General features: G+C 44.9%; 2 protein-coding genes across 9 annotated transcripts; one reads left to right on the top strand and one right to left on the bottom strand.

Annotated features, from left to right (window-relative positions):
• The first annotated feature begins 23882 nt into the window (after positions 1-23882).
• Positions 23883-118442, top strand: ENPEP (glutamyl aminopeptidase). Its single transcript, XM_080400888.1, has 20 exons — positions 23883-49216; positions 54206-54347; positions 56836-56967; positions 61126-61246; positions 63364-63518; positions 64135-64248; positions 65929-66063; positions 70221-70286; positions 71697-71762; positions 73468-73619; positions 80309-80388; positions 82293-82420; positions 82534-82589; positions 83394-83544; positions 84283-84356; positions 84449-84550; positions 84660-84830; positions 87394-87534; positions 88364-88442; positions 88699-118442. The coding sequence occupies exons 1-20, from the start codon at positions 48603-48605 to the stop codon at positions 88846-88848; spliced, it is 2829 nt and encodes a 942-aa protein (XP_080257014.1). The 5' UTR covers positions 23883-48602; the 3' UTR covers positions 88849-118442.
• Positions 118443-121428: 2986 nt separating this feature from the next.
• Positions 121429-136085, bottom strand: PITX2 (paired like homeodomain 2). Of its 8 annotated transcripts, XM_080400905.1 has the most exons (6): positions 135943-136085; positions 133517-133572; positions 133196-133333; positions 125789-126049; positions 124791-124996; positions 121429-123111 (listed from the first exon to the last, which is right to left on the bottom strand). In XM_080400905.1, exons 2-6 carry the CDS (start codon positions 133560-133562, stop codon positions 122548-122550), a joined length of 1215 nt encoding a protein of 404 aa, XP_080257031.1. In that variant the 5' UTR covers positions 133563-133572; positions 135943-136085; the 3' UTR covers positions 121429-122547. The 8 variants fall into 8 exon arrangements, with proteins under 8 accessions (XP_080257031.1, XP_080257028.1, XP_080257027.1 ...); XM_080400902.1 differs by lacking the exon at positions 125789-126049; XM_080400901.1 differs by lacking the exon at positions 133196-133333.
• Positions 136086-144179: the final 8094 nt, after the last annotated feature.

Raw genomic sequence — 144179 nt, 5'->3', positions numbered from 1 at the left:
TAGGAAGGCCACTTGCCTTCAGTCATCCCTTCTCAGACACGGGCAGGATTTGGTCCAGCAATGAGGCTGAAGGAGTCCTTCTCATTGGAAGAAACCCAAATCCCTTGCAGGAAGGAGTCAAAGCATGTCCCATAAGGTCCCAGGTTCACACTCCAGGACACTGCAGAATCTGCCTACCCCATGGTACTATGTCAACCGTATCCCAAAGAAAGCAGTGCAGACAGGATCTTCAGGATGGGCAGCTGTAGCCCTGAATAATAACGTCTTTGTTTTGGCTGACTTGTATTCCATTTAGAGAGGTTTTGAAGGATTCCTGAGGTCTTAGCTGGTCTTAGCCATAGGGACAACTGAGAAAGGGAAGAGGTCAGCACTCTTGTACACAAGGACATGGCAGGGGTAGCCCCTGCTAATTTGGTGGGAAGATCTGTCCCTGTTTCTGACCTGTCTCATGTAGGAAAGCTTCACTCAAAGCATCTTTGCTTCCTCAACAGACCTAGGAAGATAAGCTAATGACATGTTTTGTTTCTGGGGTCTTGTTTTGGCCTCCCAATACATTGTACTGGGTGCCCCAAAGGAAATAAGTGGGTAAGGAGAGCCAAACTTCCCCGCAAAGTCAATGTCTACAGAGGGAAGACAACACAGGATCAGTACTCCCTGGAACTCCAGATGTGCTTGGAGTTTGTTGCTTTTGTGGCAGCGCAACTGGCCTCTGTTAAGAGACATTGGGAGAATTTAGCCCACTGCACCAAGCACTTAGACTACACTTGCCGATAGGGAGCTGGATGTAAAAGAGCAGAAAGCTCAACACTGTGCAGGCTCACCTCCAGTTTCAGGCAAATACAAAGACAAGAATTCCTATGTGATTGTTTTTAAAGGAAAATGGTTTGAAATGGCCTCCCACGTGGTACGGTTTGCTCTCAGATTATTTTTCCTTGGAATTCCTTTTTTTTGGCCTGCTCCAGACAGATGACTAGAGCCAGAGGAGTGATCACACTATGCAGATACTACAGAAAACACAGAATAAGTAATACTTAACACCTAAGCACCGTTTTTATCTGTGATGTACTTTGCAAAGCCTGACCTTTTGCTTTGCAGTGAGCCACCCATAGGCAGACCCCACAAAACTGAAGAGGTTAATGTAAAAAAGCAATGATTAACAAAATACAGCCATATTGTGTATTAGCCATTCCCAGAAACACAGCTATTCACAAGGGAAACACATGGCTAAATGAAGTAGTTTGAAATCCTGCCCCAATGCTGCACATACAAAATGACTATGAGGTTGTAATAATGGTGACAGCACCATTTATCTGGCTGGATTTTTAGCAAACAAGTAATATTGCTGGAAGAAAGAGATCTGTGCCCCAAGATATTATAGTAGAAGTGGCAATTAAGAGTAGATAGCACATTGCCCTCTTTACGATAAACATAATTATGTAATGTTATTATGCAGTGATATTCTTCACAGCCTGCTTTTGCATATATGTCATTTTAGAAACACAATAAATAACTGGAGGTGTTCCTTCCAATAGATTGGATGCCTGAAGGTTATTCACATACTAGAGATTCAATGCTCAGAAAGCTTTAAATAAACTGAGCCCAAATAATGGAAAAGAAATTGGTTGCACTGTTAGAAGAATAGAAGAGGGTTTATTTTCTCAGTACAGTACTCTATAGGAGTTGTGCATCAATTGCAAGTGTAAGTACAAAATGCAAACAGGGGCTTCCAGGCTAAAGGGTGCTGCTAAATGGGAACTGCTAACAGTAGGCTAGATGCACATTGCTTCTCACCTGCTTATCTTTCCTTCACCAAGCAAAAAGGGACAGCTTTTCTTCTCAGTTCCTCTCAGTCACATAATCCTTTCTCTTTTTTTGTACTAAGGACAAAATCAAGGATAGTGGAAAGGACATAATAATCACCTGCACAGAAGTTTTTACCCTCAGCTCTGTTGTGCGATGTGACAGCAGGAAAACAAAGGGTGGAGGGTAGACTGATAAAGGGTATTGGTTATTTTTGATGTGGGAATCAGAAGAAAAATGATGGCAACCGTTAATGAAAGTTTCCTGCTTGATTTGTAATCTAGGGAAAGGATGAAAAGTCATTAAAAGCTTGCAAGAGAATTCAGAGTGTGTTGGTATAGTCAACCACACTAAATCGAAACAAGTGTAGATCTTCACAGGAAAAGGGAAAATATACGAGTAGTGCCTTCAAAATAGACATTTACAAACAGGATATTCTGGATAGATTCTGAGGATTTATTTTTTAGCCTACTTCAATAAAATCACAGTTAACATCAGATTCTTCATCTGCATGAGTCTATTCTGAGACTTAAAGTTCAGACTGCAAACACTTCACCCGTTTTCAGGAAACTCTGTCATTTTCTACGTAAACTCTAAAGCAGCATTCCTTACACCTTTTGCAGATGCATCTCCTTTCATGGTGCCTTCCTTTCTGTGTTTACACAAGCCAGGAGAAAAGCTACTTTTAACTGCTGACAGGACATGAGTCACACCAGGATGGATATTAGACTCAATTGTAAAGATCCCAGACTCCTCCTCTTTGATCCCTAGTGCCCACAATACACTGATACACATTGACTTGAAGTACAAGAAATAAGAGGGTTATTAGTACAGCTGCTGTTTTTTTCTGACATTCATAGAACTATATTGTCCACATGAAGTCCATCATTTCAAGATAGCTATAAAGAAGATATAAATCATAACTATAACCCTCCAGAAAGTCAAACATTTCTGGGAACACTATGAACAAACCTGAACTCCCAGGCAGTTCTGCTGTTTGAGTAATTCCATGAGAATTTGTAGTGCCTCATTAGCACGCAACAATTATCTGCGGTACCAATACCAGCCCAGACACAGTTCTGTTCAACAGAAAAGCAGGAGAAAGGTTCTGTGACCTAGTGAAAAGTATTAGAGAAACAGCAGTCCCAGCCCCTGCAGAAGCTTGCACAAGAGAACCAGTCCAGAGCAGTAGTGCTTAGAGGGAAGACACTGCAGTGTTTGAAGGGTGTTATTGTACAGCTCACCCTAGACTGTAGATTAGATCTACAATTGGATACATGAAAAATGGGAATTGTTAAAGCAAGTAGCAAATGCTTACAAATGGAAAAAAAGTGTCACTGAACTACTTTGCAGTATGAAGATTGTTTAATGATCTGGGTGAAGGGACTTTCAGCTTTCTGCAATACATTTTTATAGTTGGGCTATGCCTGTTAAACTTGCACTGGTGTAATCCCAATGATGTTAGGCATGGGTACGCAACCATTGGTTGGTGCTATCCAGTTACTGCAACACCACTTAGACTAATTTCCCCACCCTGAGCCTAATCAAGGAAGCACAGATACCTGGGTCTCAAAGAGAGAAAGAATCAGACAAAGTTGAGTGAAGAGTGAAGTGTCATTTAGATGCCTACACCCAAAATGAAAGCCCTGAATTTGCAGTTAGGTACTAATGCTGGAGGCACATTTTGTCGCTGTTCCCCCAGTCTTGATAGAGCTGAGCAAAACCACTCTAGACAGTGCCCAGGCAAAATCAGGGTCCAGAAATAAACAGTTTTCTGGCTAAAATTCTCTGCAGACCTCAGTGTGGTAGATATATCTAGATTATAGAAATCCTGTAATCAGCCTCCCAACAGGATCTGACTGAAGAATACATATATATTCCATACTATTAAAACAGCAAGACAAAAGCAACTGTGGGTTAATCATATAGATGAATGATAGGGTTTGAACACCTATGAACAATCTTTAGGTTCTTTATCGAGGACAGGAAACTCTTCTGTGCAGAATCATTTTTGGGAGTCACACCAACACGTAAACATGTCTTATTTAGGGAATCAAAATAATAGATACCATATAAATACTTTATACAAAACAAGAATGAAATCCAAGGATCAATCTACTGCCCTCCATCCACATTTGTACACTTACCTTGATTTCACTTGTGTTCTATATTCATTGGATCTACCTTTTATATAAAGGGTTGTTACATTAAATATATCATGCCATTCATTTATACTGTATTGGAAAACAAGCTTTTCAATTAAAAATAAATGCTTTCTGACAAAAACACTGACTATATGAAGGTCACCTGAGGTTATTAATGGGTACTCAGCTGGGAGAAAAGAGAAACATGAGGGGTTTTTCCAGCTTAGGTAATGGAAAAAATCCATTCCCAAGCCAAATCTTAATATTTATACTTGCATGTATGAAAAAAAAACATTTTTGTAAACTAGGTGTAATGACGTTTAGGGATCTGTTCTTATTTCTTTTCCATATTATAGAAAAGAAATCCACAACCTGACAGTTAGGATTCCAAGTTTAATGTGAAATCCCCATTCTGGCATCAAATTCTGATTTCATCACTTTAATAGAGCTTCAGTAACTTAAATGTCTTCAACAGAACCTTAAATTGCCTTCACAAGTCTCTCTTAGTTTCTTTAATCTCACTTCAGTCATTTATATTATGAGAACTGCTGAAGTGTGTTCCATGTAAATTCAGATTTGGCCTTTTGTACAGATTTATAATTGGAGATGAACATTCAGGAGTGATATAAATAGCCATCACAACCTAAATGAGGGCAGCTTCAATATAAAGAGCTGAGAGAAAAGAATGTGACTGCACAAAGATCTTTAAATTTCTGACTTAAAAACTAATTAATACAATTTATTTTGAAAGAAAAAAGAGAGTGATAAGAAAGAAAAAGCTCTTCTGAAACAATTTCAAGGATTGCAGCTGAAAGAACTCTCTCACCCAGACAAAACAAATGGAGTTTTACAGTCAGGAGAGGAATTCAGTAAACATGAGAAGGGTGTCACTTGACCATTAGATTAGCCAAAACTGTAAAATCTCAAAGGTCATGCCAATTATAATGATAGTGCTAGGAGAATTAATTAAAAATTTGAGAATTGATTTCCTCAAAGAAGCAAAAAGTGACAAAAATACAAGAAAGAAATTACCATCAACAAAGATGTGCAAAGTTTTAGAGAAGGAAAAAAAAGAGCACACATTAAATGTAGAATGCACACATTAATTGACAGAAATTAAGGGAAAGCCAGAGAGTTCTGGAAATGCACACTGACTTTGCAAGAGAGATTCATGACTTACTACTTTGACATCAAAGCCTTATCTGTCATGAAGATGATATACTTGAGAAGTTAATCTTAGGCTAAATGAAAACTTAAGTTATTTTAAAAGACAGAACACTTAGTGGATGAAAATTTCATTCCAGCTCCTTGCAAGTAAAGTTCAGACTCAGAAAGGGAGAAATTCCACATAACCATTAAGGATTATACACTTGGTGGCTGCTATTGATGTGGAAAGTGGTAAGATACTAAGGTGAATTTTAGCAATTCAGAAGCATGAGACTGATGGATTTGCTCCAACAGATTTGCAAAGGAAGAACATTATTTTAAAATAAAAAGCTAGGTTGGTTAATTCTCTGTATTTTTAGCGACTTTTAAAATATGGGGTTTTACAGTTCTAAGCTTTTTGTACTGCTGAGGAAGAGGAAAAGATGCAGTGTCATTTTTTTAATGTGCTGGCACTACAAATGGTCACTAGTTCTATCTACAAACATCAATTAGGTACAAGTAATCAGGATATTTGGGTGTTGAACTCTGGCAGTAACCAGTGGATGAACTCTGAGGATTTGTGTCACTGCTTGCCTTTTATGAGTCTGGCAAGTAGGCTTTTAGATATTTGAATGAGTTTTTTATGACAATCAAAGTGGCTTTAGAAAGAAGTCACATACCTCAGGGAGCACTCTGAGGTTATGGGCCAAATCCATCCCTGGGAAGCCTAGCAGGAGCTAGCACTTTTATTGCCAGCAGAGGACTAAGCCTTAGGAGGTGACAATGAGAAGGTTAAGCACAACAATGGGGAGACATAAACCCACAGCAGTCCAAAGACAACTGTACCACATTCTTTGTGTGTCAGTGAAAACTCTCACCAGCTTCAGTAGAATGTGATCAAAATTTACTGGAAGAGACGCTGCAGGACAAGATTTGCAAGGAATAAGAGGAGACCTTGACTGTGGATATAAAAGGAAGTACTACTATTATTTACTACAACTAGTCTTAGATTTCATAGAATCTCCTAGAATTTCCCCTTCAAAATAAATCATATACAGTTCTGGTTGAAGCAATTGCTATTGAAAGTGTCATACGTTCATAAGACACGTATCTCCAACATGAGACTATTTGTGAGATAAAGCAAAGAACTGAGCAGTATCACAGCTCAGAAGTAATTTCAGATTCTTAATCACATAAACTCAATTAAGTCAATACAACTGTAGTGGATATAGAGGGGAAACAGTGACCTGGCAAATGTGGTAACATTTTCCTCAGTCTCATGATTTTCAGTGTTTCTACCAGAACAAACAAAAGAAAAAGCATCCCTAGGCAGATACAAACACAAGAAAGTATCTCATCGTATTTGTCTATACCTGACCTACACAGCGCACTACATCTTTCTAAAGTTAAGCAGTAAACATGGATACTTCAGAGCTTTTCTTTCAGAGAGAACATTCCCAACAATCAGCAAATGCACCATACTGGTATCATTGGGAGGTGGACTTTTCTAGTATGGTCTCCCATTAAAACTTACCAGTGAGGTATGCATCTGAGCTTCACTGAATGCTTGTATGTCAATAAGGATTTAAAAATCCTATTTCTTGTAGAAAATCAGCTACCCTTAGAGGCCTCTAACAATGGCAACAAGTTGTGACATTCCATAAATGTACCAGTCTGACATGTGGGGATAAACCTATTGACTGAAGGTGCAGAAATACAAGAATTTGCATCTGCTTTTACTGAAAAATTAACAGTGGATTCTTTTTTTCAAAAACAGTAGGTGCTTCTGGACTGTTTTCTTCTTCTCCAATAAACCTTATGGAAGAAGAAGAAAACATTAGGAACACTGGTGTAGAAGAGAGCACTACAGAAATCCGAAAAAAGAGCACTCAAAAATGGGCATGATAGTAGCCTCTGCATATGTAAATGCTTTTCATCTGCTCCCAGTTCCACAGCAGCTGCACTAAATGCACTAGGCTTACGCTGATTTAGGAGGATGGACTAGATAACCTCTCAAACCTCAGCTCTATTATTTTCTATGAATCAGCAGAAAAAGAAACTCCCTTCTTGTACAAATCTTAGTTCTTGAGGCTCCAAACTCCCATTTTTCTTTTCAGGTGTCTAAATTATATAAACACAGGAGTCTTATCATTAGACATAAACCAGACCCAACACAATTAAAACACAGATCAGTTATCAGTAGATTCTTGGTCCTGCCCCTATTGACTTTCTTAGAAGAGGAGTACAAATATATACACGATGCAAACCTTTTCATACACAAAAAAAAATCAGAAATAGTTGCTGTGGTGATTCTGGTTGTTGGATTTGTCTGAGTAATTTTGTCAGTTTTTGTCATCCAAGGAAGTCCATTTTGTTCATACATTATCAATGTGAGCTAGGAAGCTTTCAAGGTATCTAAGAGTTTCTGCAATCCCAAAGTGTCTAAAACCCCATTTATTTCATGCCCAACTTCATTTTTATTCATCACACAGTACCCTATAATTACACATACTCAGAGATTTTATTAATCAGATTTTTACTGCCACAGCCATCTTCATTATATAAAAGATGTCTAGTCAGGCTGGCAAGCTTCCCTTTCCTTAGAACTGTTTTTACTGCATATTGAAAATGAGATTGTAGGTCAGCAAAACCAAGTGAAATGGGCTCTTGCTGAACACACACTGAACATAAAGTTTGCTCCATCTTTCCTGATGTTACCAGCTTTCCTCAGGCTGCATGATGCGAATATTTACGGAAGTCACTTTGTGATCATTTCTGATAGTCCCAAATTAGACTCTGCTGTTTTGTGCTGGAAGACAACCTGCCAGTTCTTGAATAAGCAAACCAGAAGTGCTATAAATTATAAGCTCTCCAAAGTCAGACATATACATGTTTCTTGTTTCAGCCTTGTCAGACAAGCTAGAGAGATCTTTAACTTCAATTATTTGTAACTGCCTGGAAATCAGCATAAACTGTCCATATGGGAAACTTGACAAAGCTGTCAATAATGCCTGTTTCACTGTAGATCTACGCCAAAGAACCTTCTGCTCATACAAAATTAGACAATGATTTTAATTTTTCAGTTCAGTTCCCTTCTAAGTATTTTAGGAAGAAAGAAACGAGCCTACAGTTAGGTAAAAATATAAGTCAAGGATGTATGCGTGAGGGAAGTATAGACAGCAATAAGCTAGCAAGCATAACATTGTATCCATTACTGATCCTCTAGGCACCTATTTGACTGAAGCTACTTTTGGCAGCTTGCACATTTTGCACACAATTTATAATTGAATTGTGTGCCACTAGTTTCGGAGTTTGGGCAGATCAAGTTTGACACCTGATTTTCAATAATATATAGGAAACACTGGAATAATTTACACTCCCCTAGCACTACTATAAACTCAGAGTGATGCAATTTAAACCAGTAAAATGTATGAGCTTGCATCTGGGATGTTGAATTCATTTATTGCCCAGCTCTGCAGTTTATTTCTGAAATAAAACCTAGGCTCTGTTGAAGTCAATAGGCATTTTACCACTTGCTTCAGCACGGCCCAGATTTTAGCCTTATGATGTGTGCTTACACAGCAGAGGGAAAGAGACCAAAAAGATACCAACAGGATTTTTTCTCGTTTCATACTCCTGGCTGAAATGGTCAGAGCTTGGAGCTTTAAATTTGGTTAGGAGGTCTATTTTGGTACCCTGTGGCTGAGGAGGGAGATCCTCTGTGGCCCGGGGAGGTTCCAGCAGTGTGGAAGTGTCACCCTCCTGGGAGCAGCTGCTGCAAGGGCTCCCTCAAAGGGCTCCCTCAGGCTGGGAAGAGCTCGGCACACACTACCAAAAGAGAGAGAAAGGAGGCATTGCCAGCCCTGACCGCTCACCCCGGCATCTGCAGGCCGAGGTGGCAGGCTGTGGTGCTTTCCAAGTGGTCCGTTTCTCACAGCCCAGGTTTGGCACCAGCTGAGTGCTGTTCCTTGGCGGTGTCCATACTGATGAAGATCACTGAAGCAAGCAGGGAGAAGAAACTGTCCTCCCCTCCCTGAAAGCAATCTCTGCAGTGCTAGGGTTAAGCAATGCAGAGAAGCTGGATCCCATGTGCCTGCTTCTGCAAATCACCAACAAAGCTGCCTGGGTCCCACGCCCATTAGTGACTTCTCACCAACACACAGCTAGTAGTGTAAATGATATGGAAATACTCCTCCCCATGCAATTACAGCTCTTTTAATCACCATGATACAAGCACTTCTATGCAGAAAGCACTGGAAAAGCTGGTATTATCCAGAACATTCCCCATGAAAAGTCAGCCATGAAAGCTAAGCCATTTGCATGCTTTGTCCAGAACTGGATGGTTTTTTCCTCCTGGGATGTCGCACATCCACTGAGGACTGCAGAACATATGTAATTGTCCTAACCAGACTATTGCACATCGAGGAGCTTGTGATCCAGGCACCAGCTGCCCTGAGTAGGTGCAGGCATGCGCTGTGCTCTGCCGTACTGTGCTGCACATATTGCTTGGTCTTCAGGACCACGCTGTGCTGTACATAGCCCTTAAACTTAACTGGTTAATTGTAATGGAAAAGCCTGGAGGTTGCTCTCACCTGGCACCAGTGATGATGGCACCAGTGATGATACCACCAGCATGTCTTTGTCTTTATCTTGAAAGGAAGCAGCATATTTTACTTCTAAGAAATCCTATAAAAACTTTGAAGACCGCAATGCTGGTGAATTTCACCCCGATAGGAAGTTTGTGCAGTATGCCGTGCCCTGACCATAGTTCTGATGCTACATCAGCTTTGGGGTTCCCAGCGTCAGAAGGAACACAAGATTTTACAACTTGCTGTCACCTTTGGTGCTGACCCAGTGCTCCTGCTGCGAAACAAGGTAAAGTGATGATTTTGATGTCTTTATTTTCTCCTTCTACCCAAATACTCCTGGGGGCATGTGAGGGAAGATCAACAGTCCTATTCAGCAGAAGCAAGGACAGGAGGATTTGACCCTAAACACTGCAAAATAGCTGAGTTTCCAAACTGTTTTCCCCTTCACATCACATTTCCACCTGCTTCTTTGAAAACTCACAGGCTTATATCCAACCAGCCAACAACCCCACCTTGCACTTGGGCAGCCAGAGTTATTGGGTTAGGCACTCAGGTGGGTCATAATTCACTGAGATCAGGTTTGATACCAAAGCTTTTCATGGAGTCAGATTGCAGGTTGCAGCTGGGAGAGCTATTCTCTTCTGAAATACAGCCCACTGAACTTAGCAATAACGCAGAAATACAAATAGGCCTTTGCTTGCTGAGAAGCACAGACACGATCTGCTGTGTTCAAGTTGTCACTTGCAATGTGGGGGAGAAATGGCTGTGAGCTCCTAAGAAGAAAGGAAAAGTCAGAGAAAAATACGTCAGCACATGCGAAATCGACAGCAGATATGTGTACGCAGCAAACTCATACCTTCCTTGATTTCCTGGAAATCTGATGTCACCCCTAGCTGCAGATCACTTTAATCTGCTGTATTTAAAATGCTTCCCTTGTGTTTGAAAAGATTCTTCGAGTCCCCAGTTCAGAAAAGACCCTGAAATATCTTGAGATAAGAAATTCTTGATTCCTCAACCGGGCAGATGAAACATGGAAATTCAGGCTTTTGTAAATGAGTTTCTGTGTTGTGTCATCCCTCCAACCCCTGCAGGCTGTGATCTGGGGAGCTGGCAGGATACTGCAGCTGGCAGAGCTTCTGCTCCCTGAGCATGCAAGCAAGCAAGGCACACACTGTCAGCTTTAGCACCTGCTGACTGGGAGCAGAGCTCACCACAATGATGCAATATCCATCCCATCACTTGCAAAAATACTACCATCTATATCTATGTTAAAGCTGAAGTCTTTCATTTCTTTCAGTCGGTTTTCTGGTGACAGAATGCTGCTTATCATCCCTGTGCACCTCATGCCCTAAAAGTTCTCTGAACAGCAGTGAATGTGAACTGCAAATTCTCTGTTGCAAATGCACTGTGAATACCTGCTGAAGACCCTATTAAAGAATATTACTTATGGTGAGAGAGAGGTCAATTTGGAGAAATATGCTTTGCCATAACGGGTCCTCAGAGATGCTTTAAAGCAAAACCTAAGACCATTACTTTAAAACATATAGAGCTTATTTGTTACTCCCTGGGTTTTTATGCTTTTTGCATGGAAGTGCTATGGCACGCACTGTAAGTAGTACTATTTTTGTCCAAAAAGAGCCTAAGCAACAGCTAACACTTCTCAGCAAATAGGCCCCTGCACCACTCCTGGCTACAAGAACAGCCATGAACAGCAAGCGATTGGCCTTAGTCCACTGTTCTTCAATACAGTGTATCTTGAAACAAACAGCTTTTCAAAAAGCAGGAGTTTCAGGAAGCTTGAAAGTCTTTAAAGCAGGTTTTTCTATTTTCCATGTTAAACATAGCACTGCACTCCTGTCCAAAAAAACTTGCTAGCACAGCTGAGAAAAAATGCTTGATAGAAAGGCATAAGGCATCAACTCTAAAGATGGGATCAGCTCTAAGCCTGTAGAACTGAATTAAGAAAAAAAAGTTTCCAAAAATATTTGCAGGAGACTTTCTGTTCCTACTCTTATTTAAAGAATTATCACAAATCTTTTTTCTTATTTGTCTGCACATCTTTCTCTCAGTAACTACCTCTTTCTATCATTGAACTGTCTGCTGAGCTCTGTATTATCTGACATATTTTCCCCTTTTTATTCACCCAGTTTTTCTTTTATTTCCACTTTACTCTTGCATTTTTAAATGTCCTTTAAGATCCCTGAGGCTTTTTTTTTCCATGCTGCTCACACCCTGAAATGGTAGACCTGACAGTTCAATGTGCCTGCAATCACCCTTCTCTGGGAGAGGATGGCTTTTCTTTTCCTATCCTCCCAGCTTCTCCATGGATGCAGACTGTGCTGGATCTTTTCTTATTCCCATTCAGAGGAGAAAGATGGGGCAGGGGGGTTTTGAGAGACAGAGAGAGCTAACAGGTACTCCTGTTTCTTCAGATACCACTGCTCCTCCTTCAGTGATGAGCATCCCAGCAGCGTCAAGCCCTTCAGTCATTTCTCTTGTGGTCTCCACTGCCTGGAATATCTTCCCTTACTTCAGTGCTGACAAAAGAGGCACTTCTGTTCACAGATGGTTGGAGAAAAAACCCAAACCACAGTGGGATTAGAGCTACTGCTTCTTACTTCATTATTTTAAGATTTGAGCAGTTGTTGCCCCAAGAAATCAGCCACATGACCCCTTGTCTGTTCCTTTCCAAAACGGTGTCCACTTGAGTGCTGAGCACAGCAACCCCATCTTCAAGCAGAAGTCTCACTTGTCAGGTTTCAGTGGAAAAAAAAATACTTTAAAAACCTGCCTTGTGCCTCCTAGACTGTCATGTAACAGTGCTTTGCAGAGGCAGGTTCAGAAACAAGTGTGGCACTGTACTGGTCTATTGTAGAACAACAACAGACGGCTCTTTTACACTTTCTAATCTGTCAATCTCTCTTGCCACACACAGACACACAAGAAATACCTGTAGGCTAACATCACTCCTAGTAACATCAGGCAAATGCATTTATGCATCAACCGTTGAGCAGAGTGTGTTATGCAACGTGACACCACGCACATGCCTGGGAGAAGTGTTCAGAGCAAGAAACCTTTTGCAATTGAGAAGTTCCTTTGGATGTAGCTGCACAGCATTTGTTTGTGACCCCTGTGACTGGCCAGTCAGGCAAACTCCTACAGCGCTTCTCACTGAGGGACAGACATCCCATCTCATGCAACATGTAACAAGAAGCATTTTGTTATGGCGACAATGCAACTCTTTGGTTATGATATTCTCCCCTTCTGCTTCGATCACAGACATAATTGGCTACTTTACATAGATACACATATTCTCTCCTACCTCGCCTTTGTTTTTCCATTAATATCACACTAGAGACTTCCTATTCATAGGGTCGTATATTCAGGGTCCAGAAGAAGTCTTAAAGCTAAAACATTATTATGTCCAAGATTAGGACACTGAAGAGATGAGGCTGAGATAAAAAGATGAAAGTAACCAGTCCAGAAGCCCTACACAGCATCTCAAACCACACTTTCAGGTTAGTAGGAAACTGTGCAAAGGACCAAGATTTAACAACATTATTGTGGTGGGAAATGGACGGGAAAAATTGAAAATGCAAGAATAGCTCAGGACAGTGGCCAGCAAACATAGATTCTTATTTTAAAGCCATTCCTATTTTACACATACTGAGATACATGTTAATATAGTGTCACAAAGCTGGATACACATTTAACTTCTTCCAAGTTCTGTTAGCGTGCTGTTGCTAGCTGGTCACTTATCATCGAAGACAAACAAAATACATGAGGAGTATTTGCAATGCAATGGAGTCATGTTTTAAATGAGGTAGGGGTCTGGGCTGTCCTGCTGGCTTTGCAGTTGTCACAGTGTTAACCCTGACATATCACTGCACCTTTTGTAATGTCTTCCCTGTCCCCATGACTGTGTCTAATTGCACTTGGAGCGCACTGAGGAAAAGGATGATCCAGGACTTGTCCCACATCAGCCGCTTTCTATCTAGCACAATGTAGGCCTTCTCCTACTTGGGAATTCCTGGCATTCCTGGATAAAAGTGAACCAGAAATATTTATAATTCTAAAAATCTCCAGACTTTAGGGTTGTCCTTCCTGGGTTCAGAGCATTGGGGTTTAGGCAGGCCTAGCACAGGAATGAAACCATCAGCATACTGGCTGAAGAATACATTTTACATCATCTCTGAAATTGAGGATCATAAAACTGACAGGAGATGGAGACCCATGGTGTTAAAAATAGGATATTCATGGGTGTTTTTAAGAGTTCAAATATACATTTGAAAAGCCTAAAAATACCCCTAACTCACTATTCCCCTCTTCAATGGTAATTCCTATAGTTTATGGAGTATTTTAATTTATTTTTTAAAACCTTGCAATCTGTAGTGGATTTGCATGGCAAGGTTTGAGCAGCAGGGGGGCTACAGGGGTGGCTACTGTGAGAAGATGGTAGAAGCTTCCCCCATGTCCAGTGGAGCCAATGCCAGCCAGCTCCAAGTCAGACCTGCTGCTGGCCAAGGCCGAGCCCATCAGTGATGGTGGTAGCACCTCTGGGATAGCATATTAAGAAGGAAAAGAAAATCTGCACCAGCAGAAGAGAGAAGTGAGACTATATGAAAGCAACAACTCTGCAGACACCCAGGTCAGTGAAGGAGGAGGGGGACAGGGTGCCCCAGGTGCCACAGCAGAGGTTCCCCTGCAGCCCCTGGTGAAGACCATGGTGAGGCAGGCTGTCCCCTGCAGCCCATGGAGGTTAACGGTGGAGCAGACACCCACCTGCAGCCCATGGAAGACCCTACACTAGATAGAGCAGGTGGGTGCCCGAAGGTACATGACCCATGCAAAACCCAGGCTGGAGCAGGTTTGCTGGCAGGACTTGTGACCCCGCAGGGGACCCAGGCTGGAGCAGTCTGCTGCTGAAGGGCTGCACCCCGTGGAAGGTATCCACACTGGAGCAGCTGCTGCAGAACTGCATCCTGTGGGAAGGACTCACATTGGAGCAGTTTGTGGAGGACTGTCTCCCGTGGAAGGGACGCCACTATGGAGCAGGGAAAGACTGTGAGGAGGAAGGAGTGCAGAAATAACATGTGATGAACTGACTATAACCCCCAAAACCCATTCACCTGCGCTGCTTGGGGAAAGGAGGTAGAGAAACTGGGATTTAAGATAAGCCTGCGAAGAAAGGAAGGGTGGGGAGAAAGTTTGGGTTGTTTTTTTTTTCAATGGCAATAAACTAATTTCCCCAAGTCAAAACTGTTTTGCCCATTATATTAATTGCTGAGTGATGTCCCTGTCCTTATCTCAACCCACAAGCCTTTCATTATGATTTCTCTCCCCTGCCTGGTTGAGGACAAGAGTGATAGAGCAGTGTGGGTGGGCACCTAGCATTCAGTCAGGAACCTTATGAACATAGCTGAATCTAAAGTTAACCTTTGGAAACGTTTCTAAAGTTAACCATTGGAAACTTTGCTAACATGTAAATGCTTTCAAATCTGCCAGTTTTGTCAGGATCTGTGGGTGCATCTTGTCAGGTCCCATAGACTTGTGCACCTTCAGGTTCCTTAGAAGATCTTGATCCTGATCTTCTCCTGCAGTGGGCAGTTCTTCATTCTCCCAGTCCCTGCCTTTACCTTTTTCGACTTGGGTGATGTGGGTGGAGCACTTTCTGGTAGAGACTGAGGCAAAAAATTGTTGAGTTACCTCAGTCTTCTCCATGTCCCAGGTAACCCATGCCAGTTTCCTTTCGGAGTAGGCTCACATTTTCCCTAGTCTTCCTTTTGTCACCAACATACCTATAGAAGCTTTTCTTGTTGTCCTTGGTGTCCCTGGCCAGATTTCATTCTATCAAGGCTTTAGGTTTCCTAACCTGATCCCTGGCTGCTTGGACAGTTTCTCTGTATTCCTTCTGGGCTACCTGTCCTTCCTTCCACCCTCTGTAGGCTGCCTTTTTGTGTCTGAGTTTGTCCAGGAGCTCCTTGTTCATCCATGCAGGCCTCCTGGCATTTTTGCCTGACTTCCTCTGTGTTGGGACGCATCGCTCCTGAGCTTGGAGGAGGTGGCCCTCGAATATTAACCAGCTTTCTTGGGTCCTTCTTCTCTCCAGGGTTTTATCCCATGGTACTCTACCAAGCAGATCCCTGAAGAGGCCAAAGTCAGCTCTCCTGAAGCCCGAGGTAGCGATCTTGCTGTGCACCCTCCTTTTGCCCTAAGGATCTTGAACCCCACCATTTCATGGTCACTGCAGCCAAGGCTGCCTTGAGCTTCACTTTCCCCATGAGCCCCTCCTTGTTAGTGAGAACAAGGTCCAGCACAGCGCCTCTCCTCCTTGGCTCCTCTATCACTTGGAGAAGGAAGCTACCATCAATGCATTCCAGGAACCTCCTGCATTGCTTATACCCTGCTGTGTGGTCCCTCCAACAGGTATCGGGGTAGTTGAAGTCCCCCCCTGAGGACCAGGGCTTGAGAATATGAGGTGGCTCCCTCAAACAGAGGGCCACATCTACTTGTTCCTCCTGCTCAGGTGGCCTGCAGCAGACCCCAACTACACTGTCACCTGTCCTTGCCCTCCCTTTGATCCTGACCCATAAGTTCTCAGTTGGCTCCTCATCCATCCCCAGGTGGAGCTCCATGCACTCCAGCTGGTCATTGACATAGAAGGTGACACCCCCTCCTTGTCTCCCCTGCCTGTCCTTCCCCAAGAGCCTGCATCCTTCCATTCCAACACTCCAGTCACAGGAGCCATCTCATCGTGTCTCTGTGATGCCAATAAGATCATAGCTCTGCAAGCACATGCATGTCTGTAACTTCTCTTGTTTATTCCTACTTTTTTTTTCTTATTTTTTCCTTGTGTGATAGATACCAACAATTATCTTTGAGAGAAAGATTGTTTTGTGGTTAAGTGGGGCCCAGGACTCTGGAAATCAGCATTTCTGTTCTGCTCTGCTACAGGTGATCTTTATGATGTTTGGCAATTCATTTGATCTTTACTTGGCCCGTTTTATCTTCTCTAAACTGGAGAAAATAATATTTCCCTACGTCACAGAAGAGTTATGAGCATAAATTAATTCGTATTTATGAGGTACTAAAGGGATTCTGATGAGTACCATAAAAAGGCTGACTTACAAATAAAACCCTCTCTGTGTTCTGGTTTTCCACTGATATAGCTGTTTTTCCCTGCCTCTTTAAAGTAAGGACTTTTTTTCAGAGTAATATTTTTCACTTGTGACGTTTCTTGATTTTACCTCAGAACAATAAGTACTTGTACACTGCAGTCGCAGCAATTATTTTTACGCATAGTGTGCTATATATGAAACTTTGTGTCCTTTATAGCGAAACAGAACAGAATAGTTTCTTTTAAGATTTATTTTTAAAGCCTGTGAAAAAGCACCAGACTTGCAGCTGACAAGGCTGAAGCATAGCACCTTTGCACATAAAGCAGAGGGAGGATGGGAAGGAGAGGGAAGAGCATCACCTGTGATTGCCATTCAGTCCTAGGGAGGGCTGACTGATGGGTGAGACGGCAGAAAAACGTCTAGTAGGTATGAACTCTGCCTTCTTACTCCATCTGTAAAACAGAGGTTTGTTTTACAAAAACAAGCTATTTTCAAACTTTGGGTGACAACCAAGAAATAAATAAATGAGGCTGAAGTCTTTCAGAAGAAACAGGAGAAGAATCGACCTTTCACAGGTAAACTCGAACCAGTTGGTTGGCATAAACTGCAAGAAATCTCTAGCAGAATCTATCACATGTAAATTAATCCCTGCTGGTAATTTGGGCAACAGACTACTTCTGCTCTAGCTGAGGGTGGGGCCGCCCCTGTGGGGAATAAGCAGTCCTGATGTCCCTGCCTTCTCCAGGTGACAAAACCTGTGTGCTGCTTGGATCAACCCAGTCTTCTCCATGCCTCATCTCAAGGGCATGAGATGTCAGTCTCACCTGGGAGTGACTTCGGCAGTTCCTTAGGGAAGTGTGGCCACAGATTATGGTCAGATTTAAAGAACAGGGACCAATGTCATCTGTTTATACGCAGTGCATTGCCATGGGATCTGACAAAACCTATCACTGCCACGCTGGGTCAGCAGAAAGGCTTGGGAAGTGTTGAAGCAATGCAAAAAGTTTAGTCTGCTACCAAAGAACCAAAGAGAATTTTAATGCCAGCTTTGCAAAGGAAAACATGTGCACAAGTTAAGGGGTTTTTTTGTTGACAGAATCTACTTATTTCTCTATGTATATTTATGATGACACCCAAGCATTATGTAGAAATTAGCTACGCAGCACTATTTCAACATTCACATGGGAAATGAAAGCCTTCAAAATAAGCAGGGAAAGAAATCTTCTGTCTACTATAAAAAGCAGCTTTAAAACAACTTAAGAAAGCCATTCAAAACCTTTTCCTACGCTTGAGCAGTATTAGAAATAGGGAGCCGCATGACACCATTCAGACAAGAAAATTGTTGAAGCGAGCCCCCAGCCAGGGGAATTCAGTCAGCCTCACAATTATCTCTTGTTCTGAATGTCATCGAGCTGGATGAGAAAGAGCCACGGAAGAAGGAAGCATTTCAAGACATATACTGCCACTTGCAGGTCAAACGAAGTCCATGTCAGCGATATGAGGCAAGGACAGGGGTGCACAAACCCATAGACACGTAATGCAGGGCTTCAGCGAGAGATCTGGTAGAGGCGCTCTGGAAGAATCTATTTGACATACTCTCAAGAGAGCAAGTTTGAACGCAGATAGCTTTGCCACCAAGGAGGAAGCGCTCAGCAGCAAGCACGTCTTTAGAGTGACTGGGGCTGCATGTTGGGTGGCCGGTGGCACAGCAGGGTGTCACAGTTTTCACAGCACAGACGTGCGTATGCAGAAATATCAGCATGATGGGAAAACGCTCCTGCATGACAGAAACAATGAATGACACAGCATGTGGTCGCTTGGGACTGCACCAGGGTGAGGTGCCCTTGGGGAAAGGCACATGACGTGCTTTCAAGCCACCTTGACCTCTCCTTGGGGCCTCTCTGGCTCTTGGCCCCTCAGGGCAGGTCCACTCTGTGCTGAGAGTAGTGTCCCCTGCGGGGCAGCTCTGCTGGCTGGAGCTAGCGCCCCATTCCTCCCCGCTGCCAGGGGAGAAGCCCTTATAGATTTATCATTGTAGGTTTGTGCTCTGAGCCGCTTTTCTGTAAAAAGGCACCTGTGAGGCTACTCACGCTGAGGGCTTGATCCCTCGCCTAGAGGAAAAATGGCAGTTCAGGCTGTGGAAGCAAGGGAGGAACAGCAGTCAGGAGGGGAAGGAGGGCAGTAGACTTGCCGTTCCCAGCCCACTGTGATGCCTGGAGCCTCAGAAGCAGAAGGGCTGGGGGGTGGCAGAGCCAGGGTGACACTAGTTCAGTGTGTCCTACTTGGCACACTCCTCAGGCTGAGGTCCAGCAGAGCTTTGCCTCAGGTGGCACTTGGAAGCTGCTGGCTGCACTTGAGCAGCCCGCGGGGCTCCCATGCTCTCCTGGCCTTGAGAAACAGAATATAGCAATGTTGGCCTCTGGGTCTTCATTTCAATTTATATTTGAAGAGAATTCACAGACTTTCTGCTGGTTTGGGAGAAGGCAGGGAGAGAAAAAAAACAAATTTAACACATATGTAAGAGGTGGCTCTCATCTCGCAGCAGGGATGCATTCCTGCTGACATTTTACATTATTTACTTGTCGATGAAGCCTGAATTATGCTATAAATATCATATTACTGCAGATCCATATTATGCCTGCATGATTTCATCACAATAACATCCCAGCCATAATTTGGGCTGAAGTTATAATATTAGTTGAAGTTCAAAATTAGAAGTTGTAATAAATGCAAGATTATGAAAATGCTAATTGCTTTCCAGTCAGTACAGTGACCTTGTACTGTAGCCCTTCAGCGAGGATCTGTGCTCTGGCTCATACACTGCTGTACTCTGACCCACTCAGACAAGTGGGAAAGAACATTTTCTAATTCTGTTGAAAGGGTGTCTGAACCTTCTTGTCTTTGGTTTTCTGGGTGCAAGGCCAGCTTATTGCACTATAGGGAAAAAGTAGCTGTGTCTATTGTTTCCATGAAGTACTTGGAAAACCTGAGAAGCTAGGAAGCTTAAAGGTATTCACTGATTAAGCAGAAGTGAGAAAAATGCTGTGGAATTAATTGGTAATGGTAACTGAACATGCTCCTTGATGTAAAAATTAATTGCTCCATTTTAGTAGTAGATTATACACATTTCACTCATTGACAGAGAGATAATAATCATTGAAGTTAAGCTCAAAGTCATTACTCACTATTTTCAGATCCTTTCATTCTTGTAATTTTTGTAATCAGCGATTTTGTCTTAAGCATCCTAGAACAGTTATAAATGGTTTACATCTGTATAGGATTCTCCATGACAAAGTTTTGTAGAAATTTGCTAATTTGTACCAAGAGTGAGAATCCTCCTGAAAAGGACTGAACATAATTTTTTTTAAAAAGCAGATGTGCTACCTGTACATTAATACATTAACTTGGGAAATCAAAGCATTGTGTATCTCCAAATGTATTTTGTGTGTTTATTATGACTGTGTTATAGTGTTTATATTTCTAAGTATTTTGGCAAGACTATAGTAGCACAAGTACAACAGCTTCTTAAGCAAAATAACAGTGTCTTAGTATTCTAAATTTGGATTCTTCATAGTTTTCTGCTGTTAACCTTTCTAGAAAAAAATATAAAATTGATCTCTACTTGTAATAAATCTATTGAATTGTTTTTTAAAATGTCTTTCAAAAGCAGATGAAAAGAATATTTGAATTTAAAAGTTTGTGTGTTTTAAAGCTAGACCTTACTTACACTTCTATGTCAATCAGCTTCTCAAAGGTATAGACACCTGTCACTTGAGCAACTAAGGGAGAGACAAGACCATCCTCATCATCTTTCCTGAAAAGTGCTGTATGTAGCCTGGCTGTTTGTAACGTTCTTGTTAAGAGAGACACAAGCAATACAAACACATTTGTTCTGCATACCACAAGGTTCCATTAGTAAGCTTTGGTTGCTCCCAGGTACCTCAGACCATGTCTGGTTTGATGCTGCAGGCATCAGAGCACCGCATCACATTTCTGTGGTCAAAGGGTGTGGGGAAATTACAACACAGTCAATTAAACCAAACCTTGCTCTGTAACCTGAGTATAAATTTGGTTCCTGGAGCACAGCTGAGCAATTTAATTCTCTAGAACCTGGATTTGCTGAAATTGCTTTCCACTTTCCTCATCATATAATTTAGCTTCTTCCCATATCTTCTCTTTTGGGGTCACATATCAGATGGCATTAATATTGACCCTACAAATGAACCAAAAGAAAAACTTTCTAAGGAAAAATAAATAAATAAATCAAGGATTTTGACTCCTACAATGAAATGCTATTAAGGAAATTTCAGGATAATAAGAAAAGCCCTGAACACCTGCAATTCTTTGGTCAGGTCCTTAGGTCTGCTAATATAAATCAAGCACAACCAAATCAGAGGAGCCTTATTTCTAAGGTTTCAGACAGCAGTTGCCACATGGTTTTGAGAAGTGTATGGTGTGCATCTAAGTTTGGGCTCTGTCCCATTTCATATATGCTCAGGTCACACTCCCAGCTCCCCACCCCAACAAAGAATCGATTGTTAACCTTCAAGGGCACGTCAGGGCCTGCTGTGGAGAGCTCATCATCATGCTTTCTTCTCCTTTCATGCCACTCATTCTTCAACTCTAGCTTTGTATACTGCATAGAAAACTGTATATGTAGATATTTTGCCTCACTGGCCCAACACCCTGTGAGCCAGAGAACTCAGAATTTCTTTTTGTGAAGCTAAATTTCACAGGATTTTTGTGCCATGAAGGAAGAGACTGCTACTGACTAGAGAATCTGAAGTAAATGTGCTCAGCACAGAATAATTTATTTATTGGACAGATTTGGGCAGAAGCCTTCCCTGAGGCCCTAAGACACACTGCTGTAAAAATAAGCTGAACCCCCAGAAATACACTTTGATACTTCTTCATCCATGTTCAAGTCACAGCTGTCACATAGCCTCCTTTGGAGGGTTATGGAAATACTCATCTAAAGCCTCAGCTGATCAAGATACTTGTCTGGGATGTGAGAGGTGAGAACTTGGGCCCAGGATTCTTCCATTGCAGGGAAAGCTTGGGGCTGTCAATCACTTCCAGGGAGAAGAAAGTTGCATAGAAGAAATATCAAAGGGTTTACAGGAAAGTAGGAAATTAAAGTTGAAAGTTGTACACTTTGCAGAAAGAGTGGAAAAAATTCCTGTCCTATTGCACTAACCCTGTTGCAGAAGACACTCCCCATGCTTTCCAGTGCCCAGCTTTTACTGTTACATCTTTTCCTTCTCCATGGAGATAGCCTCTGGCCCCAGCACAGGACTGAGACAACATCATAGTTTGTTACACAGATGAGTAAAAGTTGAAATTAAAAAAAAAAGAATAAAAAATGAGAAAATGCAAAGGAGACCTAAAACCATGAAGTTTCAGTTTGAACTACAGAGGACAAACAAAACCACTATATCCCTCTTCAAAAATTGCTTAAACTCAAGACTAAGATTTTAAACATTATGCCAATTTTCCTGCTTAAACAGGTGTCCAAATTACATAAACCCTAGGCCACCAGAAAATAAGAGATGCAAACAGCATCTGTATTAAGACAACAAATTCAGTTCCAAAGGAAGATTTAAAAACATCAATAAAAGAAGCTCCTAGTGTGAATATGCCCACAAATGAGAAATGACTTAATTTCAGCGAAATGTTTCAGTGGCAATTCTTACAAATGATATGCAATTTCATGGGCACCATTTAAAGACAAAAATATTGTGGTATAGTGTACAAGTGACAAGAGCACTTAAAAGCCCTACTACCCATGACAGGCAGAAAAAAAATGTTGGGATTTTTCCACAGGTAACGGAAAGAACAGTTTAAGACAAATGTAACATATTCCTGTATAGAAAAAAAAAATTATTCACTTTTAATGACTTAATGGCTAGAATGAGGTAGGTGCATTTATTAAGGGAAAGAGCCATGGAAGGAAGGAACTTGGTAAGTGTTTGGGGCCAAGAAGCAGCTTCATCTTTCTATGTATTTAATACAAAGTAATTTTTCACAATTTAGTTATTCACTTCTTGGACATTTTGAGTTAATTGTCACTTTGAAGGCACTATTATGAATTGGGGAAAATAACTAAGTATAATTTTAAATGATGGAGAGTTAAAGTGAAATGATCAAGCATCTCAGTTTAGCATAGACATCAGATCAAATAAAACCCTAGACCTAAACAACGTTGTTTTTCTTAAGTAGCTTAATGCCAAAGAAGCATTTCTGATTATATCACACCTCCTGTATTAATAGAGCAAGGCATTTCAATAACTGTCTTTGACCTATCCAGCTGAAGATGTCATATAAGTTTCAAGGCAACCAGTAGTGCAAGAAGTCTGGGACTACACAAGGTCATCAGTTCAGAAGGATGTGGTGCTGATTTTACTTCAAGTATCACAGATACTGGTGCACTACATAGTGCCCCAGTTCCTGCCAACAGGAAGGTCAAGTTCAGTTTTATGACAAGAAAACCTGTAGCCTTTCTAATTCAAGGGACAAGTCTGGAATTTCCTCAAGTACACCCGCAAGTTTCCAAAGACAACCTAACATATCTCAAAACACAAGTCTTTTCTAAGTCAGACCCACGTTGGTTGGAACCTGAATCCTGATACTTGAACGTTTGCCTCTTCAGGGTAATTCTTGCAATTCAGCTTGTTTTTGCAATTACATAGTGCATCATTTTCCTACTGCATCCAGCAGAACAAGAAGACTGAGTTGCAGCCAGTGCTCCACTCTTTGGACTGACAGGGAGCCAAGTCCTCTGATTTTCTTCTTCTGTGCAGTTAACACAAGAGTACAGGCCAAATAATCTCTCTGCACGAAACCAGCTGAGAACTAGCACGGCCAGATGTACTAAATCCATCTGGACTTGTTTTGACCTGTGAAGAACCCTTTGGGTATAGCTCCATCATGTTCCCCTAGGTTTGAAGTCATGGTCCCTCAAAGCCAGCTTTGGACCAGTGCTGCTTCATTTAATCTCTGTTGAGGCTAAGCTCATAAACCTAACTGGACCTGAGCTGCTTTGCAGAGTCTGACTGCAGGTTTGCATCCAGTTTATCAGTCAGTGGACAGCTGAGTGTCCTGGTGCTGAATCCGGTCAAGTACTCAGCACCTCCTCTCTCAGACACTGCTTTTGAGGTCCCAAATGTTCAGCCCTTTAAAGAACAGTACAATGGTCCATTTATTTTGTTCTAGTTTTAAATCCTTTATTAATGCTGTTCTTGATGCTTGGCCAGCCAAATGAGACTGTGACTATTATAAATCAATGGCTCGGAAACCTGGGGTTTAATGCTTCATATAAATTCTGGCACCACTCAATTTCCTCAACAACATGTTCTCAGAGTTGACTGAAATTCCAGAGAGGAAAGAAGTGTATCCATATATTAATGGGATATGGGAAATGCCAGCTCTGCCTCTGACAAATATTTTTTTAACCGGATGTATAATTTTTCTTGTTAGCAAACTGAAGAGGTACGTGTTTTCTGTTACAGATGCAAATGTAACATTTCTACGGATCAGTAAATAGTTTTCCAATGCAATGTAAACAGGCTTGACAGTTTGAATCTGCCTCGAGTTTCAGTGATAATTATGCAAAGGCCATAAAATACCAAAGGAAAGCAGTTTCTTAAGTATTCATGTGGCAATATTTATGTTACAATTATTATGGAAAGATACATAAAATTCAGAGTGTACTGACCATAAAATGTCTATGACAGCTCTATTTTGCATGAGCAGGAAGGGAAAACTCAGTGCTGTGCTTTATAGTTGTGGGCATAATAATTATTACAAATCATTCTTATTAACCTGCCTCCAGGGATGGGGCTGTGTATTCCATCCACACGAGCTCCAACAGCTACGTACGTACTGCCATGTAGACTGCCAGAATATGTCACTATGTCACCACCACTGTACACCATATGGGGTTGCTCGAGGACATGTTTGCTGTCATAATCTGAAGGAAAAGGCATTATCTGTGGTAACAGCATCTTGCTTTTTCTGGGCCTTTCAAGGTTCTCAGGAAAATTCTCATGTCATTGGTATGGCTGCAGATTAACAGCAGTTACGTCTTCAAGCGAATTTCATATCTAACAGTCAGGTCACTATGAAGGGTGACTGACTCCACACAGTCTAAGTCCTAGAAACATAACATTTCTGCTATTGTAATAGTAGACCTTTTAGATTGACTCTTTTAGATGGTCATCTCTTATGTGACCACCAGGTGTAGATTGGTATTGGGCACAGCATTAATCACTTCTGCCTCTGCACTGCTGGGAAGCCCAGTATCAGACCATCTTCAACTGGCAGTCTCTGGGGATACAAAAGAGCTCCACTCAGTCCCTTGTGACAAGGAACCTTTGGCAAAATGAAAGATTCCTGGCATTTCAACAATAAAATAAAAGAGCTTCTGGACTGGTCACATTTTTTCTTTTGAAGAAGGCCTGTCTTCAAGCAGTATTCCCCATGCCACAGACAAAAAAAAAAAAAAAATCAAACACACAGCCAGCCACCTCCACTATCCTGAGATGGTCCTCTGCAATGAACCTCTTTCTTCTCACATAACTGAACCAGGTCATAGTTATTAGCAAGAATGCGAACAACTATGGAGCCTGCCCCCAGCCTGAAGGCTACAAGAACTCATTAGGAATACACCTAAATTAGATGGCCTATGACTAATGCCCACTGAAGTTTTCTGATTAGGAATATATTAGAAAAGGCCTGTTTGTAAAATTTGTTGCAAGAATGGAATGTTTTCATAATTATTCAAACCTTTGAACCTTTTAAAAGCCTCATTAGACTTTAAGAAAATCTTCTGGTTTATGGGCCAGAGGTTAAGAGATCTATCAAGGAAAAGATCGCACTAAGATAAAATTCACTGGAATCACAGAAGAACGTGAAACAAGGTGAAAAAGAAGGGACGAGGTTAAAATAGCCCCTTCATCCCAGTCTGGGGAGACTTTACAGAGCCTTAAAGATAAAACACCATTTGTTATCCAGATCCTTCTTTTTTCCAGTCCTGTGAGGAGATGTTAAGGCAATATTACATCTTGCTTCTCAGCACTGACAAGTTTTTTTTATTGCGTCTGAATTTAAGAAGAGTGACATAAGGAAAAGAACTAAGTCTTTAGATCGTGTTAAAATTCCTCTTTGTATGAGAAACATGCACGTTTCAGACACACAAGGCTCCCCCAGTTGAAACAGCTTTAGTATTTGTGTTACAGGCCTCTGAATAAGGTTTCTTGACTCTTGCTCTTAAAAGTCAATGTGACAGTTGTCACTGAATTTTTTGAAATATCAGAAAAACAATCAGTGATGACATATCATTAATTGTTGGCTCCTCTTCAAATGTTTAGAGGACCTGGTTCTTTCCTAGCATGGTCACAGTGCTGCTTGTTTCAATGAGATCCCACTATGAGTCCATTAAATCTGCGATGACTACTGAAGATGTGGAAGCTGAGCAGCTGCTAATAACCATTTTCCTTATCTTCAAAGGTGTTTTCACTGAGGTCCCTGGAAACACAAACAAGAATATTTACCCGTAATTTGTTCTCTGACCCTATGATCAGGATTCCAGTTTTTAGATTAACCTACAACTAATGATAAGAAGCCTTGCCTCTGCACCAGGCCATTACCACAAGGAAGTAGCTGTATACCATGAGTGATGTGAATGCAAGCTCATGTGAGCCCTTAGACTGCAAAATCAGAGATCAGGAAGAAGAAAGTGGACTGACAAAGAGCCCGTTGCCTCAGAATATTTCCTGCAGTATTCCTCTTTTATCTAAATTGGTCTTCACAGAGAAACTTGATTAAAGGTTGTCATGCTAGGCAAAGAGTAAAAAAATATCACATAGATGGTATAATCTTTACTGCATTAATCCTGTTAATGATTATCTCCCTGCCAACTGATGTCAGCAACAAATTACAGAAGAGATGAAACCTCTGATTTCTGACCTGATCTCACCATTCCCTCTATATTTCCTAGTGTTGCAATAGTAGAGGCTATTCCTAAGCTAAATTCCCTAAATTTATGTTGAAAGTTTTTATGGCTGTCTTTAAGTCTTGTAAGACTAACCCGTATTAGCAATAATACCGACCTTTAACACAAGGATATCCAAGGAGCAGGACATACTCTGACTGAATTAAATGTTATTGCATCCTTTAAACTGAGACTACATCTCTTCAAAGTATGAAAGAAGTAAAGGGAATTTTCTGATATAATTCTGTACTGTATGAATATTACTTGGTTTAGACAGTACAGAAAAATTCATTCAATGCTATGAGTATATATATTACCTTGCAACATGTAGGAAATATCTTTCTGCATCTGCAAATATCTCTGTATTTATCATGCTGTAAGAGCATCTAAAGAATTTAATAATAACCATCAGAGCTTTAGCGTGGCAACAACTGTACAAATTCAAACCTCTGCCTCCAGAAGATTTTCTTGCTACACTTGCATTTGGATTCAGTAGTAACATGTCCCTCAGCTAGTCAACGACATTGAAGAGAGGGCAGTGTTCAAGAGGAACATAAAATATGGACAAGGGCAATAGGGTGCCCTGACCTCTTAAGGGAGACCCCTTTCACTATTACAAAGGAGCACATTTGATGCCAGTCCACAGCAGTACTAATAATCAGCAACTTTCAGCTTTGTTAGAAGAAAAACAGCCCCTCTACCCCTCTGGCTTTCACCCCCACTCAGAGATCTTCCTCCCTTTTGGGCAGTGACCTGCACTGGCAAGGAGTCTGCCCTGGCCCTGTATCAGCCACACAAGCAAATGGTACCCAGTGCTCATCTTCTGCCCCAAGCTCAGATTGCTACAGCACAAGAAACCATATCATCCCACCACAGTTAAGTCATTCTTCAGCCAAAGGAGAGCTGACAGCTGAGTGAGAAGGGAAGATTTCTTGCTCTTCACCTGCATCATACTATGACATTTTGGAAATGAGAACTGGAAGGCACTGCAGTTAAATGAGTAATTAAGAATTTAAATAATGAAGAGCATCATATGAAAATAGATGTTGTAAATACACAGATACCTACCTAGAAACTTCTTATTTCAAAATTCAAGAATTGAAAGTCGAGGGTTATGTGAAGTTAAGATAATTTTTCCTTAGATAGGGACCAGGAAGCACACTGTTGCAATAATTTTCTCAGGGACTAAAATAAAATTGTAATATCCCAGCACAATTCCAAGTTAGCTGAGCACTAATAACAGTTACTGAGTTTTTACTGTCAAATGCATTGAAAAGAGAGACCTGGTGATAAGTTAGCAGAGCAGGTTAAAAGAAGATAAATACTCTTAAGCACACAGAAGCTTAAGTGCATAAACATGGAATAAATAGCTCAAACAAGCTTGCATACACAATGCAATTAACTGCACTTATTTGCTACCAAAAAGGTGGTATAGAAAGAGTGATATCTTAACCAATCATCGTATCAGACTGATTACTGGCCACAAATCTACAATGTAGTAAAACATCACATTACTTGTAGTCACACCCGTAGGTCCCAGTCCAGTTTCTCCACATATGTTGGTCTGACAGATTTCCTTGGAAACTTTAGACATTGTTGAAGCCCTGAAAGGTTTAGATGTTCTGCAATTTGTCCAAGCTCAAAGGAGATCTATGACTGAGCAGCTCATATAGCCAAGACCTTTCATGGGTTCATCCATCATTTTAGCCTTAAGAATGGACAATGTTTTCCCTGTCTGATTTTCCTAGTCACTGGGACTTTCCATAAGTTCAGCAACCAACTAAGGGTTAAGGTGCATAGGATTGATAGTCTAAACCTTGAGACCATTGAGATATTGTCATTTATTAGGTAAAGATAATGCTCAATTGTTATTTTGAATATATGTGTGCCTAATATAGTGGAGCTGTAATAGATTTGTCACTGCAGTATCTAAGAAACTAAGATGGCAGTCATTATGTTTGCATGGTTATATATTTTAACTTTTACATAGAACTCAGTAACCGATAAGCATGCTTTCAGGGAAAGTGGAGCAAACTTTAGGTATATCAGAATGTAAGAGGTGCTGCTTCCAGAGGGGAGATGGCAAATAGAACTGTCTGTTGGAGGCAGATGAGGATCCCATTGATCCCTAACATTAAATCAGATCAGTTTCAGTGAAGAACCTACACCTCTTCTTTTGAAATCAGGTACATACGTTAGCTTCTGTTCTCCTTAACAGTTCTGCACTTCAACGGGAACTTCAGGCTTAGTGTCTACATCAGTCTTCTACTTCCTTGGTATTGCAAATGGCTAACAGTGAAAGAATCTGACCTGTCTTTACTGCAGTTGTGAGACTGAGAAAACGCTCACATATAAATGTCTGTGAAGTAAAATCACGTGCGCTTCATACAGGTGCCTTTTGATCAAAAATAATTGGCATTGGTAGATTTTATGGCATATAACGCATCTATCTATTTTGCAATGCTGCTGTGCTTTAGAAGAAAGGAAATTAGTCTCAGGGAAGACAATTAAATTCTTGCAATCAGATAACTCATTAAAAGGAAACTTCACTTTCTTTCCCACAAACATCTTCAAGGTTAGAATGAGAGGAAGACACAGACAGAAAAACAGGGCTTCTGTCCACACTGTAAGAAAAGGACTTTGCCTCCAGGAACACGACAGCTATCTCCTGATACCAACAATTTCAGAATAACAAATCCTGCTCTCATTGATGTGACAGAATCCCCCTGTTGTTAAAGCTTTTTGCTCAGAAACCCTGAAACCAAAGCATAGCACCAGAATTTGACTTCCAATGAATCACTGCCCTTTCAGTAGGAGAGGAACAGGTGCTGAAACAAAAATGCTGGTTGCAGACTTAATGAAACTGGGCTTGATTATTGCAGCTTATAAAAACAGTTATGATGAGGAAAAATGAAAAGCAGGAAAGAAGAGACAACAAGCACTAATGACTTTAGTAGAAGCGGTTGTATAAACATTTGGCTACATGGACTGAGTATAACCAAAAAGCACTTTGGAAGTTTGGAGTCCAGTACTGGAACAAGGGAAATTTTAGTGACATGAATAATAAAATGTGAAGAAAGAGTCTGAATAATGCAAAAATTCAAGGAAGTCTAGCATCCTTGAAAACCAGCTCTTGCACTTACTTATTTTCTAATAGTGGGAGTGATGCGAGTAGCTAGGTCCTTTGGAAGAGCTATTGAACAATGAAAAACACACCAAAACTCTTTGTGAAGGTTAGACTTGACCTAGCTTGTATTCACGCCCACTTTAAGTACTAATTATACCTTTTCTCTCTGTCTATTAACTATCTGTTGTGGTTTAATCCCAGCTAGCAACAAAGCACTGCACAGCCACTCGTTTCCTCCACCTTCACTGGGATGGAGGAGAGAATTGGAAAGGTAAAAGTGGGAAAATTCATGGGTTGAGATAAAGACAGTTTAATAGGTAAAGCAAAAGCCATGCATGCAAGCAAAGCATAACAAGGAATTCATTCACCACTTCCCATCAGCAGGCAGGTGTTCAGCCATCTCCAGGAAAGCAGGGCTCCATCATGTGTAATGTTTGCTTGGAAAGATAAATACCATAACTCTAAATGTCCCGTCCCCTGCTTCCTTCTTCTTCTCCCAGCTTTATATATTGAGCATGATGTTCTATGGTATGGAATATCCCTTGGGCTAGTTTGGGTCAGCTGTCCTGGCTGTGTCCTCTTCCAATTTCTTCTGCACCTGTTCACATGGGAAACTTGAAAAGTCCTTGATTTTAGAGTAAGCACTACTTAGCAACAACTAAAACACCAGTGTGTTAGCAATATTATTCTCATACTAAATTCAAAACACAGCACTATACCAGCTACTAGGAAGAAAATTAACTCTATCCCAGCTGAAACCAGGACAGTATCCACCGCTTATTACATACCATTTTACATCATGCCACAATTTCCAATACATCCCAATTAACCACCACCTTCCTTCCCATCCTTTGATGTAATATACAGATATCATTCCCCTAGTCTAAGGATCACCGCTGTAAAATGCCTGTAGAATGTCCCAAGATGTCCACTGAGTTAATTTAGTCCATGACTTTGGGTTCCAAGCTCCATGTGTTATGGTAGTCACTCAGGACAGGAGACATGGTGTATTGCATGGAGTTACTGGGCACCAAAGCCAGGTCAGGTCACTGCTGCACTTCCACTACTTCTTGTATGGCTTATCCTCCACTGGTTTGAGTGGTTCCTGCTATAGTAACTCCTATTACATGCAATTCAAATCATAGGTTACAACAATTTAAAGGTATTTCCGTTATAATCTCTACCCCTGGTCCTTTTGGACCAGACCATAGAGTTTAACATTACAATGAACTCCTCCCCTTGACCCTGCTCCAGCTTGGGCTTCCCCACAGACCACAGTCCCTTAGGGCTGCACCTGCTGTGGCACAGGCTCATCCACAGCCATGGCAGCTTCGAGGTATACTTGTTCCAACATGGCCTCATCCATGGGTCACAATGCCTCCAGAGATGTACCTGCTCCAGTGTGGCCTTACCCACAGTCACAGTCCCCTCAGAAGTAAACCTGCTCCAATGTGGCCTTACCTCTGGCCTATCTCCAGGGGTGTACCTGCTCTGTCATGGGCTTATCCATGGCTGCACACTTTGAGGTGCTCTAGCATGACCTCATGGGCAGCCACTGATGCTTCAAGCTGTACCTACTGCAGCATGGACTTCTCCATAGCCATAGATGCTTTGAGGTGTACCTTCTCCAGCATGGACTTGTCCTTGGGCCATGATCCTCTCAGAGGTATACCTGCTGTGGCATGGACATAACCACAGCCACAGACACTGAAAGATATACCTACTCTGGCACGGGCTTATCCACAGTCACAGCCACTTTAGGGCATCCCGCTCCCACATGGACTCATTCACAGGTCACAGTTCCCTCAACCTGAGTTCACACTGGAGTTCCAGTCTGTCCAGCACAGCAGCACAGAAACAGCAGCGATGCCCTGGCCATCTGCCAGCCCAGGTGCATCACCATCGCTGTTATCAGAATGTTCCAGGGCACAGCACAGTAAGATGATAAGCAGTGCAGTGGTACAGCAAGCTGTGAAAGCAAAATGCAGCCACTAATGATCATAAGACTAATTGACAGCAAGGCAAGCAAGCCCCACAGCAAGCACAGGAGCCTGACTATTAATAGCTAAACAGCAATAACAGCTAGAAATTCAGTCTAGCACATTCCAGTGAAACCTGTCATTATCTCAAACACTTCAAGCCCCACACTGGATGCCAAAAAGGACTGTTGCAGTTTAACCCCAGCTGGTAAGTAAGCATCACACTGATGCTCACCCGCTTGCTCACTCACTCCCCCCACCCCCACAGAACGATGGGGAGGATATTCAGGAAAAAGATAAAATTCAGGGGTTGAGATAAGAACAATTTAATGATTAAAATAAAATATAATAATAACAACAATTCTAATGAGAAGGAGAGAGAAATACAATGCAAAAGGGAAAAGATACAAGTGATGCACAATTCGGTTGCTCACCACCTGCTGACCAATGCCCAGCCAGTCCCTGAGCAGCAATCAGCAGGCCCTGGCCAACTCCCCCCAGTTTATATACTCAGCATGACATGCCATGGTATGGAATATCCCTTTAGTTAGTCTGAGTCAGCTGTCCTGGCTGTGTCCCCTCCCACTTTCTGGTCCCTCTTCAGCTTTCTCTCTGGCAGGGCCTGAGAACTGAAAAGTCCTTGACTTAATATAAACATTACTTAGCAACAACCAAAAACATCAGTGTGTTATCAACATTGTTCTGGCACCAAATCCAAAATGCAGCACTGTGCCCATCTATTAAGAAAATTAACTCTATTCCAGCCGAAACCAGCACAGTGGCAGATATCAAAGGCCAAGCTATCCCCACCTGCTACGTAAGTAAGCGAGGATGCAGAGGAAGACTCTTCCTTCCCTTGCTGCTTCTGTTCCAATGCCCATTTAGCTAGTCCCATCACTGAACTCTAGAAAGAGCCAGTCCTACATCCAAGGTGGAAATGAAGCACCCAATTCAACTCTTAGGCAGGGGGCAGAGGTCAAATAAGCACCCTTTGGAACATGCAGGATCTGTTTTCCTCTTCCTCCTGCAGCTGCTGCATCTGGGTGTCAGAAACAGAGCCCCCACAGAGCTCCTTTGAAAGGAACAATCCATGCAGTCCTTGCTTCCTGCAGGTGCCAAGAACTAAACAATTCCCTGCTCTCCAGGTCATGTTGCTAATACAGTGTGTGTCACATAGATCCCCTCTAAAACTGTGTCCCTCCTGTGGACTTTAATAGGTATACTGTCTTACTGCACCTGTGCATATTTTCTTCCTGTGGCTCTGAAGTCTTAACATGCTCTAGAGCTTAAAAAGCTTTTTCTTCCCCAGAAGAGAGTCACTGTTTATGTGGTACACTCACAAAAACTCTGTGGTGCCTGTGTCTTCCACACATTTTCAACATCCTCACAGCTTCCAGGGCTCCCTGATGAGGCATATCCTGTGAGCAGCTATTCTTTTAGCCAATCCAGCCACTTCTGTAGCCAACAGAAATTGCAATGTGCATCCACACACTCAGTTCAGCTCCACTGATAGTCCTGATTTCACAGCTCTTGCACCCGACTCTCTCTACTCATCCTGCAGTACCAAAGCAAAAGCACACTTGGAAGGATTTCCAGATCTTCAAAGACTGCAAGGCTACCAAGAAGGAAACTTGAATTCTTATTCCCACTCCGACACATCTCTCCTGGCTGCCACACAGATGGATAATCAAGGTAGTCATTTGACCCAGGAACAGTACAGCATATTAGGTAGGTGACTCTGCCTACCAGGTCATTCAGAACTGGCTTGAGTTTCCCTGTGCAGCTCTGTGCAGTGCTGTGTAATCCAACCCACCACAAATTATCACTAATGCTAGATTCCCGATTCATTGTGTCATTACAGATTTAAATCCTTTTGTAATGCTGTTCCACATATACAATAGCCATACAGAAATTGCTATAACTGTCATATATTTTTAAAATAGTTATCAAAGTCATTTGCTCATCATGCCTTTACTAACCTTGTTTTTGCTTATCTCTGGTGCATTTCTCATCTGTAATTTAGATCTTGGCAGGTGCTGCCTGGCTAAAGGTACTATGAATTTCTTCAGGGAGTCTCCTGCTAAGCACTTTCCTATTTGCTGCTAAACAAGCAACTTCATTTTTTTCCATTCCTTGGTTTGAACTCATTGCTGCTGACTGTTGTAATCAGCACTTTGGCAAAGCTTCCCTTTTTATTCCTCATCAAAAAAAGTCCTCATCAAAGTTATTGTTCAAGATCTCTTGGCATTGTTAGAAGCATTGAATCTTTCCCCTGCTCCCCTATCCCAACACACACTAGCCATTTCAATGCTTTGCAAGAAACAAAAGCCATTTTTACACTTCTGTGTCAGGCCCCAAGTGCACTAACAGGCCTTTATGGCCCTGACCAGCCTCACCTGAGACCCACACCTCTACCTATTGGGGTCCCATTTAGGATCAGGTTGGACTTTTACTCCCTTTTTCAAGCTCTGTCACAGCCTGTGCCTGGCCAAGGACCCTCACACTGTGAGCTGACTCCTCAACTAGCCCCCAGACCTTCCTCGTCACTGCTTGCACCCACGTGGTGCCCTAGTGCTTGGTCAGAAATTCACCTTTAAGGGTGGGGGCTTTCCTCAAGAGATCATAAGTTTTTGGTGGTATTTCCAGCAAGCCTGTGGCTTTCCCTTTGAAGAAAGACAGCTTCTGCCTTGACACCAAAAGCAACCTACTCTGAAGTCCAAAATTAGAGCCAAGGAAATAAATAGGGTTTGAAAGAAAACTGCCAGTCCTGAAACATGCCAAATAGCTGTTTTGTGGCCCATGTAGTTTTGCAAAACCTTCTATAATAGATAGAGTAGGGAGGGAAGGAGGATTTCAATCTTAAATCTAAGATGCTTCCAGGTTGAAGAAATGTTTTCAGCAGTACTTAGTACTGTAGTCAGACTCCAAGGCTATGCTCTTATGTTCTGTTTTATTGTACAACATAACATTTTATTGTTTTTTCTTCAGTTAAGACTACTCAATAATTTGGAGCTGTCATTGGTTTGCTTGTTTTTAAGTATCTTGCGTAAAAGCATCTAATCTCAGCAGAAGCTTTCATATGTTGAGCTGTAAACTACCAGTAACGAGTGTGACATCATGAGGCTGCCACACATATGCTGTGGAAAGAAGTAATTCAAAAGTCACATCACTGTACCAATTTTACAAGTAGCTCAAAGGATGTTTGCTCCTCTGTTTGTATTGTTAATGGGAGCTCTTGTACACTTCTTTTGGACAAAAAATTAGGCAGTGGAGGGGCTTGGCAGAGGTTAATTACTAATCCAGAAATTTCTGGTCATGGATACTAAAGTCTTGTACCCAGAGATAGTACTAACAGGCTAACATCTTACAGGAGCATTGGATTTTATTTTTATTAAAAGGTTACTGTACTCAGGTCTCCTGAATTGTGAAGGTTTCTTAACTGTCAACATACTTATGATAAACTGATTTCTTCTTTCTGCATTGAAACTTTCAGAATATGAAAGGTAAGCACTGTACTATTCATCATTAACATAACATTAAAAAAATTATATGTCTGGTAAATTCATTATTTCTTTAAAGCAGTACAAGACAAGAGGTCTCATGTTGCTTCTATGAAATGCACATTGCTTTTGTTCACGGCACTCTTTCCTTCTGCTCATTGCTTAGATTATACTCTTATTCAGTATCATGCCAGTTGCTCGATTTGAACATGAACCTTCCTTCATTTGACATCCTTCTTCCCTCAGTAAGATTTTAATCTACTCACGATATTTCTGATTTGCTAACCCAGAGTACTAGCATGCTTTGCCAGCTTGAAACCCAGCATTTCATGGCAGGGCAAGCTGTAGTACTTGCTGTGTAGTCTGATCTGAAAAGCCTGCAGGCTTTTTCTGTTAACTCCTCCATAAAGAATATTAGTTTTATCATTTTACTCTATGCCATGCAGGCACTGCCATTAAAGATAGTACTCCAGCTCTGTGCATGGACAAAGGCTTTAAAGTATCTCACTTAAACATTTCTCTTCTGCAAGTGTTCCTTCCTGAAAGGTCTTTGTAAGAAACAATAACATTGCCTACTGGAAAATACCAAGAAAGACCTTGACAAGAAGTACTACTACACAGATATATTGTTGACCAGGACTCTCCTGAACAAAGATAGTAATGGCATAATGGAGTTGAAGAGAACAACTTCAGATGAGATCAGAAGGCAACTGACATGAGTGTACCTCTCACTGCTTTGGAAAAATGACCACAGCAGGAATAGTGTTAGCAAAGTGTGAACTGAGACCTCAAGTCATATGCTAGAAAGTACAGCACTTCTCTTGGATGGCACCAGAATAAGTATGAAGGATCTGAACAGCTGAACTTTTGGGTGCCTCTATATAGTCTTGCAAATTAACCCCATGTGTATCAGCACTTTGAGCATTTTAATGGAGTAGGTTCCTTTTTCATTCCAGAGAAGTAACTTACAGGTATCAGGCACAAGCAATGGCACAGTTTAAGTTATGTAGTAATGAAATGTTGGAGTCTAGCTCTAAAAACAGCTAAGTTGTACTTTTAATGAAGTGAACTGTTCTACTTTTTACATTTCAGAACCAGAATGACTGACTGCACCTTAAGTATTAGCAATATTAAACATTCAACTTCAGAATGGGACGGCAGGGAAACTTGGCATTCTGCTGTTTACACGAGTAGAGAGAGGTCATATAGATGCAGTAAGAGCCTGTCCTTTTAGCCTGTTGGTTTCTTTTTAACAAAGCCAGTCACTGAAGGATGCACCTAAAGCACAGAAGTTAACAGTCATGTGCTGGGTAATCTCCCAAACAAAATAGCATTTGAAAGTTAGAGTTTTGTCCATACAATCTGGAGGTTGTTTAGCTGAAGGTCCCTTTCAAAAGTCTTTCTATACTAATAAACATTCATTATCAGTCTATTTTTTATATATGTTCCACTTCCCATATGTGAGAACACTAATGCTATTTCCGTGTAATTTGACAACCGTTAAAGTCACTCTTGATAAAAGAATAAAGTCCAACTACAGGTAATAAGATAGAACCATTTATAGCATTTCAAAACATACTGGTGAATCCTGAGTAAACTATTAACCTATTTAACTAGAATTGCAGTACTACAGTAGAGGAATCACTCTGAAATTGAATACCTGGTTTCCATTTAAGCAACATGCTGCTCTTAGAGCCAACAGCTGTGGCTACCTATACTCAAAATACTGGAAATCTATCAACACAAGTCTAAAATAGGACAGTACCTTGACACCATTTGCGTAATCAGGCATATTGATTCAGTTTCCCTTACCGCCACCTTCATACAGCTGCAAAAAGTGATCTGTTTTGTACTTCTGGGCATTGAAGAGAACAGGAACGTTAAATCCAGATGTTCTCAGGGCAGCATGCATGGGAGGGAACGCAGCCTGGCTCTTCTACTCCAGCCTGAGCAGCTGGCCAACACAGGAGTAGATTATCTTCACAGGGAAGCTAGTGTGAAGAAAGGGAAAAAATACTAAATCAGGAGGAAATAATTTTATTCTTCACACCTGTTCTTCATTGATCTGTGAGTGAAACATCTGTTCCTATTTATAAATGAGCAATGAAGTTGCCACAGAGTAAGAAAATAGAAGCTTTTCCTCATGAGAATAGCAAAAGTACCTTTTTTCAGACTAGGTAGCTCAGGAAAGCAGCGTGGGTTTCCACTTGCTGGAACGGGAAAGTAAATCATAATCTGATAAAAAAATCCCTCAGAGCCATATTTCTATTGCTGCCAGGTCACTTAGCTCACAACTTCTGGAGTTTGATTATTTGAAGTATAGACATAATCGCACAGCTTTGGGGACAGACAGAAACACAGGTCTGGTCCTGGCTGCTTTTTTGTTGATGTCAGATGGGCATGAGAAGCTGTGTGTGTTAACGTTAGGAAAAGGGAATTGAATCTGGAGTGTTATAGGTCTGCCATTGAGTCACACAGGTGCCAGAAATAAACCAACCAAAACCAACCAGGTTGCCTCACTAAGTGTCCATCCAGGGAAATATTTTTACATCCATCCATCCTCCACAGCAGATATACAGAAATCTCACTCAGCCATCAGGCCTCACCTTAAAAAGCAAGTTTCTTTAGCCACCCCCTCCTTTGACCACTCTTCCCAGCCCTTTTATTCAGAGCAGTTGAGGCCATTTCCTCTGCTCCCTGGTCATTGCCTGGCTTCACCCCTTGTTTTCTGGGTGAGGTCATAAATCCCAGCAGATCAAGGGATTTGGAACTGTATTTAAGAGACTAGTTCATGCTGTTCCCAGGGGAGAGGCGGCTTTAGTGATTTGCTGCATAAAAGCACTTTCTTTCCCTTGTTACAATGATTTCTGACACTCCTAAAGCTGCAAACTTGTGCTGGAAAGCACCCAAGAAACTGAATTTTAGAATTCTCCCCTGTCAAAAGGTATTGATGGGTGAGGGTCTTTACTGACCTCAAAAGAGGAATGCAAAGGCTTTGAGGAGATACTGTATTTAGCATTGCAGAAATTAATCAGAGACAGTAGAAATGATGGTCTGTCTGAATGGAGCTAGTTCCCAAGGACTTGGTTAGCAGACGGTATAGGCAGACAGTATCCCTTGTTGGAACCGACAGCATCCCACTCGGCTACTCAGAGGGGCTGTGACACAGGGCTGAATGTGGGATCAGCGCTTCTCAGGAGAATCACTCTAATCCCTGCTATGCTGGGTGCTGTGCCCTGACTGAGGCTGCGGGATTAGTGCAGAATTTTATTTCCTGGTGGAATGACAGAGCCAGATATCAGAGTCCTTCTCTGAGCCCCCCACTTACAGTCATCAGACAAAAGACACTAATAGGCCACAGAGAGAATTTGCTTGGACCTCGTTGCTGATCATGTGCATGACGTGAAGCAACATACCAACTTTCCTGCCTGCAGGACTTTTACAGTATATTGCAGGAGACAAAGTCCTGAGTCTTACTATACTGCAGGGAAGGGCTGGCACAACATAAGCACAGACATCCAGCTCAACGTGGCGATGGCAATAATCCAGATGATCAGACAAGCATAACCAGAACTCATCTTTTTGTTAAAATGAGGCTGTATTTCTGCCTGGAAGTCTAGATATAGTCAGGTTATAACACTGGTTTTGGTAGGATTCCAGGAGTGCAGCGCTACAGCATGAAATATATATATATGCTTTCAGGATAACCTTCGAAAGCAGGTGCTGACTTTTTTTTTACTACTTCTTTCTTGCTTTTTCTTCACAAAAATATTTCATTAAGTTACTACTCTGCTCATCTTATTTTTATTTTTTTTCTGTCTATTTAATTTTTCTGAAGATTTGAAGTCAAATTGGGTGCTTAAATTCACTAGGAAGGACTTGAAAAACTGGGCCGCTTGTTTAAATGCTTCATGTGAATTCTGGGAGTCTCGGCTGAGTGGGTGCCAAAATATTGCCACAGGACAATAGGGAACAGCTTGTGCAGCATGTTAAACTCCAGTGCGTCTGCCTGAAGGCAAGGCTATGAACTCTGCCTTCTCTCCAGCACTAAATGTACAATTACCTCTTAGAGGAAGATAAAAGTTAAGAAAGCCAAACCCCACCTTGGCAAAGCCAAAAAAAGCCCTTTCTAATTCTCTATCTAGAACATTTAGGGTTTTTTACTTGGAATTGTTAAAACAGCACTGTTAAAATGTTCCACATAGTCAGAAGCATTCCTTTGCAATCTAGGCAAAATATCCCCAGAATACCAGCAATTCAGGTATCTGTCCTAGTCTGGGATAATAGACAATTAGAGTATTAAGCAGGAAGGACTGGGGGGTGGAAATAAATTTCAGTGTCCTTTTACATTAACAACTTTGTACTTGACTACAAAGACAATATTGTCTTAAGCCTCTGCATTTTGTGATTAGCTTTAGTTCTTTTCCCCATTTTTCCCTCCTGTGGGTCATGTATGAAGATCTGAACATCTCTGTCAATAATAGAGACATTACAGACCAAACTAGGTGGAAGGAGGGTGGCATAGCTTTTGGAAAAAAAGAGATGACCCCCCAGCTGGAGTAGACAGACTCAGATCTTATACAGAGATGCCCTTATGTCATAGTCAACTCAATGTACAATTTTTCCATATAAACCTAAGAAAATTATTAAAGTTCTGTCTCTGAGAGAGCTTTTTGTTGCTGTGTGTCACATCTTCCTCAAAAAAAATTTTTTTTCCATTCTAAAAATCACATGGAACTTACAGGTGTGAGGAGGAGTCAAGTAGATTGCACCTTGCTTCATTGTCACCCTAAATACATGCTTCAGAAACAGCTTCCCTTTCTTGGGAAAGTAAGGTATGATCATTGTAACATTATGCTGAACAGTTTGTCCTTTGACTTTTTAATCTTTAGACTGTTGATTGCACCATAGATATAAGCTCTGATAATTCAGCTGGCAAGTGCTTTGTGTGAGCCCAACAAGTGCTCTTCTCGACTGAGCAGATATTTTGATAGAATTATTTAATTTAAAAGAACTTCATTGAAAGTCCTGTGTCATTATGAGAAACAAGCCAATAGAATGAGAGCCTGTCATGTAATATGAATTACACATGTTGGACTACAAATAATCAAGATTAATAACACATTCTTACCTGCCTACATGGCTATGCCGACATAACTGTTCTATCACCACATTTTGTTTTCCCTTTCCACTTTCTAGTGCCCTACTTTTTTCTTGTGTCTAATACCAGCAGATGCACTCTCTGGGCAAGAACCAAGCCTCTGCTCCACCTAAAACCATTAGGCTGCTCTTGAATGTAAGTGTATAAATAGAAAAAGTTCTGTGCTGTGAGGAAGAAGCATCAAACATCTTATGTCTAAGCATTCCCCTCGGATGTAGTAATAAATGTAGGCCTGCACTTCTCTGTTCTACTTCTTGGTCTCCCTGTAGTGAATGGAAATGTTATTGACTTCAGAAGGAACCAGAAATAGCCTGAAAACAGCATATATAAGTAGTAGTATGTGTTTCTAAAAGACATTAGGACAGAGGCTGAAAAGTTGTCTTTTACATCCATTTTCGTTTATTAGGTTTGTTTGTATTTTTTGTGGTTTCTATTGCCAGAAGCTCTTGAAAAATAGTTATTTTTTGTAAAGGAGGATTTATCATTGTCTACCACTGGGGTCTGAGGAAAAGGAAAAGGAAAAAGTGAGACAAGAAAGAAGGCTTTGCAGGAAATACCTGGCTGTACAATATCCTGTCCTGTAGCTTCTCCTGCAAAACACCAGTGCTTACAGCAAAGGCAGCAATGCTACAAATTTACAAGTGTATTGGTGCATAAGATCCAATCTCATTTGACATCTCATCTTCAGTGGAGAAGGTCTTGGACAAGGGATTAAAATCATGAATTGGATCCAGATAGCTCAAGACACTGATTATTTCCCCAACTCTAAGCCTCTTTGGCTCCATTTGGTATTGGATATAAAGGATGCAACTCCTTAGCTGGTTTTAAAAGGAAGATGAAATATTGCTTTGATTGTAAGTTCTGAAGTTCCTGGGTTTCTTTGATTTTGCTTGTGCTGCTTTTACTTCAGTGCAATCTTTACCAAGTGCTAAATCTTGCTGGTCTGTGCATTTGTGTTCTTTGCAACCTGTACTGCTGCATACAAGCTCAGAATAACATGTTAGATGTCTGAAGAATAAAGACATCCTCAGCCTTGTGTAAAACACCTACAGTTTTTGTTGCTGCTGCTCATAATAAAAATCAATTTAGATATGAGAACTTACTGTTGGCCAATAAAATCGTACTCCCAGATAAGCCTGGGTTTGCTAAAATACAATAAAATATTTTATAGTTTTCTTTCTGTGTGAAAACATTTGGCTGGTTGTTGCTCTGAAGGACGTGACCCCCAAATAACATCAGTTAAGTATTACTCGTGTCAGAGCCCTCTTCCTAATGTGACAATTCCTTTCAGGCAAACTTGCTAACTGGTACTCCAGTGCATATACGTCACCACCCCTCACGTACACATCTGTTTGTGAAAGTGTGTGTGGTGAGCAGTGATTTAGAAACTTGCCTTGGAATCAGTCAACTGATCTCTGTCTGTCTCCTGCTTTACCCAGCCACTGGAGCAGCTGTTAGCAGTGGATGTCGCTGAAGTCCCAAAGTCATAGCTTGTTCTATTTCCACTTTGCAGGCAAATAAATTCAGCTGAGGGGGGAGGAAGGGGAGGAAGCCATATCTACAATTGTTGACTTTCTTTCATCCCCCAATCTCTTGATTCATTTTCAAGTGCCTTAATATAACTACAATCCTGTTTACAAATCTGGGACGGGGGGAGGATTTTTTTATATAATAATAAATGAAACTGTTTATGCCACTGCAATTGTTTTCTTTTACCGGCTTCATCACCCTGGTCAATAACATGAAATAGGTAACAGACTTGGAATTAACCTAAATATCTGTTGACAGACAATTCCCCTGAAATTATATCTCCAACTGAGCAAAAATGTTTCACTGTCACCTCCTCTTCCATTAACTTGGTTACATTTATGAGACTTTTCCAGTACTGGAAATCATGCAAGCAATTATCTTTCTGTGACTTGGCATGATTTCTGATGCATCTTCAGCAGCAAAGGACTGCGTGAATTTATACGGCAGAACCGATCAGAAATCGTCTCAGTTCTCGGTCCACTGTTGCGCTTCTCAGTGGCTTGCATTAGATGCTTCATAGACAGCATCTATGGCCCCTCACTATGAATGCCACTACAAATAAGATATACATGTGAGATGAACATGAAAGGTTTTCTTCTGATCTGTGTCAAATTTACTGCCTTTGAAAGCTCTATGAGTTTCCTTGCTATTATATTATGGGATAGGTAAACTATCTTAATCTAAGCTACCCATTCTTTTTACACTCTTTCAGATTCTCAAACACTTTGCTATTGACTGTTACAGAATTGCTCCCCGTGCACACAGTTGTAAGAGAGCAAGATTCAGTGTCTTAATCTCTTTTAGTGATTAAAAGAATGATTGATCCTTCAATTCTGTTTGTCTTGCCAGTTAGTTTGATACCTTCTTTTATTTCCTCTATATCTTTTTCAGTAAGATGAGAAACCCACAATTTACTGTAAGCGGAAACATGCCTTCAACTGACAATACTGTTTTCCACAGTAATCTCCATTACTTGCTCAATGAAGCTAGCATCATACTTGGGTTTAGTACTATCACTGCATGCTGAGCAGACATCATAACTGGGCTGAATAATGTTTCATTTTAATTTATTCGGCCTCTGAACTTCTCCCTGCTTCTAAAAGACAAAGCTGCACAAATAAGCCTGCCCTGAAGATTAACAGTTTCAGACTGGGGCCAGTCGGGGTAGGAAGGAAATTTTACACCTCTACTCCATCAAAATGCTTTTCTTCTCATGCCTTGCTATCTAGAGGTAGAAACAGATCAATATGACTACGTACAGAATGACACAGCACTGCTCAAGGGCAGAGGTGGCACCTCAGGGAACTGCAACTCATATCAGATAGATTAAAAGTAGTGCCCTGAATTACAAGTGGAGAGAGGATGTCTTCTAGGTTATCACACTCACACAAAAAAAAGTCAAGAGAGTGGAAAGCAATTTTTTCATTCTAAGAGGATAAAATGACTCCAGAAGTTCATCAAGGAATTTCCCACTGACTTTCTAAACTGCAGTATTTGGTTTTCCTATGGGCCTGCTGGTATCCCAACATGTCCTAGAGGTTACACTGTAAAAAGCTTGTTGCTTTTCTCACTTTTGCTTAGGAAGTTGTTAAACAATATATATGTTGAGTGAGTTTGAAAAAATGTCTCTACAACTTAAAACTGTATTTTGCTGATACATTAGAACTCTCCTCAGGCATGTTTTTAAATACAAAAAGGAATTTTCCCATTGGAAGCTAGGCTTTGAAGTGCAAGCCACAAACTGTAACTATTTCAATGACCAGTGTTGAACAAGAAATAGGGTACTAACATGAAAAATAATAAAACATGTTAGAACTGTATTCACCAGGATTCAGACTATTCTGGTTTTGTGTTATAAGGCTGGTGATTAGAATGAAAGAACGTAAGCAAGCTCATCTTGGTAGCAATGCAGTGGAAGATTAAATGATATGATATGATATGATATGATATGATATGACAAAGCAAATGAATACTGTTTGACTTGCTTTGTTTACACAAATAGTCTAAGAAATTACATTCACTTTTCAAAGCACAGATTCTACATTACAGAATCTACACAGGCATTTGAAACGGGGGGAAAAAAAGAAAGGAAGGAAATAAAGTCTCTGCTAAATGTAACTCACAATACTTCCTTATGAAGAGACTTTGAGGTAACTCCCTTCAGCCTTGACCCTAGTCATAAATAAAACATCCAGCACTGATCTGCTGGGGGAACACAGCAGAACCCAAAATAGGTGGTGGGACTGCACTGTGCTTCAACCAGTGTGTTACATACGGAGCTCGTCAGTCTGCAGCAGGAAATAACACAGCCCTCCCAAGGCACTGCAGCCAGCGGTACCTCACAGCTGGGGCCAAATTTCAAAGTTCTAAATGGGGGAAATCATGACTGAAGAAATCCTGACCGTCTCTCAGATCAGTTCAAAACATTTGCCATTTCCAAACAACATAAACCCAAAAGGACTTGTTTTGTAGTTAAAAACTGTAATAGAGAAGCTTGTGAGTGGAACAAGGATACTGCAAGCCAGTAATTACTAAGACTTGTGAAGGGATTAGTGATTGCTAGGGGGTATTCAAAGCCAAAGAATGGAGACAAAATCAGTCATTGCAGACGTAGGAAAACACTGGACAAGCGTATTATTTCTGACACAGTTCATTTGTGACCTAGTGGAACACCACCAATTTCGCATTTCTCAATGTTCTAAACTTTTATTTGGTAGAGGGCCACAGGGGAGAAGTCTACAAGTGCAGCACTGCCAGAAAGCAGTCACTACAGCAGATTGCTTCACGTCTTCTTTTTTTGCAAGAACAAATCTAATGAGGAGTGTTAGTTTAGCATTTAAAAAAAGCTAAATTCCTCCTGATGGAGGCAGAGAGGCTCCATTTATTATCCCTAGATCTCATAGCAGGGGCAGCTTAGGGAACAGAAGGAAATCAGAGGTCCAGCTCTGCTGCCCTCATGTTGCCTTAATATCCCTGGACACAGGGAGGCAAAGACCTCCTCAGCACAGGCCCAGTAAGTGTTTCATGTTATTCCAATGATGGACTTGGCTCAGAGGAGTTTCTTTGTTGTGAGTTGCAGCTTAGTTGGTTTTTTTTAATATATATATATTGTTTATTTTCATGCCTCTTTTCATGCTTTCCAGAGCAGCTCTTCTCATTGTCAGCTTCAATTAGGGATTTCCTGGGACTATGTGACTTTTCCTTGAATGCCTACAGCAGGCCTGTGCTAGTGCTGATCTGGGCTGTCACTGCGGAAATTTCATTCCATTTTTCAAACTTAAAATTGGAAATTATATTGGAAATGAATGGCTGACAATTTGGGGGAAAAAATTAGGATTCATTTCTATTCCTGGAAATTGTCTGAAAGATATCTGGTTATTGCTTCTACAGGCACATACATGTCCCCATCAGCAATGTCATGACAGAGCAGGGTGGCTTCATACTCCCCTCCATTTACAAAGCCAAAGGGGCAGGGTCAAGCTAGTGTGGCAATTCTGGTGCAGACTGAGAAGTAAATCCTAACTTAAGGTGAAAATACTTCAATTAAAAATCAACACCAAATAAATGATAGAACATATTAGCATTGTCCAAGTGACTGATAGGTTTGTTTTAATCTCTTTTCAGTTTTCTAGAAATTAAAGTAATTTAAACCCATCCAAGCTTTGCCAGCACCTGCCTGCAGTCATGCTTGTGATTTATGCTGGAGCAGCTTGGGATGAACTTTCTTCCGATTTTGAAATGAAGATTCGACATCTTATGCCCATGGGAGAGGGTAGAGAAAGTATCTATACCTTGTTGATGAAGGCCATGGCACTCACCTCTCTGAGAAGGCAGATCATGTTCCCTGCCCCCTTCTACCTAGACACAGCCAAGAAGGGAGAGCATTGGCATTGCCTTTGGGAGCTCTGCCCTCCCTTATTGCTGCTGTGTAGAGGAATTAATAGTTCAAGGTCTATCTTATCCTTGGATATGTATATTGGGTCATTGGCAGCTAGGCAGCTTCTTAGAGCTGCTAGCTGTCCCCAGTGGTGTCAGCTAGGAACAAAGCATTATTTCTGATAGGGGAGGCATAAGTCTGCTCATAACTACCACTATCAAAAATATATTACACCTGCTTTCGGCTGCAGCTAGTCTTGAACCTTAGTTTTTATAGAGAAGATCAATGCTAGAGCTTGTGTGTAACTGCACTACTGTTGGCAGAAGCCACCAATAAGCTCTGCTACTTGTTGAGCTAATTCATTTCTCACTCCTCATTAGCTTGTAATGGCTTTTGTTGCTAGTGTCGTTTTTAAGGCTTAGGATAAGAAATACATGTATTTTTGCTGTTTAGGACCAGCTCATCCAGATATGTTTTCTAGCCCTTCCTGAAGGAGGTAACAGTTACCAGTGAAGAAATCTGCAAGTCTCTTCATAATTGCAGTAAATAACCTGCTTTGCAGTCTATAAGATCAAAAAGCATTTTTCATCTTCAGATTAAGAATGTAACAGAAAACCTCACGGCTAAGGAGAATGAAAAATGGGAGCCATGTAAAAATCTTGCCTGAAATCAAGACACATATACTATCTCATCACTTATGGCCTGCTCTGGCTTAAGATGTCTTATTTAAAACCTATTCTCACTCTTTTTCCTTGTCCTGTCCAACCAGTACAAAAGAAAAGCTGAAATGGTTTTAAATGTTAAAACCATGATCTTCAATGCTGGCTCTGTTGCTGGAAGTTAAATTCTTACCCAATCCATTAAAGGGCACTGGTTTCCCATGTCATATCTATTTTTGATCACAGCAGAGAAATGGGAAACAATAAAAACAGACATAATGTGAAACAGATTTTTAGCTTTCTGCTTATTTTTTTTATTTTTTGCAATGGTTTTTCACTTTTGAAAATATGAGTAAGAGTTAACTTGATGCAAAAAAGACTTATTCTTTTACCAGTTCCTGTTGGAAAATCTTGCCTTTAAAACAAGATGTTGTATAAAAAGCGGTGTGCTGTAAGAGTGCTGATACAAACTGGGTGGCTAAAGTTCCCCATGATGGCTGGCAATATTTCAAAGAGACCCTTTATAAAGCTTGTGAGCAGATCGATTTCCAAACAGTCTGGACGAAGGCTGTCCTGGAAAACCTCCTTCCCTGATGCAGTGCATCTCACTCAGAGCATGTGTTGACTGATTCTAGGGCCTAAGTCAATGCACCCAGGTGAAACTTCATCCATCTCAAAAAAAAAAAAAAAGTGAAGTAGTCAGAGAGTTGTAACTGATGTGAAGAGTGATGTTAATCTGTCTGTCTCCTAATAAACTAAATCAGGAGGCATGAAGCCAAGCTGATGTTCCTGATTAAAAATCTATTCAAATGGGCTCCATAAGTGGAGAAAAAGGGTTAAGAGATCCAGGGACTGAGGTTTCTATTCTACAGTGGTTTCCTTTAGTGCAGCATAAAACAAGGTTGAAACTACTGCTGTACTTGGTTTCATACTGCATTAGCAATGTCTTGCTTGCAAGCTTAGCCAGTCCTTACTTAGAATAAGTTCCCCCAGGCAGAACCAGGTTCCATTCAATTAATTTATTTTGTTGAAGTGCCACATCATGATGACATGCAGTAAACGCTACATTAGATCTTTAGTACATAAATCATATAACTGCATATTTAGAAGTGTCCCCCACAGCAAGGGTTCACAGGCAGCACTGTAGTTGCACTGACCAAGGAGGCTATCACAGGCCACCAGCTTGCATGCATGGTTACGAGCAGCCTCCTGGAAAGCTGGTCCTGTGAGAGGGGGAGAGGAATTAGACATGTTTTAAAGTTTGAAGTCAGTGATCAAAATTTATTGTTCCACTGTGCATTCTTCTGCCCGTGACTGCCTCAAATTACTCAGCAAAGGTAAATGAGCTTAGAAAAGAGGGGAAACAGTTGAAAAGCCCTTGAAAGATGTATGTGATTTTTGCCGGATTTTTAAGACTTTGGAGATGTCATTTCACAAACTATAGGGTGGAAGTTCAAGGATATCTTTGCTAGTAAGAGGAAAAAGTAAAAAAAATAAAACCCAAACAAGACACAGCAGGGGTAGTGGCAAAGGTTGAGGGTTTGGAGCAGTTACACGTCTATCTGCAAACTCTTTCTGAAAGCTGCTGACAGAGCTTTGGCATCTGATCATTTCCTAACTGCTGATTAACATAGTACTGCTTTATATTTAACTCAGGCTGGAGCAGGAGGGGCTGGGGGTGGGGTTGCGCAGCTTATAAGGGGAGCACGGCAGAAACAATGTTCTTCTGTGTCGGTTCCCTCGGTCTCCCAGCCCAGCTGCACTCCTTTTGATCATTCACATTTCCTCCAAATGCATGTTGTCTTTAATTAATTGAGTGTCTCATGGAAAGCGAGGTGGGGGAGACGGGCAGAGAACAGCTATATCTACACAATTAAAATACAAACTAAGTCCGCTGAGTTTACTGAGTGCAAGTGCTGAAGTGACTAATAAGCTTTTTTATAGTTAATGTTTTGCTCTGAGAACAGACCCGGGAGCAGAGATGGAAGGCATGGATTTTGAGGATAAGAAGTCCAAGAGGTACTGCATGAAGACAAAGCATGTGGCTGTCATCTGTGGCATCGTGGTGGCTGCAGCGCTTGCTGTGGGGCTCGGCGTGGGACTGAGCAGACCTGAATCTCAGCAACCTTCAGGGGGAACAGATCAACCAACAAACCCTCCTCCCCCAGTGGATTTGGGTCCCTGTCCTCCTAAAAATGATGAGACTGGAGACTGGAGACATTTTAGACTACCCACTTATGTCAAGCCTGTCCACTATGATCTGGAAATAAAGCCTGAAATGGAGACAGACATTTACACAGGGACAGTCAGTATCTCTATTGCTTTGGAAAAATCTACCAGCTACCTGTGGCTCCACCTGCGAGAGACCAAGATTACAGAAATGCCCACACTCCGAAAATCCTCAGGACAAGTGATTGCTCTGAACGACTGTTTTGGGTACAAGCCGCAAGAGTACATAGTGATGAAGGCAGAAGCAGAGCTCTCCGTCGCTAATGAAAGTGATCCCTATATACTCACCCTGAAGTTTCAAGGCTGGCTGAATGGTTCCCTGGTTGGGTTTTATAGGACCACCTACACTGAGAACGGACAGATCAAGTAAAGCAGTTTTTCTTTTATTTATTAAACTTTCCTCTCTATTTCTACTTGCTTAGGCCTCCTCTATTCCAGTTTCAGCTTTTAAGTCTTGCCTCTCACCAACTTGCTGACATTTCTGGGCTGTTCTTTAATTTTCTCATTCCCCTAAAGAAGATGCTGTATTCAAAAACCTTTGGCTGTTGACAAGTGATCGTGGGCTGGAGAGATGAGGGGTTTGTTATTACTATTCTGAAAAAAAATTTCAAACTCTACTGGTCCTAGGTTACCTTTGAGCTTTACAAATGGCTCCCTCAGAGAGCTGGAGGGATTGAGGCCTGTTTTTATCTCTGTAGTACGCTGAATAGGATACAGCTCTCATCACTCTCCCCTGTCACTCCCCAAAGTAAGTTTTGGTGTAAAATCGTCCTGTGATAGTTTTCTTGACCTTGTGCCTCCTTGATGTTGTAAGCCTGAGGAATATCCAAACCAGAACTTCTCTGTCCCTCCTGCAGCTGGTTTAAATTATAGGTAGGAAAGTTCAATGATGACGGTTATCTTTGACTTGGATTTTTTGTGCTCCAGCTCTTCCTTTTTAATATATCAACAGTTATTGAAAGATTACAAAGCCTCTGCCAGTTCAGTTAACCCATTCCACTTCACACGTTTGCACTATTTCTGGGTGGAATCTTGAAAAAGCCATTGCCCACTGCTCAGAGGCATTTCTTTGCAGTTAAAGTATGGAGAGGACACTCATCTATTTTCCAATATTTACATTCCTTCAGTGACTCATTCCAGCCTGTACAGCTAGAAGATAAACTTGGCTAGACTTTTCCAAGGCCCTGTAGCAGGAACATGGAGACAAACACTGCTGTGTTTTCACGGCACTTGTTTGCCCTCCTGGGACATGAGTGAGAGTCGCATCAGCTCCATTCAGCAGCTGACAGGCAATACCAGAGGAGTAGCAGCAGTGACAGACACAAGCAGCAGCAAATCCAAGAAGCAGAAGAAAATGCAAGCATTCATTTTTCATACTTAAATATAGTTATCTGATCTGGGAAGAAGCTATGTAGAGAACAACTCGAATGCCAGCCAGCTCTTTCCCTCTTGTTCTCCTCCATCTACCATGTCAAGTATTCCTCTGACTTGAAAGGTGCTTTAGTTTTATACTTTGAGCATCTGACATCCCCACAGCATTTTTGAAGTGTAACCTCTTAGCATCTTTCTAAGTTGAGGTGTGTTCCTTCACTTTTATTGATGAAGGATACCTAGATATTAAATGAATTGCCCCAGATCTGTCACAACAACAGAACAGCAGCACCAGAACACAGGTCTCTTGAGTCACAGAGCAGGATAGGTGAGAGTCCATCCTTCAGATCCAGACAGTGTAGGAAGACAAGGGCCAAGCATCTGACATCAGGAAGAAAGGAGAAATTCATAAGCTAAAGAAAGCAGAAAACGTGAGCTCACTTTGAGAGCGTTCCTACTCCTTGATTTGAATGTTGGAAGCTACAATTGCAAGGATGATCCTAGCCAGCAGTCTGAAAACTCTCAATACAGAAAGGAACTTGAGCATGTGAGATTTTTTGTTAGGCTTGAGAAGGGCTTTAATAAGAATGAGTGAATGGTGACTTCTGAAATGCTTTTCATGTGGTTAAATTTGGGTAGATTGTTTGTGCGGGTGGCAGAGGCAATGTACGTGGTAGTTACCAGTACAGCTTTGAAATGAAAGCAACCACCAGCCAAGTGCTACAGCCAAGTTGCTGCTGTGCAGCATGAGGGTAGGTGACAGTATGGGGTGAGGAAGGATGGTGGCAGAAGGATTTTATGACTTATTAAAACTGCATTTTCCCCTGGCTTTCTGCTCAAAAACAATGCTGACTGGAATTAACTTTTTTAATTTGCCTTTGCCTGAAGCAGACATTGCCCTTGGAAAATTTCAACCCAAATAGTTCCCTTTTTTGTCACATTGTAAGTAAATACAAATCAGATCAGGTAACAGCGAAAGTCAAGTAAGTCTATTAACAGAGGATGTTAGAGAGAGGGGGGCTGAGGTGAAAATGAGAGCCAACATGTAATTAACCTGCTGCCCCATCCCTTCTGGGCAGTGTTAGAAGCAGTAGGACCTTTAGAGAGAATTAGTAACACTGGAAAGTCAGCTCCCAGGGCTGAGCTGCTCCCCAGTTGTCTGTCTGTGAAGGCAAATGTTTGCCAAAGCATTGCTATAATGCCTTTTGTTTACAGGCTAGGCACATGTCCAGGCTCTGCTGTTGCTTAGGTTTTATTCTCCCACATTTGGTGGAAAACAGGTAGACTTGTGCTGAACATGACTGCAAGTCTGGTATCCTTGGGAGGCTTAGGGAGAAGAATGCCTCTTTTGGGAATCCTGTTCAGACAGATCACACAATCCCCATGAGGGCAAAGGTGCTTTTGGACATGCCCGGAAGTGGATCTTGAGATACCTTGGGAACACAACTATTCAAATTGACACGTATGTGCAGGTAGGGAGCAGGAAAGCAGAAGCTTGGAGAATGCAGGCTTTAGACATAGACCTACCTAGATCCTCCTGTGGATGCCTGAATCCAACCGTAAGCATTGAAATCCTGTGGTAAAGCTATTTGCCTGTCTGCACATTTAATTTCCCATTGGTGAAAGGGTAATAACAGTCCTTCCCTATTTTGCATGATGCAGTGATCATAAACATATTACAATTGTGTTATTTTCAGATATTAGGGAAAGAAGCACAACAAGAGTCCTTGACTAGTGTAATGGCTTCTTTAAAACTCATTCGTTCCTCTCAAAGAACATGCTAAAACCCTCTTGTATTTCCTCCTTAATATTACAGATAATACAAACAATTCACAGCAGCTGGTTTTGATTTTTCACTACTATTAGTGAGAAGGTATGGCTTCCCTTTTATAGGCATTCTCTCGGTCCTCTGTAAGAGGAGGACAAGAGGCTTATAAAAGATAGCTGGGCACATGTCTAGCAGGGAGACTTACATTTAGGATTTAATTCATAAAGGAAAGGCAAAATATTCTTTAGTGTACAGAAGTAGAACTCCTAGATTTCTTCCTCAAGGACAAAATTTTCTTAGAAGCAGCAATGAATCTGAATTTAGGGAAAGATTGGGAGAAAAATGCTTTAATTAGCTCAAGGGGAGTTTTTTGCACTAACACCCTGTGCTTTGGGAAAAAAATAAAAGGTGGGGGGAATTCATCTTGGTTCTACATGCAGCACTGTTTTATTTCAGGAGCGACATCTGGATGCAGTCTCAGCCAGATCTTCACTTATTGCTATGTTATTTACAACTGTCAGCTCTAGTTCACATTTAAAGGTCTGGACATCAGCAACAAGCAGAAAGGCAGAAGCCACTAAGCAGTGAAGAAAATCTTATCTAAAAACTACATTATACAGTTTTAAATGAAATTACAAAATTTCATGTTTCCAGAGCCATTTCTGTGCATGTCATAGCCTGGAGTTCTCATCATCTACCCCACAGGAATTATAGTGCTGAGGTTTTGCACTGCTATTGTCTGTCTGCCTCTACAAATATATGAGATAGATGGATTGTCACCTTATAAATCAGCAGAAATATCACAGTGTTATCATTCTGTAGGAACAAAATATAAATGTGTCAAAATATGTAGCCGATTTTTTAAGCAATAGCTGTGAAGCATTGCCCCAGGGACTTGACGTGAACTTAATTGTGAAATAGCTTTCAAGTCCTAGAAAAAGTAGAGAGTGACATCAAACAATTTACCAAGCAAAAGAAACTCTGTTGAGCCTGAAGTTATGTTAAGGTGAATGTTCATTATTCTTTCTGCCCATGAGCTTTTGAGTTACTATTCCAATGAACATGAATGGTAAGAACCCAGACATATTAACCTCCATCAGGCTTGTAAATGACCCTTGCTGCTACAAGTTCCTAATGACCGGTTTAGTATTTAACCGTCACAGAGAATTGCCAAGGGCAACAGAAACATTGAAAAATTGGTTGTCAAGTGAGCTTGTAGGATTGCCGCAGATCTGTAATTTATGATGTACACTTTTAATTACTTTTTGGAAAGAAAAACTACCTTAATATAGTTGGGGCAGCTGTAGAAGTGCTGTCAGAAAATGCTCAACATTCCAGATTAATTGAAGGAGCATCTGTGATCCCTTTCACCATCAATCACTGGAGAATATGCTCTGCCACTGTACGGCTCATTAATGGGGGAGCCTGATGTCACTATAAGAAGCAAGCACGTGATATGAACGTTCACAGCCTTCACCTTATTTTTTTACATGACCCCTATTGTCTAACTCCTCCAGTTGTTTTTTGCATAACAGATGAATTTCTAAACTCCCCAACAGGGCTAGCGTAGCACCAATTATATAGTAGGATGTTCACCTGAACTTTCCATGCTTTCTCCAGCAGTTTCATTAATGGAATCAGGGAAGCATAACAGCAGAAAACTGTACATGGTGACTGCAGAAAAAGAAACACAAGCAGGATGAGATTTTAGGGGCACTGAAGCAATTCCAAGGTGTCTTCTCAGGAGATGTTCAAAACTCCAAGCCAAGACATGCTCTAGTGGGTAAACAACACATGGAGTGACTTAAGTAAACATCCCTACACCAGGACCTTAATTTCCTTTCAGTAGTTTATTTTAGGCACATAAATCAGTGGGAAAGCTCGTCAGGAAGGTGAGCAAAATTTTTACCATCCATGAAGGGTCATTCCTATCTTACTGCCTGGCTCCTAAAAATAGTTGATGATAAGCGATTTGCTTTAGCTTTTGCTGTGAAACCTAAAGGATGCTGATGGCAGGCTTTGAGGTATACATGTTACACATGGCTATACGATATTAGCTTGTACATTTCTGATGTCACCTGCTTCTATGAATGGACAAACACAAATATTTGCAGCTGGCTTTGGTTTGTGAAATTGCTAAAAAATTATGCTTAGAAATTGCAGATAAGATTTAAAAGGTATATAATGAAGGCTTGCCAATGTGTTGTTTGTTTAAGGAGCATTGCAGCTACTGATCATGAGCCAACAGATGCACGGAAATCATTTCCTTGCTTTGATGAGCCCAACAAGAAGGCAACTTACAACATATCTATCATCCACCAAGATGCATACCAAGCACTTTCAAACATGCCAGTGCAGGTATGTATTTCCCAACCCTGCTGTCTAAGTGGAATGGTTCTGTAAAGCCACTGGAAAGGTAGCATGGATCACAAAGTCCTTGTGCATTCAGCGTTCACAGACTCTACCACCCAGACACTGTAAAACTAATGTCTAATAAATATTCCATAAAACAGGACTGATTGGTTCGTTAGCACTCCTAGTAGTCCACAAGCACACAACACGGCAATACAGAGACAAATCCAAAGTGTCTCTTCCATCTTTAGCTAGCTGGCCCTCTATTCAGATATTCTAAATAAGCATCCTCTACTAATTATAAAGGTAATGGTGGACTCTGAGAAGGAATAAATACTCTGAAAGACAGCTGCTTCCCAGATGGGAAGTCTAAAATAATCACTGAAATTACATAACAGTACAAAGCAAGGGTCTGCTGATTAGTCTGATGGCAAAGGAACCTGCTAGCAAGAAAGTCTAGGGTTATTATTATTTTAATAATACAGAATCGAAAACCCAATCTGTCAGATCATGGGTGTGGACACTTGCCAGTTCACTGTGACTGTGATTTCCTAAATAATCTATTTCTGGACTTGGTGGGTCAAATTCCAAGTTTTGTACGAAATTCAATTGCATCAATCATCTGTCTCTGTGCCCTCTGGAAGAAGATTGAATGGCTCTCAGCTGAGTTTCTAATGAATGGTTTAACTGAATGTGTAGCCCAATGTATAATTTCTAATGAATATTTTCTGAAATAGAAGATAAAATGCCAAATTTTAAAACAAGAAAAAAAAATTAAAAAAAGAACTTCCAGCCTCAAGGCTGTTGACATTTGCATCTTCCCAATCACTCCCCCACTCAGAAAACAAAGATCTCCTTTACTGTTTTATTTAAAGGCACCCCCAAACCTTAACTATCCCCTAGAAATTCAGCTGAGAACTATTACAAATCTGATACAGCTGCCTCCCTTTGCAAAATTAAAGCTCTGACCTATCGTTGCTGCCTAAAAAGCACCAGGCACTTTGAAGAACACCACATGAAAGAAAGTGTTTGCTACACCTTTCCTCACAGACCTTAGATAAGGTGAGGGGATGAGACTAAATGTTACCAAGATTTAGTGGGTTTGGTGTATTTACTTTACATCTTTACATGTGGATCTTGCTTCTCTTATGGACACACAAAATAAGCTTTCAAAGACCTAGCTACCACTTGTTAATTAATTTGCTAAAATCCAAGTACAGACAGGGAAATGCAGATTATGCTGGGTTCATACTCAGGACAAATGGATGATAGCAGGACACTTTTTCATCTGGTGTGCTCACGAGGTCAGTAGTGAAAGCTCTTTAGGAAATCTTTTCAATGGAAGGAAATGTAATAGTTTGTAAACGCAAAGCACGTTGTGTGTTACATGTTCTGTAGTAGTTTTGGTGGTGTAGAGCTTTATAATCAACATGGCAAAATCAGAAACTGGTACATTTCATTTTCACTGGAGTGAATTTTTTTAAAACTTTTTTTTCCCATAAAGTTCTGACTTCATTGAAAGAAGAAAAGATATCAAAATAGAGTCAAAGCGAGTCAAATAATGGAAAAGCAGACTGCTAATATCTCTGTGAAAAGGGGGTTGTGAATATATCTGTGAAAGGGTTTTGGTTTGCTGGTGGAATTATATTACCTATAACATTCACTGTCTGCTTTATTTGTGTTGTATTTATAACAAGCAAATCTCATGAAGTATTGTCGCAGTAGTAGAAGGTTAGTGTCTTTTATATGCTGCTTGCTTTTGTCCTATATAAGTTAGTCATCCAGTCAGAAGCAAAAATAATTATCAGACGGGCAATAGAAAATAATAAATAGCAGAAATAAATATTTAGAGGCTGAATCACATACAGGGTTGCAGCTTTGGTCATAGAGTTCATTTGAGAGTTAAGGACATTCGGGACAACCAAGAATGGGTTTTAATTGATTTACAAAAGACAAACTATGATCAGCACTAAACCTTATGTACATTTAAACAACCCATCAATTAGCACTGCTAATTTGTATCTGAATGAGTTCAGGATAGATTCATTAGATTGGTCTTTATCCTAAGTAGCATCTCTGCAATCCCTGACTCCTACACGATGCATGTAATTCAGAGGAGAGAATCCAGTCTCTTCTCAGATCTGTCCAAAGTAATGTTATTTTATGCCACCATTTCAAGAACAAAACACGCTAGCATACACTGGAAAACTCCTACTGGCAAAATGCTTGTGCATGTGAATGATTTCAGATCCTTAATGAAACTTAGAACCAGGTAAACTTATTTAGTGCAGAAAAACAAAGTCCTGTTTCATGTATTACAGGAAAAACATTTTGTCTGTTCTCGTGCCATCAGCAATGGGATGCCAGAAGAGGTGAACCTGGAGAGGTGATTTATCATTCCTGTGTAGTTGCAGCCTTCATAGAAATATTATACCCTTTTCTGCATGTGTTTGCATTTCCAAAAATCAAATTAATTGTTTTTCCATTTCTGCAGCAAACTGTACAGCTGGGGAGTGGCTGGAATCGGACAACTTTTCAGAAGTCAGTTCCCATGAGCACTTACTTGGTATGCTTTGCGGTGCACCAGTTTCAGTGGATAGAGAAAATATCTGCTAGCGGAAAACCTGTAAGTGCTGTTGCAGCCTGAACATGGTTCAGATGAGAGATGTACTGTGAATTACTTTTTTTTTTTAATTAAATATATTTTTATAATACAAACAGGAACATATTTTTCCCTTTCCTATACTCTATTTTATTCAACCTGGTTTATCAGATTAGGTGTTCACAATGGTCTCTATGACCTTGACTACATACAGTGTTTTGCAGTCCTTCCCTGGCCCCCATCTTGGTGAGATCCCATCAGTAAATCCCATACAGGCACACAGGTGAGGAAGGTGTACTATTTCTCCAACCTCATCCCTGACTTGAAGCCCGGAGTCTGAGGGAATGCACAAGTCCAGGGGGACAAGAGATTCATAGGCCATGGATACAAATACTTAACAGTTTTTGTGAGTTAAAAGGTGTGAATCTGATGTCTTCCTGTTTACAGTCATGGAGACATAGAACTGCGATGCTATGTGCCACTGTGTATTGGCTCTAATATTCTCTATTTTACAACAGTGGCTAAAGGCAACTGCACAGTCTAAGTTCTTTACAAATAAGTATAGAAGTGAAAGTGCCTGCCTAACCCGGGGGATATTTGGTAGGTGCCCTAATGAAGTGAGTATGTTTGAATCTGACTCCATAAAATTAAAATAGCTCCTTTATTTAGATGCAACAGGCAGTCCAATCCAGTTCTCACTGAGATTCAAATCTCCTGAAGGTGCAGCTGATCAGGCATAAGGAGATCACAAGACATTAAGTTGAATCACAACCTGAAAGACTAAACACAATTTGCCCCTCAACACATACTCCTCATTTAGCCTAAACCTAGTCGGGGACACCCAACCACTGTTAATTACTTGTTGATTTACATATATCTCTCTTTTTTTTTTTTTTTTTTTTTTTTTTTCCTCCAATTTGAGACACAGGATGATCCCAGAGCTGTATGCTCTTGCTGCTTCCCCCTCCTTTCCCCTTAGGGGTGTAACACATGGTCTTGCAGTTCAGCTGAGCTGGCAGCACTTTCCTCCTCTTCTGGAGGCAGCAGGCAGGGCAGCTAGAGCAAAGCCCCAGCCAGACCACTATTCCCCCAGCAAGTAAGCTCTTCCTCAGTTTCTCTATCCGAAAAAGCTCAGCAAATCCTTCCCTACTTGAGGCTGTCCACTGATGTGAAAATCTGCCTTGTTTAAATCTCCAAAGTGCTGATCCAGTTCTTAGCAGACTTCCTGGCACAGCGCTGTGCTGAGGCCTCCCTCCTCTATGCCTCTTGCTAGCATCATGCTGTACAATTATTTCTTGACGGATAACTAAAGCTGAAATACACTTACCCAAGCAAATGGAGCTGGTTTGAGATAGCAATGCGGTATTCCTAGATCCCTGCTGTTTGAGTAATTTGCAAAACAGGACAATGTTTTAGGCCACACAGCCATAAAGTTTTGTTAACCAGATGCTCTTCAGCATGGCTGCTCCATTCACTGTCACGGACAGGACTTTGGCTATTTGGCCTCAACAGATATTTTCTAGAGTTTAATTATTTTAAGAATCAGAATTTGTGCAGCTTTTGTAGAACGCAGTGTGGTACCAAAAAAAAAAAAAAGTGCTGAAGACATAAAACTCTTTCTTTGCACATGCAAAAGTTAACATTCTCTGCTTGTTCATGCCACGCTCCAAAATATGGCTCTGAGGTCAATATTTGTTTTTTTCCCCCCAAGCAAAACAGCAAAACCCACAATGTTCCTGACTGGCTGTAGCTTTTCTAAATAGAAGGGAGTGTTCACTGAAACATGGTAATTAGATGTGTGTGTAGAAGCAGGGGTATTTGTGTTAGTACAGAGGTTGCCTGAATAAACATATTCTAATTCAAGTTTTGGTTACTACATATTTGATTAAGGCTATTCACTAAACAATGTCTGAGGACTTGCCTGCACTAGAAAACTTGGGGTTTAAGTGAGGTTAAAGTCATAACTGTTTCCTTTCTCTTAGCACTGACAATAGTCTTACCAATATAAAGTATATGTGTAAGATTGTTTTTAATTAAGGGAGCCACATAAACTCACCACTAAAAATTACCTTTTCCCCAGGAAAACCAGGCTATCTTTAGAGGTTTTAATCAGGTAATTTGAAAGTCCTTCTCCTAACCAAACAGTTCTTTTCCCAAAACTCTGAAGCCCAGCCAAGCAATTAGTTATTTAGATTCACCAACTGCTGAAAGGAACATTCCATAGTTTGCTGTATAAATTGCTAGGAATAAATCCCTCATCCAACAGTAAGTGTTCATGTGATCCATACATTGCTTTCATGAACAACAGCAACATCATACAGCTCACGTGACATGGTAAATTATTTAAAAAACTCTGCCATTTGCTCAGAAAGCCATTGCCCCAACAAAGACATTAGTGGAATCAGTGGTGGGAAATGTCCCTACAGCTGGAAATGATGCTTCTGAGCTGACTACCTGTCAGGTATCAAATGCCTGGTTTGGAAAATCACAGAGGAGATTATACAAATGAAACCCAAAGTCAGTTCTAGTGCATGCTGAAGGTTTTGGAAACCATTAATATGGATCAGCTAGGGGACCAAAGACTGCTAAATGGGGTAAAGAGCTTACTGAAGTGGAAATTGCAGATTGTAATTGCAAACTGACCCTGAGGGAAATCCCCTGGCTGGAATGGATTCCCGATTGAATTTCATAAGCTTTTTTTGGTTTTGTTTTTCCATTTCAGCTTTACCTCTGACCATTTTCCCATCCTCCCCTGTCGCTGGAGGAAATGTAATTTCACAGTAGTGAAATCGATGTGTTGTCAGGCTCCAAGAGGCTTCTAGAGTAGGCCAGCTCCTTTGCTCAGTTTGGACTCTAAACCCCCAGCTGTAAGACAGCACTGAGGACCAAACAAGCCACACCAAAACACACAGAAGAATGTGGCCCATTCATTAGAGACGCAGGGCCTGCAAAATGAGAGGATCAGTTTTTCTAAAGTCAGAAACTTCACTCCATCTAAAGATCTCTTACTTCCCACACTGGAGATTCTGGGAGACAGTGAAGAGAACAGCCTACAGCTCCTGCCAGTGAGTGCTAAGGCTCTGCTCTGGGGCAGAGATCTGTGTGAGCTTTGGGACAAAGAGATTGAGGGAAAGACCCCCAAAAGACTCCATAAATTCTGAAGTCAAACTTTGTCTTCATGATGTGGAGATAACATACCAAAAGTTTTTTTCAAGCTGTAGACCTCCTCATCATGGTTATGGGTACCATAAGGACTCCAGCCCTCTGGGGCTTGAGGTTTCCTAGTGCTTGACAGTAACAGCCAAAGCAGTCCCAGGCACCAAGCCCCAGGGATTTGAGGACAGCACCCAGCACACCATCTTTTGCATTCAGGGAAAAAGCCACTCAGATATGCAACAGGAGCACGGAAACAGTCACGTAGTGCACACAGGGCTACCAAACCTGCCAGTTTTCCTGGACCTGCCTAGTGGGAAGGGAGAGAACTGACTTTTGTCTGGCATTTCCAGAGGCGCAGCAGCCCAGCAGGCATCATAGCTGTGACTGGGTGGCTGCATGGCCTGAGGTCCTGGGCAAGCAGCCACTGGATGCGTCAGCATGTCTGGGAAGAGTTATAGATCTGGGAAATGCACTGTCAGATCTTCAAACATACAAGGACAAGAGGATATTATGATGATAGAAGGTAGGATAGGTAGGAAGAAATTGAAGAAAGTAAGTTGTTATGGGCTTCAGACACATTTCAGAACAGATGCGCTCCTAAAGATTGGTCTGCTAGAATCAGTCCAGATCAATGAACTGTTCAGAACAAGTGGATTCCCTTCGATTGTGCTTGCCCAGGCTTCCTTCTTGGGAAAAAAAAAAAAGGCCTTGGGGAAACAAGGGGCTGGTATGCACTCAGGCCCTGCTCCAAGCTTGGCCACTGTGAGCTTCTGGACGTGGATCTTGCCACTTTTACAATTCAGGCATGCTGTGGAAAGCATGCAGAGGTTATCTGGACTTGGTTTCTTTTATGTACAGCATTTGAAAAACTTTGTTGAATAAATGTGTTAGGAAATAGAATTTAGTGTTCAGGCCGTTCTTTTATAGCACGCAGTGCTATAGGTATGTATGTCAAATGACTTTTCAGTGCTTGCCACCTAACTTCTTTTAACTGAATACTGCTCTAATTGTCTCTGTATTTTACAGCTGAGAGTTTATGCACAGCCACTGCAAATACACACGGCAGAATACGCAGCAAATGTAACAAAAATTGTATTCGACTTCTTTGAAGAGTACTTTAATTTGAGCTATTCCCTTCCAAAACTAGGTGATTATAAATACTTATATTTTTCATTTTGTTAATTCACTGTCATGGTTATGCTTCTACAGGTCTCTCTGCTTTGGTGGAAAATAGCATGAAAGCATTTGGTTGCTAATTCCTGATACTGTGCCAGGATGTTTTAAAACTGTACCCATGTAGTTCAAGATGTTCTTACATGTCATGATGGGAGAGTTGTTCTCAGTAACAGTTTAGTTACCAGTTCTCACAGTTCAGTTTGCTGAACTGAAGCACTGATCCTGACATGGTTCTCTTAAAGCGTCCTGTGGAAAATCACAGGAATCATTGGTGTCATCAGCAAAGGAACATCATGAGCTAAAATAGAGCCAGAAGAAGTTTGAGAACAGTATGTACCACTTACATGGGAACTTCTGGACAAAAGTCAGTAGTGAGATAAGTGAAGACGTAAACTGCGAGAGAGTATGTCATACTATTTATTAACCTTAGTGCAAAGTGGGTGTGTGTCCTCTTCTTAGAAAGATGAATGTGGTCCAGCATATAATTTGTAGTTTCTGCTGCTGGGATAAATAAAGACCCAGAGCTAAACAAGAGTGAGCACACTATCAAATTTTGCCCATGGTTACAAAGCAAGCAAAGAAAGTAGTGCAGCCGGGCATCTTTTAGCTTGGACTATCTGGACTCTGGATCTGATTTGTGCAGTTAGTAACGTAATGTAATCAGTTTTGGAAATGCACCCTTCTAAGACCTCCAAAGAGGTAATTCAGTTAGGTTTATGAACTTAAAAGGATGGGAAAATATTAACTACAAACAAGTTAAGGCAATGTAATATGGAAGGAAAAAAAACCCAACAAAAACCTTTGAAGATGATCAACAATGTTATGCAAACCTTCTGCTGGCTATTTTCACACGTACCTATCAGGCTAACCTGTATTACTTTAAAAACAGAATTTCACCTTCTTTCAAAACATCATCTGAGCTTACTGTAAATATATTTGCGTTTCAATGACAATGAATTAGGGAAACCAGTACAATGTGTTGTTCTTTAGCACACTGTTCCCCCTTTATCTCACCTATACTTCATATTCAAACTTTCATTTCCATAAAAGTTGATGATTTTACCACATCAGCATATAGATAGGGGCCTGTCTACTCTATAGGGTGAACTGGTAACCCAGGTCACAGTATCAGAACACAGATGCTCTTGTAGATTTTACACTGTTTTTCTTAGAATGTTGGATCACAACTCTTCACATACTGTGTTGTTCCTTCAGTATTAGAAGTCATCTAGATCACACCTGACAAATCAAATATGTTTCTGCACAATGTTTTATTTAAATATTGTATTTTGCACTGATTTGTGGCTTCTGGCATCACCATTCTCCTTGTGATCCTCATCTGCCAGTGAAGCCCTTGCCAGACTATCAGCTTTGATTCTGTAATCAAGTTGTTTAAATTAAAATAAGTAATTCCTATGTTCTGTTAGGAGTGAGGGTTGTTTGTTCAATTCAGTTTTAAATACATCTGTACTTTTTCACTAACCCACATAGAAAGGCTGTGGTCATTATTTGCAGAAGAAAATGCCAGTCCAATTGGGTCCTCAATTCTCATTTAAACCTGTATTGATTACTGGCCATAAATGAGTGACCCCCACAAATTGCCAGGAGTAGAAGCAGATGTTTTTCACTGCATGGGGGATTTACTTCAGTTACCATGTCAATAAATATTTTTAATACAACAGCGTGACAAACAATGACATGCCTCGTTATGCTACAGTTAGTTTCAGGAGGTTTACCGCCTACAGCATATCCCCAGACAATACTATTAATTTCTGGAGGCAAAACTAAGTAATGTATGATGTGCATGCTCCCAGGAGGTGGTGTAGCATCACCTTGCAAGACAGATTCTCAGCTAGTGCAACCGACCCTAGCTCTATTAATCTCAGCAGAGCCAAGGCACTTGCTATCAGCTGCTGTAGATCAGTTTCCTGCTTCTTAAAGAAGGTTAGAAGGTTGTAGACTACAGTCCAGAGTAGTAAGCCAGAACCAGAAATGGTAAGGAAAACAGGCTGTGAATACACAGAAAAAGGGCAAGCTAAGTGGCTTAAAGGATACAGCGGTAATCATGTTCTCTTTCTTTCAATGTAGATAAAATAGCTATTCCAGATTTTGGGACAGGCGCTATGGAGAACTGGGGGCTGATCACATACAGAGAAACAAACCTGCTGTATGATCCCAATGAGTCAGCCACTTCCAACAAACAGAGAGTAGCTGCCGTGGTAGCCCATGAGCTCGTTCATCAGGTAAATTTTTGGACACGATTCATTCATACAGTGCTTCAACACTTTAATTTCAAAAATACTGTGATTAACTGTGTCTCAGGATCTTTTACATGTGCTCACATTTTAATTGCAAAATATTGTGTTAAAACGGTTCCCTGTTAGAGCTTCAAAGTACCATAACTACTGCCTTTGAATTTTTCTCAGGAAGTTAGATGCTTGGGTCCAGACTGTGAGCCAGCTTATGAAAATCTGTCTGAAATATCTTAAAGGAACTAATTTGCATGTGCAGATGTCTCTTTTGGGCAAGAAAATAGGGACAACTATACACTGTGGAAGCTGTCTGAAAACATCTCCTTACAAGCACAAATCATCAAATCAAGAGGAAGAAACTAAAAATATTTTCAGTGGCACAGGAATCATTAGCAATCTCTCCAGTAATATGTAATTTTATAATAAAAGTGATGTTTTAATGCAACGCAAGGACTGAATTCCTATTTAAACCCCAGAATGATGATAATTTTCATCTGGCAACAGGAAAAAAAGTGAACAAATAAATGTTCTATGTGGAGATGTGAGATACTGAAATGTACATTTACCATTTAGCTAACACTACATCTTTCTATCTTTATAACTGTAGTGGTTTGGAAATATTGTGACCATGGACTGGTGGGATGACTTGTGGTTAAATGAAGGATTTGCCACTTATTTTGAGTTCCTGGGAGTAAATGCTGCAGAACCAGACTGGAAAATGGTAATTATTTCTGTCTCATGAAGGGCTGGTGGGGCTGAGGTAGCATTTTGAAGGGAGTAAAAATTAGACAAAGATGATGAAGACTTGAAGTATATACATAGAAAATTAACATAGTGCAGTGAAACATAAAGTTGGTTTAAGCTTTTTCCACCTACCTAAGTTACAGTCTGAAACTAGTCAAAGTAAACTTTGTAGTTTTAGTCATTCTCTTTTAACAAGCGAATCAAGTGTTCAGTTGTTTTTGTTATAGCAAATAATACCTAGATGGATTCTGGATAGAGCCTTAGGAATTTTGCAAGGTTGTTTAAAGGTCTAACCCTGGCATATGGCAATTTCCCTTTATTTAGTTACGTGGGCTAAAGTGTCTCTTTGTGGGATTCATCTTAGGATTGTTATCCGACCTGGTAAGGGTTGGGAACATGTGCCTGTCTCTACAGCTTGGGCTATTCATCAGGGAAAATATCCGATGCCCCATTCAGCTGCTGCGAGCATTTTAAGTGTCATTTCAAATGCTCCAACTCAGACAACCTCTACTCCACACAGTGCAAAAATAGGTAGTGATAGTGGATGGCCCACAGCACTAACTGTGCAGTAAAACAAATTACAGTCACTTTAAGGGGGCTGAAGACAGAGGGTAGCCTTAAATACACGTTATACTCTGAGGAACAATAACAATATGTGAATAAAGGGAGGTTTCTTGCTCTCTCTACCCTCCCATATCATAGCATATAAGCACATCACATAGATGTGATGGCGCTTAGCATGCATGTTTCCCCTAGCTGTCCAGGTGTAGTGAGATTCTGGCTACTAGAAAATATGTAACAGACTCCAGTGGAAGGAAGCAGGGTAGGTTTTTCATAGATGAACCCATTGTCAAAATCTGCTAGCCCCTGAGCCTAGTCACTTTAGAAGCAGGCAGTGCCTACTTGGTGGTTCCCCTGCCTCCCTCCCTGCTCCCCATAAATATCTCTTATCATCTGTGTTACATAAGGCTGAGAACAAAATCATCCTTTTTAGACTTTGAAGTAGAGGACTGTTGTGCTAACTACTTAAGAAAAATTTTAATTACTGAGCCTAAAATTTAAAAGACTTTTTTGTGTATAGACACAATGTTCATTTAAGATCTAGAGACATTTCAGTGTTGTCATTCTAAAGAGTATTAGAAGAGGAAAATTAAATAGAAATTTAGTCAGTTTTGGTCAATATTTATTAGGAAGTAAGGGGATTTTGACTGCAGGCCACTTAATCTTTTAAAAAAAATTATAATCACTTTTTAAAAAGTACAAGCCTTGGGATGGAGCACGCTGCCTTCTTCGTCCCTCCTTCCCTTCCTCCCCAGTTCCATTTTTGCAAGAGGAGCCCATAATGATTTGCAGATATTGTGACACTGCTGAAACTGGTAATATAGACTCCTTTTTATGCATACTGTGAGAATTTTTGTGTTTTGATACACATGGGAAAACAGTATTTTCAAAAGGCAATTTATCTTAGTTAAGGAAAAAATATATCCCTTCCCCCTCAGATGTAAAGTAAGAGTTAGCAAGTCCTTCTTTACAGGAGGTGAAATTTCATTCCATTTCCAACTGCCTCCCCCTAGAGAAGCTGTAGTTCAAGCTACTTATTTTATGAAGTTAGGCGTATAGTCCTGCATTTGTTTCTGTTCTAACATCTCTTTCTCAGCTTGAACAGGTTTTAATTGATGATGTGCTTCCTGTAATGAAGGATGACTCTTTGTTGTCTTCCCACCCAATTGTGGTCGACGTTTCATCTCCAGCTGAAATCACCTCTGTGTTTGATGGGATATCCTACAGTAAGGTAGGATACCCTCCTGTCATGATTTTGGATGCAAAGAAAGCAGAGGCTTGGGAGAGGAGGTGAAAGTCAGGGGAGCTTGCAATCATAACTCCTAACCCACCTGGGCTGTGTCTAAGCGGATCTTTCTTCTGGGACATTCCCAGCTGTTGTCAGTGATGAAACCAAAAGCAACCGTGAGAGAAGCAGTGCAGCCAGAGCCTCAGTCAGCCACTGCGTGCCGTACAAACCTGCTCACAGCACGCAGAGGTGCAGGGAAATCAGCGTCAACAGCTTCTGCCACTAGAGTTGTTTTTAAAATTATCCTAAACCAGACACCAAGCACATCCCTCTCCTGTCACCTCATGTACTGATGTAGCCCAGTTATGTCAAGCCTCATAATCAAATGCAAGGGCAGATGTCCAGGTGTCCGCTCCCTCACTTTCCTATCACACCTTCAGGGCAGTATAACTTGTTTTGAGGAAGCAAGGCAGGGAACCAAGCAGTCAAAACAGGAAAGTAACTTTTTGTCTCATGTTGCTCACACTATCCCAGCCACCCAAGAAGCCTTAGCAAAGATGGGCTACACTAGCCTCTAATGGCATTGGCCTAAGCTGGGAGATAAGTTAGCTCCACATTTCACTGAGTTGTGAAGCTCAGGACTGACTAGGAGTACAATAGTCTGTAGACCAGGAGGTGGTAGAGGACACCCCATTAGGTATTTGACAAGCTTTTTGCCCATTCTGGGGCTGTCCCTGTCAGTGGAGGTGGAGACCTGTGCCTATAAAGGCTCCTTCAGGAGCCAGCTGGAACGGAGTGGAGGAATACCCTGGGTCTGTCTGAGCAGCAAGACACTGGGATGCTGGTACTATCCAACCACTGTTCTGACCAGGGCACACAGAGGCCTCCCTGAGCCCATGGCCTCTGGCAGTACTAGCTGTGTGGGGTGGCAGCCAGGAGCTCATCACTTATGGAAAAGTGCTTTGAGGTGCAGAGCATTAGAGAAGCCAGCAGACTTGCTGAGGGTCACCGCTTTGATGTGGTCACCAGGATCCAGGCCAGGAGTATGAAGCCAACTTGTTTCTCTTCATATCAGGTATAGCCAAAGCCATTTTGTTCTTAGACAACCTTTAGACATGAAACAAAAAAGGTGCCCCCAGACTCCCTGTATCTAACCATGGAGTCCCTTGACTCAAGTGCCCTGAAAACACTGTTGCTTCTAGTTATTTTTTTCAGTGCATTAAGAGACAAGTCAGAAGAAGCACAGGAGGAAACATCCCTGTCCCTCCTCCCTCTCACCACCACGTATGGCACCAAGGTGAGGAAGGAGCTGAGACTCGGCTCAGTCTCTCCTCAACAACCAGCCATGTCCCACATTGCTTCTGACCCTGATACACCACGTTTGTGTTGACAGCTTCTCGTGTGACTCTCAGTGTTTCCTATCTGAATGTTATTGCATCGTGCAATAACAAGTTTCCACTGAACACACAAAATCTACCTTTATTAAATCCTGCTTGTTGCTTTTCCCTTCAAGCTCCCATTGTCACCTAAACATAAAGAATGTATTGAATTGACTTTAGCTTTAGCTGGGCTAGTCTCTAGCCAAAGATATTAATTTTATCAGCTAGACTTGATCCATCCATTTCCATCAGTTTTCTGTTTTCAATTGTTAGATCCTCTGTCCAACAGTATTTATTGCATCATAAATGCCTCACAGTCAAATCATAAACCATATGAAAACCTGCATCGTGTAACACTGTTCTTAAATCAAACTAACAAAAGTCAAGAAACATACAGAGCTAAATCAAATACTCTGGGCAAAAATATGTTTTAGTGGTGAGCTAAGCAAGAGACATACTTTTGCATGGTCTGAAAAAACAACGGAACAAAAAATTCCTAGCTTTTACTCATCTCTTTGTGCCTAGATAATTGCTACATGAACTCGTATTTTTTTAAGCAAAACCATTTGAGGATTCACGCATTGTTGGGAACAGTCTGCTTGGGATATAATTTGGCTTGGGATATAATTTGGCCTGAATGAGAAAGTCTTCACGTAGATTTAGCTCAAATTACCATTGGTATTTATATATAAATGCATGACAAAATTAACTTGTTTCTTTTTGGCTTTATTTTGGCTTCTCTTTTGCATTTTTCTTATAAAAACAATCTCCTCATGATAATATTCATCACTAAACAAATAAAGCATAGTTTGGAATGCTCTCCATTAGTTTTACCAGAGCAATTACAAGTCTTATAAAATCCTAAAACTAATGAATTGCCTAAGGGTCTGTGGAATCATTGCAGTGTATTCTGTAAGGGAACTTCAAACTGCTGTATGATCAGTAGGACATTATGCACCTAGGAAAGCTGTATTAGAGTAGAGCTGGTGACTACACAATTAATGTATATAATTCTTTTAATCTTCTCTTAAAAAGTAAATGCATTTCACCTCTTTTCCAGTGTAATTCTCGCTCTTTGTTTGAAAGTATTAAAGCAACAATGAAGGTTTTTGTCTTAGACTGATTGCCTTTTCAGAAAACAGATACTTAGTTTAAGTTCTGCTAGAAATTTGCTCTTGGACACCTACATTTTTGGAACCTCCCAGCTAAAGAAGTTTAGGATTAAATGTTCCACATTTCTGCCACAAACAATCTTGTCATATACTTGGCAATTATTACAACTCTCTAGAAGTTATGTGGGTGTTGATAAAAGACTCCCCCCAACATCCCCATCAGACAAGGTCAAATACTTAAATCAAGGTCACTTTCCTGAACCTCCCCAAATAGCTGAAAGAAAGGAAATTTATTAAAACATTGGACTTTGTTAGGATGAGTTTTACTCAAATGCACTTTATCATGGACTACAGAGGAATGACAAGAGTAGGGGGAAGAGACTAAAAAAGAGTAATTGAAGATGCAAATAGCTAACTATACATGGCAATTTAAAGCAAAAGAAAGCTCTTCTGTTCCCAAATGCATGCACTAGTGTGTATTTCTACCCTGACTTTTAATATAAATGGGAGGGGATAGTCTAATCAGGTAAGAAGTGGCTGATAGACAAAGCTGAGGAACTGAGGTACCCTAGTGCATACATGTGGCCTCATGATCACTATTTATCATAAGCTGCCTTATGTTACCACTAATACATAGCTGCTCTACATTTTACTGAACAGTTTTTGAACATATTCAATGGAAACCGTATTAAATTACTGTATCAGAAAAAAGTCACCTGCTGGCCACCTTGATTCCTTAACAAGTCTGGAAAGCATTTGGAGGCATATCTGTTCAAATAGTCCCTCTGCCATGACTCGTGCAGTCAAGTTGTTATTCTCAGACACATAAATAGGGGAGACAGGATTTACTGTGAACTCAGATAACATTCTTTTTTTTATGGGACAACTGGATTTTTAAACCATTCATAGCATTAGGCTCTCAGCTGCCCTTTGATTTGGTTTGGAAAATTAAAACATGCTAATCCTAAAGTTGTATTCTGTGTTTTAGATTAGGTTTGCATTGCTTTTGTTTTTCATCATTTTGTGCCCACTCTGGTCTTTGTTCCACATGACTCTTCTACTTCTCTCTCTTCCCTTTGTTTCTTTCTTCTTTCAAAGTCCTAATTGTTTTTTCTGTGACACCCAATGAAGTGACTTCTCTGATCCCAATTCTACCCTGCTTCAGAGGCCAAAGCTCTTACACCAGTCCTCAACAAATCTCATTCTGAATCCCGAGATGGCATCCCCAACATATAAAGCCCCAGACTTGGAGCATTTTTTGAGTTTCCTACCTGCTGAGCATTCAGCTGAAGTCAGTTCCTCTATCAGGCTGTGCTGCTGGACAGGGATAGTTCCCCAATGAAATTGGGAGCCCCGCTCACACAAACTGACAGAGCAGCAGGACAGTAACTCCCAGGAGCAGGGCTTGGGATCCCTTCCACTGGCACAGCTGAGCTTAGAAATGGGCATCTGATCACAGGTAAAGACCAGCTCTCGCATCCAGAATTAAACTCCTGCAGGCCGGCATGGCATGCTGTGAAGGAATTCAAAAAACCACTTCCTTAATCAGAGGGATGGTTTCTATTTTTGCCTTATAAAATACTCACTCACATATTGCTTTTCTAAATGAATGGAAAATCAGTGTTAGGGCACCATGGAATGACCTTCTCCCCTCTTCCTTTGTCCTCAGGGTGCATCAATCCTCAGAATGCTTCGAGACTGGATTACACCAGACCTCTTCCAGAAAGGCTGTCAGGTAAGGGTTCCACCAAAACACGCCAGAAATGCAGCCTATCCTCCTGTGACAGTGGCAAAGCCTTTATTCAAAAACTGAATGTCAGAGATCCTGGTATTAGTAGCAAAAGTACTTAATGCATTTCAGTACTGACTGGACAACATCAAGGGGAAGAAGTTTCACATTCTCACAGAAGCAGGAATGTGAACTGCATTAAGATTTGATTGCCTGCCAGTGAGGACCTAAATTCATGATACGTTTTAGTGGAGAAACCTCCTCCACTTCAGTGTATCCTGTTGTAATATAGGATCTCCTCATTCAGCTGTAAAGTATGTCTGCAGCTTCGTATAGCCATGATCCTCCAACCCACTAAAGCCTGCTATGAAGGGACAGTTACAGCTATAAGCTCATCCACACCCTGATGCAGGCGCACTCAGTCCTAGAGAGACAAGGTAACAGGGAGCAGAAAGGGGAGATATTGCACAGTTCATAGTCCTTTCTCATGGAGGAAAAAACCTGATGCTACAAAATTATGGAAAGAAAAAATGGGAGAAAGGAGCCCTCCCAGAAAGAGGAAGGTTATCTGCTCTTTCCTCTGAACCAACATTTGCTGTCTCTGAAGTGTTACAGAGCAGGTTTACCGCATTCATTCTTACCTCCCTTCATCCTGGAGAGCACGTTTATGGGCTGCTACAAGTCAGTCGTATTTTCCTTTATTTTTTCTTTCATATATTCAATCAGGACAGTTCCACAAGATGGGAAAATACCTTGTCCACAAGGGACTAATACTTCCCCCCTACTCAGTCTTCAAGAACATTACAGGTAGCTGTGGCTAACAGCGAAACAAACAGCACCATCTACTGACTAAACATCACCAGGATCCAGGTAACAGGTTAGGAAAGCACTCGCTAAGCAACCAGGGAAGGCACAGGACAGGAATAGTGTTTAGGAGGTGGAAACACCTAGCTGAATACCATTATTCCTTGTAATACTAATTTTGATCACAACTTAGAGGTGACCAGACTTTCCTGCTTCCACTGTGAGTCCACGCAGCTAGTGAAATCTCCTGAAATTGCTTCCTCCTTCTAAACAACCTTTTACATTAGATAGAAATTTGCACCAGGGTATGCTGATGTCCATTCAAGCAAAATACAAAGAACTCTTCAAGTACAGATCTATTTTGTAGTAACAAATCACAGTGGGAAATGCTGACTTTTAGTGTTATGGGTTGCACTGGAAACCCAAAAAAAACTTCATCAGCTTAATATTGAACCATTTAACCTCCTACTCACAACACTACTGCCCATGGATAGATACTCTGTACGACATCTATACTCCCTGTATCTCTGTACAACTGAATACGTGGATTGTTTTCATAGGCAAAGAAGGAAAGACCTGGTAGTATTTTCACAGTCTTCTACCTTTCTCTAGGCATATTTGAAGAAACACCATTTCCAGAATGCCAAGACACAACAATTTTGGGAAGCTCTGGAAGCGGTATGTTTTGCAGCAACATAAACCCTTGCTAACAGATGTTTCATACCTCACCCACTGATTTCAGTTTCCCAAACTTTTTATAATCTGTAGGTTTTCTGTCAATGAGAGATCACAAGCTAGGCAGCCTCCCAGTATATTCCAACACATCTTATTTCTAGCAAATATATATTATTTCCTCACTTTTTGGCATGAGACTGTGGGAGTGGCATAAAAGATAAGAAAGGAGGCCCTGCTAACAAATAGCTTGTTACTGAAACATTCCCCTCACAACTCAAGCTCATTTAATGGGTGAGAACACACCTCATCCACCACACATGCATCCCATACTCTCCCTTACCTCTAACCAGATTCAGCTTTTTGAAAGCTCCCAACAGCATCCATTCCCAAGTAATTTTGGTGCTTATCTCTGTCTCTAGCTTCTGAGTCCCAGCTGGGCCATTCTCTGTCAACCATTTTCTGACCTTGCCTTTTGCTTGAGGCTCGGCTGTTTCTTTCCATCCGTCTCATTACCCCCACAAAGGCCACCTGCATACTACCAGGTTCTTCTCCTGAAGATACTTCCTTCCCTTCCACCACTGTGGACACTCACACAACCCTAGTTGCACTTTTGTGTCTCCTTTCAAGTTCCCATCTTCTTCCTGCTCTGCAAGACTGCTTCTTTCTCTCTCTCTCTGGTGCTCTGCATCTTCACCTCATCTGCCTCACCTGAAGAAGGAAACAGTGACCCTAGCCCCCTTCCCTAACAGGTGGCATCCTGGGGAGGCAGCAGCAGCTCTCTCCGTCTCTAGGACAGAAGTTCACGGTCCACAGAATGGTTCAAATTTTACATCAGTGTAGTTTCTGGTGGTTAATACTGTCTCCTTCTTCACACCTAAACAGGGCATACTGCAAAGATACTTCTGGCTTTGAAAAGCCTCTTTATGTCCTTTCTGTGCTGTTTGGTTATTTCCTCAGAAAAAAAAAAGAAAGATCTTAGAGCATGCAAGGGACCTCAAAGATTCCTTAGTTGTCCATGTTACTGCCCAGTCTCTGCACACATATTTCCTCTGTCCATGTTCAAGTTTCCAGCTCATTGGTTCTTTCAATGACAGGCACCATAAAGATTTAATTGTGTATTTTTTGTACTGATCCTGCTTTTTCCTCTGCTCCTTTCTGCTCTTCTTTCTCTATATATGCTGGCCACCCTGTTTTGGATACAAGCCAGGATGCTATTGGCCTCCTTGGCCACCTGGGCACACTGCTGGCTCATGTTCAGCCGGCTGTCAGCCAGCACCCCCAGGGCCTTTTCCCCCAGGCAGTTTCCAGCCGCTCTGCCCCAAGCCTGTAGCGCTGTGTGGGGTTGGTGTGACCCAAGTGCAGGACCCGGCACTTCTCCATATAAATACCTCCAGGGATGGTGATTCCACCACCTCCCTGAATAGCCTGTTACAATGCTTGGCCAACCTTTCAGTGAAGACATTTTTCTTAATATCCAATCTAAACCTCCCCTGGCACAATTTGAGGCTGTCCTGTTGCTTGTTATCTGGGAGAAGAGACCTACCCCCACCTCTCTTGACAGTCCTGGATTAACAGTTGGACTTGATGATCTCAAAGGTCTTTTCCAACCTAAATGATTCTACAGTTCTATGAATATCAGAGATTTATTTTTCTTCCCTCTTTGGACTGAATTTACTTTTTCAATGTAACCTTCTCCCATCATTCATAGGCAAGTAATAAACCTGTGAAGGAAGTCATGGACACATGGACCAGGCAAATGGGCTATCCTGTTTTGGAGATGGGAAGTAATTCAGTATTCACACAGAAACGTTTTCTCTTGGATCCCAATGCAAATGTTTCTCATCCTCCTTCTGGTCTTGGGTAAGTTCTTACTATAAATGTCTATCCAAAACAGGTAAAAAAACTGTACAGATACTCTCTTCAGCCAGTACACACATAGGCAGTGTAATACCCATTCTTGCTAAGCTTACTCTTAGCATTTGTTTTTAAAAAGAAAACAGCAGAAAGTTAGATACAAGTATTTCAAATTTAGGGCAGGATCAGCCTTTTGTCTCAGGGTTTCTTTCTCAGACACAGCAAAGGAAAATTGGACAGGGTCTCTCAGAAAATCTTACTTCCACACACAGACACCTCAGATGACTGCAAGTCATCTGTTGAACAACGGCAGATTACAGTCTGCCAGACTAAGGAAAACTGACACAAAATCGTCTCTCCAGAAATCAGAGACTATCATCCAGGTACTTTATATCACAATAGTTTATTCCTTTTCCTATATTGTATAGAATCTATAATACATCACAGGGTCTTCACATACAATACAGGGTCTTCTCTACATGTCTTAAAAACATGAATTACTGTGAAATTGCTAGAAATGTACAAATGGGGGGTTTTGCCTATTTAACTCAGGATAGTATTGCTTAATTCTACCCATCTAAAAGACAGTTATCTAGTCAAAATTAGCGATCTTGGGGTTTATGTGGCCAGAGAGCCAGCTGCAGGCGTTCATGTACCCTATTCTTCAATCCATCCCACTTCTACATCTTTGATGCCAGTGCCAGCAGTAGATGCTTAGAGCCTGGAAAGCTCAGCAGGAGAGCACCTGAAGAGCAGAACAGAGGAATTCCAGCCAGTAAGTAAGCTTAATCGAGGGGCCCAACTTCAATACCTCTATTCAAATGCCTGTAGCATGGGGAATAAACAAGAGGAGTTAGAGATGTGCATACACTTGCAGAGCTATGATCTTATTGGCATCACAGAGACACGATGAGATGGCTCCTGTGACTGGAGTGTTGGAATGGAAGGATGCAGGCTCTTGGGGAAGGACAGGCAGGGGAGACAAGGAGGGGGTGTCACCCTCTATGTCAATGACCAGCTGGAGTGCATGGAGCTCCACCTGGGGATGGATGAGGAGCCAACTGAGAACTTATGGGTCAGGATCAAAGGGAGGGCAAGGACAGGTGACAGTATAGTTGGGGTCTGCTGCAGGCCACCTGAGCAGGAGGAACAAGTAGGGAGCCACCTCATATTCTCAAGCCCTGGTCCTCAGGGGGGGACTTCAACTACCCCGATACCTGTTGGAGGGACCACACAGCAGGGTATAAGCAATGCAGGAGGTTCCTGGAATGCATTGATGGTAGCTTCCTTCTCCAAGTGATAGAGGAGCCAAGGAGGAGAGGCACTGTGCTGGACCTTGTTCTCACCAACAAGGAGGGGCTCATGGGGAAAGTGAAGCTCAAGGCAGCCTTGGCTGCAGTGACCATGAAATGGTGGGGTTCAAGATCCTTAGGGCAAAAGGAGGGTGCACAGCAAGATCGCTACCTCGGGCTTCAGGAGAGCTGACTTTGGCCTCTTCAGGGATCTGCTTGGTAGAGTACCATGGGATAAAACCCTGGAGAGAAGAAGGACCCAAGAAAGCTGGTTAATATTCGAGGGCCACCTCCTCCAAGCTCAGGAGCGATGCGTCCCAACACAGAGGAAGTCAGGCAAAAATGCCAGGAGGCCTGCATGGATGAACAAGGAGCTCCTGGACAAACTCAGACACAAAAAGGCAGCCTACAGAGGGTGGAAGGAAGGACAGGTAGCCCAGAAGGAATACAGAGAAACTGTCCAAGCAGCCAGGGATCAGGTTAGGAAACCTAAAGCCTTGATAGAATGAAATCTGGCCAGGGACACCAAGGACAACAAGAAAAGCTTCTATAGGTACGTTGGTGACAAAAGGAAGACTAGGGAAAATGTGAGCCTACTCCGAAAGGAAACTGGCATGGGTTACCTGGGACATGGAGAAGACTGAGGTAACTCAACAATTTTTTGCCTCAGTCTCTACCAGAAAGTGCTCCACCCACATCACCCAAGTCGAAAAAGGTAAAGGCAGGGACTGGGAGAATGAAGAACTGCCCACTGCAGGAGAAGATCAGGATCAAGATCTTCTAAGGAACCTGAAGGTGCACAAGTCTATGGGACCTGACAAGATGCACCCACAGATCCTGACAAAACTGGCAGATGAAGTGGTTAAGCCACTATCCGTCATATTTGCCATCATGGCAGGCCGGTGAAGTTCCCACTGGCTGGAAAAAGGGAAACATAACCCCCATTTTTAAAAAGGGAAAAAAGAAGACCTGGGGAACTACAGGCCACTTAGACTCGCCTCTGTGCCTGGCAAGGCCATGGAGCATGTGCTAATGCACATGGGAAACAAGGAGGTCATTGGTGACAGCCAACATGGCTTTACTAAGGGAAAATCATGTCTGACAAATCTGGTGGCCTTCTATGACACGGTTACAGCACTGATGAATAAGGGAAGAGAAATTAATATCTACCTGGACTTGTGCAAAGTATTTGACGCTGTCCTACATGACATGCTTCTGTCTAAACTGGAGAGATATGGATTTGATGGATAGACCACTTGGTGCATAAGGAATTGGCTGGGTGGTTGCACTTAGAGTTGTGGTCAACACCTCAATGTACGAGTGGCAACCAGTGACAAGTGTGTTCCTCAGGGGTCGGTTTTGGGACTAGTGCTGTTTAATATCTTTCTCAGCGACATGGACAGTGGGATTCAGTGCACCCTCAGCACGGTTGCTGACAACACCAAGCTGTGTGGTGCAGTTGACACACTGGAGAGAAGGGATGCCATCCTGAGGGACCTTGACAGGCTTGAGAGGTGGGCCCGTGTGAACCCCATGCAGTTCAACAACACCAAGTGCAAGGTCCTGCACGTGGGTCGGTGCAGTCCCAAGCACAGATACAGATACCGGCTGGGGGATGAAGGGATTGAGAGCAGCCCTGTGGAGAAGGACTTGGGGGTGTTGGTTAATGAGAAGCTCAGCATGACCTGGCAATGTGCGTTTGCAGCCCAGAAAGCCACATGTACCCTGGGCTGCATCAAAAGAATTATGGTCAGCAGGTTGAAGGAGGTGATTCTCCCCTTCTCATGAGACCCCACCTGGAGTACTGTGTTCACCTCTGGGGTCTCCGATATAGGCAGGACAATGGACCTGTTGCAGCGAGTCCAGAGGAGGGCCATACAGGTGAGAAGAGGGCTGCAGCACCTCTCCTATGAAGACAGGCTGAGAGAGCTGGAGCTGTTCAGCCTGGAGAAGAGAAGGCTCCGGGGGGACCTTATAGCAGCCTTTCAGTACCTAAAAGGGGGCCTACAAGAAAGCTGAAGAAGGACTTTTTAGTAGGGCCTGCAGTGAAAGGACAAAGCATAATGGTTTCAAACTAAAAGAAGGTAGATTCAGATTAGGTATTAGGAAGAAATTCTTTACTGTGAGAGTAGTGAGGTGCTGGAACAAGTTGCCCAGAGCAGCTGTGGATGCCCCATCCCTGGCAGTGTTCAGGGCCAGGCTGGATGGGGCTCTGAGCAACGTGCTCTAGTGGAAGGTGACCCTGCCCATGGCAGGGGGGTTGGATCTAGATGATCTTTAAGGTCCTTTCCAACACAAATCATTCTATGATTCTATTCAGGACAGATGGGATACTGTATAGGAACATATTTGTTAATTAACAGATGCCTAACCTGATGGGAAATGAACCCTACCCAGTGGGTTGTTAGACCTGCACAGTAAAACGGCTCGGCTGCACTATGGCATTAACCAGCTGACTAACTGTTCAGAGCTTGCATTGTGTTATATTTAGCCAGTTCCAATTTTGAGGCAATGCAACTTTGCTAACATTTCAGTGAAAGAGATTCAAATTAACCCATATTAGGAAGGTTTCAGTCCTTGAACTAGCCCAATCAACTAAACCAGTAAAATTTCCTGTGTGAACCAGAACTAAATCTACCCAAATGCACTTTTCCATTACTTCTACTAGGTATTTTAATACAAAGAGAAGAAAAGAAGAAAAAAAAAAAAAAAAAAGGAGAAAATGAAGAAACAGCTGTGGCCAGTTTATTTCTTTTTGATTAAAAGGAAAAAACTTGAGCAATGAGAAGGCCCACAGTATTGGCAGTTTTGGAGAGGTATCAAAAGACTTGGGATGAGGTAGTTACCTGTTTATTTGCAACACTGTATTTCTCCCAACATAAGCAGAGGAGTGTGCAGGCTTTTGAAGCAGCTTTAGCTGCAAACTACAACATCGTGCCATATGAAGGCTGGTGTTACAAAGTATTCAGGCAAAAATACTTCTTTGTGTTACAAATTTTGACTCACTGCACTATGCTCTAGGGTAGCAGCCTCAGGAATCCTACTTTTGTTTGACTTCAAGACTTAAAGTACATTGCCGTTTCTTGAGTAGAAATCCCAGCACTGTTCCTACCTTAACCTGTCAAGAAGCTGAGCTGTGTGCTGCCCCTGCTATTCTCAAAGTAAAAGGGGAATTTTTTTTCTGAAATGTAGGTTTTATAAATTACTTCAAAATAAAATGCATTAATATATACGATAATGCTGATATTATCTATCCGGAAACAGACTTACTCCCTTGACTAAAAGTCAATCCACTGAAAATCAATACCTCCTCTTTCCACCTTTACAAATGGGGATAAGGAAGCTCCTGAAGAGATCCTGCCCTAGATGGGAGAGGCCTATTTCATGTCCAGGTGTGGAGTTTTGATTTAAGCATTGAAAACTCTGGGCCTTCTGTATGCTTTACTCTCTGAATCCTGCAGAGATAGTCTCCTGAGCTGCCTGCTTGTTTCAAGCTTGTCTGTCTTGAGAGGTCCTCTCCTGCATGATGGCACTCAAAAGAAATAGAAATTCAAAAACTTGTGCTCTTAATAGAGCTGCTGTACAAATATATAGCTACAGCATAGCATGTCAGGAACACATCCTCAATACGCACAGTCAACAGGACAGTTATTGTATCTTATGCTCAGGAAAAGTACTTATGTATGTAATCCCAGGAACATATAACGAAAACTAAATAGAATCCCCTTCATTAAATGCATTTACAAAACCAGGGTTTAAAAAAAAATCTTTTATGTGCTTTCTCTTGGGGTAACACAATACTGGAGCTTCTGGCTAAACAATAACCTCTCTAAACTCCATGGCAGTAAGCTCCGTAAAAGAACTAGTAAAATCTAGAAGCGTATAAATCTTTTAAGATATTTTTGTTCAGAAGATGCAAAACAATAGCTGATCTTTCTTCCCAGAGGCATCAGAGAGATCATAGCCTTCATTTTGATATGTTTTGGAAGTTAATGACAATTCACTTAATTCAGGGTGGTAAAGACAACTCAGGTTTTCCTGTAGCGTTTGTCACCAGGGGGTTTAAGATGGAAGAAAAATCTCCCTGGGATGGACTGTAATATACTAACATGAACAGCAGTTAATTGCTCAAAAAGGCTTAATAATTTTAGCAGCCCTATGCAGGTACATTCATGGCATGCTCTTCCATCCTACTTCCCTGACTGCCTGGTTACGATCTTGGTCAGGCTGTGCTGTGGCTCCCTTCCAGGCCAAACATCTCAGCTTTGTCCTGGGCATGCCCCAGAGCGAGGAGCCTGCACCTAACCCCTGAAGGTGTTTATGAAATTGAAGAGCAAGAGGTAAGGACACATTTGGCTCCCAGTGCTTTATCATAGAGGAATTAGGGTTGTCTTGGAGAATGAAAACAGGCTGGAAAAGGCAAGAGGTCCTACTGACTGTATGGCAGTGGTTGCTTAAGCTCTTTCAGTTTTACCATCTGTAAAACAGGTTTCATAATACTTCACCACTTAATTCAAGTCAGCGTTGCAAAGATTAACTGGTGTCTGCACAAAGCCCTAGACACATCAACATTAACACTGACACCAACCATCCACACATGATCAACTTTTACTAAATTAATTGTTTTGTACACTGTTAGATTATTATCTGACATGACATGAAGATACTGCTTAGCAGGGCTGCATTTTCCAGAGCGGTAGTAATAAGCTACACAGTATAGCACAATGAAAGTTCATTCACATGACCTCTCTCTGATTATGGGTAAATGTTACCCTTTCCAGCGTATGGAGTCACCAAGAGGTGACTGAGAGCATTCAGAAGGACATGGCCCTAAGTTCCATTGATTTTCAGGAGAGAAAAAAAAAAAAAATGAACTAGATAAATTGTGCAAATTTCAGACTTAACTTTAGGCACGTAATTAACACAGTGCCTTATTAACTTGACTAATACATCAACATCAAACACTGGAAAAAATCCTACTCCACTCCCTTGTTCAGTCCACAAGATGCCTTTTGAGAACTATTGATAAATACAAAGTATTAAGACAAGCTACTGCTATTCTTTATCTGTAGAACACGAACACACTCAGGCACTTCATGTTTTTTATTTTGCTTTTCAGGGAATATAACTGTCCCAATCATACCACACCAATATCTGACATTTTGTTGCCTGAATAGAGTATCCTAACACAGAAACATCTTTACAGCATAAACAACAGCTACTGGTAAAATGCAGTGCTTTGTTACAAGGGATATTTAGTAAATGTGTATGTACCTAAGTACACAGTTGGCTTCATAAAACAAGATGTAAGCATTAAAACAAATAAAAAGATACACTGGAGTTTTACCTTTAGCATTTGGTTTCAAATGTCATTTGTTTCTCTTTCCCTTTAAATAATTTCAGCTACAAATGGAATATACCAGTGAAATGGAGACTTGGGAGTTCAATAAATTATACTTTCTACAACACATCAGATTCTGCAGGTAAATTTCCCCTTCTCTTCTAAGAATAATGAATGGATAAAGCTTTTCAATGTCCTTAACAAGAAATAAAATACAGAATTAACTTTCATACTCTTCTGTTTTCAAATCCGGGAACCAGCACACAGCTTGTTGGGCTGAAGTTAGTAGTCATTTCTGCAGTAAGCTGATTATTTCCCCTGTACACACATTATGTCAGTTTAGGCTCAATTCAGTAAAGTGCTTAAGCATGTATTTAAATCCAGTCCTATTCAAGGAAGGATCTAAGCATACTTTTAATTATGGTGTACTAAAATCAATGGGACTTAGATATACTCTTTGTCTAGTCTAAGAGGTGAAGCGAGAGACTGATGAATACATCTGTGGCATGCTAAACTGGCAATCTGAATTCAGTTAAAGAAAAAGATCTATAAATGATTACAGACATTTTCTAATGCTGATTTCAGGACTGAGGAAATACCTACAAGGGTATTTTTGATGATTGTTCTATTATGCAGTCAAATCTGAATTTCTTATTCTACAACTCTAGTGGCTAAAAATGGGGTGGGGGGAGAAAGAAAAATTACTGATTTTTTGAGTTTTTACATTCTGTCACTGGAATTTCAGAAATATTACAATCAGCTCTTCTGTTCTTGTACTTGTTTGAATGTTACCTATTTAAAATGTAATTTGTCTTGTTATTTTGCTTTTTTTTTACCTGGTTGCCTTTAGTATCTATGCAAAAGCAAACAAAAAAGCCTGTGTCATAGAGTCATAGAGTATTAGAATATCTTGAGTCGGAAGGGATCCATAAGGATCATCAAGTCCATGGCTTGGTGCTGTGGGGAGCCTGTTCCAGTGATTTGCCACCCTTTCAGTGAAGAACCTTTTCTTAATGTCCAATCTGAACTTCCCCTGATGCAGCTTCATTCCATTTCTTCATGTCATGTCATATGGCTGGTCGCCAAAGAGAGGATATCAGCACCTCCCCCTCTGCTGCCCCCCTTGAGGAAGTTGTAGGCTACAATGAAGTCATGATGAAAGTCAGAGATTAACATAAAGAAATTTTCCTTCTCTAACTTCCACATGACATTACAGTGGGCTGCAACGGGCTGTTAACTTGACTTGCAGAGGCATGATCAGGTGCTTACTTTTACACCAGTAAAAATCTTAGCTAGTAGGGCAAACAGCAACTGTAGGGGGGGGAAATGCCTTTTGAAATACCTTGTCTGTATGAGTCATCCAAAAAGAAAAGTGCTTTTAACTCCAGCCACTCTCAATCCACAAACTTAAGAAAACTGCTTTCAATAGGCAATAGAAAAACTTTCATAACTAGCAGCACCAACTGGACCAGGACAAACTTCTGAGATAGGAACATTTTTCAAAGATTCATTTTAAATGGGAAAATCCTTCATTATGAGTGCTAGAGTAAAGTCTCAGGCTATTTTGTAATTCCTTTATGTATAGCTAAAAAAGTTGAATCAGGGAAGAGTACAGGGAAGGAAATCCTTAAAAAATTGGTTGAAATAAACTGAAAAATGAAACTAATGGAGAATAAAATACAAGAACTTTAAAACTAATAGTAAACATGAGGGTGAAAACCTTTTTAAAAGATATTTGCAAGAACTCATTCTTTAGGATTTTTTGCTTTTTACAATGACACTAATTTTCACAATGATCTCCATTTTAAAGCTAACAAACTATCTAGCCCAAGTAATTACCACAATTCATTAGTCTAAGACAACTGCTGACACTCATTAAAGTCTACAATAACTCATCTTTACTCACAACTATTTAAAAAAATAAAATTAAGGTTTGGATCTTATTTTTATGTTCATTAAAACCAAATACTACTTTTAGAGTCAAGCAATCTCCATTGAGTTCTGTGTCATAGAAGACGCACAAACTGATCACTGTTTGTTTTTCAGGAATTGGAATAGCATCACCTCCTAATACTTTTGTGAACGTTAATCCAGGCCACATTGGATTTTACCGGGTGAATTATGATAGTCAAAACTGGGCCAGGTTAAGCACTCTTCTGGTCAGCAACCACACAGTGAGTGTTATAACATTAACTGTCTGGTAGGTCTCTTACAGAGGTCTGTAGAGGCTATTTTTTCTGCAAATACTCTATATATTCTTGATCACTCTTTTCCTCTTTTCACACAGGATTTTTCAGCTGCTGACCGTGCAGGGATTTTGGATGATGCCTTTTCTTTAGCTAGGTAAACTCATTCCCTGCAGAGATTTCAACACAAGCTCTTCACTTCCCATTGCCTATTAATTAGAATTAAGTTAGGTGGTTGAAAGAAAATTTCTGAATTTGTTACAGGATTTTATTTGCTTATGTTGTCCTTCAAAAGGGGCAAATTCAAGTAGGCATTGGCAACTTGCAGTGCCAATGCAGTAAAGAGAAATGCCCCCCTTCAGTGGCAGAAAAAAAGAGGGCTTTAATTGCACATGTCTTAGAAAGGGGAAATTTTGACATGTAAGTAACAATAATAGAAGCACTCCAGAAGAAATTGGGTGTCCAGAAAATCAGAGGCATGCCTACAATGCATAGCATGGCATTAGGAAGTTACCATCTCAGCTATCTCGTTTAGAAACTTGCCTGGAAACTTCTAGTTCTTGTACCCAGCCATGCTGTCAGAGATAAAACTTTAGGCGACCTTCTGTGACAGCCTGTAAGTCTGAATCTCCTTAGCCTTTCAGGATGTCTCCAGAGCTAGCAATTTGTTCTTGTGTGACAGGGGTTAATGTAGTCAGTTGACGACTACCCGCTTCTGGGCACACTGGGCTGCTGCACAATGTGAGCAGCCTCCTCACAGCAGTGAGAGCTCCTGTGGTTAGGCGTTGATCAACAGTGGTCCTCAGTGGTCTCTTTGGAAAACATCTCCCAAATTACATTCCAGACTATTTTCCCCCTCCCAGGATTTATTATTTCAGACCTTCTAAAATAAATAGTGTTCTAATATCTTCAGTTCTTCAAATTCATTAAAATAACAAAAGTTATGTTTCTCCTTTCACAGACCTAGACTTGTGAATTATTCTGTTCCCCTGGAGCTCACAAGATACCTAACAAATGAAACAGACTATTTACCTTGGCATAGAGTTATATCGTCTGTAACTTACGTCGCAAACATGCTTGAAGATGATACAAATCTCTATCCCCGGTTTCAGGTGATGAAGAAAAAAAATATTCCTGCATGGTACCACTGGATCTGTAACAGTAATAATATCATGTTACAAGTGATTTTTCAATGTTGCTGAGCTATCAGTATTTACTTTTTGTTACTGTACTGTTTAAAAAGTGCTGAAAACTTCTTAGTACTGTTCTGAGGATCACCTGGATTCTCAATTCAGGACTATTCACTTGGAGGAAAGAAATTATGCCTAATTATTCTTATAATCCATCACCATAAGTCACAGTACAGACTTTTTTTAGTCAAGGCTGTCCTGCATCCAGTAAAGTATATATAGGGCAGCACAATCTCTGACACCTGTCCTCAGCATAACGGATGGCTATAGCTCAATGTGACAGTAAGCAGGTTTGTTAGGTGACTTAACGTGCTGAACATGATTTAATGGTCACCAAAATAAGTGCGTCATGAACTCAGTATTATCTCAGGAAAACAGTTGTGGCAGTGTGTCCTTGCTGCATCCCAACCTTCATTTGAGTACACAGATAAGGCTGGAGAGAAGCAGGTTACCTTTGTCATAGCTGCATATCGGTATTGCAGGCATTCAGCCTTGGCCTGCTGTGGTGATCTGGAAAGATTGTGCTTGTGTGTGTTTGTGTTACTTTTTGTTGAAGAGGTGCTAGTTCTGGGAAAAATGAAGGAAAACAAAATATGAATACAAATATATTATTCTTTAAAGAAATCTACACAAGTAACCAACCCTCCTTTTCTCTCTCAGGAATATTTTCGCCAACTGGTAAAACCCACTGTGAATCAACTGCAGTGGAATGATACAGGAGGCCATTTGGAGAGGTTGAACGATCTTTTCTTTTTTTTCCTTCTCAGATTATTGATGGATTCAAAGAATGGTAAGCAGTAGGAAAATTTATCTCTCTCTTTTAAAGGCTTCTTCGTGCATCTGTTCTAGACTTTGCCTGCAGTATGGATGACACAGAATCTTTGAATAATGCTTCTCAACTATTCAAGCAATGGCTACAAGGACAAACGTGAGTGCTCACAGCTTTTGTGGCTGGTGAAGAACACAGCATGTGACTTGGTCACAGATCTCAAGCAAGAAAGGGGAAAGAATATTCAAGTACCGTTTCTTTACTTTAGAATTCCTGCAAATCTCCGACTCCTAGTATATCGCTATGGGATGCAGAACTCAGGCGATGAGTCATCATGGAATTACATGTTCCAGAAATACCAAGAAACTTCACTAGCACAAGAAAAAGAAAAGCTGCTGTATGGCCTGGCATCAGTGAAGAACATCACCCTTTTGGACAGGTAATTTAAATACACAAATGTTTTTCTTTCCCTACAGAAGCAACTGGTCACTGTTTGGTCATTCGCCTCTCCTCTCTCCTGTGCTGTCATTTTTGTCAGATTACACCATGAGGAATGCAACACATTTGCAAGATCAGTTATCTAACACCCCTCCTCTGACAGTGTACTATAGTAGAAAAAAGACTTGCTCCTTTAGTGGAAAGATATTGGACACATGGTAGTTTCTGCACACAATCAACAGCCTTCAGCTCTTCCAACACTGCCTTCACCCTCTGTACTTTTAGCTGCCTAATAGTTAAGCATTAGGAGAAAATTAGCCATCTATGTTTCCACTATAATCAGTGAAGGGAGGTAGGACCGCCAGAGCACTGTTTACCCCAGACCAGGAAAGCGACTTAAGGGTTGCTTTTGGGTGTTGACAGTCACTTCCCATTGGCTACAGAGGGAGCTTGCTTAAATTAGATGTCTACCTTCTAAGTAGCCAAGATTAGGCAAACAACTTTAAGCAATTGTCACTATCAGTCCTATGAAGACATCCATGTGAAGTCACAATGCTCCCTGAAGTGCTGTGCAGAGGCACTTGAGCTAGAACCAGAAATTATGTATCCATGCCGCCATGGTGGTGACGAGGAGTCTGGATATTGCCCCAGGCTGGTCCAGCTGTCAGACTGGGCAAGCTTCTCCCCAAAATACTGCTCTGCATAGACACACCAGCTTCTTTAAACTTATCTGATAATTTTGCATGTAGTTGTATCATGTAGCAAAGATGCAGACAAACATCTAAAAAAAAACTAGGGCCTTTCACCACTTTGTTGGAGCCTTATCTAAATATCATAAGATCATAGAATCATAAAATCATAGAACAGTTTGGGTAGGAAGGGACCTTAAAGATCATCTAGATCCAACCCCCCTGCAATTGGCAGGGACACCATCCACTAGAGCACGTTGCTCAGAGCCCCATCCAGCCTGGCCCTGAACACTGCCAGGGATGGGGCATCCACAGCTGCTCTGAGCAGCCTGTGCCAGCGCCTCACCACCCTCACAGTGAAGAATTTCTTCCTAATACCTGATCTGAATCTACCCTCTTTTAGTTTAAAACCATTACCTTTGTCCTTTCACTACAGGCCCTACTAAAAAGTCTGTCCCCATCTTTCTTATAAACACCCTCTAACTATTGAAAGGCTGCTATAAGGTCCCCCTGGAGCCTTCTCTTCTCCAGGCTGAACAGCTCCAGCTCTCTCAGCCTGTCTTCATAGGTGAGGTGCTGCCGCCCTCTTCTCACCTCCATAGCCCTCCTCTGGACTCCCTGCAACAGGTCCATTGTCCTGCCTATTTTGGGGACCCCAGAGGTGAACACAGCACTCCAGATGGGGTCTCACGAGAGCCAAGTAGAAGGGGAGAATCACCTCTCTCAACCTGCTGGCCTTGCTTCTTTTGGTGAAGCCCAGGATTCAATGGAACAAGATAAGATGGAGCAGTCTCTGCCTGGAAAAGTTCCAAGTGTAAACAAGATGAAGCAAGGATGTATAGTAGGCTCAGGAAAAGTAAACATATGAGTCAAAGTAATTAGAATAGTGGTAGGAGGCAGCTGTATTCCTAAATTCTTCTGACCACAACAGCCATAGTCTAAAGCCATTCAGTAATCGCTGACATGATCAAGACATTAATTAATTAGCTAGATGAACCTGTACTTGAAGAAAATAAAAATAGCCCCTAAAGCAGGGAGAACTTGTCTCTAATTTACTATTAAAATAACAAGGAAGGATAAAAGAGCAAACAGGTTGAGGAAATTGTCCCTTACATGTAGGAAAAAAAAGAGACAGTCCTTAATCCCAGCACACAAGAGCTTAAGGGTGTTCTTCTGCAGCTGACGCTGTGAAGCCATGACCATGCTACTCATCTCCCTCTGCAAATGTGCATGCTGAGGGATCCCTCCACTCTGTCAGTCAAAACCACCTGTGCTGCAACTGGAACTATAACCGCAGCACTTGCAGGCATGCTATGCCCAAATGTATTTTAATTTTGTGTGGATAAGAGTTTCAAACAAACATCACAGATGTCAGTGTGAGCAAGCCAGCTATGTGTGTACTTATGGTCACCATAAGATCTTGTAGCCTGGACTACTACTTTTTTGGCAATTGGCTACACAAACAGGCTGGACTACTGACTGATCCAATCTTCTTTTCACTACTTGATTAAAATATAGGAAAAATCATGGGGGTTGGCTATTTTCAAGAAACTTTGAGCTATAAACCCTACTTACTTTCTAAAGAGATCCCTAACTTCAGGTTTCTTTCAACACAATTATCTCTTAACACAGTTATCAATGGATGCTTACATTTTAGATCAGTGTACTTCACCTTTAAAATGATGTAGACAAAAATAATAATCCTGTTTGTCAATGAGCTGTTGACTGGTGGCAAATACTTGAGAAATACAGACATTAGCATTGCATTATTTCTCATTATCGTAAGTTAAGTCTACACAGAAAGTGTTAACTTTCATGTTGCTTTCCACGGTCTTTATGAAAGGCTCTCATTGATTTTTATGGCATTTCCCTTAGGTATCTGAAATACATTTACAACACCAGCCTCATCAAAAGCCAAGATGTGTTTACAGTCCTGAGATACATCTCACATAACACCTATGGAAAAACGATGGCCTGGGACTGGATACGACTTAACTGGCAGTACTTGGTTGACAGGTATGCTACTGAACTCAGTGGAAACGTTAGGTCTACATCCATCTGTATATCTCATTATATGCCATGCTTTTCTATATTTTCACTATACAGCTATAATCACTGGCCTTTGCATAATGAAAACTGAAAGCATATTCAACACAATTATATCCATCTGCTGTGAAAAAGTACTTTGCTGTTAACTTGAAAACCATTCTTTCCCTAAATGATCACTAGCAATAAATGGTGATTAAAAAGTACAGAAAGTTGTATCAAGGCCATAGACATCTGATTACTGCATGGAAATTAGTCAGTCATGTCTCCATTCTTTCTATCCATTTCATAACAAGACAGTGTATAGAATATTTTAAAATTCCTTCTACTGGTAAAAGCAAGCAGCAGATGTACAGACAAGCAGTGGAAGTAAGAGCAAACGTTTTAGCTTTGCTCCTCCCTATTTGAGCGACTTCTCTTTCCTTCCTTCTTTCTAAGCACAGAAACAAAGTGTGGTGAGGGCACAGAAACAAAGTACACCTGCAAGCCTAGAACTGTGAACCGGACAGCATTTGTTTTGCTGAGCAGCAATATACCTAATTACCATCACGAGACAATAAGTCATTAATTAAAAAAAAAAAATCCCCCAGAATAGGTCGCTCCATTAGTAAACATACTTGAAAACACCACAGATATTGTATAGGAGTACTATTTTTCAAGTATTTCCAAAACCACCGAAATCTGAGTGCCTCTGTTTTATTGTAGTGGAGTTAGAAGTTTAAGCTTCCAATAACTGTTTGTGCCTTTTCTTTTTTTAACAGTTTTGCATCAAACATAACTTATTAAATTGTTTCTCTAGATTCACTATCAATGACAGAAACCTTGGCCGAATAGTAACTATTACCCAAACCTTCAACACTGAGCTCCAGCTATGGCAGGTACGGTGACAGCTTTTCTCTTGGTTTTAAGTCAATCTATTTAACAATATACTGGCTAGGAAACTTGGCTTTTTATCCTCTAAATGTGTAAAGCAGCATGAGTTATTGTAAAACTATCCCAGTCTCTGGGATACTAGCCTGAGCTTAAATATCTTTCCCAGCCAAAACTGCCCTTGACCAGGTCCCTATAAAAAGCCACTTGCCCAATAGCAGTGTTATTTGCGTCAAGTCAATTCCTTTTCTCTCTCTTTTCCAGATGCAAAATTTCTTTGAGAAATATCCTAATGCTGGGGCAGGAGAATTGCCCAGGAGTCAGTCAGTTGAGCAGGTGAAGAACAACATTGAATGGCTAAAAGTAAACAAGAAGGAAATACAGTTGTGGCTAGAAGCACAGTCAGGCCCTTAAAGTCTTTGTTAAAAATACCAGGCACTCATGCTGGGCACTCAGATCCTCAGAGATATTTAGCAATGTGGATTTCTCACCTAGGTACCTTAAAGGACCAAGGCCTAATATTTTTTCTACAAAACTCAGGAGACCACTGCCAGGCAATGTTTGTGTAGCTGCTGAGCAGGAATAGCTTTATATTTTGAGAGATGAATTTGCCTGAACAAACAGGACAAATGTTTAAAGCTACTCAAGGCAGAAGTGATGACAGAACTGGGATCCTCACTAATCAGGCTGGTCTCACTGCTGAAAAGCTACTTCTTGGTTCACACAGAAGTATACCTAGTACACTCAGGGATTCCTTTCCAAGTGCACCTCATAGGAGCTTTCTCCTGAAGGAAAGGGAATTAAGCAGTAATTTCAACATTGTCTGAAAATCATCCCCTATATTTATAGCTGTAAAAATTCTACATTCGGGGTTCAGCTTTGCATTCTAATACTACAGAAAGGCCAGTAAAGCTTCTCTCTGCATTGATTTCTGAAGTTCAACTACCAGTACACAAGGGATCAATATTATCATCTTCTTTTTCAATGTAATTAGCTGGGATTCTGTACCTTGAGGTAGGGGTTGTCTTGGTTATTTTTGTCTTATTACTAAATCTTCTCAAAAGAACTTGTGGCAGCCATTACTGCAAATAAGATGTATGGTACTGTTTCCTATCTTAGGGAAAAAATAAAATTTAAAATTTACCTGGAAATCTCAGTGTCTTTTTAATAAGGTGGTAAAACTGCCTGGCATACAGAAAAGCAGCTGTTACTTAGCCCAGCTATGCTATGCATATAGCTTCAGTGACTTTTGAGGGGGAAAAATCTATTATTTTCTCTGAGAAAATTATTTTAAAAAAAAAAAAGGCAAATTCAGGCAGAGGGGACAGATGAGTCCCACTGCTGCAATTCAGTCTACTGAAGAAGTACAGGCAGCAAAGAAACAACTCTCAGTCCCCAGTCCCCCTGCCTCTGTGATGCTGGAGAAAGCAGTGCCTGCCCCTCCCAAGCTGGGAGCTAGAGTGCCTTGGAGCATCCAAGCTTCCATATGCTGTGTCCTGACACAGTATGGGCAGCAGACACGAGCAGCAGCCCCATCTTCCTTGCCTTCTTGCTGGTCTCCTGAGTGGAAAGGCAGAGCAGAAGGGAACCAGCTAGAGGCAGTCCCTGTCCGGATGCCCTGGGAGCAGGACCACAGAGCACTTCACAGTAGGTAGCCCTGGGAGAGTTAGGCATAGCTGTCAGGAAATTCTGCTGTCGGATGGGAGAACAGAAGCATGAAAAAGCATTTCTTTACTTTTCATCCTGCAATGCTATTCAAAGGGAAAGCTAGAGATGTTGAGGAGATGGCTGTAATGTACAGAAACCCTGGGGTACAGGCTCTGCCTGCTCTGGGCCTTGGTACAGCACAGAGGGCTCCAGAGAAGCTTATACAGCTCCAGATGGAAACACATTATCCCACTCCCCCAGGAGATTCAAGGCTGATACTGTTTTGGGTCTCTCCCTAGATACCCAAAGAGCTGTAACAAGCCCAGACAAATCTGGTGACCGAGTTAGTTGTCTTGTCAAAGGAAAATGTCAGTCATTTGCCTCCTGCAAACAAAACATGACAGGATTTTGACTAACAGTGGTTACAGCTTGCTACAGATGCCAGCTGCTCTTTAAGGTAAAGAGGTGGCAAAGGGCCAGGCAATTTCTTCTAGTTTTTCCTCTTCCTCAGATTCACACACAGAGGACAGTGAAAGTGAAGCAGTTGCCCACACCCAAACTACGCTCAGTACACAGGGAGCAGGCTGTCCTTGGGTAGCTGCCTGCTCAGTAGGACATATGCCAACTTGCCTTCATGATTTTACAGTTTTGATGAGTGAATTGAAGAAGCAGGAGCCAAACAACTCTCTTGGTTTCAAGGGTCACAAACTGGTTTGGTAACATCTCACTGTAATACTAGCAGCATGTTGTATCACTGTGACTATACAATAGTATGATCAGCTCAAAAAAATCTTCTGTGCACTGCCAGTGCTGTGTGTTTTAATTGAAGGGTTTTAACTAGAGCTGGACATGATGTGCAACAATGCAAAACCAATATGAAGATGTTCAGCACATAGCTCAGTTGTTTTCCCTTTCAGAGAAGATTCAATAAAATTTCACAGAAAGCACTGGTTCTCTATTCATATGCTTCTACCACAATTTGCTGTAGAAAGAAAAGTACGAGTACTACGGGAATGGTACAAGACTAAGTAGCTCCTTTAAGAATTTTATATCCTTTCTTACATGTAGCCCCTACTACCACTGAGTGGGATCAGGCTGCCCAATGTTGTTGGCTACAGTAATAGACTTTCATCAAGGAAAACATAACAAGCAATGAAAATTTTCTGTGGTGCTGGGAAGCTATAGCAAAAGCAGCCTTCATCCAAACCACAGACATACCACTGTTCAAGACAAGACACATACTGGTAGCATTGTGTACTGCTGTAGTGGAAAAAAATTTTAGATCGATCAGAGAGAGACAACAGAAAAACACGACTGAGGCAAAAAAAACAAGCAAGAAGCCAAGAACAAACCTGAACAACGACTGGCCTCATGACCCTGAGTGAACAGAGGAGAGAAGGGGACTTAAATAGTGAACCAAGCAATTGCCACCTGTCATTTGATTCTTGCTCTGTTCAGGAAGATGGGACCACATGCAGCTTTTGTGCCTGAGCCACACTGGATCGGAAAGACATCTGACTAGTGCTTGGATACTTCTGATGTTACAGAAAGTTTAGATGGATTTCTACGCTGATCTTAAGTGGGTAGGTGACCATGGAAGTAAATCCAAAAGCCCTAGAAGAAGGCTGCTTTTATGGTAGGGTAAAGATTCTGTCAATTTAAAATAATGTTCTCTAGATTATGCAGTGCTCTTGCTACCTTTAAATGGCTCATGGAGAATGTACTGTATGGCATGTGCCTCTTTCAGACTGTTTGTCCTAGACGGATAACAAATCTGGTACATGCTAAATCTTTTGGTCAGGAACTAGTGCATTTACAAATGGTCTGTGATAAGCTTAAGAATGCCAATTTGAAACTGAATCCAAAGAAATGTGAACTGTTTTAAAAAGAGATAATTTTCCCTCGGTCATTCGATCAGCGAGGAAGGAATTTCCACTGATAAAGCCAAGTGAGGGAGTGCAGAACCAGCTGGCCCCTTAGATCCACACAGCTTTTTGAGGCTCTGCTGTTCCTATTATACTACAGCAAAAGCTATTGCACACAGTGAGGTAGACGAACACTTTGAGCTCAGTAAAGAGGGGCCACTTGTGACTGTTGCAGTGTTGCCTTACACTAGCTCTGCAAATCCTTATATCAGCCACAGCTGTGCGTCCTATAGAGCCTGAGCCCGTGTGCCCCAGGAGGCTGTAAGCCTGATAGGCACATAAAAACGCTTTATCTTGATGATTCAGGTAAAAAAACAACTGAAAACATTGTATTACTGCACAGAACAAAAAATGAATAGCACCAATGCAAATACCAAGGTGTCTACAACTTTCCAACTGAATCAGTTTCTAAAACAGCAGTTAAAATCACTACAAAGTATGCAGACATTAAAAAAAAAATCATATACATATGGTAACTCTCACTGTTGAAATAGGACATGAGTGGGAAGTATCCTGCAGTCTTCCCACAATGACCAGTGCCATTTCTTGGCTACCATCATTTTGGGTGACAAAGTCTTCCAGCAGCTTTTGGGACTCGTGGTGAGAGGGGAAAAGCTAGCTTGTGATGGACACAGGAGAGATTAGTTAAACAGGGTCAGAAGGATAGGACTTTATCCTGTTGCTAGCAGCAGCAATACCATACTGCCAGATTAAAACTTCACTTTGTGTTATATGTATCCAGTTATGAAAGTTAGTTGAACAAGGTTGTGTTTGCTTTGCCAAGTGTTTAGGCAGAAACCAGCTGACCTGGATACATTACAACTTAATATGCCACAATCTATGGCAGCTGAATGTATGCCGGTACGTGGAAAACTGGTACAGAAAGATACAGCTATCTGAGACTAAGGAAATGTTCTTCAGCTCACAGGTACTACAATGGTTCATATGGCTGTCCAGATACCTGAACTTTTCCAAGATGCACTTCAGAAAAAAACACAAATCTATTTATAAAAGCATCTGAAATGTGTTTGATTCAGATAAATGTGAGAGTTTCTGGCTTCCCAGCATATATTCTAAAGAGTTCTGAGAGAAGAGCAGATCCTGAAAAATATAACCATGCCATAGTATCTGAGAGACACCGTTCTTAAGTAGCACTCACTAGTTGTTACAGTAACCCCCCGCCACAGAAAACGATTCTGTATCAACCCTCTCTTCACAAATTGATGTCCAGAGACTGCTATCAAGCTGGCACCTGCTTGCTGGTGGTTTAATGATGCTGAAACAATATGTACAGATGTTCTCAAGTATCAGGCAGTTAGGGAAAGGAAGAGATGCAGGCATGAGAGAGGACTGGAGCCTAACTTCAAAAGAAAGACTGGGTGTCCAGAGTCATTATTCTTAGTAAGAATCAAAAGTTAACTTGAAGTAATTGTTGCAGTTATATGTGTTAACCACCATATAACCTTCACCCTAGCCTAAACCATCAATGTTAGTTTTCATTTGGAGATGGATGTGATGTCCAGGTGACCACTAAATATCCTTTCCAGCACTTTTGAATTTTTTAAATTGTTTGCAGTGAACAAGAGACTGGTCACTGAAATGGTTTCTTCCAAGGAGTGCAAAGCCAAGAACAGATCGTGAAGTTCTGCCATTCCAGAGTTCCTGTTCTGTATTGCCTGCTGTCAAATGCATTCACCCACCACAGGTCAGCAATGAAGCCTTCTGACCAGGAACTGCACACCACAGAGCTACAGAGCTCATACTTGTAGCAGCTCTGCAACTCAGGGGTATTTTTTCTGTCTTTCACAAAAAGGGAGCCTGAAACCAAACAACTGCAGGATGCTGTCTGGAGGGTAGTTAACATAGCTATTAGCCAGAGCAAAAGTTGCACAAGGTTATGGCAAAAAAGATGTTAAGACATAGGTCAAGTTCTTATAAGCCAAAACAGTTGCTGTGGTAGTCTAAGAAGCAGATTTTCCAGGTGTCTGGTGGGCAGCCAAAAACTGATTTGATTCATTTATTTTAGCAAATAGTCACTTTCAGCAAACTGAAATTATGGCCCACCCAGCTTTGTAAAGCAACTTCAGCTGGTGAAAGCACTGTGGACCTGAAGTTACAAAATCACTGATGAAAAGTCATTGTCCCCCCTGTTTCTTGGGCTGGAGCACTTGCAAAGAAAGGAAGTAGATCAAGGCTCAGTTCTGCCGCCTCCTCCTCCACAGAAATGCATATGAACTCTTCTGCACAACTACACTGGGCCTGGTCTTCCAAATTCTCCTGTGGTACTTAAATAATAGCCAGGATCAAAAGCAAATCAGTAAGTTTCTAGTTTGATGCTTCACATGGGCACCTGAGAACACAGGACTGCCAGACCCTTATATTTTATTATTACTTTAAGTAAAAATGGATGTCTTCAACAGAGGCTGCTAATAAACTCAGATCTGTATTAATAGGCCCTAAGTCTTACACCTCCTGCACAAGGTCTCCAACCACTGCATGTAAGGGACATTCCTCTCCTCCAGTGCTCTTGTAAATGCAGCCCTTCTTTTACCACCTCAAGGACCCCAAACCAAAAGGCTTAATTCTGTGAAAGGGAACATTTTGGTGTCAGGCAAGACAAGATTTCAGCTTTTCAATTCCTCAGCAGAAAACAAAGCTTCATTCAAGCTGCACAGACTCACTCCCCTCCTCCCTAGCGCAGGAGAAAAACAAACAAACAAAAATGTGCTACCCCAGCGAATGCCCCAAAATAACAGAACTGTTGGCTTCACACACAGGCTTCTGCACTCCCCAGCCAGACTGCAGCAGAGGAAAGACAAGCTCCAGACACAAAAGCGAACCAGTGCAAACTGGGAGGTGAACCAGAGCAAACTACACCCTCAGGTATCACCCTAGCCACAAAACAGAAGCACACAATTGTGCAATTTAAGAAAAGCTGATGCAAGCAGGGACTGGTTTTAATGAACACTGAGTCAATCACCGCTATTACAAAAACAGAACAGCCAGCAGAGCCAACAAGGTGTAACTAGCATTGAAACAACACAGCCGAGGGGATTGAGGGAGGGGAAAATCAGGTACGTCACCGAACAGCATGTCTTAGCTGGCTCTAGAGCGGCTCAGTCCAAAAAGTCAGGGCTAGGACGAAGGATGTTATTCATGCAAGTATGATGCTACGCTAACACGCTGATACAGAGCCTTCTGCTCTGCTATGCACCTCGGCCAGACCACTCCCCACATCCCCTACTCATGTCCGCAGAGGCACGGCTAGCTAGAAAAGAACGGAGCAGGGCAAGAAATATTTGGCCATCTTTGCAATTTGGAAGACTGGAGAACACCTCATTTGGCCAAAATAAACTGCTCATTCTGATCTAATGGGTGGGTGGGTTTACTCAGGAAAAAGACATTTTTGGTGTACCTTCTGGGCTGTCCAAATGGACATGGAAACAATGTGCAGGACAGGGGAACAGACAGGAAGTTCAGTTGCCAAAGCCAGTTGACACGCATGTCCTAGTGACACAAACAGCCTGTGTTTTGTTTATTTAAACTCACCTGGTTTAGATGTTAACAGTTACGCACAAAATACAGAAGAGTTCTTTGCAAAATATTGAAGTGATTTGTATTATTTTAGCTAGGACTCCTGACGTAGGAGATGAATGAAACCTATCAAAGACAACTCACATGGGGAAGATTAAGGACAGAAAGCATCAAGCATCAGAAAACCTATTAGTGAAGTATCATTAAGTTTTTACTATGGGAAGTATGTTACTGCAAAACCATATGTAAAAGTAAAACATAAATTTCCAACTATAATCAGGAGCTATTGCTCAAATAATTCTCAAAATGCAACTCAAAATTTTTCATCTATTTTCTGTGTGCACTAAGAAAAAGTGAATATTGGTAGTCTGGGAAATGTGGTTTTTCTGTGTATTGCCTAATCTCACAAGACTGTAATAGCTAGAATGATTTTACGGTTAAGAAAATGGTTTAGCAATGGAAATAAATAGGATAACCATACAGATGCATCATGATGAGGAACTTTTTTTCCTCTCGTAAAAGAAAGAAGAAAAAAATCTCCTTTAAGGGAGATAGAAAACGTGCCGTAGTTTCCCCCATTTTTATTTCTCCACAGTGTATTAAGAGCAGCCTCTAGTGACAGTTAGTAGACATTACATTTAATTATACCGGCTTCAACACGACGTGCATGCTTACGGAAACACTTCCTTAAATATTCGTAATAGATCTTAAAAAAACCCCACCGTTGCCTCACAGATCTTATGAACAGCACCAATCATTAAGCACACAGGTGCATCTTAGTAACATCACATAAGACTACTTAACCTAAAATAAACAGCAATCATTAAGGCTAAAATTTGTAGGCATATGCATAAAATAAAATAAAACCAAATAAAACCCCCACAAACCCATAAAGTAAGCTTCTTCGTCATTTTTGAAGATTACATTTAGCCATTTGAGTCATAGAATCATAGAATGGTTTGGGTTGGAAAGGACCTTAAAGATCATGGGGTTCCAACCCCCTGCCATGGGCAGGGACACCTTCCACTAGACCGCGTTGCTCAGAGCCCCATCCAGCCTGGCCCTGAACACTGCCAGGGATGGGGCATCCACAGCTGCTCTGGGCAACCTGTGCCAGCGCCTCACCACCCTCACAGTAAAGAATTTCTTCCTAATACCTAATTAGTTTCAAACTATTACCTTTGTCCTTTCACTACAGGCCCTACTAAAAAGTCTGTCCCCATCTTTCTTATAAACACCCTCTAACTATTGAAAGGCTGCTATAAGGTCCCCCCGGAGCCTTCTCTTCTCCAGGCTGAACAGCTCCAGCTCTCTCAGCCTGTCTTCATAGGAGAGGTGCTCCAGTCCTCCTCTCACCTTTATGGCCCTCCTCTGGACTCGCTGCAACAGGTCCATTGTCCTGCCTATATCGGAGACCCCAGAGGTGAACACAGTACTCCAGGTGGGGTCTCATGAGAAGGGGAGAATCACCTCCTTCAACCTGCTGACCATAATTCTTTTGATGCAGCCCAGGGTACATGTGGCTTTCTGGGCTGCAAACGCACATTGCCAGGTCATGCTGAGCTTCTCATTAACCAACACCCCCAAGTCCTTCTCCACAGGGCTGCTCTCAATCCCTTCATCCCCCAGCCGGTATCTGTATCTGTGCTTGGGACTGCACCGACCCACGTGCAGGACCTTGCACTTGGTGTTGTTGAACTGCATGAGGTTCACACGGGCCCACCTCTCAAGCCTGTCAAGGTCCCTCAGGATGGCATCCCTTCCCTCCAGTGTGTCAACTGCACCACACAGCTTGGTGTTGTCAGCAACCGTGCTGAGGGTGCACTGAATCCCACTGTCCATGTCGCTGAGAAAGATATTAAACAGCACTAGTCCCAAAACTGACCCTTGAGAAACACCACTTGTCATCAGAAATTGCTGAAAATGCATGTTATGTTTCAAAAAGCAGTGGGCATGGCTACAAAGAACCAGAAAGCCACTCAGAAGTCAAGACAGTCATGACGAACTTGCATACATGTCTGTAAGCACCAAGCACACTGGACTCTGGCATGATGGCCATTTTACCTCAAGCAGTTGTTTGCAACTAAAAAAAAAGCTTCCTAGCAACAACAGGATGTGTAATTTGCAGCAATCATAAATCCCAATAAACTCCCTTACACCTTACCAAGCTAGGTATTTGTTAGTTTTTTTCACCTATAGCAGCTGAGGCATTAAAAAGATATTACCCCTCCTTGCAAACTTGACTTTCTTTACAAACACGCACACTTGTGCTTGGAGGGGTTGTGGAAACAAGCATCTTCTCATGGTCATGCCAGGTAACTTGCTGCACTCAGCAAAACGCTGAGGGGCCACGGCAGGACCCATGCTGCAGTTGGGAACAAGCTCCCATTGCCGGAGGCATGGCAGGGAATGGCGGGAGGGCTGCAGAGTCGCTTCCCCCCCGAGGCAGTCTCCCCCTCAGGCCTGCCAGTAGCCCGCAACAAAGCTCTCAACGTTTCCAAAAAGGCCCTGTGTTTGTTTTTCTTAATCCATTGCTTTTGGGAGTCATATGTTCTTTTATTCCTCGCTGAAAAGAAGTTAGGAAATATTTGTTTAAGAAACCTTAGCACCTGCCTTTAAGTCATTACTTCATTTACAGAACAAAATCATCCACCGCTGCCTGTGGCAGCTGCTCTCCTGCAGCCATGGGTCTGCTCAGACCTCCAGAGACCTGCTCTGGCCAAGAGCTTTGCTTACAGAAACAGGACCCCAGCTCATGATCATGACTGCGTCTCCAGCCTCAGCGATTTGGTGATGCTTTCACATGTTAAAACATGACGCTGGAAAGCAAGAGTGAGGCTGGGAAATGGTGTCCCCGGCAGGCCAGCAGCCAAGCCTCAGGGACCTGTCCCCTCAGCGCCATGGAGCAGCACCTGGCACAGGTGGTGCAGCTCCTCTCCCTCTGGCAGCCAGGCCGGGAGGAGAAGCTGCTAGAGGGACAGGCCTGCCTTGCACAGCCAGCTATCCATGGGCTATGGTGAACAAAGCCTTGTGCCCAGTGCTGGGGCAGAGTCTGCCCTGCCAGAAACAAGGGTTTGGAGCAGGAGGTCCCTGTATTCAGGCAAATCTCCTGCCTCCCCTCACACCTACCTCCTCTGGTGGGGTGGCCTTGCTCTCATGCAGTCTGAGGGGGCTGAGGCCTCTTCGAGATGCTCATTTCATGCCAGTCAAGCCAACGTTTTTCTCTTTGAAAGTAAAAAGCCTCTCCCTGATAGCAGGGGTGGGTCCGGACCCTGGACTCTGGGCGACAGTTGAGTTGGGCCTCTGCGGCATGGCGGCCTGCTGCAGCTGCGCCCCGCGAGTGCCCACAGTGGCTCTGCCTTCACCTCATGCTGTCTGTTGGGCACTGAGGTCCCTTCACAAACCCCAGAGACGCCACTGCCTCAGCTCTCCTCATGGGCTTTCCCACAGCCCACTCTGCATCCCCTCTGTGGTGCGGGATGGCGGCCACATCCCTGGCCATCCCTAGGCCACGACCATGAGAGAGACCTCTCTCGGGGCGCCGGGAGCCTGCCAAGTGTTTGTATCTTCTCAGTGTAGCAGGCAGGGCCACGGTGTGGGGGGAGAGAGAAAGGCCCTGCTGCCATACTGTGTGGTCCGCAGTGCTCCCTCCCCTCTGCGTGCGGCTGGGCAACACCCCAGCCCCCGGCAGGTCAAGCCCCCCACACCGCGGGCACGCAAGGGAGGGCAGGGGCAGGTGGCTGGGGCTGCTCTCATTACAGCCACTCATCGGCCGCTAATCCAATCATCCCGCTAATGAAATCAGGCTGTGCCGTTAATGAAATCACCCTGCAACAGCCAGCATTGCTTTGCAGCGCTGCTGCTCTCGGCATCTGGTCGGCCGTGCTGGCAGGTAACCTCTGGTGAGAGCCCCCAGACCCACGGCCGCTGGGGGGACTGGCAGGCCCGCTGCCCCGGCAGCACAGGCTCCAGGCCTCTGCCAGCAACAGCCCCTGCCCTGCCCAGCAGGGAGCAGGATGGCTGGTAACAAGACACCAGTTACTGGTTTTTCACTTTGCCAGCACAGGTTTGCTCGGCAAGCTGCCGCCCGTGTGTGCTGGGAGCGGGGAGGCCGCCCGGGCCTGGCCTGGCCTCCGCAGGCAAGGGCCTCCCTGGCCCCCGGTGTCTGCAGTGACTGCACAGCCAGCTTCAGGGTAATGCTGCTAATGAGCAGCATGTATGAATTAGCAGAGAAGCATCCCAGCACCCTGGTCCTTCCTTGTCTGGGAGTTATTCCCAAGCGCTCCCAGAGTAGGTCTATTAATCAAGAAGTGAAAAGGCACTCATTTCCTTAGGAAATGCTTTACTTCTCACGCTGACATGGTAGAAGGTGCTGAAAAGAATGCTAATGCTGTTCCTTTTTAATGTCTTTTTACTGAGGAGCCTTTTGAAGATTCCACAAAGTACACCATATTAATATCTTCTTAGTTGAAAAGCTGCTGGATGTAGGGGAACATCCTGAAGCACCCAGCTCATGTTTGGAGTGAGGTCTACCTTTACCTGGAATTTTTCTTCCACAAACAACTTGGAGCTGAAAGAAACGAAGAAGATGGTAATAACAGTATTGTTTGTATGAAAACTATTCATAGCAAAGGCTTTAGCGTTCTGCGAGCTAGCGTGCTTCCCCAAAGGTCTGCTGGTTAATTGGCATGCTGTATAAAGGAAGGTTTTAATGGTGTAGGAGGCATAAGCCTTTGTAAATAATATTATCTTAAATGCAGAAGGCCTTATCACGCACTCCTTGCTCAGGCAAGTCTCCTCTTGAGATCATCTGGAGTTTTGACTTGAGTAAGGAGCGCAGAATCAAATCCGTAATGAGCCAACCACTTTATCAAGTGGTACAGAAAAACATATTCAAGCAGTTTTCGGTCGCATCTGCTAGACATCAGTACTGCTGCAATCTCACTAGAGGGAGCAATTTATTTTGAAATATTAGTCAATATTAGCTTAGCGCTTAGCCAGGCCACCAGTGGGTCAAAATTAAGACGACTTTTCTGAAGCACATACACATTCTAAGATAAAAAGACAAACAAGGGGAATAGAGAAATTAAGACAGCAGTAGTTAAAAATCCTAACTTCTGAAACAATGAGTTGTAAACAGAAAAAGGAATCTATGTGACACATGGAAATGATCTTTTGGGTTTTTTCCTGCTGAAACATCTACAATAGAGGTTTTGTCCCTGTTTCCAGCATAGAATCCTGTTTTCAAATCATTTTGGTTGGCCCTTTATGTGAAATTTTGTTTTTATTTTAAAATACGGATAGAGAAATTCTCTTTTTTATCATGGGCTGTAAAAGGAAATAAATTCCCAGATGCATCAGGATTCTTGGAAGTATTGCTAGCACTCAGATTCTGTCAACATTTCCATCTTAAATCATTTATTTAATGTTGAGTCATAAACACCTTTCAGTAAACATTTATTTAGTGCCTGACAAGGTCTCCCCTCTAAAGGGGGGTGGGGGGTGGTGTTGCTCAAAAAAAACAGGGTTTTAAGGTACTTTTAATTATACCTTTAAAGATTGTGTTCTAAATCTGTCATAGTTCAATACTGTCCTTATTCAAAGTCTATATCGGGGTAAGTTTGTTCTGGACTTGTACAGTGCCTGGCACAGTAAGGTTCTCAGAGACCCAAGGCACTGCAGCAAAAGCAAATAATACAGATTTAATACTGACTGTGTTTATGCAGTCTGACCCTGAGTACCACTTAGCTCCTGGGTCCTGCTGTCTGCCTCAGCTACATCTTGACTCTATGTTAGGATGAAATGTGGAAAAGCAGCCCCTTTTCTTTGCCCCCTGCCCAGTCAGGAGGGAGGAAAGGGAGTCTGTGGGCTAGGAGTTAACCAGAGCGATCTCCACAAGGTGTGGTAATATGGAGCACCCCAGTCCCACAGGCAAGACACGGCCACCAGGAATTAATCCCTCCTTATAATGCCAAAATGATCAGTTTTGTGCATCGATGAGTGCAGAAGCTAGCTCTTTGTTTCATGTGCTCAGCAAAGTCACTGGATGTAAAATGACCAAGTCTGCTCCAATGGGTTTTGGATACAGCCTTTAAAAGCCCTAAACCTGCCATCTGGTCTGCTAAAGTGGAGCTTTCTCTATGGAACACCATGTGATAGGATTTGCACGATGGAAGCTGAAAAGGTTTACATGTTAGTAAGCAAGATAACATCACTACCCCACACAATATGTACTAGACTGAAGTTATCATTATTAGCAGAAATTATCAGCATCACAGTTAGTTTTGGTGACAATGTTGGCCTCATGCTTTATACAAATAAAAATCGGTTATTATTTTCCAGATCTGATGTGCACAGAGGATAGCTTATGCCCATTTCCTCGCTGCATTTCAGGAGACTGGATGGAGGTACGCACTCTGCACTACCGCAGGCTCTGGCTGCACGCCGTGCTGGTACAGAGCACGATGTTATGCTTTAGGAAGCCGTGCTTGTGATACAGCAGGATCCACCTGGATCCAAGTGCCGTTTATCACAGGGTAAGAAACTGAAACAGAGCTGGAGTAAGAGAAGTGGAAAAGAAGGGCCATGCAATCTTCATCTCCATTGCAGCCTGGAAGAACAGCCTCTCTTTTACTGCTGCTGACATTTTACTGTTACGAAAATCAAATCTTAATTTTCACTGGAAGATTTTAAAAGAATGCAGCAAGCAAGTGCAGATTTGTGATTGAATAGTGGGAGAAAATTTTCGGTAGTTTTAATCTCTACTAATCCACCAGGTTTTTTATTTTTGGTTCCAGACTGAGATTTTCTGGTAATTCTTTATACAAAAAAATCAGGTTTCAGTTCATTCTACTTGCCTTACTCTACAAGTGAATGGAGATTTAGCAGATGAGGCATCAAGCAAGGAGGAAGCAAAATCTGACAGATCGACAGAATGTGACTAATAACTAGTTCATACAGAGAGTCTTTTTGTTAACACCAGTGTAACTCCTTTGCTGAACAATCAGGGAAAAATCTGTTTGGTTCTTTTGGCAAAGTACTGAAGCACAAGCCTAACTAACTATGTGAATAAAGTCACTGGCTAAGTTCATATATGTATACCCAGTGTAAGAAAATTTAAATACTTGCATCTATATTAAATTGCTGAGGAATCTCCCAGTGCTTTGACAAAACTTCCAGAAGGAAAATTCTGAATACTAAAGATTTTAAAAACTTAAACAAACATAGGTACAAATTGCCCTCATATGCCTCCCCTCCAGCTTATGATCTATTTCTGGTGACACCTGCCACTCTCTGTGTGTATATATTTCTGTTCTCTTAGAATTATTGTAGCACCTATCTTTATCACATTAGGACAAATAGTACTGATGTAACTGAATGATAGGTAGTAGATAGAAGACCATGTAGTAGATAGAAGACCTCGTCGTATCTAAAAATTCCTTTAGCACCTTAGCTCAACTAAGGCAGCAGCAATAGCCTGGATTCTGAATTGCTTGATTTCTATTAGTGAAAATCCTGAGTGGCCTAAAAATCAATTTAGACAAGTTATGTATGGAAAATATACATAATCCTTTAATATTTAATAAACACATCATATTTAATTGTTCATCTCAAAAGAAACTTCTTTATGGACTAAGTCTCCTTTGGACTAGCAGTGATGTTAACAGGCCAAAGTTATCCCTTAACATAACAAATTTACGATTTTTTGTTTGTTTGTTTCCCATTAAAATGTGTTGTCAGTTTAACGGAGATTGTGATTCTTTGCATAACAGACATTTCGGGAAAACTTCAGAGGGTTCTGTATTTCTGTTATTTTAAAAAGCTTGGTATTAAGACATAAACCCAAAACTGTTACGTGTAAAAAAATCCACACAGAGCTGTTTTATTTTTTATCATCCTAAACTTGAACACAAATTCCTTCCTTCTGCACATATGGTTGGAGAAAGAAGGATCAAGCTTTCACATTCACCAAACTACACCTAATTCACACGACCAGGGTGCTGTACAAAACCCACAAAGACATCCAGTAATCAATTCTTTGGGCGAAAGTGGGTTCATCTATATTTGCTACAAGAAAAAGTTGTGCTTTGCAAAAACCCCTTTGCCATGTGAATTAGCAGTGCACTGCTGTTAATCTAAGTGGATTAAAAAAGGGTAAAGACTCCTGGTCCATGAAAGCCTACTCTATAGCTAGATTTCGTACAAGTGTAACTGTGTCAATTGTGTGGGAGACCTAGGGGGGGAAGCACAAGGGGGGTCTTTTAACTGCATCTACAGCTCCTGGTATCAATTCACTTACAGTGGCAGGAAGGTGCTTGCAATTCATTCCTTGTCCTGGCGAGGAATAATAATATCAGTACGGGGTCTTTATATTGGTATAATGGCAGTAACAACGCGGGGGAGAAAGGAAAGGTTGTGTTGGTGCTCTTATGCCTGAGTGGTTGAAGCAACACAGCTTCTGTGTGCAGACCCAGCCAAAATAGTGCATTTCCCAAGAAAGACAACAGTGCCATTCTGCAGTTATAAAGCACTGGGCTTAAGAATTTTGCTTGTGAGCGTATCTAGGAGCTTGGCATGCTGACTAGATAAATGTTTAAAAATAAGCACTAGCTCAAGCTGACAAGCTTGTGCCTTTTTGAATATATTCATCTGAAGAAGAAAATGGATTTACCTGGAAGTCTGTTTCATTTGCCTGAGGTTCTCATCAGGGATGTAACACTTGCCATTTTCCTTACTCAACTGAATATTTTTGGTATCTGGAGACAAAGAAGATAAAGAAGGTTGTACTGTATTAATCACCCTTCTCTTTGTTCTCAAGGTACCTCTGCTCCTTCTATCCCTCCTCCAAACACACCTCCCTTGCCAAATCTTTAGAAAAAAAATAATCATGCTATATTCTTTCAGGGACTCTAGCACTTACTGGTACAACATGTAATACTTGTGTCTGATTTGTTTTGTTGGTATCTGAATGGGAGCCAGTAAAAAAAAAAATCACATAAAAATGGAATTTTATAAATAACAGATGTGAGGTTTTTTGTGAAAAACATTTGGTTTTTAAATGTTCGAAGTTTTTAAGGAAAAAAACAATCTAATTTTGTTTGCTTATTTTGTTTTTCCTTTTTTTCTTTTGTCCCTGTCTCTGTTTCCCTGAGGGTAGAGGGCAAACAGAATTTTCCTGGGGAAGACAAAAAGGAAAAAGATTGTCTTCATTTTTAACATGATGAAATGAGCACAGAGAGGCTAAAGTCAAGAAGTTTCCACAAAACTGGGATACCTCAGAGGTGACACACTGTTCTAGGATGCACCATTACATGGTACAAATCCCAATGGCATTATTTAATTGTAACATGTTTAACAATTATTTCCATTGGACAAAATAGGGTTTGAAGAAGGATTTTGCAGAAAATTGCATTGTTTGGTGTTACCTTAGAGCCAGCAGTTCCGATATCCTCCTGCTCTGTTGCCCAAGGATGTGGGGGGCACTGATCACAAACCTTCTCAAACTCCAGCCCCCCACATCTCCCTTCTCTAGCTATCATAACAACAAAAAATAATGTCCATGCTTAGGTATAAAACTGCTCATGTATAGAAATACAAGCTACTAACTGCCAATGCTGACTTCCAGTGGACCCACTGTGTGCCCTCAGTTCTCCATCCTGGCACCTATTGCAGCTCCATGCCAGGCACAGGGAATATTGCACAGCAAAGGCCTGACCCAGCGTGGGCTGGGGACATCACTGGGACACGTATGTGAACTGTGGAAGTCTGAAGTGCTGCCAGTCTCAAGTACATAGGCACCGTCCCAGGAGCTGAAGGCTGCACACCAGCACTGCTCTTTGGCCCCCTGTCCCCATCCATGAGTAAAGATTCAGCTTGAGGCTTCTCAGCTGTGTAGCAAACCACTGTTTTCCTCTCCTGGGATAAGAAGACAAAGGCAGAGGCAGCCCACTTTGCCAGATGGAGGGAAGAGAAAATGAGATGTGCCAGAACTGGGTTCCTGTGTGCAAAATCCTGGGGTCGGAGGCACATCACTCCCAGTCTGGCTGACAGTGACAGCCCTGCTTCCTTGCCAGCCACAGCTGCTGCCACCTCAGCCCTGAGCCCTTACTGGGTGGGAGCAGCAGCCACCTGCCTCTGCACAGCTGTTGCAGAGGTGATGCAGGCAGCGGGGCCCAGCCACTCGGGCTGAGCTGCTTTCCCCAGCGTGCTCTTCACCGTGCCAGTGAAGGACTCCTCTAACCACAACCACTGTTGTTGCCTTCCCTATCCACGCCAATCGCCCACTGCTCATGCTTACAAACTCCAGAGGGGATAGAGCCCATTGCAGTTCTTCCTAATGCCACAGTGCCCTTGCCTGGGCTGTCTCTCATGGTCTCCAGCCGGGCATGCCCTGCTGTCTCAAGCAATGTTTAACTCTCCATCACCTCTACGGAGAAAGTGCTCAGCCCTCCCCAAATTTCAGTCTGGCCGGGATGACTTAAGTCTTTTGGCAAGTTCTGCTTTACAAAAAAGTGATGGTTCCAGCCACCACTTGGTCACAAACTCTCCTTAAGATCTTCAAAGCTGGCCAAGGATGAGCCTGCCCAGCCCGGTGGAGCCTAGGCTGGATATCTGGGGTTCAAAAGTGCAGCCTGTGGATTTGTTTGACAGATGACTGGGTGGTTCCAGAAAGTGAAGCAAGCGGCAGCCCCCACCTCACCATCATCATGGAGAACCGGTGGGGACATACTGCAGCGTTTTGGCTTTGTAACACATTGATGCATGTTTCCTACAGCAGCCATAGTCTGACGAGAGCTGGCAACGGCTACAGCACATGTAAGCTTCAGAGAATTTAGCTGCCCAACTCTAACAAGTTTTTCCAGAGTATGTCCAAACTAGAATTTCACAAATTTGGCTGATATTATTTAGGAAAGCAAAGGGCACGTTCCTGACGTCAGAGTAACCCTGTCAGCAAATTCACATCCCTGCTCCTAAGCGCGTACAAGCCAGTGCTTTGCAACGCAATGGAGGTGTTTTTCTCCCTTTAGAAAATGAGCCAAATGACAGATGAATTTCATTATCCCTGGAAATACTGGCTGAGCCATTTGTGTTGAATCTTTAACCAAAAGATAATAAAGAAAGATAGACATCCTTCATGGATGTTTTTAGGATGAAGTTTTAGTATGGAAAAATTTTAAGCACCTAAAACATTATTTTGCAAAAGGCAACTTTACATTCTTATGGATGCATGTAGTGCCATGTATCTCAGTAACAGCGTTTACTATTACAAGTATGTGTGTCACACCTTTTGCCAAAGTACGTCTTCAAGGAACAGGAAAAATGTTTCACAAGTAGTATGTTAAAAATAATCTCGCTCTTCTTTAACCATTAGTATGAAGTTAAATATGCTTCAGTGTGGGATCTTCCCCTAGCTGCTCAGATGCCGTTACCCAAAGGACCTCCTGTGTGCTGTCTTCCCCTCCCCTACAGAAACAAATTAAGCTGTCCCTATCCCATTCCCATCTTCCCCTTCGCACAGCTATTGTGAGGGTGGTTTACAGTCCAGAAACCAACTGAGCTGCAGGCAAAGATACCAATGGCTCCTCTCCTTGCTTGGAGGCATCTAAGAGAATAAAGTGTGGTCTGGGGGTTCATCATGGACCAGCATCATCCTCCCCTTAAATGTCTTCAAAGCAGTTGTGACCAGCAGTGCCCCAGGAAAGTCATCTCCATGCAATTCTTCTTTTTGACAGTAACATATAATCTACTGAATAATACAGTCCCATAGTAGTCATAGCTCATTGGGGATTACCTGGATTCACTGAGAAAAAAACTTCTCCCAAAATCTTCACAAGCACACCCCCGGAAGGGTCAAGGACCTGTGTCTACAGCAGAAGGAGAGGCATCTTCCAGTGAATTAGAAATCATCATTGCCTTTTGCATATGGATGCATTGAGGTGGGCAGGTTAAGTGACATACCCAGGGTTACAAAGCAACCGAGTAGCAGAGCAGAAAAAGAAATCTGGGATCCTGACTCCTATTTGTCTCTAGTTTCTATGCTTTCATTCACCGATGCTTTCAAATCCGTAATTAACATTGCTAGAATGCATTTAGAAATTAATACAAATAAGTATTTCGTCTTGTGGGCAATAAAAATGAGTTGATTTTCCACAGTTGTAAAATTCTGTTATGTATAAGGGATTCTTTATTTTATAATAGCTATTAGAATGTTTGTTTGTAGGATTTTCTTGGGCTGGAAACTTCAGAAGAAGCATTGCTTTGAGCTAATCATTTAGCAAAGGACAAAGATACCTTTGATTGCTGACTCGTCCTATAGTTAATGGTTCTCTCAGGCTTTTCTCTGTCAAATGTGGCAACTATGACATCAAATGTTATCTCTGTAAACACATGCCAACTCAAAATAGCACATGGGGGGGAAGGACAAAGAGTTCCTTATCCTATATTTTAGCCAAGATTATGGTCACCAGCATGTTCCTCGCACCACAGAGGAAAATGGCCTTCAGTTCAGCTATGCTTTCCAAAAGTTAATTTTTAAAAATAAATGCCCGAACCATCAAACCGTTTCACTTTCAAATTAGTCACCTTAGGGGATCCTACTCTGAGTGCATAAAATATGGAATTCTTATTTCTGGGATGCCAGAATTTCAGTTATGATGTATTATTTGCAGACACTCATGGGCATGAGAATAGCTACAGCTATTAGAGACTTTTTTTCCAAAGATTTCACAGAACAGTAGACCGGCACTTCAGACATCCAGACTGTTTTGTTGATCTGCCACTGATCTGCCATGTGACCTTGAGCAAGTATTTTCACTTTTCTCTAGCTCTGTTCCTCCTCCTACAGTTTGCCTTATCTATTTAAATGGCAGCCTTTCTGAGCAGGGAATTTCTCACCTTGTGCTAGCTAGCAGTGCTTAGCTGAATGCGGACCCATCTGCCTTGGAATTATTGTATTGCAAAGCTCTCGCAAGTAACACTACCAATTAAAAGCACTAGTATAAAATACTAAGAAGCTATTTTTCCAGAGGGGATTTTCAGAGGAGCAGTAATGCCCCCTCCTCCAGTACTTCCCTTCTGCTGTACTTCCTACCTAGGAGCTGAAGCTGTGACATAGCCACCAACACTGCCACTTTACGGTCAGGTTTTTGGAGGCAAGCCTCGAAACCATGAAGATGTGGGGTGCAGCAGCACGAAGCAGAGCTGGTCAGGCTGTGGCTGCTGAGCTGCTCTTGGTTTAGGAGCAGGTTCAATCCACTCCCATGCTGGGTTTTATCAAGGAGGATGAGAGGTGCCCCTAATCCTGGCCATGAGTGAAAGTGAGCCTGCAGAGCTGCCAAGGTTTTCCTCTGCCTGTGATGCTGGACCTCAGCCATCCACGCCTGCAGCCCCAAGCTGGCAGCATGCACTGTCCCAGAAGTCAGGGACCACCAGCGGTTGCCAGCTCCAAGGCGGGTCAGGCTCACAGGCAACAGAGCCCTGCTGAGCCACCCAGAGCAAAGCCACAGGCATTACTGTGTGCAGAGCTCTCTGCCTTCCTTTAACCTGCACATCCGGCCTAAGGTGGCAGAGGACAGATAACCCAGGTGGTTCGCAGCCTGCCAAGACCCCTGTGCTGAGGAGGCGATTTAGACACAGCTGAATGACATGCCTGCTCAGCAGGGAAAAGCCACAGCCTGCTCTAGTTTTCTGGTGTGGATAATTGCCACTGGCCATGTCTCATAATGAAATGCGCTGTGAATAAGAGCAGGTACAGCGTACAGAGGCTTGCCATGCATGCCTTCAGAGTAATGGTGCACGTCTCCAGAATTTATATGCGAGACCCTCGCATATCCATTTAGCAGGGCATTTGCATGTGTGGCACCTGTTCCTGAAAGTTAGAAAAAGTATAGAATAAAAACCACCCTAAAGAGGGGCTTTTCTTCCTTCTTCATGGCACATTATCTGTAGCCATGTCCAAGCAAGTCAATCTGTACAGCCTGTGGAGCCGTATCTCGCCAGGCCCTTGGTTAGGGACTGTGACCTAGGGACCAATGGTGCAGGGAAATTTGTCTTCCCCCAGAATCAATGACATTAAACACAGGTTGTAGTGGGGAGGTTTTCTGAGGCTAAACCATGATTTTTGGATGGAAAGTATGTTTTGGTCAGGCATATAATGTATGCTGCAGCTTATATTGACTTTGGCCAAGCAGCTTATTATCCTAACCAGGAGATGTTTGTAAATATGTCCAGAAGTATCTAATATATTTTACAAGCCAGGCACAAGCTGTCAGCCTGCAGCACATCCATAGCAGAGCCATTTCCTTGGCATTCTTCCTATAAATTAGACAAATGCCCAGACTATTTAAGGCAGCAGTTCACTTCACAGAGCAGGATTTCTTAGTATAGGTCCCAGGAGAAATGTGCCTACCTACCTCATCAGCATGATTTTGGGAGCTGAGGCTTTCTCCTGAAAGGGTTGTCTGGCACACGCTCACCATCCTTGCAGCATCCTTTTCCTAGCCAAGCACACACCTCCCCCTTCCATCTGCAAGCTCGGGAGAGTCAGCGTAAGGGAGTGCAGGCTGTGCCTTTCTTTTGCGCACACACGGCAAATCCCAGAGCTTTCTGCTTGGAATCCCCCTGAGTCAGCGAACAGCTGGGATTCTATCCCAGTCAGGAGGCAGCTCTCAGAGGAACATCTGGCGGTCTCTATCTTGTCTGCTGCTCCTTCACACATCTACTTCCTTAAAAAGAGCTTACTGGCGGGAGCAGGAGGGGAAACTGGCTCCAGGTTCTTTTGGCTACTTAAAGAGGACCACCCTGTTGCACTGTCAAACAAAAGTTATATATTTCCTACAAAAAATATAACACTTAAATAAGGGAGGCAATTAGATGTAGTTGCATTTGCCTATTGCAACGCAGCTCCAACATCTTTGGGATATCTGGGAGGCTTAGGTGCAAGAATGTTGTGTGCTGCTCGCCTTCTTTTCGGTTTGAGCTCCCAGGGTGTTAAAGAGGGGGGTCTGCACAGAAAGGGCTGAGCAAAACCTTGGGCATTTGGGGGAATTGTATCAAACATTATGCAGGGATGTTAGTGCACTCAGCCTTCCAGATGAAACCCTTGCTTTGCAAATTGCCCCAAAAGCAGCGAGTGGCAACCTTCTTAGAGGGTCATATTGCTTAGTGCGAGTAACAGCAGTCAAGTGTCTTCTGCGACAATTTCCAAATAAGTGCAAGCCAAATGAGAGAGAAGAACAAAGGATGCTGCTGTGGGACAACAGATTTGAGGGAAAAAATTGAGATTTTGTGGTCAAATATATAGAACGTGCTGATGGTTCCTTAAGATTTTCTAATGGAAAAATCATAAGCTGCAAATAGTTAAATCAGAGTCTCTATTTCTCAGCAAACATCTTAAATTACACATAAAAATCTCTTAAATGCTTCAGCTTAAGGGAGGCCCTGGCTAGCTCTAGATCCTTTGCCTTTGGGGGATTTCACAGCAGACCACCCACTGGGAAAATGAAAAGTTGGCATCCCTACCACTGTGGCACTTTTTCTGGAGATGAGTCCCTAAAATCTTGTACTCTTTTCCCCAGGGAGACAAAATGAAGAGATCTAACCTGGTCAACAGGATTTTACAAACTAGGGAGGTATAAATCACCCATGACATGACTTTCTCTAAACTGTTAGGTACTCTATTTACATGTATTTGGACCAAATGTCCTGCTTCACCCTGCTACTTACATGTAATGTAATCAGCCCACACTTGTGCAAGTAAGTCTACAATTTCACACAGACACATGCTATATGCTGTAGGTGCCTTGTCTCAGATAATGAGCAAGTTGTATTAATTATTATAAATCTGTCCAAGCCTATTAAAGTCTTTCCTTAATGATGTTGCAGTGAGGTGGCTGCTTCATTCTGAGTCAGTTTCTCCTGTAGCTACCCTTGCCTTTTTGATTGAAACCTTCTGTGGGTGGCACTTAGTGGAGGAAGGCTATTTCCAGTTTATAGACCAACAAGGCACTTTCTCTCTAGAGACTTTTTTGAAGATTATGCTCTTCACCTGAATAAAAGGCCTGGAGTTGGAACTGCTAATCTTACATCTGAAAAAAACCCAAACAACAAAAATGATTGCATGCATTATGCCTAGTAAGTGTCCACTGCCAGGTAGAAATTAAGGATTTAGTTTGCTGTCCATGTACAGAAATTAATCTTCCTCACCAAGTTAGCTGAACACTTCACAACAACCAATGCTTTATCTTCACACTACATGGGACACGATTGTTTCTCTAGTTAAGGTAAGAGCAGCTGAAAGTGGTACCTGAGCAGCTGAAAGTGGTACATCTGAACCAAGCCTGCATGTCATAAGAACTACACAGGGCTTTCCAGGCGCCTGTCTCCTCTGGCATACACCAAGGACCTGACAAGAACACGTTGTGGTTCCATTACCTTGCTTCCATGTCTGATTTTCTTCCCATGGTTGAATACATATGACTATTTAACATGGGTTTGACTGCTTAAATTATTATACCAAACTAGATGGCCAGGATATGCACCTGGATCTGAAGGTCTGAAAGCATCCCAGACCTATCAGTTTAAACATAGTCTTAGTGGCTTGACCTTGTCCATGCACCTGAGATGTGAACCAGGGCTGGCGTCCTGCATTTCACTGCTTGGCAGATGCACAGCCAGTCTGACACCTCATTAGCCTAGGCTCAGCTTTAGGAGCTGCCACGTTGGCAGGACGGGCCAGTAGCACTACGGCCAAGGGCACTACACGCAGAAGGGTCCAGGAGACACAGTGTCTCTGTCTGACCCTCTGTGCTAAAGGCATAGGGTCGTCCTGCACTCACATGCATAGTATCCAGCAACCGCCTCATCCTTTTGGTTCTGGGGGCCCAACCCCCAGCTCCCTTGAGGTTTTACTATTTGCTTGCAGAGCAAGTTGGGAGAAAAGAGTTCACTTTCAGAGGAAAGAGAGGTCCCATCCATAGACACTTTGCAGGGCGAACAGGAGAGCGGGAAGCAGATGAAAGATGGGTTAGTACAGTGTCTCCAGTCTACAGCAATTCTCACGGGAGTCTTTTGGCTACAGTCTAAAAGAGCCCCTTGGGGTGCTGTAAGTGCATCCAGCACCAGTTACTAAGCTAGATTACATGACAGCATTTTAATCACAGAGGCCACAGAGCCAGGATTACATATCTAATGTCATGCCCTTAAGAGTTAAGCAGTGTTGGACTATAGCATTATGCATAGATGAGTGTCAGATGCAGTCTTGAATTTCTTGCCAGTATGTCAGAAACTGCTTTTTGCAATTCTATACTTTTCACTCATTTGGCTAAAGCCCATGTTTGCAGCTTCAAATCAGGCATCTCCTAACAGACAGAGTGCGGCTTTTCTTTGCCCCATTGGGAGACCTCACTGCACTGAGGACAACTCCTTGAGCAGGTACCTTCTCAAAAGGAAGCGCCCTCGATTCCCTCCAACTGGAACAGTGGCAGGACAGTACCGGTGGATTTCTTCATAAGGCCTGTGCTGGGCTCTGCTATTCTCTTCGCAACAGCCTGGCATTCGTAATCCTCTGGGACAGCGAGGGTGGGCATTCTACCCACAACACTCCACGCGCTTGCATATATGCGTAAACTAAATTCTGCAGTGAAATTAATCAGATGCCATGAAGAATAACAAAGAATAGATTATGAGAATTGTCATTACCTTTATAGAAACTACGTTAAGATTACCAATTTAGCTGTCCAGTTTTCCCTCTGCACGCTTATTTCAACCAGATTTCTTGTAAGATTTCTTATAAGAAAGTGAAAGTGTGCCATTAAAATAAATCAGTAAAACAGAATTGTTTGATGATTGATGATACCAAATCATCACCAAAGAATGAGATTCAGAATTATCACTCCTACAACATACCACCTCTGAGCTGATCTAGAGAGCACATAAGACTTTTCTATGACCACACAATGCCTTCCATGGCATTGTATTCATCAAAGGTTTCTTCTTGTGACAGCCTGTACATAAGACATCTCACAGGAACCAGAAATAAGATCTCTTTTCTTCTCAAGCTGCTTCATCTTTTCTTCTTACACCTCCTCTGGCTACATCTCTCCACCAGAAGATGTAAGTAAAGGAACCACACTGTGATTTCTAATACAACATGTTTCTAACACAAGGCTGTGTTGGTTGTCTGCTCATGCCCACAGCCTCTAAATAGGATCAGCATGGTCTTCGTAGCCTGGGCTGCAGGTTCTTTTCCTTACCCCATGAAAAGCCTTCCGAGAGTTCCTTTGGAGGGCTTCCTCCAATTCTTATTCATTCGTTTCCCTAAACATCAGACATACTTGGTCCCAAATAGCTGATTGATTTCTGTGGCAAAAAGATTAAATATTTTCTTGTTGGGAATTCTTTTTTTTCCAGGCACAGGAGAACCTACCCAGTTATGCTCCTTGCCCAGCTATGCAAGATGAAATGAGCCTGTCTAAAGCCATAAGAAGGGAAGTTGTTCCCACTCTTTTCTCTCCAGCCATGGAGCCTGGTCGTGATTCAGCATGGCCTGTGAGCACATGGTCCATTCCTGCTGTCTCCTAGTATGAAATGAGCATGTGCTAATTTTGCCTTAGAAGCTGATGGGATTTAAGCATATGCATACACGCCCCATTGGATTGACAAACGCATCACAGCTTCTGCTCCTTCCAGCGCAAGGAAAACAGTACACTGACCAGTGCAGGCCCATAATATTTCCATGTAAACAGTCCTCAGTCAGGTCCCCAAGCTGTTATTTATGTCCCCAGAATTGCCAGCTCTACCGGAGGGAATTTGAGTGGTCTCAAATGGCAGTGCCTGGCCACGGCAAGAATTAAGTACTCCATTGTCATGGAGAGAATTGTTATAAAGCTGCACTCCAGTTTCAGAAGATTTTTGTTAAGACAGAAAAATGCAACATTCCCTGCGCCCTAGACAATTAGAAGGAAACACCCTATAAGATGCCGAGAGTCTACAACTGTCACTAAATCAGCAATTAGGTGGCTTCTCAGGGTAATTAATATCCCCTTTTGTTGCAAGGGGAAAAAAAAAAAATCAGCCCTGCCAGTGGGAACCATTTTCTCTGTTCTGTATCAGGGGCTGAAGTTTTAAACAGCAGCTCAGGTACATGGACCAGGATTTTAAAAACGGCCTGTGCTATGAAACGTCCCTCCCCATATCCTTTGCTCAGTTTCACCGAGCCATAGCTGTTGACATGCGAGAATGGCTGTCGCCCTGATCGTGTCACACTGACATTATTTGTCAGGGATCTTACCAGTCACCCACTGATTACAAGCTAAAGTCTCTGACCTCCTGGCTCAACCAGCAGTTACAAGTACATCAAGTACAACAAAGGTGTCCCTCAACATCCAAATAAACCATGAGAATAAAGCCTGACTGCATGTTGGTGTTAACAAAACACATAGAGTATTTTTATCTCTGGAAAGCTATTTCCTATTTGTAATACTACTTGAAACCGCTTCCAAGTCCTCATTTGATGTTACTCGTATTCATATATTTTATGTCTTGTTTTCTTTTTCCAAACAAGTTTATTAAAAAATGTTCTCAGGGTAATGGCCCTTGTGGCAGGAATTTCTGTTTTGGAGGAAGAATACCAGAGTTGGAGGTTTTTGCCAGCAGGATGTAAAAGCTGAAGGAAATAACAATGACTGGGGCTAGAGATTTGTCACAGGGAGTTAGAACACAAAAATTTACAGTCTGACCATGAGACAGTCCAGGCTAAAGCCATGAATTTATAGGAAGCATTGCCAAAAGCTGGATATTATTATTTTAATCAAACTCTGTTTTACTTGCACGAAAAAAATGAGAATTGCCAGAGACTTTGGCTCCACAGATAAAGGAGAAAGGGCAGAAGAGCCACCTCCATCTCCACAGCTCTTCCCATCCTGGCCGAGGAGTGGGAAGCATGCATGACCTTCTCTGGAGAAATCATGGGAATTCAACCGCCTCGAACCTCATAAGGAGAGTTTCTGCTTGCTTGGGAACTCCCCTTGCACTCAGCGCTGCCAGCTCAGGCTCTGCTGACTTCAAAGGAGCACCAAACGGGCTGGGACCCACTGTCACACTGACACGCCATCCTCCAGCCTGGCAAGAAATTGCTTCATTCCTTAGGTCTGCATCCACCAAAGCGGGTGCAAGAATTTGCTGCTGGGAAGGTTGAAAACAACTGCATTGGTACAGGGCTTGTAGATTCCTGCTCCTCTCCAGATAATGCAGCCTTGAAAGTGCCTGGCAAGGATTTTCATAAAGGAAAGCCTTTATGCTCTTTTATGCTTATGTTGTCCCAGTGACCTTAATTGTTGGTGGGGTGTTTTTTTTAAATTGAATGAAAGAGGTGTTCTCTTCACTTTTATCTTAAAAATACAAGGTCTGGATCTGCTTGTGAGATCTCCGTATATTTTATTTGCACAGAAGTAGCCACTTACATTTATTGCTTTACATATGGCCACAATCCAGCAAATCACTCAAGCATGTGAATAACTTTAAGCATGGAAGTAGTCCCCCATGAGCTGGTGGAACTACTACCACACTAAATATACACATCAAGTGATGAGCCCAGCCCTACCCTTGTGTTTTCCCGGAGTGCCTGCCATTTCCCCACATACAGACCCAGCAGGCTGGGGGCTTGTTCCTCAGGTTCCTTTCTAAATCTCAGTCACGGATTTAAACTCACACGCATCGCTCTTGCCATGCCTACCCACCGAGGCTGTGCAGCACTGCGCTCCCTTCAGATTAAATATTCTTCCTTTTTTCCCCCTTTAATACAGAGAAAAATACATAACGCACTTGCAGGGCGACCCTTGCTGAGTTTCACAGGACCTTGCTGCCATTCATGAGTATCTCTTCTTATCGCTCACAGATGCACAGTCCCCCTCGGAGGGTGGGAGCAGCAGGGACGTGTGCGAGCTGCCCACCTTAGCTGGCTCTGGGGGAGAGGGGGCTCCCACCGCCCTGCAGCGTTAAGGGATGCATGTCCCGCTTGTTTCGCTCCCTCCCTGCAGTTTGGAGGGATCGGGGCAGCCCCACCGGCCCTCGACGGCCACAGCCGGTGACACCGCGGGGGTCCCGCCGCGCGGCCCCACTCCCCTCCCGGGGCATGCGGGACCGGGGATAGGGCCGCGGGCAGCCCGGCAGGATTTCGGGGGAGAGGGAAGGGGGGACAGGAGGGGATGGCAAATACTCCGTAGCAACGGCAAGACGTGAAGCTGAGAGCACTAAGCGCATACCAGGATTTATAGGTGGACTTTACAGGACGTTTTACAACCTGGGAGATGATTCATTTTATATGTAGCGTGTTGCACCGTGGGGCCGCTGCGGCCGGTTAATGTTCAACGTGGCCCGGGCTTGGCGGTGGGCAAAAGCCTGCAGCCGGGGAAGGGGCTGCGGCGCGCGGCCCCTCAGCGCCCGGTGGCCCCACGGCCCTCGGGGAGGCCGCGGGCTGAGCCTCGGCAGCAGAGGAGGTGGAGGAGAAACTTTAAAAAAAGGTCAGAGGGAAGAAGAGAGTGGATCACGCTCCGCACCCCCCCTCCCTGGTCAGGCGTGGGTTTCACCGATGCGGTCTGTGCATGGCCGTGCGGGTTACGGCCGCTGCAGCATCCCTCCCATCTGCGGGCAGCGGCTGCAGAGCACAGCCCGCACAGTGCTCCGTGTGTGCGCGTACATGCGTATGTGTGTGTAACGTGTACGTATGTGCAATGCGTGTGTGTGTGTGTAGGTATGCATGTATGCATATAAATATACATATGCGGGTGTAAATGTCAGACGCTCCCCCACGGCACCCCGGCTCGGTGGGGAGCCCCGCTGGGCCACAGATGTGTCTGTCCCCCGCTGACACCCGCCACACGCTGGCACAGGGCGCGCTCAGCTCCTTCCCCCGCGCTGCCGCCCAGGCAGGGGCTGAGGCCGAAGGGCTCCCGGCTCTTCCTCACTGCACCGGCGGTCTCCTGCTCCCGGGTGGGCGGCTGGGGGGGTTGTGGCTATTTTTTCTTTTTTTCTTTTTTTTCCCCAGGTTTTGGGCGGGCGATCAGTCGTGTCCACCCTCAGCTCCCGACGGTGGGCTCCGGCCGCGCAAATCGCGCCGCTCGCCCAGGGGGTTGGGGCCGGCTCGGCCCGGAGCCCCCCCCGGGGACTCGCTCGGCAGAGCCGCGGCTGCGCAGGGCTGTACCTGCCGGGCGGCCCGGCCGCCCGCTCGCTGCTCGCGGGGTCAGGCCCAGGCTCTTCCCGAGGCGGCGCCGCGGGAGGTGGCCTGTCCCCACCTCGACCACGCAGCCGCCCCCCGTGGGGCTGGAGGCCGCCACGCTCCCGCTCGCAGGCTGCCAGCACCGGGCTGCGCCGCGGGAGGTGCCGGGCATGGGCTGGCGGCGGCCGTGCGGGGTCGCGGGGCCGGGGTCGGGCCGGTGCCCCCCCGGGCAGGCATGAGCCCGCCCTCCGAGAAGGCAGGGCCGCCGCGGTTCCCGCTTCGGCGGCGGCAGCGTTTGCTCTCCCCGCCGGGCTCCGCGGCAGTGGGAGCGGCCCGCGCATCCCCCGCGCCCCCGTCGCAGCCCTCCGCCTTCGGGGCAGGCGGGGGCTGCGGCAGCCGCAAGGGAGGAAGCCCGCAAACGAGGCCGCCGAGCCCCCGACACCGCGGGGCGGCCGGGAGAGTCGCGCCCGGCAGCGGCCGAGCCCCGGCCCGGTGGGCAGCGCGGGGCTCCCTGCGCGGGGGCGCGGGGTGGCTCTGCCCGGCACAAGCGGGGGCCGAGGTCGCGAAAAGCGGCCTCAAACCCCTTTTATATTAAACAGAAAAAAAGATACTGCGGCTAAAATTATACAAGTGCGGGTTTATTTTATTTCCTCTCTTTTCTTCTCGGAGAAGATGTAGGCGGCCGGAGAAATTAATTCCGAAAGGGGCTCGCATTTAGAAAACTTCAGACACAGCAATCAATTAGTCCGGCACTGTATGGAGCTCCGAACGTGTAAATCCTTCCAAGTTCCTGGATTATTGACTGTTACGGTCTATCGGGTTCCTGATATTCCGGCCTACACACGTATAACACGCGTACCAAAGCAGGCATTTAGCAAGGTAAATTATATGCCCCGAAAACACGTAGGTATTAGCGCCAGCGCGCTGTGAGTCGGGCCCGGGCCCGCTCTCCTCGCCTCGAACCGGGGCGCAGGACCCCCCACCCCACTTGCACACCCCCCGCAGCCCCCTCCGGGCCCGCAGCGCTGGCCGCCCGGCCGGTGGTGGCCGCGGACCTGCCCGAGCGCGGCGACACGGCGCTCTGAAACCAGCTTCCCCGGGCTCAGACGGCAACTGTTTTCCCAAGGAAATTATTTCCCTCCAAAAACGCTAAGGAATCTTGTAAGGGGGGGAAAGAAAGCCGGTTTATTTTAGAGGTAGAAGCGAATGCACAGGTACGTAAAGATCGGTGTTTAGCTGTTTTAAGAAGGCACGCACGGCGGGGCGCACACGTACACAAAAGCCATGCGAAGGGAGGACAGCGGGAAAAGCACAGAGCACCCCAAAGGAGACACACCGGGATCACGGCTCATCCCGGCCTTTGCCGGGCGCCCCAGCCCGGTGCCAGGGCCTGCACACGCCGCCGCGCTCAAAGTGCGGGGAGGCTCCGTCCGATAACAAAAGAGCGGAGCCGCGCCGGGACGGGGGCCGGTGGGGAGGGGGCACCCCGGGCCGCCCGCGAACCCGCGGGCCGGGGCCGGCGGGGTTGGGGCTGGGGCTGTGGATTGGGATGTGGATTGGGATGTGGATTGGGAAGCAGACGGCGCTGCCCGCTCGCGCGCCCGGCGCGGGGGGCCGCGCAGCAGGCGGCCCGGAGCGGCCTTCCCGCGGCCCGGGGGGGGGCCGGGGGGGTGCGAGCCCGTTGTTTAACCTCTCTCCCCACGGCTTCGCCGAACAGATATTTTGCGAATTCCCCATTTCGTTGTGGCTTCCCCCCCCCCCCCCGCTCCACAGCCTCCATTGTTCCAGGTTCACACTGCCACCGCCGATAAGGGGAAGGAAAGCCCCCGGGAAAAAAGAAAAGGGAAAAAAGAAAAAACGCGATCCAAGATTTTGATTTACGACCTAATCAAAACATTATATCTTTGGTCAAGTGGCGCAGAAAAATGATGACCCTCAAGGCTTCAGCTAGGGGGAGAAAGAGAAATTCAGATTACCCTCGGAGTGATTTATGTCCTCTGTGAGCGGTCACGTTGATTTTTCATCGTTTGAGCCATTACACAGTAGACTGGAAAACTCTGATCCAGTATTTTTTTTGGTCCGGAAACGGTATATATTATTCTTCTAAGCATATATGACTATACTAAATAATACATATATATTCTTTTTGCACGCACACACATACTCTAAATATATACACGGATATTTTTTTAATATATATATGTATATATGAGAGGACTATAAATAACAAATGCCACCGAGAAGAAACGAGAGCCGAAAAGAGCGTGTAAAATACCGTGCGGACACCGGGAGCGCTCGCCGGTTTCCAAGCCCGTCCCGCCGAGGGCGTTCGGGCAGAAACGCGCCCGCGTCTCCCCAGCTCCCCCGGCCTCCGAGGGGGCTCCCCCGACCCCCGAGGGGGCTCCCGGGCCGCCAGCCTCGCGCTGGCGTTGCCCCCAGACCCTCCGCCCGTAGCCCAGCGAGGAGGAGGAGGAGAAAAAGGAGAAGGAAGGGGACATTTTTGGAAGCCCCTGGCACTCACCCGGGTGAGGTGTTGACACGGTGCGGAAAAGCCGAGGGGAGCGGCGTTGGGTTGGGGCGGCGGCGAGGCCGGGTACGCGGAAGGGATGGGGGGGGGGCGCCCGCCTCCCCCCCGCCCCAAGTACGGAGGCTCTCTCGCTCCACCGACCCCCCGGCAACAACACACAGAAAAAGAAAACAAAAAAACAGGTAACAAAAAAAAAAGGTAAAAGGAAAAAGAAAATAAAAATTAGATGAGGGAAAAAAATTAAAAGGGGGGGGGGAGTGAGGTGCTGAGGTCTGCCCCACGCTGCAAATGGGAACACGGGTGGGACCTCGCTTTCGGGCGGGGGAAGCATTTTCCCCCTAGGAAGGCGCAGGGCGCTGACTTCTCCCCTCTCCCCTCTGCTGCTCTCCCCGTCTCACCGCTGCGGGGGGACACGGGACGGGACCCCCCCGGGACGGGACCCCCCCCTCCGCCGTGCCTGCCCGCCCGCCGAGGGAACGCGCTCGCGGATCCCTCGCCCACCCCTGGCTCTCCCGGCGGCTCCTCCTGACCTCCCAAAAGCGCGCAAGGAGCGCGCAGAGGCCGCGCAAGGGGCAAGCTCGCTCCCGCTGCGGCGAGTGTCGTCCCTGCCGTTCCCTGCGCACCTCTCCCGTTTACGCGCCGGCGGAATTTCTCCGCATTCGATATTCCCGCCGAGTCCTGCCGCCTCCCCCCCCGCCCCCCGCCCGCCCCTCCTTGCCCGCCCGGGGTGTGAGCCGATGGGAGGGCCGAGCAGCAATTCATCTTGATTTGTTTCAATTGTCCGGCGACGGCAAAGTTATAATCCTGTATAATTTCACGAACAAGCAGGTTGAGAATGAATGAGTCGATATTATTTAAAACAAAACACACGAGAGCACGACCTTTCCCTTCAACGACGTGTTGCAGCACGGAGTCACAGGAAACTCGGGGCTAACCTCTGAACCCCGCGCTCCGCGGGGCTGCGGGCACTTGGGCTGCTCTTTGTTTCCCTTCATGTCTGAAAGGGGGATTTGGAAATAGAAATGTAATATTACATGAAGGACCTCCCGGCTGAAGGGAGGTGAGCGCGGGGGGCGGCAAAGGGGACAGAGTTTTTTGAACAGGAGCAGTTTGTTTGCAAACTGGCTTTTCTTGTCGTTTCCCCCCCCCCCCCCCCCTTCTTCTTTAATGTAATAAAAGCTTCCTTCACAGCGGGAGAAATTTATGCTCGAGATACAGCAACTTTGTGGCTGGTAGTTCTCGAGGCCAACGATGTCAAATAATCCATATTTCCTCGGGGCTGCGGTAGGAATACAGGGATCCTGCTGCACGGAAGGCAGCGTGTCCAAGCCCCGCGTTTCTCTAGCGTACAAAGTTAGCGCGGGGGATATTTTTTTTTTTTTTTACGTGGAAAAAAAAAAGCGCCAGCATTTATTTGTATTGCAATAAAAAGTACTGCCCTGTGTTTCCAGAGAACGAGATCCAGTGTCAACGATCAGTCAATCACTGCAGACCGCTGCGCAGCTTGGCTCAGTAAATAAAAATCCAGACAAAACTGTATGCTGTATATTTTACTCCCATGAAATAAAACACATTTTTTTCATGTTTGCTGAAAAGTAAAACAATAATATTGTACGAAATGTTATACACAGGGCATGTTTTACATTGCAATATCAGAAACATCATTGCATCCACCAGAGGTACTATTCTAAAACTGATATTCACACAAATTATTTTTCAATAATTATATGTTAGAAACATACAGTGTTGCATTTAGTATATACATTCCCTTGCTCGCAAGCGAAAAAATCCTAATCGCTTCTGTGTAACATGCTTTATTTTAAAGCCTAACCTTTTAAAAACACTGTTGTGATATTACTAACAACTGCTTTTATAAAATTAATTTGACATTTCGATATATATACATCCTTTCAGTCATTTTTATGTCAACAATGCTAAACTTAAAAAATAACAAGCTTATAGTAACATTAAAATGTCATATCATATCCAGTCAAACATTTGTCCATATATATATATATATATGTCCTTGTAACTGTTGAAATACTCTTAGTGAAAGAAAGATCTCAGAATCTGTAGGAGGTCCTTTGAAAACAAAGGAACTATCTTATTTCAGTGGTTTCCTCTTTTTTTTTTTTTCCCTCTTGCCCCCCCCCTCTGATTTTTCTTTCTTTCTCTGTCTCTCTAGTGCCTATTACTTTCTAGTGTAATTCTCAGTCTCTGTGGGAAATGGGGAGGGATTCCCATGCAGTGTTTCCTACTTGGGTGTCTCACACGGGTCTGTCCACCGCATACTGGCAAGCGCTCAGGTTGGAAGCGGGGTTCTGCACACTGGCATAGCCAAAACTGGAGTGCTGCTTGGCTTTAAGTCTCAGACTCGCCAAGCTCGAGTTACATGTGTCCCTATAAACATATGGAGGTGTTGGAGGAGCATAAGGACAGGCTGGCGTTGGCACTGCAGAATTCAGGGAGGGATTGCTCAAGTTGTTCAAGTTATTCAGGCTGTTGAGGCTGGAGCCGGGGACCCCGGTGACTGCAGAGGGTACCATGCTTGAAGACATACTCATGGAGGAGATGGAGTTTGGAGGGGAGAACATGCTCTGAGAAGACAGAGGGTTGACATTCATGGAGTTGAAGAAAGGAAAGCTTTTGGTGGAGAGGGAAGCGGAGGTCAGGCCCTTGGCTGCCCAGTTGTTGTACGAGTAGCCGGGGTACATGTCATCGTAGGGCTGCATAAGGCCGTTAAACTGTGGACCAAAGCCGTTTTTGCAAAGCTCGGCTTGCTGATTCCTTTCTCTCTTTCTCCATTTGGCTCTGCGGTTCTTGAACCAAACCTTTGGAAATGGGGGGAGAGGGTGGGAGGGAGATGCGAGATGAGAGTTAGTCAGGAACCACCACCGCTGTAGCCCTTCGCAAGCTCTAGGAGTAACAGCCGAGTATGTCCATATAGAGATATATATATAGAATGTGTACACACATATATATATATACACACATACAGGTTTGCCTCCTCCTCCGCAGAGCCCCGCGCTGAGCCGGGGCAGCGACATGCCGCTGGGGCCACCGAGCATCCCCCGGGCCCCGGTGACACCGGGCTTTCGCAAGGCAGATCCATGCCCGCCCCCCCCCCCCCCCCCCCCCCAATTTTGCGATGCTTAATTCGCGCCACGGAGGCCAACACTTTCTTGTCTTTTTTTTTTTTTTTTTTCCCCCCCCCCTTCCCTCGTTTCTCTTCCACTTCCCGGCTTATTCCGCACTGGAGCCATCCAGGGGAAATACAGAAGTGCAAAAGCGAGGGCAAAACGCCTGGAAACCCGCGGAATTTTAAGGCGATGTTTCCTATTACGGGGAAGGAGGGGGAAGCCAGCAACTAATAAATCCTTGCTTCAGTTTGTTAATGCTACAAGTTTCTCCTGCGCGAAAGCTTCCAGAGGCGAAAATCACTTTCTAAACAAACTTGTTCCACTGCTCTTTGGCGAAAAAAAAAAAATAAAAAGAAAAAAAAAAAAAAGAAGGGGGGGAGCACATCGCCGTTTAACAACGTGCTAAATGAGCTCTAAGGGACCCTCCCCGCAGACAATGGGAAAACGTGCCCTCTCCCAATCCACATCTGGGCGTCTGACCCGTCGAGCAGCCGCCAGCAGCGGCCTCACCGTGTGTATTGGAGCCCCCCCGGCCCAGGCAGGCAGGGGCCGCCCAGGCACCACGGGGACGGGCCTCCTCTGGTGACACCGCGCCGCCCGAAACCGACCCCCCCAAACCCCCGCAAAAGCCGCCCCGCGACAGACACGGCTCCGTGCTCCGGCGGGGCCCGCTCCGCACCCTGCCGGCCTCGCTCGCAGCTGGCCCCCGCTCTGTCTCGCTTTCCTGAGAGACCGCGGGGAGGGAGTTCAGGTGGGATTTTCAAACATCGGGGGGTTCGGCCCGCTCGGGGGCTTTTTAGGGGGAGTGGTGGGGTTTTTTGTTTTTACCCCTCAGCGCGGCGTTTGCGCGCCAGCAGGATCCGGCCTCGGTATCTGCCGCGCAGTGATGGTCCCATAAATCTCAGAGGGGGGAAAGGGCGGAGAGAGACGCTCGTCGAATTGTGAAACCAAAAGAAAGGAAAATGCAAGGAAGGGCACGTCGGGAGCGCCTCGGAGTGAAGCAAAAGCTCTTGTGTATTTTACATCTTTTTCTCATTAGAGGCAGCGCAGGTTGCAGCCTGTTCCAAGTTGCTTTCTTGGCTAATGTTTTCATTAGCGTTTCGATCAAAAGGAGCAGGACGCATTGCACGGTGAGGGCGAAACGTGCAGCAAACCATATTCCGGAGAGAGAGAGGTCCCAATCTGTCTCGCTTTGACAGAAATGTCCTGCTCTGCCCTGCTTTTGTGCAAAGGCTCTGAAGTTTGCATACAAACCGAAATCGAAAGCAGCTGCAAACATTTCAGCCCTCCTCCCCTCCCCCTCCGCACACCCACCCCCCACCCCCCGCGACCCCCGCTGCTCAGAGCAGGGGTGTCGTGTCGGGACTTACCCTAACCCTGGCCTCGGTGAGGTTGGTCCAGACGGCGATCTCCTCCCGGGTGGACATGTCCGGATAGCGATTCCGCTGGAAGGTGGCCTCCAGCTCCTGCAGCTGCTGGCTGGTGAAGTGAGTTCGCTGCCGCCGCTGCCTCTTCTTCTTGGAGGGGTCCTCGGGCCCCGCATCCTCATTCTTGCTCTGCTGGCTCTTATCTTTCTCTGTAAGGGGGGGGGGGGGGGGGGGGAACAAAAAACAAGAAGGCGGAAAACGAGGGTGCCTCAGCCTCCGAAGCCTCTTCTCCAGCGGCCGGGGAAGGGCTTGTCCCCGGCGCTGCCGAGCCCCGCAGACAGCCCCGGACGCGGCTCGGCGGGGTAATGATTAACCCGCGCCGCCTCCCGCCGCCGCGGCCCCTCCGCGCCCCGCGGGCGGCTCCTCCCGACGGGTCAGCCACCGCCACGGAGCCGCCTCTCGCCTGTCTGTATGGAATTTTTCGCCTATGGATATCTGCGAGCTTTTCACCTACCTGTATCCATATTATTCCCCCATCTGTATACGTGCAATCCGCATTACTTCCCTATCTATACCCATATTATTCGCCTGCCTGTATCGTGCTGTTCCTCTGCCAGTATCAGCATTATTCGCCCATCTGTACCCACATCGTTCGCCTACCTACATCCGTATTATTTGTCCGTCTATACCCGTATTACTCGCCGATTTGTATCTACATTATTTGTCCGTGTCCGTGCTATTCACCCGTCTGTATCCATACAACTGGTCCACCGGTGTACATGCTATTCGCCTACGCTTACACATGTCGTTATCTCCCTGTACACCGGCACACAGACACCGCACGCAAAAAACCCACGCACGAAACGTGCCCCGGATGGGGCGTGGGGCGCTCCCGGGCAGAGAGGGGCGGCGGCGGCGCATCGCGGGCCGCGGGGTGCCGGCCGGCCCGGGGCAGGTCAGCGGGGTGCCCGGGGGGGTCCCTGCCGCTCGCCCCCTCTTACCTGCTGCCTCGGGGCTGGAGGTGTCGGAGATGGTGTGCACCTCCAGCCGGTGCTTGGCGGACTCCAGGGAGGAGCGCGCCTGCCCCGGCGCCAGCGCCGTCGCCATAGCCAGCGCGGGCTGGTGGTGGTGGCAAGATGATGAAGAAGAGGAGGAGGAAGGTGAGGAGGAGCACAGCTTATTCCCGGCTCCCAGGCGCTCCAGGCTTAACGGGTCCTTCATGCAGTTCATCGGCAAAAGGACGCCAAAGTCTACGTGCGCGCCTGGGGGGTCGATAGGAGAAGGTGTGCGTGTGTCTGTAGGTGTCGGTACGTGTAGGAGGGTCGGCGCGGCGCCCCCTCCGGAGCAACCCCGCGGCAGCAGGGGGTCAGGGCTGCTAGGCGAGGAGCCGCGGCGGGGCGGGCGGCGCTCGGCTAGCGCCCGGGCGGCACGGCGAGCCCAGAAGCCCCCGCCGCCCGGGGGGGCGCGGCGGCGACAGGCGAGCGGGCGAGTCCGGTCCTGCAAAAGCCGTCACAACGACACGGCTGCTCCCCGGCCGGCGGCCCCCGGCCCGCCGCGGGGCTCCGCGGGGCGGGGGCGGCGAGGCGCGGCGGCGCTCCGCGGGGCGCTCCTCTCCGCTGCCCGCGCATGGACCCGCGCCGCGCCGCGGCCGGCCCCGCACCGCATCAGCTCAGCCGCTTCCCTCTTGGCCTGACATCTTAAACCGGCGGCGGCCTTCCCCGCGCCGGACGTCACCCGCCCCGCCCCGCCTCCGCCCCCGCCCCGCCCCTCCACAGCCCGCCGCGCCCCGCCCCGCCCCGCCCTCCGCGCTCGCCAGGCGGCGGGCACCCACCCCCCCAAACCTGGCGTTTTCCGCCCGGTTTGCCCCGCGGTGGTACCCGCGCCCGGGGAGCCCGGCCTCCGCCGGCCGGCCCACGGGGCGCCCCGTCGGGGCGGCTCCGGGCACGCCCGTCCCGCTCCGCGCCCCTCCGCACTCGCAGAGCCGCGGGGGTGAGAAGCGGGAAGCTCGGCGCTGACAGAGGGGCGGCCGCAAGTAGGAAGGAAGCGGGGAAGCCCCAGGCCCCATTCCCTCGTTATGAAAGGGGCGGAAGAAAAACGGGAGGGGGCTCGGGCCCGTGAGGCGACGGGTCTTTGGCTGGTGACAGCCATAGTAGCAGTAACAGCTGCAGCGACAACTCAACACGAAGGACAACAATAACCATCCCGCTGCGGCGCGGCGACGGGAAGCTTCCCATCGCACTCGGGGGAGGAAGGAAGAGCGTGTGCATCCCGGCCACCGAGCGCCTGAATCCCCGCGCTCGCCAGCTGCCTGGTCTCCCTGCGCCCGCACTGACCGCTGAGAAAACGGGGAAAATTCCCTCGTTAGCACTGCCGTTCCCGTCCCCTCCTTGCAGCCGGGCTCCCACCAGCGAGCCGCCAAGGAGGTTCTTCTACCACGGCGTTACACCTCACTCGTGCAGTTACCCGCAGGGTCGTTCCCCCCTCTCGGCGGGGACCGTCCCGCTTCCCGGCGCGGCAGCCACAGCAGCCCCCGAACCCGCGCTCACGAGAACCGTTTGCGGCGGCTGGCCAAGCCCCGCACCGGGCCGGGCTCCGGCATACGCCCCCCTCACACACGACCTCCCGGGCGACCCCCCTCCGCGGTCTGGGGGGCGAGAGGGCAGGGCCTGACCCCTCGCCCCCGGGCCGCGGAGGGACGGGCTGCACTGTGTCCCGGTCCCCGCCGCGGGCCCGCTGCTAGCGCGGGGCGAGGCCGCTGCGGGCCCGGGTCTCGCAGGAGGAGGGAGCAGCGGGGCTGTTTCCAGCGGGTCTAACGTGGGGGCAGGTTGCCCTCGCGTGTTGGTCAGGACCTCTCGGGACAGAGGAGCCTCCCCCTGAGCCCTACCCCCCCGGGGGTCGCTGCCCTGTTACGAATGGGGAGCCCGAGCGTGGAAAAGGCAGGTTGCGCCCCTGTCTCCAGTTGCTCTGCACGGGCATGGGCTTCGAAAAGTTACCGAAAGCTCCCCTTGATGTGGCCCTCCGCACCCACATCCCAGCGTCCAAACCCTTCTGTACCCCGTTGCTTCCCACCCACTGCCCCCCGCAAGGGTCCTTCTTAGCCGCTGATGCTCGTTCGAGGTACATATCATCCCCTCGCAATCTTACTTGTCGCTAAATTATACATAATACTTTCGCAGCCTGTTAGTAAAGAAGGTTAAATTAATTTACATTCTGCTCATTATCTGGTGTTTAAATGACGTGTTTTTATCCCTGAGATTTGGCAAAGAATCTCTTTCCTCAGACCCCACAGCGTTTCGACAGAGACAATGCTCTTACATTTGTAGTGGATTTTAATCTGATAAGACTCTAATTTGCTTAAGTCTTTTAAATAGGGGGTTTAAAATTATTCTAGCCGTTTTCTTATTGAATTTCCTCTAATTCCCCCAAGATCATAAAGTATATGTGTAAAGTAAATATTTCCTCCCTTTGCACCGGCAGCAGATGACCTATAACTAAGTCAATATGAATCCAGCTCCATTCTGCACAATTTGTTTACCAATCATATCCGCGTTTCTTCTTAACCTCTCGCTACCTCCGTGGTCCTGCACCCAGAATTCCCGCCCCCCCCCCCCCCCCCCCCCGCCTTTCCCCACGCCAGGACCGGGCCAGGGCTGCGGCCAGGGGGCTGCTCCGGCCCCGGCAGGCGGGCGCGGCCTCGGCCTCGCTGCAAGGGGGACCGGGAGGGGACGCTGCCCTTCTCCAGCCCCCACGTCGGGGTTGCAACCAGCCTGCAAAACCCTGGGGAGGGGGAGGCGGAGGGAGAGGGCATACGGCGGTATTCCCCTCCCTTTTTTTTTTCCAACGGGGCAATGCAGCCCTCTCGCAGTGAGCCCCCTCCCTCCCTCCTTTTCTTTTCTTTTCTTTATTTGCATTCATTTATTTTTAGTAGATTTGGAAGAAATGCTGGCTTCTTCCGCCGCGACTCGAAACGAAATGTCCCTCCCGGCTGCCCGGCGCTGAGCGGTTTTTACGCGCTAGATGCTCTTTCAGGGCGCAGGGCCGCTGCCCGGCCCGCCCCTCCCTCTGTCCCGGGACACTCGCGGGGGCAGGCGGGTCCCCGCGCCCCCCAAGGAAGGGGGGAGGAGGAGCGGGGCCCAGCCACCGCGCAGCCCTCCCACACCTTCCCCGACGCCAGCCCCGCGTCCCCCAGCCCCGGTCGGGACAGACCCCCCGGCCGTCCCCGCGTCCCCAAAAGCGAGGCACAGCACCGGCCCGGGCTCCGGCAGCCCAAAGAGAGAGCGTGCCGGCACTTCCCTACGTGCCTTTGATTAAAACTCCCCCACCCCGGACAGGAGGGGAGCTGCCACGCAGCATTAGTTGTCATGGTGACCGTAAATCACGTAAATCCAAAAATACCCACCTATAATCTGAGATGAAGCTTTTATTTCCCGAGTGAAATAATATTTTAAAAGCTGTCAGCCAACCGAAAAACAACCTAATTGTAGTCACCCAAGTAATATATTAGCGGTAAAGGTTTCAATTAAAATGTCAAAAGTGTTTTTAATATTACTTTTTTTCTGCTGGAAGCTCCCGTCCCCCTTCAGGCTCGGGTCCTGACCGCGAAGCCACCCCGGCCGGCTCACCTGCGTACCGACTGTCCGCGCCTGCTGCGCGGGGTGCCACCCCCCCAAAACCACTTATTTGGAGGAATTCCTCCTTTCCCCTAAAACACCTATTTGGAGGAATTCCTCCTTTCCCCCTTCTCTCGGCGCTGCAGGGGTTGCCGGGGACGCGCCCCAGTGGGCTGGAGAGCATCCCGCCGGCTGCGAAAACCGGGGAACTGGGGCTGCTCCCCACCCGCCCCACCTTCTCAATTTCCTTTTTAATTTCGGGGAAGGGGGTTGAGGTTTTGAGTTTTTTTCCGAGGGTGATTTTTGACCTCCCGCAGCTGGCGGCCCGGGATCCCCGGTACCGGCCCCGGTGCGGGAGGCGGGCGGGCCGGGAGCGGGGCCGGGGGCTGAGCTGCTCGGCCGCGGGTGCCGCGGGGGGGCGGCCAGACCTACTGCGGGTTATTTATTTTCCCACTTTTCCTTTATCTCCTTACGGGATCGTTGTTTTTAGGCGTAATACTCTCCTAAATGGATAAATTGGTTCTTACGTGGAGTCTCCAGCTAGTCCTGTTGTCTTTTACCTTTGGCTTGTTGTCTTTCGCCTATCTCGGATTACCGGGTATTCTCCTCGATGAAGAGCCATTAATTACCCATTCAGTCAATATTAGGAAGACTACAGAGCTTTTTACATAGGATTAAGAAGACATCAGATTGTTCCGTTAGTATATTCCTACTCACGAATAAGCTTTCGTTATACATTTAGTTTTCCCTGGAGTGAGGCTAACAACTGCTGCATATATTATTCTCAGACGACGAGGGGGGGTGCGTGGGGGGAGCGGAATTATATATCCGAAGCGCAATAAATAACTTTTAACTTGCGCTCGGCGGGGGCTGCAGGAGGGGCCGCGCAGCTTCCCCGGCGCCGCGCAGGGACAGCGTAGCGGCGGAGCGCCTCGGCCCGGGGAGACCCCGGCTCCGCCGCTCGGGTCACAACTGCGGGGACAAATTTGGCCACGTTGTGTGGCGGCGAGGGTGCCGCTGGGCTCTGCCTCCGGCCCCCCCCGCGGCGGCTCCGCCTCGGCTCCCCCGCGCCCGCTCCCTCCCGCGGGGGCGGAGGCTGCGCACCCACCTCGTCCCGGGGCTCAAAAAAAGGCACCGGGGACCTTTGCTTTGCACGCTGCCGTATCTGCAGCTGACCTGAGCGGAAAGCTGAATCAGCGTCGGGTTTTTTGGTTTTGTTTTTGAAAGAGATGTTAAATTACGGAATATTCAGACCAAACAATATTTTTTTTAAAGAGTTGAAACAACCAATTTGCGATGCTGAACGGCGATACAAGGCGGAATGTAATTTCAACGTTTTATGTTGGAGCCTGCTGTTTCAGCAATACCCAGATTATCGATTACAGGAAAGGATTCCTTAAGCAGAATTCACAGAACTAACAAATTGTATAGATTATATATATACAGAGAGAGAGAGATGTACACACACACAGAGTTTAAGCACCCTCCCGCCCTGCACAGAAGTTATCCGAATAAGCCCACCAGCACCCATTCACGCGTGCTGTGGGGCAGCCGAAGCATGTGCTGAACTTTTCCTAATTGCGCGGAACCGATCATCCAGCAGCAATTTCCCCGTCTCTCCGGGTAAACGTGACACCCGCCGGGCTCCCTTTGACACTCTAGGCTGCAATAATATTTTCATACTTTCCCATTTTCCTTTCCCCGGCGTGGCCACGGACACGTTTTTTCTGGAATATCCCTCCCTCCCCGCGGGAAGCCAGGGCGCCCGCACCGTTTTGGAGGGTCTCCTGAATTTCGTTTCCTCCTTTCGCGGAGCATCGATTTGACCAAACATTCGCATTTTTTGCTATTGTTACCAACGCTGCTACTTAGGCATTATTCCCCTTGTTCCCACCGAAGGTTCCTAACAGGCGAAATCAGCTGCCCGCCCTCGTAAATTCCCGAAACGGAACTCTGACAGACGGGGTCCCGAGTAACCCCCACCTCCCACCCAGCCCGCCCCACGGAACAGGCTTTTTGCCAGGTAAACCCCATAAAGCATCGAGTCCTAACGGCCAGGTAAAACAAAAATCAACGAACCTCGTGCGTTTAAAAGCAAATGAGAGTCAGGACCCAACAAACCCCGTCCGAATCACGAGAAAAAACCACCCGTGATTTCTACAATTTGCAGCAAGTCGCCCGGGCAGCTCAGGGCGTCTCAGGACTTGCCATTATCCGTCGCACAGAGACGCGGGCTGGAGCTGCACGCAAGGATCGCCCCCGCGCCTGCAGGGATACATCCGCACCCGCGCTCGTCCGCACCTCCCTTCCCCGTAAATGCCAAGGTTTTAATGGTCAGGCAACCCCGCGTTGCTTCTGCGGCTCAGGACTTATATTTTAATTAATGGCATTAAAGGTCTTTAGATAGCAATTTCCCCTGCAGCCCGGCGAGTAAAAAACAGACCGGCTGATACGGTAACGAGGCAGGAAATTTTGCGTGTACTACAATAATCCGGGTTCATAATTGATGGTTAAGAAAATAACCATTTGTTTCTCGGCAGAGGAAGTAAAAGTTACCGTGTCAGGGAGCATATGTGGATATTACTTTTATAAATACTTAGTCGAATAAAGCTGACTTGGAAGGGCTCATAAATTTATTATATCAGAAAGGTCCCCACTTTCCCATTAGATTGTGCTAAGGGCTTTGATTAAGACCACCTGTTCATCGGGAGGAAAAGGCAGGGGAGGGTAAAAAGGCCTTTCTTATTTGCAAACCATATATAAAGCAATGTCACCCTTCCTTTCCACGTTATTTAACACTTATTACCGGCCGAGGGAAAAAGTGCCAGACCCCGGTAAAGCCTATTTGTGCACAATTTAATATCATGTATGTTTCCGGGATTAAAAATTATCGGCTCGTAATACCTTCGCGTTTGGAATTACCCCGGATTTTGCTCGCTAACCTTCCTTTAGCCTAAGCGTTTCTTCTAGGGGTTTTGATGCCCAGCTAGCAAATCTCGCTTAAAGTCTCCGGGGGAGGGTGGACTCAGGAAGGGGACGTGGCTCCTCCTGGAATCACTGGATGTTATTTGAGAAATAGCGAGCTGTTTGGCCAAACAGGGTTAATACAGTATTCTTACGAGGAAGTGTTTAACCGCGAGACCGGGAATACGTGCATTATTAATTCACTCTAGTTTCCTGTATTATTAATTCAGGTTAATATATTTTATTTAAACAAAATTACGTTTATCTTGGATTAAACAGTCTCTCGAAATACAGAGCACTTGTTTTCTTCTTTGTAATGTGTTTGCATTGCTGTTTTTCTTTACCACCCCTTGGGCTCCCGTACCAGACCCCCTGGAACAGGCTGGGGAAGAAAAGACAGGAGCTCGCTCTGCCTGCGGACGGGGTGCTGCGGGGGTGCCTGCCTCTGGGGGCAGGAGAGGGCTGGCGGCTTGTTTGTGGGCGGGGATGGCAAAAAATAGAAAATAAAAATAAGTACGAGAGCGACGCTGCGGGTACCTGGGAGGCGTGCTGACAGCGATGCTTATGGCGGGGGGGGGGGGGGGGGCGGGACACGCGCTGGCGGCGGGTGTTAGTGCGCGCCTGCAGCCGCGGGGACGCCCGCGCAGCCCCTCTTCCCTTTCCCCGCGGCCGCGCATCTTCAGGCGCAAGTGGCGCCCCGGCGTAAAGCCGCGCCGCGCAGCCGGCGGGCAGCAGGGGGCGCCCTGGCGCCGCGCAGGGGGGCTCGTCGCGGAGCTACCGCCCGCCGCCCCGGCAGCGCGGCCCGCGGAGGGGCGCGGAGGGGCCGCCGCTTACCATTGGCGCTGGGGGGCGGCCGCCCCAGGAGCTTGCTGCCGGCGGGCTCCTTGCGGCCCTCCGGCGCCTCGCTGAGCTCCCCCTTTTTGATGTCCGCCTCCTTGGAGAAAAGACACTCGACGGCGGTGGGCTGCACCCCTGGGGACGGGGACACGAGGGGGGACACAGGGGAGAGGTAGTCAGCGCGAGCTGCTGCGCACCCCTCCGCGGAGACGGCGCCGCTTCCCGGGGGCTGCCCCGCCTGGCTCCGCACCCGCGCACTGCACCGCACGGCAGCGGGGCCGCTGTGCCTCCGGCCCGGCGGGAGATGGTTTCTCTTACCTAGCTGAACACAGGCGGAGACAAGTTTGCGGCAGTTGGACTCCATTACCCGTTATCTGCAAAAGACGAAGGCACCGGAGTGTTATAACACTTATTTTGGGAGTGAAAAACAAATGCAAAAAAGAAACCCAGCCGCCCCGGGAGCCAGGTCAAAACGACGCTGGCGGGACCCCTACCTTTCCCCGGTGCCACCCGCACGATGCCCCATCTCCCCGGTTCAGCCTCGAGTCCCACTCGAGTCACCCCACAGGATGGGCGCAAACCCCCGTGGCGATTTCACAGCCCATCGGACCGCTCGGCCTCCCTTCACCCCCCGTTATCTGGGGACGTGGAGGAGCGACCCCTAACCTCACGGCCATGATCTGCCCTGGGACACCCCGAGCCCCGTCCCAGGGGTGCCGGGGGCAGCGGGGACTGGCAGCCGGGCCCCCTGTGCGGCGGGAGATGCGCGGCCGCCCAGGCCTCGCTCCCCGGCCGCCACCGGCGCCTCCCCCGGCCCGAGAGGTCGGGCAGTAAAATCACAGGATTAGTGCCTGATTGAGATGTCTGTTCGTGAGATATTACAAAATTCATTATCACAGCTCTCTACTAACTCGATATGAAGTAACACAGATGGGATTTTATTAGTCCAGGCTTCATATGTTTACTTATGATAATTTCGGGGGAAATTTGCATGTCACCATCATTTCGGTAATCTTTCCTCTTCTTCGCCTCTTTTTTAATGTCTGAACCAGGCGCATTATTAGCTGGTGCTTAGAAATGCGCCAGCCTGGAGCCGAGGCACGTTTGGGATGAGCAGCGCCAGCCGCAGTGCCCTCAGTGCGGGGCCCCGGCCGCGCCGCCCGCCCTGCGGCAGGCAGGATGGGACCAGGGAAAAACGGGGAGGAAAGGGAGAGGGGGGTACAAAACCAACCTCCCCAAACAAAAGGAAAAAGAAGGAAGAAATGGGAAGGTGAGGTTATCGGGACTCCCGCGGGTCGCGTTGTGACACGGCGGTTTCTGCTCAAAGCCGAAGGGCACCGGGGAGGAACGCCACTCCCTCTGGCAGCCGGGCCTAGCACACGGGCTGCGCCTGAATTAATCGGAAGGGCGATTAAGAGAACCTTAAGTCTTCTCTGATGGTCCTTGAATCGGGATAGGTCTCCGTCAAGATTAGTCCTGCTTGACAAATGCCGCGTCCCTCCCCCGCCGCCTGCCCCGGTGGCTGATTTATCTCACGCGTGGAGACACAGGGCTCCCCCCACGCACACGCACCGAGGGCAAGTTTTTCCTCTCCTGAATCTCTGGTCTCCTCGGAAAGAAGCGCCTTTCCCGGACGGATTATTACTCTTTCCTCACTCCCAGTCGCCCGTACTGCTCCTTCCCTTCCTCCTCTCCGTATCCTCTTTTAATTTTGTTGCAAACCACATCGCAGCACGGGGCCGAGCGGAGCGAGAAGCGTTTTCCTATTGTCTCCAACTCGGCGACTCAAATGAAAGCACCTCCACTTGCTTTTCCATTTCCACTTCTTGGAGCACTCCTCTGCTCGAAATCAAATACCTCTGCACCTCCGTGCGCTCACAGCCCCAGCAAACGCACCGGCCGTACGAGCTTCCCCTGCGCCGCGGCCCGCTGGGCCCACTCAGCAGCAACCTGCTCGGGGCACCCGGGCTGCCACAGCTCCGGGCGCGGACAGAAAAGGGGTGTCACACGCGATTCCCCCCCACTCCGTACCGGTATCTAGCGCTAGTCTTTCAGGGAGAGAAAGACCACAACAGCCTCCTTCCCGCTCTCCCCCCCCCCAAAAAAAAAAAACCAACCACAAACCAAACCACCAAACCCGAGTCCCCCAACAAATACCTCAGCAACGCCCGAAACTGAGGTACGTGATCTCGGCGCGAGGGTTTTCAGCGGGGCCCGCGGCCGCTGGCTCTCAAACGAAAGGGGGGCTCCGTGCGGGGCCTGCCCCTCCGCGGTGCCCGCAGCGGCAGCGGGGCCCCGCCGCTCCCCCGCGGGCGGTGCCCAGGGGTCCCAGCCGCGGAGCCGGCCGCCGGCGCGGGAGACCCGCCCGCAGCGTTCTCCGGCGCCCCCGGGCCGGCCCCGCGCAGCTGCCGCCCCCCGCCCGGCTGCGCGGCTCCGCGGCGGGAAGCGTTGCCTTGCGCGGGCGCTCCGCAGGGCCGGTTCCCCGGCGTCTGCCCCGCCAGGGGAGGCCGGAGGCGGAACGACGGGGAAACGGTGCGGGGGCAGCGCTCGCTCTCCCCGCCGCCAGCCCCACGGGACGGGCCGCGGCCGCCCGGAGGGACATCAGCAACTCGAGCCCGCCACACCCTGCCCGTCCCCCGCTGCCCCGCCGCCCGTCCCGGGGTGCACAGAGCCGGGACCACCCGGGTCCGCAGCCCCGCGCCCGTCCCGCCCGCGCCGGCAGCCCCCGGGGCTCACTCACTCACCGGGGCCGCTGCGCTGTCCGCCCCGCTGCTCGCGCTGCTGGTGCCGGTGGTGCCGGGGGCGGCGGGGCCGCGCCGGGCTCCTGCGCTGGCTGCGGGGCCGCGGAGCCGGCGCCGCCGCTGGCTCCCTCCTTCCCCGGCCCTCCCGCGCCCCCGCCCCGCCCCGCCCGCCTCCCCGGACCCTGACGTCACACAAGCTCCGCCGAACGCGCCCCGCCGCCGCCGTGGGGCCGGGCCGGGCCGGGCCGGACGGCTGCGCGGCGCTGCGCGGGCACGGGCGCGGGCACGGGCGCGGCGGCGGCAGCTCCCGGCCGCGGAGGGGGCAGGGGCAGGAGGAAGGCGGACAGGCGGCGGCGGCACGGTGGCGGGCTATAGGTAGCCAGAGGAGAACCGAGGTGAGCGAGGACGGCCGCGGCCCCTCCGCGCCCGCGCAGGGCGCGCCCCGCTCCGCCCAGCTGGGGAGGGGGGCGCGAGTAACTGTGGGCAAAGTTTCCCGGGCCGGGCCGGCGACTGTCCTTGCACCAGGTGTGAAGAGGGATCGTCAGCCCATTGTGAGAGGTCTCGGTTTCCTTTACTAATCCACTTTTTTTGTAGTGTGGTGGGTTTTTTTTAACTATATATATAAAATCCCAGGCGGTCTTTCTCGTGCCCCTGTCGCTAGCGCAGGGCCGGGGTACCGAAGCCCTGCCACTCAACGCTCTTCCTCGTCCTGCCTCGTTTACGGACGATAGCGAGAAATCACGACGGCACCCTCTCCCTCTTTTGCCCGAACGACACCGAGCTGGCGCCAGACGGGATTTTTTTTTTCGATTTTGTGTTGTTTTCCATGCTTAAGAAAATAACGAAGTGGGATATCTCTATTTAGACCAAACTAAAGCGATCGCTTTTTGTCGCAGCATTTCCGCGGCTTTGTTTTATAGAAGGACCACGCGAAAATAAAAAAGGCGCTTTCTGAACTCGGAGGCTGCACCTGATCTATTGGTGGCTATTTTTATTTTTTTTCAGCCTGGAGTGAATTTTAGTTGTTTATAGGCGGGGGCAGGGGGCTACGCTTTTATTGCCGGAGTCGGGGCGGGGGGGAGCGAACCCTTGGCAGAAGCCAAGTTTCCAGCGGGTCGTTTTGCCGGCGGCTCCCGGGGAAGCCCAGCCGCACTCGGCAGCGCTGCCGCTGCCCTGTCCCCTGAACAGGGCGCCGCAGCAGTCGCCACGCCGAGCGGGGAGGATTGCTTCCTCTGGCCAGAAATGAAACCGCGTGGGAGTTTTTTCTAGGGATAAATAAATAAATTAATTGTCTCCTTGGCTACCTGCGTTTCTGTCCTTGGGAGCGCTCTGCCAGGTGAAATCCAGTTTCCCCGCGCATCCGAAGGAGGAACGGGAGCGAGGGGGGCTCTCAGCTCTCACCGCGCACTTGCATTTCCTGGGGAAAGGCAAACTTGCTTGCGCCGGTGCGCATCTTCCCTACGCGCCCCGTCCCCGTCATGTTTTGGACAGGGAAGGCAAGGCAGGCTGCGGCGCCTGCCTCCGCGCCGCGCAGCGCCGGGCTCCGGCCGCCCGGAGCCGGGGCGGCTGAAGTGAGCAGCTGGTGGGAAATGCAAATGGCTCCTGGAGAAACATAAGATACAGGGTGATTTTCATTCCCTCCTCGAGTGTGTGGAAGGAGCTGGACATACGTTTCACGCTCCTAATCCTTCTTTTAAATTTTTAGTCATACTCCTATTAAACAACTAATTAATGCCCAGAATCGCTAGGGAATACATTAGACATGCTGCCGTGGAAGAGGGGTTCCAGGGTGTCTGGAAACTATGGAGCCGACTTAATACGCGGATTTCAAATCCCCCCACCCCCCACCCCCCTTCTGTCAAAGCAATAAATGTAATAATAGATTTCAGGGCAAGCAAAGGCCGTGGCGGCTGTATTTATAGGCTGGCTCCCCCCTCCCGCCAGCGCAGTGACAACAGCTTTAAAAACCCCGACGAGGCGAAGGAGCCTTTCCTCGGGGGGCTGGAGCAGGGAGCAGCGGCGGGCTGGCAGGCGGCACCGGCGGCCCGGCCGGGACGTGCGCAGCCGGGGCTGGGAGCCCTCCGTCCCGGCTCCCCGGCGGCCGCGTCGGCTTTGTGAACGGCTGGGAAAGAGGACCGGGGTTATTCATTGCCCCGACAGGCGGAAAAGCTGTTTTCATAAGTGCCTATCGCGATTATCCGTTTGCAGGCACCTGGCGCGGCCAGCGGTGCTCCCGACGGCGGCGGGAGCCGCGGGGCTTCTGCCCGGGTGATCCCGGATCTCAGCCTGGGCGAGCCGAAGGAGGACCCGGGCTACTTCCCCGCTGCCGGCTGGGGAGCGTTTTGCCCAGGGACGGGGGAAGGAAAAAAAAAAAAAAAAAGGAAAAATAAAAAGGAAAAAAGCAAGCCAGCAACAACAACAAAAGGCAAAGCGTGTCTAGCGGTGACTAAGCGCAGAGCTGTGTTTCAGGCGTCCCTCCGGGTCTCGCACCGGCCGGCAGCGCGGGGGGACCGGCGGGGAAGGGTGTCATCCTCCAAAGTGTGCGATGGGGCAATTCACCGCCATTTACTTTCTTCATTCCGGGATTATGATCTCAGCCCTCGCAAGCAATCCCTCCCGTCTCCCCCCCAGCCTCTCCTCCCACCTCTCTGAGCTCCTTATCTGACAGCAAAAGAGTATGTAAATACCTATAGCTGGCTATGTTTAACACACTCAAACATCATTGATTTGTCGGGCTGCTCGAATATTTTCTTCCTGTCCAAATCTGGTTTCAAAATTGCTCATTCAAGGCGGTTCGTCCCGATGCTACAGTACAATAATTGTTAAAAATTAAGCATTCCAAATGGACCCGTTGATTTGCATATAAATTAAAATTACTGTGCCTCGCGTATTCCAATGTTTTATAATAATTTCGAAATTAGCGCTTAACCACTTGATCTAAAAGAATATATAAATGTCTGTATTGGCTCACTAATGAATTCCCTAATTAAAACGTCCCGAGGACGTCGGTCGTTAGGAAGATTGTTAAATCGGGGCATATGATGGGTAGGGACGACGGTGCGAACCGGAGCGGAGCAACCTCTGTTAACACAGAGTAATCTAAGCTTCACGCCGTGATTCCCGTATTTATTTCCCTTTTCTTTGATCCTTTACCCCTCTTCTATTAATTTTGGGGTTTGGTTTTTTTTTCTTTTTTTCTTTTTTTTTTTTTTTTTTTGAAGGAAGGAAGAAAAAAGAAGAGGAAGCGCAAATATCCCCCGGGTTGCTCCGAGCCGGCAGCCGCCGCTGCCCGGGCGGGCGGGATGCCCTCGGCCGGGGCTGCTCGCACCTCCCCGGCAGCGCCCGGCTGCTGGGACCGCGGAAGCGCAGCCACAGCCGGCGGGGCCCGTCCTGTCATAGAGATGCTAACAGGGCACTTACCTTCGTCATGAGACTAGGGATAAAAAGGTAGCTCTTTCTAGGAGAGGCAGTGCAAAGGAATGCGGGGAGTTCAGGAAAAAAAAAAAAAAGAGAAAAGAAAGAAAGAAAGAAAGAAAGAAAAAAAAAGACCGGCGGTGCGAAAATCTGTAGCCTCGGGGGCTAGCCAGCAACCCCTTTCATTTCAAGCACTTATTGATTTGCTGTTGTCATCTTTGGCGACGCAGAAGGACACTTGAAAGAATTTCTGATGGGGCTCTGATCTGAGAAACGAGGTGACCTAACTGGGCTCTCACCAAATTCTTAATTACCACATCAACTGCCTTAAAAATAAAATTAAAAAAAAAAAGAAAAAAAAAGAAAGAAAGAGGGGAGAGGGGATAGGGAAAAAAAAAGGTGGGGGGGAAGTCTTTGACAGTAACAGACTTTGCTTACACGAACTTTTTTAACCACTCAGAAACTCTTCTTCTTGCCCGCTCCCAGCGTTGTAACTGCAGCGCCGGATTCAGACACCCACAGCCTCTCAGCCCCCAGCTCCCGGTCCACCGGCGCCGCGACCCGGCCAGCCCGCGGGCGCGGAACAGTCGCGGGGCGCTGCGGTGGGGCCGGCGGCGTGAAGCCGCACTCCCGCACTGCGGCCAAAGCTGAGCACCCCCCGCGCCCCCCCTTTCCTTCACCCGAACCGAGGGCAGTTCTGGGAGCAGCCCTCGGGGGCCAGGGAGGCGAGCCTGGGAAGGGAGTTGCAAAATAAAACATTTCGAATGCAGCAGCTCGCAGAGGAGAAGGGGAGAGAGGTCAGGACGAGGTGCGCGTGTGCGTGTGTGTGCGTACATGTGTGTGCGTGTGTTACACTCCACCAGACATGCAAGCCTGTGACTTATCTGCAGCCAGCTGTTTTGAGTGTCATCAAAAGTAGATGTATACACTTCGAGCAGGGGAGCCAAAAGGAAAATTCAGATGAGGAAAGCAACACGAGAAACCTATTGTTGAAGTCACTGGAAGGCAAATAGTGTTTGGTGTTGCTTGTACACAGGCGTACAACACTGACAGATGACAGCAGTGTTCTTGGCTGCAGAGAAATCGCTGCTTTTGTCCCACATGGTGCACACACACATGCACATTCCTTTCCTGTTCTGGCTGCGGTTGCTGCAGGACAAAGCAAACCATCCTTTATGGGCATTGTTTTTCCTCCCCACCTTCTCTCTGTTTTTTTCTTTCTGCTTTTTTTTTTTGCACTTCACCCCTGCCTTATGCACGGTTGCTTTTTATTTTGGTGTCAGAAAGCTGAGGGACAGGATTAACACCTATTTCAGCATCCCTGCTTCTGTCCACCTTGCAACGGCTGGCTGGACCCAGGCTGCGAATGCTCAGCAGGCTTTTGCTTAGCATTTTGTACTGCTGTTCGCTTTGAAGGTGCAAAGTTTCCAAGCAAATAGCAGTCCCAACATTTAATGCCTTCCCATTGAGGAGGCCTGGCGATGTCCCTGCTGTCTGTGTGTGTCCCACCTCTTTCCCATTTCCAATGGGTCAGCTGATCAGTGGTGGCAACCAGGACTGTCCAGTTTTACCCTAGTCTTCCACTCTGTTGAGCCTCAGCTGCTCAAAGTCTGGTTTGTAGGGTGGCAACATTTATCAATAAGGATTAGATGGCCTAGCACTCATTTTCAAGCCTCGTTGTATGGTTTCAGTCATTTGTGACAGGACTTTTCAGCCCATAGCTTGCTCATATCCTGTGTCCAGCACAGTATACTTAACGTGTCTGTCTTCTCCATACACGCCTGTTGCTTTGCAGTACTGTCACTGGACTTCCTTCTCAGCAGTGTCATGTTGTAGCAAATGGAATGAATGAAACCATCCCTTGTTATCTTACAGGAGCTGGATTCAAATTTGGGGGATTTGGGAGCTTAGCAGAGAAATCCTAGAAGGGGGTACCACTTGGATTTTTTTTTACATGGCTTTCTGTGTTGCTTTGAAGACCTTTTTCCAATGCTTATGGAAACCCAAGATCTCTGTGTAGTTGCTTAAATTATTTTCATCCATACTAGGTAAAATTAGACCTTCTGGTGAGTGCTGCAGGTGTAGGCTGAAGGGGACGTCACATTTTTCATAAAACGGGTACAGCACAACAGTGCTGCCAGTGTCACAGCTTCCTGGCTGCTCTTGTCTGGAAAGCAGGCAGGTGTCACACCTCCTGTCCATCACAGCATGGAGGGACCCATCCTTCATGCTGCGAGTACCGGCAGTGTTTGTGCTCACCCTCTTCAGGGAGCCTCTGTCAGGCTCATCAAGTGACTGCTTCTCCTGTGTCTCACTTGCCTTTGCTGCTGCCAGTCCATCCCTCAAGCTATGAAATACTCAAAGTGTTCACATGTGGTCTCTGGCTGTGGGCTTTGAACATTTCTGAGGGAGATGAAGGAGAAAAAGTGCCAGAATGGCCCCAGATTATCTGTGTATTGTGGTTTTGTTACAAAAAAAGGACCTCTTCTTATTTTTATTGTGTGTTGGGTGTGATGTAATTGTGAAGAAGCTTAACGAAGAAGATGAGGTAAGGGTGCATGGCTCAGGCTTTGCGCTGCTCTCACACACAGTGCCGTGTCCATCCAGTGCAATGACCTGCGATCTGTTCCTGGGTTTTTGTATCTTTGCTGAACTGCACATTGCTGAAAAGGTAGGTGCACACAGCATCCTCTGCCTGATGTCAAATAATTCCTTACAGCAAACCATTTAGTCTTCTTTCTACTTTTTGTGGGCTGTCTCTGTCCCTGTGGGGGTCACCCCTGGCTGCAGGCCCTCATGGTGCTTGCCTCGCTTTACCATGGAGGCCCCCAGTAGGCATCTCCCACCCTGTGGCTGCCAGGGTTTTTTTTGTCAAAAAAAGTTTGGGAAGGGGTGCTGAGTGTGCTTTGAAGTTTTGGGGTGGGATTTTGGGGTGCAACAGTCAAGTTTTGGCATGTGGCAGGGCTGTCTCGTGAGCTGGCCTTCAGAGCCATCTGGAACTGGCTGTGACCTCCTGGCAGCCCCACTGCCCCTGCCGTGCCTCCTTGCCCGTGGCCTCCTTGCCCGTGGCTAAGGCATGTACAAAACCCGTCCAGGAGTGCAGGGCATCATGAACACTCCCCTCCACCTGCAGTGGGGTGAGAAGAAGGAGGGGAAAATCCTGCCCAGCCTGGGGAGGCCCTGCTCCTGGCTGAAGGGACACTGCCGCTGCCTTCCTCTACGGCGGGAGGAGACAGGACATGGCCAGCATCAAGACAGGTCTCACTGCCCAAGGAGCCGGCTGAAAGCAAGGGAAATGGAGCTTAAAAGCAGCCTGGCTGCTTAGCTGGGATGGCTGAGTAAACCCCGTGGCTGTGAGGAGAGGCTCCAGTGCCGAGACCCCCACTCCATGGGGAAGGCACTGCCACCCCGGGTGCCAGCCCCTCGGCAGTGCTCCCTCTGCCCCAGGGTGGCTGCTGGGCAGCCAGGACGGCTGGTCAGGCTGTGTCCCAGCCTTTAGAGAGTCTCACTGTGTTGGAAAGGTTAAAGTGTTCAGTAGCATTTGGGGAAATCGCTTGAGGAAGGCAAAGGTGGCAGCACCCAGTGGGTCGTTCATTGCCTGGGAGTGTGGTCAGGTTGTCTTACTCACTGTAATGCACCATGTCAAAGAGCTGGTTCCTTATTAGACACTGATTTTAAAAAGTATTTCATTTGGAAACTTAGTGGCAAATGCTCTTTACCAGTTGAAGGCTGCTTCCCTACTTTATTTTTTTTTTTCACCTTTCACTACTTTTACATGAGGCCGTACTGACATCCTCTGTCAGAGAAAACATTGAATGCTTTCAGAAAAGTATTTGTTCTGATGGAATTTATGACATGATCTGCTATTCAAATTTATGGTTAGCTTAATGTGGTAGGTTAGATAAAATGGCTCTTGATGACATCACGGCAATCACATAAAGCCATACGTTCAGGCATGTTTGGACAGCTTAGCAAAAAGTGTTTGGAAACAGAGTGTGGGTATAATAAAATGTAGAATAGAGTAGGAAAGATCACCAGGTTAAAAAAACCCACAGAGTCCAAACCCTAAACTAAAAGGCAAGTTTATAGGCATGCTATAGGAGTGTCTTCACTTCCCCCAGGCAGCAGAGACACTGACTTTGAGGTCGGACTTGAAGAGTAAAGGTAAGATGTACTTAGTGCTTCTTTTTGGGAATCACAAGGAAAAAAAATGTTCAGTGTGTTCAAATCACTCCAACAGACAAGGAAGGAGAAGAGGACAGTCCACCAGCAGGTTTCTCCTCCACATTTCTCTCCTTTCAGGAATCTCGCTTCCCAGGAGATCAGTGTGCCTGCTGGTTCTTGCTGGCTCCTTTCCAACCACTTTTGCTGATGGTTTTCATACAACCTCATGAGGACAGCATGCCATATAAACCAGTTTTCCGTTCAGCTGAGCCATCTCTGCACCAGTTGACCCTAACCAGCCATGTTCAGCGGGACTATCATGGAACATATATTTATGGAGTCACTCGCGGTAACTACAGCCATTGATTTCATTACTGAGCACTTTCCACTCCTGTGTCTTCTGTCTGCTGCCTACTGGCCTTATTTTGCAGGCTTTTACCATCCTGGGCAGTGTTTATTCATGTCACCATTTCTGGGGATAAAAGCCATACTGCCTTTCTCTGTTTAGCATCATGGTATTTAAATTAATGTATTCCCCATGTACCCTCTGGGGAGAAAAGGAAGAGGCCTTTTAAATTTGGCAGACAAAAATTGCTGGAGACAGAGGAAGATATTTCTGCAGCTGATTTCTCTGTCTCTGGTTGCTACTGAGCAGCTATAGC

The sequence above is a fragment of the Falco punctatus genome, assembly GCF_963210335.1.
Source record: "Falco punctatus genome assembly, chromosome: 1".
Lineage (NCBI taxonomy): Eukaryota > Metazoa > Chordata > Aves > Falconiformes > Falconidae > Falco > Falco punctatus.
This window is presented reverse-complemented; position numbering and strand designations above follow the sequence as displayed.

What these genes read in the sequence shown, in the direction of transcription:
- PITX2 (XM_080400905.1), bottom strand. Translation starts at nt 133,562, where the DNA reads ATGGAGTCCAACTGCCGCAAACTTGTCTCCGCCTGTGTTCAGCTAG. An exon ending in CTCCAGCCCCGAGGCAGCAG is followed by an intron (nt 124,997 to 125,788) that starts GTAAGAGGGGGC and finishes CCCCCCTTACAG; the next exon opens with AGAAAGATAAGAGCCAGCAG. An exon ending in TCACCGAGGCCAGGGTTAGG is followed by an intron (nt 123,112 to 124,790) that starts GTAAGTCCCGAC and finishes CCATTTCCAAAG; the next exon opens with GTTTGGTTCAAGAACCGCAG.
- ENPEP (XM_080400888.1), top strand. Translation starts at nt 48,603, where the DNA reads ATGGAAGGCATGGATTTTGAGGATAAGAAGTCCAAGAGGTACTGCATG. An exon ending in CTATTCCCTTCCAAAACTAG is followed by an intron (nt 61,247 to 63,363) that starts GTGATTATAAAT and finishes CTTTCAATGTAG; the next exon opens with ATAAAATAGCTATTCCAGAT. An exon ending in CAGAACCAGACTGGAAAATG is followed by an intron (nt 64,249 to 65,928) that starts GTAATTATTTCT and finishes TCTCTTTCTCAG; the next exon opens with CTTGAACAGGTTTTAATTGA.